The 143,746-nt window shown below is 50.2% G+C and overlaps 1 protein-coding gene across 1 annotated transcript; it reads right to left on the bottom strand.

The window, feature by feature from the left end:
* Positions 1–55,274: 55,274 nt before the first annotated feature.
* Positions 55,275–119,753, bottom strand: GFRA2 (GDNF family receptor alpha 2). Its single transcript, XM_090053684.1, has 9 exons — positions 119,419–119,753; positions 109,866–110,180; positions 101,015–101,098; positions 90,508–90,856; positions 63,052–63,161; positions 62,503–62,643; positions 59,689–59,864; positions 56,374–56,427; positions 55,275–55,603 (listed from the first exon to the last, which is right to left on the bottom strand). Exons 1-9 carry the CDS (start codon positions 119,456–119,458, stop codon positions 55,475–55,477), a joined length of 1,398 nt encoding a protein of 465 aa, XP_089909810.1. The 5' UTR covers positions 119,459–119,753; the 3' UTR covers positions 55,275–55,474.
* Between the last annotated feature and the right edge of the window lie 23,993 nt (positions 119,754–143,746).

The following is a 143,746-nucleotide window of genomic DNA, read 5'->3' as shown; positions in this document are numbered from 1 at the left end:
CAATGAAGCAGGGCCAAGGTTGGTGTGTTTTGTCAATTTAGTATCTACAAAACTCTCTGCCTCAGGGCAGCCATAATCCTGTGTGCATTTCTCTGGCTCCCGCAGTGAATTAGATACCAAAATGCGGTTGCATTTTTCCATGCAGGCAGCTGGCTCTTCAGAGCATCCCTTCCCGCACAGCTGCACCAGGAAAACACACACACAGGAGCCAGGAGCTTCTGTCCTGCCCCTTTCCAGCCCTGTGCCAAGACCCAACTGTCAGGCTTTCCTTCTGCCTCTAAGCCCCTTGATGCCTTGGAGCTTACTGTGCCCTATAGCCCACGCACACAACCTCAGGCCCCGTAGCACCCTGTGACAGGAGTCTGCACCCCTAAAGCAATGCAGCCCCACAGCTGACAACTAACTCAGCAGGTCAGGGTTTGAATGTCTGCCCATGGGAACATCTGCATCCCAAGCTCTGCTGAAACTGCAACCCCCCTGTGCCTCCAAAACCACCGGCTCCTGGAACCCAATCGCTGTTACCCAAGGCCCTCTCCTTTCTGCAGCACTAATAGAAGGAATAATTGAAGCCTTGTAAAAAATCCTGGTCCCGCAGAATGACTTAATTTACTAAATCATTTTGACTCATGTAATTATTTTCTTTAAAACTACAATTAGCTGATAAACCTCTGGGAGGGGTCCCCCCCCCCCTTTCCTTTTTTCTCTTCTTTCTTTTTAACTAGTGCCGCATAATGAAGCAATTGCATCATTAATACCGAGTCCCTGGCAGGAAAGAAAGATGCGCGCGCACGCACACACATACACACACACCCCGTAAGTGTCAGTGGTAAAGAAAGACCTCGGCGTGATGACTCAGGGTGCCAGGATCCGTCGTCTATTCTGAACCAGGAGCCGGCCACGCTGGGAAGGTGGGAGCAATACCATGGAGCTCAAAAGGGTTTTTCTTTGATTTTAGGTGAATGCCAGTATTGGATCAAACATGCCGGGATGAGAAGAGCTGGGGCAGCACTGACCCTGCCAAGGCTGCCTTAATCCTGTTCTGTAGAAATAGGTGCAGGCAAGGAAAGAGGGGTTTGGTCCAATTCTGTTGGCTTTGCTGCCTGCCACCACTTCACTACAGACACCAGTCATTTGAGAGAGACCACTAAATCAAGATGACTTTCAGGGCATGGCTTTGCTGAAGAAGCATCTGTGCCTCAAGGACATAACCTAATGCCTGTAGGAGGGGAAGGTGCTACAGGGGATCTATTCTGGACTCGGTGCCTGGCTACTGCAGGTTTGCCAAGCAGGTCACTTAATTTTAGCTTCATAACAAAAGGACAATGCTACTTCTTTCCCTTCCCTCACCCTGCATCTCTATTGTCTTCTGGGCCAGGACCATCTTAGGCCTGAAGGACATTTTCTACACCTGTTTAAACAGGACAGGTTTTATATCCACCCCCCAACAGAGAATGATGTACGCACCGATGAAAAAATTAAGTGTCTGCAGGGCAAGGGAATGGAAAGAAGCACGGTCCTTTTGTTGCAAAGCTAAAAGTGGTGGCCAGTGGGTTTAAAGTGACCTGCTCGGCAAACTTGCAGCAGTCAGGCACTTTGTCCAGATCTTAACTCCAGGGCCAGATTAATGCACAGGCAAAACTAGGCACATACCTAGGGGCCTAAGTGAAGAAAAGGCCCAGTTGTGCTTATTTTACATATTATAAATCAAGTGGAAAAAAAGTAGGGGCCCACAAGTTTGTTTGCCTAGGGCCCACTAAAGGCTTAATCCGGCCCCGCTTAACTCATACAGTTAAACCCATGTCAGCACAAAAATTATGCAGAAGAGCCCTATATGGAAAGAGTAAAGAAGGGCCACACTGAAGTTGGAGCCTTATGTGCCTCTATGCTATTGGTATTAACAGCGAGCATCCAGGGTTGAATCCCTCCCTCGATGCTAAAATTTAGCATGACATTACCTTACACATCCCCAGTCTAGAGAAAGCCCATGCTAACCTACCAGCCGTGCTAAATATTGAATCGCGTTGATTGGAGAACAATCCAAGTGGAAATGCCCAACAGAAAATGGTTGGAAATTTCCAAAAATCTTACAAAAGTGCATTCCTTCTCCCCCCCCCGCCCAAAAATAAAATATTTTCTGTCAGTTTGGGGGGGGGGGGGGGGGGGGGGGGGGGGGGGGGATTTTCATTGAAAACCAAACTATTCAAATAGATGTTTTACGCAAGAAATTCACTGTTTCATCAAGTAGCCCTCAACAAAAATCACTGAAAGAGTTCGACCAGCTCTAATGTCAAGAGCCAAAACTAGTTCTTTGGAGACTTTGCCACTTCAGCTGAGCTTTAATTAGGATTACCCTTTGCAGCAGGATGAGAGCAGCTTCTCTAATTACAGGGGAGCAGACAATGTGTGGAAGTATTGGTATTTTTAGACCGAGAGAGCGAGAGAGAGAAAGGAAAAAAAAAAATGGCTTTTTCCTTTTTCTTCTTCTTGCTCTTTGCAGCTGCCCTTGGCTAAGATCCCCAGGACCTTCCAGTGAGAAGGGGGTGGGAGAAAGGCTCACCAAGCTGTCAGAATTTCTCTCTAAAGACAGCAAAACAGTGAAGTATGTTTACAGTTCGGCACTGGAAAATTAACGAGAAATAGATACTCCGGCCGCATGATACTAAGTGCCTTTGACACCAATGACGGCCCTTTGGTTGGAACAAATTCACCCGATGCCTAAACAGATTATTTCAAGTGTCTGCTGCTTTAATAGCACCACTTTGCAAATATTCAAATGTTTCCGCTGCTTTATGTATCTTGAGTATATTGCAAGGTGTGAGCCGTGCTAAGGAAAATTAAAACATGAACCCTCCGGGCAAGGCTTCTTCCTCTGGATGCGTTTGCATGGCTCCTAGGATGAAGAGTCCCAATTCTTCTATACATAATACATCTTCTTTTCATGAATCTCCACAACCCCGATGCTCAGCTCCGAGCTGTGCGCTGTCATCCGAAAGCTGCGCCTCCAAATCTGGCGGGCAAATCTGCAATAAGGTTGTCAAGAGAATAGGTTTCCAAAGGCAATTCTTGGGATTTCACACTTCCACATGGGCTGAACCTACCAGAGGAAAAGCATCTCTCCTTCTACCATCAGTATCTCCTGCCATTTCAGTCCCAAGTGTCCCCTACAGCTCCACTGATGCCACTTAACCTTGACCTGCTATTACTTCTGCTATACCCATAATTGCAAGACTGCTGCTTCTGCACTGAGCGAAAATATCCATCAGAAACCAAGCCACGGTCCCTGCTTGTGACATAATTAAATTTTCAGCATACCACATGCCTGGTTTACATGCTGGTCTTGAGGCCCTCTGGACAGTACAACAGCCCTACAAACAAGCTGAATATCCTGCCTCACAGAGATGATGTGCTGAAGGCAGCAAGACACTGAACAGGATACAAGAGGCCCTTCTCCAACAAGCCACCCTCTGCTGCTCAGTTCTCAGACTTGACTTGCCCTTCCCTTCGTACAACTAAATGTTTCACACCCCGATCAATTCAGCAGGTGGTTCCCATCAAAGGGACAAAAATCTCTCTAGGGAAGCAGCAGCTTCTGTTGCGCTGAAAAGCAAGTGTCCAGCCCAAGATGGAGCAGAGCCTAGGGACTCCGCGCCAGAAATCGAGTCAATGAAGGCTTGTCCTTCCCCTACCTGCAACCATGCCTCTAAGGAAACGTGCCACCCAGTCTGCCTTGATATATTTAATCCTGCTGCCATGGGTGTGATTAGACCTCGCCAGCCTTGGAGTAATGCTTCTGAAAACCTCTGTTGGTGAAGATCTCCACAACTCGCTTTGTTCTGCATTAGTGAATTGCTGGAGCCCAGCTGGAGACACGAACAGCCCTAATTTAACATGTTTCTTATGCTGGCCTGGGTGAAAGGCAAGCAGGAAAGCTTTGCGCCGCTCTTTGATTTCGTAACTGGAGGTTGGAGAAGCAGCACCAAGACAGGAGAGATGATAAGAGACAGAGCTTACAGGAAGACAGCACAAAAACCCCTTACAGTGCAACTGGCACCAATTCATCTCTCTCCCACTTACTGACTTGGCTTTGTTTCCACTTCATTGTTTCCTTTAATATTGTTAAAGGCAATCATGGGGGCGTTCAAAGAAACCAGAGCCTGGGGGGACTGGACGGGTGAAGGCTGATGATGTCAGCCACTACATCACCAGGTAAAGAGCTGCAGGGCTCTTGCCAGCTGCTGGCTGTGAGCCAGGGCAGGACGACAGACTGAAGCCAGCTGGCCCCTCCACTAGACCAGCTCTGCCCCTGGCACGTCAGCAAGGCCAAGGGGCAGAGGAAGGAGACAGTGAGCTTAACACAGTCACCTGCCCTGTCAGCAAGGCCTCTGTTATTTGTACCGCAGGGGCCAAATCTTGCATTAAGCACTGTACGAGTACAAAGGAAGACAGCATTGGCCTCAAGAACGAGCAAGAGAGCAGCATTTTAGGGACTGGGCTAAGGGTTTCCAGAGGCACCTGGTTTCTATGGCTTGAGCAGACAGCCTCCATGGGCAAGAGCAGATTACACCCAGAACCCAGGGTGGCACATGCCCAGTGCATGCAGAAAATATTCAGTGACCACAAACAGCTGGCTGGTAGGCTGTAGGGCTGAACTGAGAACACCTGCATGTGTGCCGTTTCTCACTGCCCTGTGGCTATAGCATATTATATCTCATTGCTCCCCCCACTGCCTGAATACCCCCTACACTGCCTACCACTGCATCTTCATCCAATATACTTTATTAATGGGGTTGGACTTAACTACTTGAAAGAGATGGATACTAGGGTCAAACAGTTTCCCTTTGAAAACTACAGGGAGGTTTTGATGTGTGGATTATCCCCACCAAGAGAAGAGGGGTAGTGTTGCATTCAGCACCAACTCCTGGGCATTTTTCTATTGTGTCCCTGTCTCCGCTGTTATGAGCCCATAGACCCAGGACATTTTACATTCCCTTCTTTGTATGGCTAAGAGGTGCACTTTGCTCTTTTTAATCTCTTTTGTCCCATGTAGCTGCTCCACTTAAGGAGCAGGATTTTGCATAACGAGCATAACCGACTCCAGCTTTAAGAGCTCAGTGCATTTAGTCAACTGTTGGCAGCCAGAAGCCGCAATACTACATAATAACTGCTATCAACTCCATTTCAGTCGAGCAAAAATAAGCATGGAGAGGTTATGGACTAGATTACACACTGAAGCGCAGAGGTAGAAACAGCACCCCTTTGAATAGCCTTAGGAGGTATGCGATGGATAGACATTCCTCCGATGCCTATTGCTCCTCCTTTGGCTGTGCAGATGCACATAAGTGTCTTGCAAGTCCATGTCATCAAGAAATGACAACCTTCCCCTCCCTGCCCCTAATAGCCCTGCTGCACTGACTGATATAGGGGGTGGAGTCCTATCCTATCCCCTAAAAACCTGTTCAGAAAGGTAAACATATACCGCCCATGTGCTAGTACAGGCCCATGCTAGGTCCATTCCCCACCCCCCCCCACCATCACCACCCCTTGCTTCCCCAAGCAGATATACTTACAGCTGGATGGTGGTAGCCTAAAGTCTGGAGCAATCAAACCAGAGCCAGGGCTATAACCACTATCCAGACAGCGACCTCCCCACTACTCCAGACCCAGGGACAGAAGTGATGAGTGGCAACTCGCTGCCCCTTGTATGAAACTACACTCCCATGATGTACCACAGCCCACACTTCCTCTGCACTATTTATTTTGCAGAATCAGAACTTTGTTTTGCCAGAAACTGAGGCAAAATGGGCCCCAACCATCGCACGCAAGCAGCTGAAAGAAAGACCACTTCCCCCTCTCTCCTTTTAAAGGGTAGATACAATGCCGAAGGATGCAAATGTGAGCTTAGGCCCCAGATATGGAAATCCAGACCTGTCAGGAACAAATATGCACCTGCAGAGATGCAAATAACTGTATATGTGGCCCTACAAATAGAGACCTCAGAATTGGATCCAAGGCCTCACAGGGTACTCAGAAGCTGGGTACAGTGCAAAAGAGAAAGGCAAAAGTATGATCTGGGCTGGAAAAAAAAGAAAAGAAAAAGATGCCTGATGGGAAAGAGAGGTCAGTCTGTTGATCAAAAATCCCAAGAGAACATGATGCAATATGCATCCTCCTGAGGGATGCCCATCTCAGACTTTAAGGGAGTTTTGCAAGGTGTGCTTTGCCAGAGGTAGGTAATCCCAGTCTGCTCCAACAACAGCCCCCAGCATGATTGCAAGCACGAAAGGGGGCTGGAGAGAAAAGGGTTGTTTCAAGTCACGGAGCAAATGAGCAGTCAAGCCCGAGGCAGAACTAATGCACCCTACCTGCGATCGCAGCCCATCTTTCTGGAGCTGCCGTGAGAACTTTGTGGTCCACGAAACCTGAGCACAGAAGAGGCTGTGCTCCCTTATGCAAGGACAGGCAGGCATCAAAATGCAGTTATGTACTCAAGTGCATGCAGCAGCATCGTGAATAATGTTAATTTATATCTTCTGGGGGGGGGGCACACAACAATAAGATACCAACACAGTCACAGGCTCACTGATGTATAATGCATAAAGCTGGTATAAAACTTTAATGCATGCATCTCACTGAGCTCCCCAAACACGGCACAGCATTTGTATCACTGCTTTGCATGCAACAACAGTAACAGGACACGACCAAGCCTGACAATGACATTTCCCACCAAAACAACTTGTGGTTTGTAGAGCATGTTCTTTCCAGTGCTTGGGTTTGGTTTGCAATGTCATCAGGCTTTTCCAGAAGACGTCCAACTATGGCAGATGGGTCGCAGAGCTGTGCTGAGTCCTGAACTCCCCCTCCATATAAAAATTAACACTCCTAAACTGGTTTTCATTCAGAATTAGAATGAGATGTTTCCCTCCCCGTCAAACAATTCTGATGAAGTTACCACCAAGTTATAGTGGTCTCTGTGATTAATTAACTAATTCCTCCAGGCAAAAAGAAAGTTGAAGGTGTGCTGGTGCAGACTCATGTGCCACAGAATTCCCTTTGCAAGAAGCAGAAGAGCCCAGCAGGTCCTCACTTCCCATTAGATAGCAATCCTTTTCAAATCAGATAATCTATATGGGCTAGAAGAGTGAGAAAGAGGAAAAAGCAAGCAAAAAACTCTGTACTGCATGCAACAAGACCAAGCAGGCAATGATCTCCCACCGACTTCACCAAGATATTAGCCCACACAGAGCAGTTGGCAGACAACTAGGGTTTTCAAATTGACAACCCAGAGAGGTGGTTTCCCCCCCGCCCCAGGGCCTGGGCTGCCTACTGCTCAGTTGGAGGGATTGTTGACCCATCAACTCAAGAGCTCTGTACATCCCCCCCATCATTATTTCCAAGAATTTAGGAAGTCGAAGCAAAGCTGTAAATTGCTCATCTAAAAGGACAACACAAAATCACCCATGCAGCTATTACAAAGTCAAGCAATAGATTAAAAATGGAAATGTTTCAGGGTCTCCATCAGGTTGGGCAGAGATTGTTTGAGGCTCAGCAGTTCATTGGGGGTTATCCCCCCCAAGCCATCTATTTACTTACTCCTTTGCCATTTATTGTACTGTGTCTACATCAACTCTGCCGAGTTAAAATCCTACTGCCTGGGATGCTTGTACAGTCATCCCCAACCAACAAAGGATGTCTCAGGATACTGTAGGGGAACCAGACATAACTGGGACATACCTGGGGGTAAGTAGACTTATTTCAGGTCCTATTAAAAGAAAGGTCGTGTGTGATCTATGCTAGCTAGAGATTTCAACCCCTGCCCCCTCAATTAGGCTTCTGCATGGAAATGCGACTCCCCAAAAAGAACGATGGTTTTACATCCCCCACAGGAAAGGACATCTGGCAGCTGTTCGTGCCAAAGGAATAAGCCTCTGGGATGAACCTCCTCAAGGATAGTTCTCCCCCAAATACCCCAGTCAAGGCATCCCATAACCTTGGAGAAGTGCTCTTTGGTACTTAAATTGCAAGCCCCTGGACTGATGCTATTCTGCCTGGCCTCCACTCCACCTCGTCTTGCTGCCCACATCAGAGCAGGACTGCATGAGTGCCGTCATCGGGGTCCCTTTGTATTATTGCTAATCCTGGAGAACAAAAAGAATTTTAAGTTACCCTCCATCATGAGACTGTGTGCACGCACAAGATTTTTCTCTCTCTCTTTTTTTTTCTTCTTATTCACCTCACGAGGGACAGAAAAAAAAAACTAGGCTGTTCTTTTTGTGCATTTAAAAAGGAAAGCAAGTTATTCTGATATCACAGGAATTCAGATCTTCAGAGTTTCAGGGGGAAAATACTAATTTAAAAATCACACTCGCTGCAATATTACAGGAACTAGCCGAGCCATTGTTACAGGAGTTTAAATTCTCATTTCCATAGGAAATTCAGATGGGGGGGAGGGTGTTATTTTCATTGCTGACTGACAAGTTTGAACTCAACACATTATGGGCAACCTTTATGGCCAAGCAGCCACTAGAAGTTTCTGAAGGATGGCAGAGGACTGACAATACAAGACACAGGAGAAATCCAACCTACAACCCATGTATCAAGATGACCCCTCTTACTAGTTGAGGACATCCCACCCCAACCCACCATTAGACTCATCATCCACCCATTAAATGCTACACGAAACCTGGGATGTCAAAGGAGGAAGCATGCATGCAATTACCCCCAAGTGATTGCTATGCCAGTTTTAAATAGGTAGCATCCTCCAGGATTTTTATGGGAGCAAGGATATTCAGTCTTGATTAACAGGAGCAGCTACTGTGTTACCACAAGACTGGAAACAAACCCTAGAGCGGTCCTGGGGGAGTATTTACCTGATGTTCCCTGCTTGGCCGATATTGGAAGCCCTAAGTACCCCCTCACATCTCTTTTTAAATTTAATAGGGTAACAGATGACATATGATAGCATCTCTCCATACAGACAAGGATGGGAAGCCTGCAGCCAAGTGCACCCCTTTCAGAAAGCATCTGCAATTCTGGAATTTGCTGCTGAAGGAAATCCTGAGGATTATCCAGTCTCCTGGATTAGTTACATACATATCCTTGAAGATTTGAGGTCTCTCTAGAATTTCTTATGAGACTACCTAGCTTTCAAAAGGAGAAGGGAAGTTGATTAACACTGAACACAGGCACAATTTCCTCCATGTTAACTGGAGCCACTGCCTTTATTCTTACTGTGGGCCACGTTTTAAAGAGAGCCCTGCTTGGGGGAGAGGCATGAACATAAAGAGAAGGGCCAAGCAGGAAATTCAGGAGACTACATGAAAGTGGGGGGGGGGGGCGAAAAGAGATGGTCTTAAGGTTGTCGTATCTTAATGCTTCCCAAGGGTGGCAGAGAATGTATTAGCCGATACAATACTGAGAAGTACCAAAGCACACAACAGCAAGATACGTTAGATAACAATGCATCAAAATAGCAGAGCCAGGAAGAATGGATGCATTTGAAATAGAGTGGAGTAGAAAGATGTTGTAAAAAACAGCTTAAAAAGGCAATAATAAGTGGTGTTATCGGCTAGGAGGGGATAAAGGGATACTGGATGGACTGCAACAGGATGCTCTGCCAACAGAACGAGGACGTCCATCATGCAAGTCAATATATTGCCTCAGCAGATAAGTATGCTCCAAAGCAAAAGAAGTGGTGACAAATTCTTTCGGAGCAGCCCAAACCCGGATAGGAATAAGTCCTGCATACTCGCTACATCCCTCTGCCTCTTAGCTGCCCTTCGTGCCAAAGGCCCATTCGCTCCAATCGACTTCCCTTCCCCCCTGCATCGTTCTCAAGCATCGAAACAAAGAGTCATTCAACCCTGAACACCACGTTTGCACTAGCAGCATACCACTTCACACCAACCCACTGAAAGAACCATCTTCACCAGTTCAAACACAGGCAGCAGTAAGCTGATGCAGGACATCTGTCCGGCACTCGTGGTTATGGTTCATGGGCATCATCAATATAAAAGACTGAATTAGGACGTGGGCATCAATCATTTGTCTCCTGCTGCTTCTGGGCTCACAATGGAGGCTCTCTTACACATTCCTCTTTGAGGCCAATTACAATCATAGGCATGTGGGGACAAGCAGCCATGACTTTGCCCTTTGCCCCTCCAGTTCATTATGAGCCTGTCCTCCATGTACTGCTGCCACATGCCCCGAGCCTCAGCAATTAGGCTCTCAAGGGATCTTTGCCTCCCATTGCTCGAGTTTAAAAGAGGGGGGAAAAAAAAGTCTTCTCCAAGCAGGAGATTATGGAAACAATTGCCTGGCAGTTCAGTCTGAAATCCCAAGAAGCCACATACTGTTCTGTTTTCCAAGAAGAAAGGAAGGTCTTGTGGCTAAATCACAGCCCTGAGACCAAGATCCCAACTCAGTTTTTCCGCTCTGCTACATATGCTCCCTCGGGAACCAGATAGCCACGAGAGTTCAGCTACTGCTTCGGCACCAAAAGGAAACAGCTAGGGATGTCCTGCAAGCTCAGGATTTTAAGGCAACAGGCTGCCCTGAAAACAAACCTGTAGGTCAGGCTGGGCACAGCTGGTTACCAACACTTGCCCTTATTCAGGGCACAGATGCAAGTTAAGCACTGGGAGAATCTGGCCCCCAATTTTCTGTGCCTCACTTCCCCTTTTCACATTAGTACCCCTGACCTGTAAAACTAAGGATCTATTATTAAGCATTGATCCAGCTGCATCTATTTCAATTGAAGTCTCTGAGAAAGAGAGACCATCTCCTGTGAGGGGTGATACACGGATAACGGGGCACTCGCTATGGCTGGGATGCTCAAGTGACCCTGTAACGCAGATAAAAGGCAGTCAATAGTATAACATATTATTCCACTCTCTCGTGGTTTAGACTGTGCCAAAAAACTCTCTTTATTCCTAAACCCTACAATCCATGTAGGGACAGCAAGTCAGCCTAAGCTGTGCACCGAGCACACTTTTCTCTTTATATTACCCAGAGGAACGAGATGCTATTATGAAATCATTAAATTAATAACTTGGTAATATAGGCAGATATATAAAACAACCTGTTCATAGAACAAAAGAAATTACTATGTTCCAAACATTCATAATTTAATTTAACAGTGAATTAAAGCCGCATACATAATTTCAGCCTCGAAATGTCAATAGAATTATGTAAATACAGTATGGCATGCTAATGATATGCATGTACGAGCGCACCCAAAGCACATGCATGTGTGGGGTTTGAAGTTCCCCCATGTGCGGGCACCTACTCTCTGAGCACCAAACAACCAATCAACAGAAAGATTAGATGCCTGGCATTTAATTAAGAATTTATTAAGCATTCAAAGCCTTCTACAGGAGAAAAAAAATATGAGATGGGAATTATTCTGTGTGTAGCTGAGGTGCAGAGAATAAACAAGCAAGCAAGAGGGTGAGGGGCTCAGAGATTTAATGCTTGCAAGCAGGGGCATGGCTTGCATCCATATGCATATTCCATCTACAGTGAGGGAGCTGGGGTGAAGATCACCTCCGCTGGACTGCCAGTCCAAGGCTCACATCACTGATGCTCTCAAATTAGTACTGATAGGGTGCTTGCTGTTTCCTAAATGGGGGCAGTTTTCATTTGTGGGAGACAAATGCAAAGACAGCTGGCGCAATTGGCACATAAAGGGGCCAAGTCACATTAATACAACAGCAACACCCTGAAGGTATCAACCCAAAAATCAGTTCTATACCTCATAAGTGTTTCAGGACACAGTACTGGACTCAAAAGCAAATAAAAGAGGCAAAAGGACTTATCCAATAAATAAAAAGCAATTTCTTGAGTTTGTACTATACCTATTGGACTACACTGCCTTTAAAAAAGATGCACACCTATTTCTCACCCCTTCTATGCAGGAGTCTTAGCAGACCAGGTGGTGCACACTGCCCCAGCCTGCACCGCTAACCATTTTTCTTAAAAAGTTGTCTCCAAGGCTGTCAATCTGCCAGCTTTCACCCGTTCAAACATGCAAAGCAAACATTATACTGCAGCAGCTTCCAAGTCATGTAAAACTCGACCTGTATCATTCTTTCATCTCTGCTGTTATTCTTTCCCCATGCAAGCTCGGCTCCTCATGTGGAAATGAAAATCCTCAGTGCCTCCGAGCAATTTAAATGCCCTTCTCTGGACCTTTTCCATTTCCTATCTGTCTTTTCAGAGATGAGGGAAATCGTAGCTGAATACAGTCTTTAAATCAACTGAAAAAAAAAATCCTACCCTGGTTATATATTTATTTTTATTTCCATTTGTGCTACCTACTACTTTTCCTTTTGACTGGAATTAATTTGCCATAATTTATGGGAACATATTTTGATTGCTTTTGATTAAGTTTAACAAGCTGGAAAAAAAAAAAAAGTCTTCAGCATCAGACATCAAAGCAAACAAATCCGTTTTCTAGGCCCGCTTGTGCATAATTAATAAATGCTGTCATTTCTCGTACAGTAAATATATCTATTATGTTACAATAAAAAGTGCTGTAGTAATTAGTGCGTGTAGCCAAAACACATTCTGGATAAGTTCACAGGACTTCAGAGCACAAGCTGTTCATTTGCACAATTCCCAGACAGCAAAGTGATTGTCAAGGCTTTGAAACCTCCTCATTGATGGAAGGAAGGGCCATTTTTAAAAGGTGAAAGTGCAAAATGCTTTGTATTTAAGAGGCACCTGGAAGACAAAACACGATTCCACTTGAAAGACAGCAATGAGGACTGCAGCTATGCTCAAGTCCAGAGGGCTCTGGCTATGCAAGGTGGCAAAATTATCCCTGTGCTAGTAAGCCTGGCCTGATGGATCATACACAAGTGCTGAAGTCATTTTCCTGGCACATGCACCCAACTACATCATCCCAATTTCAATTTGTTCCTCCGCCTGCATCATATCATGTTTTGTAACCTAGCTTCCCAAGCCTTCCATCCCAGCACCTCCCACCCGATTCAAGACAGCTGGTCAGAAGACAGATTTATTCATGGTGTAGGTTTTAAAGTTTAAAAAAAAAAAAAACAACAAAGATTAATGCACATAGGAGTGAGAATATGTACAGCTTCATTGGATGATCAGAGCTAGGATTTTCAAGGGACCCAATTTTGATTTCACTGCACTGGTGATGCAATTCTGAAATCAAGTACATTCTGCAGGAAGGTCAGTCAGCCTTTCTCCAGACTAGGAAAGGGGAGCAATCATTCAAATCTTAAGTCAACCCTGAAGTTAAACCTGAAGACCACATCACTTTGCATAAGTTTCCCCTTGTCCAGGAGAATCCCTCTGTATTCCCACCAGTTGTGGCATGGGAAGATGGAAATGAAACAGAAGTTTTGGAGAACTAGTGTGTTAAAGTGACAAAACTCCTAACGGGTTATGGGAAGAAAGACCTACACAACTCAACTTTGGACAGCTGATACAGATTCTTCAGATATTTAAATATTTATAGCTCCTTGCATGTAGCTTAAAAAAAAAAAAGGAGAGGTGCAAACTGAACGGAGGTTATTGTTAAGGTAATTAGAGAGAAGCAGATGGAAGTTTGTGACCAGCAACAACAACCGCAGCAGCAAGAGGCACCTGCCTGGCCCAGCAGCAGCTGCAGCGTGACACGGATGAGGCCACAGGGCAGGAGGATGGTGCACATGGCTTCGTAAGCCATCATGTTGCCGAGACTCGGGCAGTGGGGAAGCAGCAAAGAGCTGGGCTGCAGTGCACATGCCGAGTGCCCGACATGTTCCCAGTCAGGCTCAGAATTTCAGCTCCTCATGTCTGCTGGGGGATAACCTGTTCAGCTCGACCGGCCATAGGAATCGCTTCTCCTGGCACCCCCACACCCTGACTGGTGCTCTTGAGGGGGCACCAGCACTCTTGCCTGCCCCCCTGGTGTCACCTAAGTGGGGAATGCTAGATGTCTAGGGGTAGACCAGCACTTAAGGGAGTGCGTGCGCACCCCCTACCCATCACCACTGACCAGAAGCAACAACTTTAACAAAGGACCTGACCCAGCACAAACCGATCTTCACTGCCAGCTTCCCCAGGCACTGGGAGCATATGGCACACTGGCAGAAGATGTCTTGGTCCCTACAGAGGGGCTGGAATCCGTGCAACACAAGTCCCCTACTGCTATGCAGTGGAGTTTGCTGTATGGGTATGTATGCGGCTCTTCAGATCCAGCAGACTTAGGGTTTAAATCTCCAAGTGAGTCCTAAGAAAGGAAGCCAATGGACAGTTAAAAGGACTAGAGTTGACTGGATCCGATGGATGCCCCAAACAGGTCACAGCCTCAGCAGGGCTCATGCAACACAAGACAGAAGTGCAAGCTTGAGGCATAACAGCTCTGTCTCTAGCTTGTCCCAGGAAGGGAAGACCCAAGCTCCACTATTTGCTCCTAGAAACAGTTCTTGAGCCTCTTCTCTAAGGAACTGAGGGGAGTCCCATGCAATTCAGCCCAAAACAGGGAAAAAAATAAGTCAGGTTTCCCACTTTGAAGACCCAGACCTATATTCAATTCTGAATCCTCCTCATCCTACCCAGAGATTGGAGAGGCCCACTGCTTTCCATGTTATGATGGTAGGCCTCAGCAAAAAGCCCACAGAACTTCTTAACAGCAAACCCTTGCCATCCCTGCACCAGACAGCTCCTCAGCAAGCCTTGAACTCAAGTTATTAGTGTCAGTTCTTCAGCAAAACTATTGCTGTGTAAATTAATCCTTTGGGGAGCTGAAGCACCCTAAGCTGGGGATGTCCAAGCATTAGATGCACAAACAGAAGCCCCAGGTCTTGCAAGCAGCCATTGACTTCCTCTCCCACTCTATGCAAGTCAGGGTCTACTAGGTGCACAACGTCTGCATAAAGCAGCATGAAGGGGGAGAGCAGGCAGGATACCTGAACAGCAGCCTAGGAGATCAGGTGGCAGGCTTCAATCAAGTCCAAGAGTTTGCAGTCCTCATTCTCCAAATCTCTCATACCCAAGTGACTGCACTTGGACCAGGGCAGCAGACCACTCCAAGACACTAACTCTTACTTTCCTCCATCCCCCGGGTCTCCAACCTGGTAGGTGCAACACCATACATCTGGGTCCATGAAGGCATTTTTCCTGAAGCATTCCCAGTGATAACACCACTGCCACCACACACAATCTGTTCTTCTGGTGTCTTTTAGTACCCACTGACATGTTGGGGTTTAAAGCCCACTTTATGGAAATAGGAGGCTCCTCTCTAGCTTGCTTGTGGCCATACAGCTGAGGACAGGCAAAGGTTGGGGGCATCCAAACCCCAAGCCTCCGGGCTTGGGCCTGCACGTAGGATGCCTGGCAAAAAGGGGCTTCAGATATTTCCGAAGTCCTGGTGGGGTGGAGGATGTTCGCCAGTTGTAGGGCCACTTACAGTTCTGAACCAACTCGTGGATTTGGACTTGATTTGGCTTGGGAAACAAAAAACGTGTTTAAAAGCAAGTCTACTTTGTACTGGCATGAAAGATCACGGGATAAGGTAGTGGGGAGCCTCTGAGGATGCAACAGGAGTGACTAGAGCACTACCAGCCTGGGCAACAGCTAGTCTGGATGAGCCAACAGCACTGGAGTCTGCCAACTCTGAATCGGTATGTCTTTGCTTTCTCCAGCTTCTCCCCTTGGCTCCTTTTTCAGCCAGTCCAGAACCAAGTGTAGCCCTTCCACTAATACTTCTGTCAGCTACATTAAGAGATGCTTTAATACTCATTGTTTGCATGTGCCAAGTGCCCCAAATCTGCCTGTGCTGCCTCTGCCTGTGACAGGGCACATGCTTGGTCCAATATTAGACTTTTCACTCTTTTGTTTCAAGGCATAAGAACACATTTGCAGCCCTTCTGTGCCCCTTTCACTCTGCAGCATTTCAGAAATGCAAACAAGCAACTTGGCCCCATCTAGAATTAACCAGATGATTTTACTAGCTTGATTATAAAAAGGAAGCCAAACTAGATAATCAGTTGGTGCTTTCTGGACTTATGCCCACTACTCTCTTTAGGAGTCACAACTCAGGCCTGCTCATGTGAGCCATGGCAACAGAAGCAAAATTTTCCCCAGCTTCTGCACTGGGTAGGCAAGAATACTTCCCATTTCACAGGCAAGGCCACCAAGGCATAGGACAAGGAATGGCTTATTGAAAGCCATATTGAGGGTACTCTTTCCTACCTTGGGGGGTGGGGGGTTCTTCAAAAAAAGGAGGCTGAACAGATATTTGGCTGGGGAGATATGACCCCAGCACCCATTCCTGCTCCAGGGGCTGGGGTCAGATCTGATGATCTCTGTTTGGGTCCCTTCTGACCCTAAACACTGATATGATGTTCCCACACCCACCTCTAAAGGCAGTGGCAGGGCAAGGACTCCATGACATGCATCACTGCTCCAATCACCCACCCATCCTGCTATGGGCAGTACTGGCAGCCTCAATACAAGGAAGCCTTCCCTTAGTACTGGGAGACTGCCATTGGCAAGTCCAGAAATGAGTGAAAAGGTGGCACAGAAGTTAGGGAAAGAGGGCCCGGGTCATGCAGCGAGATGCACATGGAGATGAGCATCCATCCATGGTAGGATGGGGTCTTTGAGGCAGAAACCTTGGCACCCAATTCCTAGCAGGGCCATGCTGCACTGAGAATACTTTGGAGGGACACCAAGGAGCTTGTTCATATTCAGCCAAGAGCCTTAAATACAGCAGTAATTTACCCAACTGCATCCATCAGCCCAACTAAGGATCGATAGCAGATCCAGCTCCCCCCCAGATCTGATGCCTGCCCCTTATGCTGGACTGCTGAACAAGCACAGCATGTTACAGGGATGCCAGAAGGCCTCCAGCAGCTTAGCTTTTCCTTTGTGCAGTCAAACAATGAATGAACAATGAAGTTAAACAAGACAATTGATTTTTATATTACTCCACAGCACTTCACTATATTGTTTTGGAGAGAGGAGCCAGCACTGCCTACCTGGTTAGAAAGATTTAAAATCGCACCATGCCTGCCAGGCTCCAAGCTCAGTGCAGGGAATTGTTGGAGGTCATAGAAAGAAAGGAAACCCAAGCAATATTGGCAGGAGTGATGCTCAGCAATGTTGCTCTACACAACACTGCAAGTGCAGTTTAACCTCAACTCTGCCTGCCAGTTGGGATCCCCAGCACACTTCTACCCATGCCTTAAATCCTGACCCCACACATGCCACTTTTAGGATCCCTACTTGCAGCTTGGTTGATGCACTGCAGTGCCCATGTACCATATGCACAGCTAGGCCAGTCTTATGATTTCTACCTCCTTAATTTGACAGGAAGTAGGAAGACACAAGCCAGCCAATTAACCTGACACTTAAGACAACTAAGGAGTTTGTTGCAGCATCCTCATTTCCTATAACACGCTACACATCTTGGACCTGTACCACCTTCACCTGCTTTTTTGATTTGCTAGCTCTCAGTAACTGGCCTCCTATCCTCTGTAAACCATGCAGCAGCAGTGCTCAGACCAACCCAACACCTCCATCTCCCTGTCCCCATGCCTGGGAGATGCTAGTCAAAGACTAGGCAGTTGCAAAGTGTTTGCATGCCTTATTACAGCTCTCTCTGGTGCATTACACGTACTTCTATTTTGAGCAATTCAGCAGAGGGCAAAGCTATTTATAACAAACCCAACTTCACTTCTGAAGCCCCAGTGCCATTATCTTCCCTTTCAGATGTTTGCTCTGGGACTGGGTGGTTGCAATAAATTTTGCCAAATGCTAAACTTCTTCATATGAACTGCTGGACTTGGTCAGAGCATTATTGCCAGTATCCTAGCTCCAGCATCTTGCCAGCCTTTCCTGGGCAAGTAAGAGCGCATCCCTTTCTCTTTTTAAAGAGCTGTGGCTTTGATAATCAAATTCACATGTTAGCCCTCAACTCCCAGCCTGCCATGCTCTTGCCATTCAAGTTCAGTTGTTAGTCTCAGTGATTACAGGAATGGGAATGGAAGGAGTAGAGAAAAGGGATATCATTTTTTTTTTTTAAATATTAAGTCAGTAGAATTAGCAAGATAGTAATTTTGAGAGACAGTAGCTTTGTCCTCAGCAACAGGGACTGCTGCATACAAATTGCCTGGGATTTGGCTTGTGCCTGCTGGTTCTCCTGCAAGAGGCAGCATGGAGAAGCTCCACTTGCCCCATTTTGGGGCTCTAGGCGGAGAAACAGGTACCACATGGCAGCTCACGCTCCTAGCTAGCACAGCCCTGGAGCCCATTTGCAGCCAGCAGTGGTTTTTGGTAATCAAGTGCACTCATGCAAGCTCAAGGGACTGGCAAGACCCTGGCCCAGACAGCTCAGCCACAACACCAAATGTCATGGGTGGCCTCCCTAAGGCCATCAGGCTTGGCACAAATTTAGTGGAGTCCTCTCTTGTTTCGTTACAAATATGAACCGTTTCCCCATGATCTGCAGCAGCTAGAAAGTACTGTTTTAATACACTGCACTACCTTGACTTTGTACCACTCCTGCTGAGCAATGATTCAGCTTCCACTTTGATGGCTTGTGACATTAATGCAAGATAGCCAGGACCACTATACTTTTAACTGGGACCAGCTCCCTTTCAGCTGAGTGACTTCACACCTTGAAGTGCTGCCTGAATTGGCAGCTCATTTCAGAAGCGACTGTGACTGCCCAGGGTCTGCACAGGAGTAGCATAGCTGTGAGCTACCAACCTGAACAAGGGAGGTGTTCTCTGGCTGGGAATCTAGGTATACAATAACCATTTGCTAAGCACTGCTAAGGGGAGGAGAGCGCGAGTGCCTGTAGTTGAAGGGATTTAAGAGTCAGGAGGAAGAAGTGGGGAAGGAGATTAACAAACAAAACCCAAAATCCGTCAGAGGCTACAAAACAAATTAAAGTCGTTATGGCAACTAGCTTCTGTGGGCAACAACACGTATCTCATGAATGTACAAAACTAACGCACACCTCACACTCAGCAGCTAATTAAATAATGCCTTCCAGCTCTGTCTCTCTTGGCTGCTACTCCTCTCCCCAGGAAGGGCCGCTGGGTTGCAAGAAGGGCTCCACTAAAAGTCGGCCAGCAGACCAGCCCTCAGTGCCCTGCAACAGGTCAGCTTAGATGCTTTTCTTCAACAAACAGCATGGTAAGACAACTGGATTTCCTTTTCATCCCATTTATTGCTTGGTGCCAAGGCAAAGCCATCTCCACTAAGGCTTCATTCTCAGGTGCCAGCAACACCGAGCATTGTTACCCTTTAAGAGTAATGTTGTTGGATCCTTGGGGCCAAGTGCGCTCTCAGACATCCAAGTACTCCAAACACCATGCACCTTGCAAAAGGCGAAACCAGAAGTAGCTGGGGGGGGGGGGCAGGGGAGGATGTCAGGATTCCTCTTTGTGTCTCACTTGTTCAGATGGCAAGGTCTTTGGGGCCTAGTCTGACCTCTTGCCGTGAACGTGCACCAATGCAATGCTGCCATAACAGCTGGGGCCTCTTGCTACCTCCATCCTAAAGCACCAGGGGATTGCCTCACATTACAAATACTTATTTATGAATTAAGCCAAGGCATATACTGTCATTTCTTAGACCGTTCAACCAAGTTAAAGCATGGCGCCAACACCAAGGTTGCAGGCTGAATCCCTGGTTGGACTAGATGATTTCTTTAGTTCCCTTTCTGCCTTATTTCTCTATGCATTTGAGCTGCATGTAGGGCTCCCTGCTTTGCGATGGTAGGTATAGCTCTGGCACTGAAGGACCTCCCTTCAATGCCCACCACAGAGATCTGTGCTTGAAAGACAGAGGCGAGTGGTCCAAATCTGGGCTTCCTGAAGACTCGTACATTTGCATACAGGACTGTCTGTGCAATACAGAAATCCCTACACAGTCCCAACATCCTTGTTGCCAGACCTCAGAGGCATCACCCAGCCTCCCAACCCCTCAGTCAGGAGTGGGTAAACAAAAAGTTTCAGTGGAAATTGGATGAGGCATCTTAGCCATGCTTCTCTGGGGAAATAAGCTGCACATAATACCACACAAAACATGCACACGGAACAGGATGCCGTCTACACTCGAGCCAAGCTCCCTCCAGGGAAATAAATTCCTATATATATTTAAAGGTTAAGCTGAAAAGAATGCAGTAAGCCTGGTTTCTTTGATTGTTCCCATCTTTTTAAATTAGAGAGAGATGGCAGAGGTGCATGCTACATGCTACATAGGGTGAAGGGAACATCAGAGAAGAACTATACATAAAGCATCAAGATGTGAGCTGCATAAAGTAGAGCTCGTTGCCTGGACTGCAGATACCTAGTGTGCACAAGCATTGCAGCTGTATCAGATGGAGGCCAGAGTAATATCAAGGAGGGTGGTCGTTTTGCAAGCAGTGGGGACTGGAGGTAGGAACAGCCATTCTGGGGTGTACAAAATAAGCCCATTTCAAAAGTTGTGCCTCCCTAGGATGGAGGAGATGCAGGAGAATGCCAAGCTATTTCTGCCGTCATCTAGAGCGGACTCAAAAAACTCACTTTACAGCACAAGCTGTGCACCCTGATCATCTGCTTCTGCAGTTCTCCACAGTGGGAGAAGACCTCCTATTCCATTCAGATGAGGTGCCTCAACACAGCAGATGCTTCTCCAGATATCTTGAGCCAGCAGAAGGCTTCCAAAATCCAGGAGGAGCAGGCTGCCTACTGATTTTAGTTCCCAGATGGTGCAAGGTAGATGAAGACTACAACCCAGGCACTCAAACCAGTTTAGGGCTCCATCCAAGTTTCTTGCAGCAATCAGTTTTTGATAGCCTGTAGGTACATCCCTAGGCAGATGACAGGAAAAGAGCCGGGTTTCCATTTCAGACAGGAAAGCACTCAGTGCAATGCCTGCAAACAGACCTGGAGCTTGAATTGTGCATGCCCACCTGAAGAACTCTGGGTGCAAACCCAGCAAGCAGCAGGAGACAGTTCACCAGTACCCGTGTCTGCATCTGTGCAGATAAAGACCACCACAGCCCCAGTGCACTTGCAGTGCTCAAAACCAGCAGCTGAGGACTCCCAGATATCATGCCACTTGCAGAGCTTTACCATGATAGCACACAGTGGGCAAGGAAGGGATCACAGCACCAGGACAGACTTCTGATGGGAAGCATCAGGCTCTTCACCCTTTCTTGAATACATTAGCTTCATGTTCTCAAGAGGGGGTTGTGCTAAGTCAGCAAACAGGAGCCAGAGGCCATGGGGCCTGCTGAGGACATACAGCTCCTTGTTTCTTCCCGACACCCAAGGGCCTGTCATTTGAGCCTTCTGCCCATCAGCGGAGAAGAATTGACATCATTGTGCCATGCAGCCAACTGGCAGTCAGCAGCATTGCAGAATGCCTTCTTTGTACGGGACAGGCTTGCGAACACAGCTTTCCTGAGTCAGAGGAACCACATCCCATTTATCAGGGCTAAGATATGCCAACCAGAAAAGGCTGAAAGAGCGAGACTAGCCCAAGATTTAAACCCTTTCATTGCTGCATTGGCAGCACCAAGTCCCACCAGCACTGTGCAACACTGTAGAACATAGGATCCCAGCTCAAGCTGGAGAATCCTCTTGGGAGCGTGTCCATCGGCCTCACAGCACTTGGGCAGAGAAAAGCCACTAGCCCTATGGCTTCTCCAAGCTCTTTACTAGGTCTGAGCAAGCAGCCACTCAAAAATAGGAGTCCAATTTTCACAGCAGCCTTTATACAAATTAATAGAAATAAACGCAGCAGCAATGAAATGAGAGCAGAACTCCAGTCACTTCTGTATTTTATGGCCCCTATCATCATCCATTTGCACTCCCTGAAAGTCCCAGCACTCCACAGGGGCATCCCTGGAATCTAATACACAAACTGTGCAAGCATACGACTTTGTGCAATCACTGCAGGCAAGAGACAAAAAAAAAAAAGTATACATTTCCCATGATGGGCCACCAACCCAATACATCACCCAGCTTTGCAGTGCTATTGCATACCTACCCAGTGCACTTTGTGCACAGCCCTGCCCAGTGCCAGAGAGATTTAGCACTGAGCAACAAGTGTCAACATCTCAACAGAGCCAAGCAGCAAGCAGGGGCTGGCACATGAGATAGCACAGCGTACACTCCATGACCCCTGCCCCCCTGCTTTTCTTCCTCCCAGAGACTCAGCTCTGTGCCAGCATCCTTGCGAATTATTCTTCACTGCCTGCACGAGTGCCACCTCTTTGCATACGTTAATTAGACTCAGTGGGTAAAATAAAACAGAGTGAAGACTCTAATTCCCTGTCTGTGCACTCATTATAGAAGCAGCAGCAACTGGGATGTCAAGGAGGTTTAAAAATGGAGAGCTAGGAAGTTGCATGTTGTTACAGTACAAAGACCGCAAGATCCCTCCTGCCTCTCTCAGAACACTGCCCATTTTATGAGCCACTTGCCAGACCTGGGAACTCTGGAATCCCCTCCATGCATTTCCTGCACAAATAATGCTACTCACCACTTTTTTTTTTTAATCCTTCTATAAATTTAGCCATATCCACACTAGGAGGAATAGTAATCTTCTAGTCTGACCACTTGCATAGCATTGGCCAGAGAATCCTACCAACTCCAACCACTAGAAGTCTTTCAGAGCATGAGAGCCAACACTATTGAGGTCAATAACTTCTAGCTGAACTGGTGCATCTTTTTGAAAAGCACCCAGTCTCAATTTACGCACTGTGAGCAACTGATGTATAGCACAGCATGTGCACCAGTCTTCAGCTACAGAAGCCCCTCAAGAATCATAAGCAGAAAAGCAGTTTCATCTCCTAGCCTCCAGAAACACTAACTAGATTCAGGGGTGGGCAAAAGACAGAATGGGCTGGATCTGGCTCCCAGGCTATCCAGCCCACAAGGCCCCTAAAAAAAAGTTGGAAAATTAATATTATTATTTGCTCCTGGCTGCCTGTCAAAAAAATGACAGAAACCAAGGGCAGTAGGACTCAGGGGAAGCTAGTGGCAGTACCCAGCAGCAAGACCCACCCAGCCCTGCACCTCTCCAACCAGAAGCCCCTGCCTGGCAGAGGCTTCTAGCCTGGGACAGTAGGGCTGGTCCTGCTTCCCTGCACGAGAGGGAAATGTGGCCCTCAACAGCTTGCCAGAACTCAGTAAGCCACCCTCCACCCAATGTAATTGCCCGCCCCTGGACTAGTTGTTAACAAAATGTACCAGAAACCAGAGCTCCAATACCATGGCTTGGGTATTGGTAGCTCACAGATTGGTTAGAGCCAGGGTAGCACTGTGCTCATCTTGCTTGGGAGGCAAATCAAGGACTCTACAGTGAGAATAAGTTATTTGGAGGAACAGGAGGAAGGAGACTCAGTGGCTTGCATTTGGTCAGCCTCTGGCCTGCTCAGACTACAAGAGCCATGCCTACATGGATGACTGCCTTAGGTACACTATTCTGTTGCCAATGCTACTCCAGACATGCGCAAGCTGCTGTAGCACAGTTTTACCTCAAGCCATACAGAACAAATCTAGCCAAGCCAAGAGACTATGCTGCTACTGCAGACAGCTGCCTCAGTTGCAGCCTAGCAGCAGGTGTTTCACAAAACCCAATACAGCATGGGCTGTACCTGCAGGAAAGCAAAAAGGAGCCTGAACCCAGAGAGGTGCCCCACCATCCTGGGTGTTGCTGATACACAGAAAGCACTGAGCCAAGAGGAAGGGATAAGCAGGCCTAGAGCTTAGGCAGCCATCTCTCCTGCAAAGCAAGAACAACCATGGAAGCAAGACTGCAGGACCTTCCCCTCCTCATCTCATGGCATTGATTCAAAGTAATGACTTAACCTTCAACAACTGAGTGCCAGGGAAGGTCAGCTTTTAGCCACATAAGAGCTCTGGGTTGAATCCATCACCAAGCTCAACAGGCCAGACAGCAGCTCAACCCTCAAGCCTCGGCAGCTGTGTTAGGGAAGCTACCAGTCAAGAGCCTGTGCCGGTCGAACAAGGATCTCTTCAAGAAGGTGGAAGCCCAGGTGGTTTGTGACCACAGCCAATTCACCATTTGAGACTCAGGGCACAGACCCCAAACAGGTTTCCTCCCTTTTGCACAGGGTTAAAAAGGACTAAAAGATTGCACAGATGTACCCACACCAGCTTGCTTTGAATAACTATCATCAATTGACAGACAGACAGTGCCAAGATCTCCCGTGCCATAACACTGCTTTAAAACCTGGACCAACCTGCTATAGATTTTTTTTTTTTAAAACATTCCTTACAAAATGATACGGCCCTTTAAAACACTTTCTAAACCCAATAAATTCCTTTATTAAGCTAGCCTGCTCATTGTTCCCACCTCATTTCTGGGTAATAGGCCTTATATCAGTTGGCTGCGGTCTTGGCTGCTGGCAATTTATTACAGATGCATTTCATAATTTGCTTTATACAACACACTGTTAAGTCCAAGAGCTTCCTCTCTTTAAATGGTTTCTTTGAGGCTGAAGGTTAAAGCAACAAGGCTGGTAGCTGTAATTTTTTTCTGGGTGGAAAGTATTTGTATAAAGTCACAACATGGACACTTTTATTGGAATTTAAATCTTTCCTTTTCCACTTTCAAAGGTTTCATCTGGTCTCAAAGTTATTGATCTGATGAGGGAGAGAAAGAAAACACTCTAAATAGACTCCAACATGACATGAGCCATCAGGGTATTTTTTTCCCCTCCCTGCCTTAGCCTGCAAAACACTGCAAGTCTTTGCTGCTTTCCTCAGACCTCTTGGCTCCCCACCTGTAGAGAGGTAGGGTAGGGTACAGCAGGCCATTTAGAAGGGTCCTTCTCATTGCTCTCCCCCTTGTCTTTATATGAATTCCACATTATCCCTTTCAAGCAAGTCTTTCCAAAGTGTCCTCCAGGATTATTTGCAGATATGGCACCAAGATGCAAAAGCCAAAAAAAAAACAAAACATTATATATGGTATTGCTCAGCACAGAACAAGGTGGACCTAACCTAGATGCTTCCCCATTAGTTTCCTGTGAACAGTTTTAGTGCCACACTTGTTGCTTTAAATCTAAAACAAGAAGGTCCCAAAACTTCTCTTCTTTGGGGAATGCTCACAAAGCCAGGAAGTTGGAAGCGGATTGGTGAGCTCTTTGCAAGAGCTGATGTCACAGTCTTGTTCTCCAACTGGCAACTACTGCACAAGAACGGATGGAGAGGCAAGAAAGCTTCGACCCCGATGGGTGTCCAGGCAGCAAGCCCAGGTGGCAATTAGCTGGTTTGTGGAACCACTCCTGTGAACAGACAAATGTCTCATGATTATTACAAAGTCCATTTGTGGAGCTTGCTTTCATGCTGTATTGAGAAGCTCCCCTGAAGGTCACTTGCAAGGGAAGGGTTATAACAGGAGAAACAGCAAGGGCACTGCACCATCAGAAGAGGAGGTAACATGTCACTGATACCAGGAGAAGGAAGCTGCCTTTTTGCCCATTCCCTCTTTTGGCTTTACCAAAGATCTCAACTCCAGCCTTTCCAGGTCCTCTGACTAACGTAGCTTTCCAGGGACCATCCTGGTGGTCTATAAAGGAGCAACAGCCAAATTTATTCCCCACATCTCCCACCCCGTAAACAATAGTGGCATTCAAACATTTAAGTAAGCTCCCTTGCTCCTCGGACTGACTCTGAATGATGTGCCCAAGGAGCAGCAGACTTCCCACTTCACCCACCTATTCCCAACTAACATTTAAAGTCTTTTACCTGTGAACCATTTAAAGGAACTCCAGGTATTAAGCCAAATTAATTGGAGGCCTTTCTGGAGGGGCAGGCTTTTTTCAGTGCAGATGCTCTGGCATCATGGCCTGACCTCCACACTTCTTCAGCTGGTGTCCAGTGGGACAGGCCAGGAACCAAGGACTCCACCGCACATGAAGTGGTATGCTTATGAACAGCCTCTGCAAGACGCAGCATTTGTAACAGAGACTGTTAGGTGGAGCAGTGACATAAGCCTAAGTTTCCCACACCCCAACCCAATCATTTTTCCTCGTCTCTTAAATAGGCAAATCTTTTGGTGAGATCTTATCCAGACATGCATGTAGAACCAAGCACCGCAGCTTTTACTTATTCGTCTGGTACAATTGCAAGCAGGAGCCGACTGACAGGAGTGCTTTCTCCCTGCCATCCCCACAGTACTCCACTCACTGTTTGGAAGAGGGCTGGGGTACAGGTCACAGGAGAAAGGGTGACTTCCCCTTCTCTAGCAGGACAAGGGGCAAGGCTGCAGCAGGTACTGTAGTCTTAACAGTGTGTGCACCATACTTTCATGGATTTCGTAGATTTTTAGGGTCAGAAGGGACCTCGATAGATTGAGTCCAACCCCTCCGAGCAGGAAAAAGCACTGGGGTCAGATGACGCCAGCTAGGTGCTTGTCCAAAGACCTCCAAGGTAAGGGAGCGCACCACCTCCTTTGGAAGCCCATTCCAGATTTTGGCAACCCTCACCATAAAGAAAATTTTTCCTAATGTCTAATCTAAATCTGCTCCCCATTAGTTTATGGCTGTTGTTCCTAGTAACCCTAAAGGGTGCCCTGGTACACAGAGTATCCCCTATTCCTTGCTTCCCCCCCCCGGCCAATGAACTTGTAGATGGCCACAAGACCCCCTCTCAGCCTTCTTTTGTGGAGGCGGAAGAGATTCAGGTCCCTCAATCTCCTTACAGGATCTTACCTGCAGGCCCTTAACCATATGATTGGCCTCCTCTGGACCCTCTCCATGTTGTCCACATCCCTCTTGAAGCGTGGCACCCAGAACTGGACGCAGTACTCCAGCTGCCGTCTTACTAGTGCTGCATAGGGGGGAGGATCACCTCCTTAGACCCGTTTGTGATGCACCTTCTAGTGCATGAAAGTGCAGTTGACTTTACTCATGGCTTCATTACATTGACGACTCGTGTTCATTTTGGAGTCTACTATGACTCCAAGATCCCTTTCTGTTGCCGTGCTGCTTAGGAAGTCACCTCCCAGTCTGTAGGTTTGTTGGCAATTCTCTCCCCCTAGATGCAGCACTTTTCACTTATCTTTGTTAAACTGCATCCTATTCTGTTCTTCCCACATTCCCCATCTGTCCAAATCTGCCTAAATCTGCTTCCTGTCCTCCAGTATGTTTACTCTGCCCCATAATTTGGTGTCATCTGCAAGTTTGGACAGAGCACTCTCCAAGTCACTGATGAAGATCTTGAACAGCACCGGTCCAAGGACCAAACTTTGGGGAACTCCACTGCCCACATTTTTCCAGGTCAAAAACAATCCATCCACTACCACTCTCTGGATGCATCCCACTAGCCAGTTCTCCACCCACCTAACCATGTAATAATCTACATCACAACTGCTTAATTTATAAGTATGGGATGTGACACTGTATCAAAGACCTTTTTGAATCCAGGTAGACGCAGGAGTGGAGATGGATGTCATCTAAGCATTTTGTGATGTGGTCACAAAAAGAAACAAGGTTAGGTAGGCAGGATCTACCTGCAGCCAGTGCAACCCAACCTCCACTATGGCTTCCCAGTACAGAAAGCCAGCCATAACCCACAGCCCAGGAAACTCACTTCCAAGCAGTAATTCAGCCTTCTTGTGTATCCAGTCATTCTCTTTGTCCCCTCACACCTCTTAGGAGACCTGCTAGGGGTACAACCACATGTTCTAGGATTTCACTATGGGGGTATAACAGGATCAGGCCCCAGGGGCAGGTGCCCAGCTCTGGCTCCAAGGTACCCTCCCTTTACCATTCCCCTGCTGCACCTCAATATAGTTGGTTGATTTTGAAAGGGAAGTTGCCAGAGGGACCTAGAGCAAGCCCCAGTCCTTCAGTCTGCCAGCAGATCCCTCCTCAATCCCACCCTCATAGGAAGCAGGACTTTCTGGCTTGGATGTGCCCCCAGGGCATCCATTGCCCTACAGGCCATTCACAGCCCCCAAGCCTCCCTTGCCATTATGCTCGTGGCTCACAGGTGTTACCAACTCCCACCGAAATAGAGGACTTTGCTCTCAAGCCAGTATGCAGCCACTCCAAGCCTTCACACAGGTGTTGGGGCCTCAGCCTTCCTGTCTTGCACCCCTTTTCTCTAGCTGGCCCCTTGCAGCCTAGGGGCACCACACCAGGCTCCTGGGTTTCAGCCCTGTCCATTCAGTCTCTTGGGGCTCTGCCCCCTGGCCTCAGAGTTTACCCCTTATGAGCTATGGGGCCCAGCTCTTGCTTTGGGTCTCCCAGGGATCTCTGCCCCTCTTGGGCTATGGGGTCCCTGACCCCAGTGCGCTCTCTAGCCTTATCTCTGCTCCTCATGGGCTTCAGGCCCCAGTTCACACCCCTCTAAAAGCAATACTGGGCTCCCTGGCCTGTCTCCACCCTGCTAAGGCTTGGGGCCCTGTGGTTTGATCTCTTATGCACTACTGGAACCTCCCAAAAAGCCTCTGTCCCACCCAGTTTAAAGAGATCAATAAAAACCATACACCCTCTGGCTACAATGCAAACTGCACCACCCTGGTTATATTCCCCTGCAAGCCATCCAGGCCTTACCTGCAGGACCCCTGCCAGCTCAGGAGACACCCAGCCAGTCCTTTGCAGGCTCTCAGCCCTATGCATCACCAGCCTTGCAAATTCTCCACTAGTCCCCCAGCAATTGATGCCATCTCTCTGAAGAGCTCTTTCCCCAGCAGCCTCCAGGACAGGCCCTGCCGCAGCCTCCCCAATTACCCACATGTGCTTTCTGATTAGGCTTGCTGCTAGCTGCTGCAGGTGTGTCTCCTCTTCCCTGCCCAACCATTGCCAAGTAACCTACCCACTCTGCAATATGTCCCCCATTCATTTTCCATATTGGCACATCCTGCTGCCCTTACTTCCTCAAACAGGAGCCTGCTTGCAAATTAAAGAAAGCTTGCATATTTTTTTGCAAAAATTTTAAGTTTCATAGTTTCTAGGGTCGGAAGGGACCTGAGCAGATCATCTAGTCCAACCCCCTGCCATAGCAGGAAAGAGCACTGGGGTCAAACAACCCCAGCAAGATGTTCCTCTAACCTCCTCTTAAACACCCCCAGGGTAGGAGCCAGCATCACTTCACTTGGAAGTTGGTTCCAGACCCTAGCTGCCCTGACTGTGAAGTCACGCCTCCTGATGTCTAACCTAAACCTACCCTCTGCCAGCTTGTGACGGTTATTCCTGGTCACTCCTGGCGGTGCTCGGGGGCACAGGGACTCCCCCAGTGCCTGCTGGTCCCCCCGGACTAGTTTGTAACAGGCCACTAGATCCCCCTCAGCCTTCTCTTGTGGAGGCTGAACAGGTTCAGGTCCCGTAGCCTCTCCTCGTAGGGCCTGCCTTGCTGCCCCCTGACCATATGAGTGGCCTCCTCTGCCCCCTCTCCATGCTGTCCACATCCCTCCTGAAGTGCGGTGCCCAGAACTGGACGCAGTACTCCAGCTGCAGCCTGACCAGTGTCGCATAGAGGGGGAGGATCACCTCCTTGGACCTGCTCGAGATGCATCTGTGGATGCAGGACAAGGTGCAGTTGGCCTTCCTGACCGCGTCCCCACACTGCCTGCCCATGTTCATCTTGGAGTAAATGATGATCCCCAGATCCCTTTCTGCCTCCGTGCTGATAAGAGGGAAGTTCCCCAGCCTGTAGGTATGGTGCTGATTGTTCCTCCCAAGGTGCAGCACCTGGTACTTGTCTGTGTTGAATCCCATCCTGTTCTCATCCGCCCACCCCGTAACCTGTCTAGGTCCGATTGTAGCCTGTTGCATCCTTCCAGTGTGCCCACGTCCCCCCACAGCTTAGTGTCATCAGCAAATTTGAACAGGGTGCTTTTTACCCCCTCATCCAAATCGCTGATGAAGATGTTGAACAGTGCGGGCCCGAGGACCGAGCCCTGCGGGACCCCGCTGCCCACGTCCCTCCAGGTTGAGAAGGACCCATCCACTACCACCTTCTGGGTGCGGCCCTGCAGCCAGTTGGCGACCCATCTGACTGTGTGGGTGTCTACACCACAGCCCCCCAGTTTCTTAACAAGAACAGGGTGAGAGACAGTGTCAAAAGCCTTCCAGAAGTCCAGGAAGACTATGTCCACTGCTACCCCTGCATCTAATGATCTGGTGATCTGATCATAAAAGGCCACCAGGTTGGTCTGACAGGACCTGCCACTGATGAACCCGTCCTGGTTGCCCCTAGGCATGCAGTCCCCTGCTGGCCCCTCCTGGATGTGTGCCAGCATAATTTTCTCCAACAGCTTGCCTAGGATCGAGGTGAGACTAACCGGCCTGTAGTTTCCCGGGTCCTCCTTCCTGCCTTTTTTGAAGATGGGAACCACGTTGGCCCTCTTCCAGTCCTCCGGTACCTCACCAGAGCACCACAAGTGCTTGTACAGCCGTGCCAGGGGACTTGCAATGACCTCGGCCAGTTCCTTTAGGACTCTAGGGTGGAGATCGTCTGGACCGGCTGACTTGAATACATCCAACCCCTCCAGAAGCTCCCTAACTAAATCCTCGCTAACCTGTGGCCCAGGTGTGCCTCCCCCAGGGCCCGAGTGGGGGCCCAGCAGGGAGGTGGCTGTTCTGGTCCCTACTTAGGAAGACAGAGGCAAAGAAATTGTTAAACATGTTAACTTTGCTGTCTGGTGTGATGACCAAGTTACCCATGTCATCCTGCAAGGCCCCACATTATCCGGGACCTTCTTTTTACCCCCTATGTATTTAAAAAAAGACTTCTTATTGTCCTTAATCTGGGAAGCTAGTCCCAGTTCCATCTCTGCCTTGGCCTTCCTAACTGCCCCCCTACATCCCCGAGCAACTACAGAATAGCCCTCCCTGATGATGACCCCTTCTTTCCACTGGGTATAAGCCTCCTTTTTAGCAAGGAGACATTCCCGGATTCTTTTGGTGAGCCACAGAGGCTTGTGTGCCCTCCTGCTCCCTTTGATCCTCATTGAGATTACCTTCCTTTGGGCCTGGAGGATTGTCTCCTTAAGGAGCAACCGCTTTCCTTGGACACCTGGCTCCCCTCCCCTCCGGGACCTCAGTGCTTCTCCAACTATCCTCCTTAGCTCGTTGAAGTCTGCCCTCCTAAAGTCTAGGGCCGCTGCCTTACTGCATGCCTTTGCCATGTTGCGCTGGATGGTGAATCCCAGCGGGCGATGATCGCTGTCGCCCAGGTGGTCAAGCACTCGCAGCCCCCTCACCAGGTCATCACCCGTGGCCAGCACTAGGTCCAACAAGGCATCTCCCCCGGTGGGGCTGTGCACCTCCTGGGTTAGATGGAGGTCCTGCACTCTGGCCAAGAACTGACGTGAGCCGTCAGACCTGGCTGACTGCTCTTCCCAGCAGATGTCCGGAAAGTTCAGGTCCCCCATGACTACCACATCCCTAGCCTTCACTACCTCTGTGAGCTGACCCAAGAATTCCTGGTCAAGCTCCTCTCTCTGGTTGGGAGGTCTGAGGTAGACTCCCACCATTAAGTCCCTTTCCCCTCGACTGCCTTGTACTCTAACCCAAAGCACTTCAGAGTGCCCCTCCCCTGACTCCTTGCTAATTAATGAGGATGTGTATTCCTCCTTAATATAGAGCACCACGCCCCCACCCCTCTTTCCTATCCTGTCCCTCCTGTACAGCCTATAGCCCTTGACATTCACCGCCCAATCATGCGTTTCATCCCACCACATTTCTATAATCCCCACTATGTCTGGGCTGGTGTCAGCCAGCAGGAGGGCGAGTTCCTCCTGCTTGTTGCCCATACTACGAGCGTTTGTATAGAGGCATTTGAGGCCTAATAAAAGATATCATCTCTATTACAAGTCCTGGGGAGCCTGCTGGCTCTGTTACAGGGGGTTAAGAGCGACTGGGCTGAATTTTAGTCATGAAACCCCCTGTTGCAGGGGTGTGGGACTCCCAACCCCCATAGGCCAGATCCAGATGAAGAGGACCCTTGAAGAGTGGACCCAGCCTATCAGGTGGGCAGTAGGGGAGATGGCAGCTGATGCCTTGCTCCCCTTGTTAATCTATCCCAATTAGCAATGAGTGCATGGGTGCATCTCTTTTTTTTTTTAAAAAGAAAGCCTAGGCCAATCCATGCCTATACAGAGCAAGTCTCTTTCATGCCACCTCCTAACCAGGTTGTAAAAACTTACTAATTATTTCCTGGTCATACCTGGAATGCATAGATACGGGCAGGGTGAAAGCTGTACATCCCTTCAACCCCTGCAAGACAAAAGCACCACTGAAGCCATCTTCACCCAGTCTTTTTGTGGGTAGATGACCATGCCTGGATAATTTTATTTTTTAATTTTTTTTTTTTTTTGACTGAAATAGCCAAGTGTCATGAAGATGGACTCGATTTCCACTCAGCAGTGCAGCTGGGCAACCCTGATCCTACTCCATTACAGGAGAAAGCATTTCTGGAAGCCTCTGGTCAATCCAGTCTCCAACAAACAACCAGTAATGGCCAGCTGAGAAGCTATCAAGAAAAAGCCCCACATAGGCACTATTGGAGAACCAGTTGGGAAGAAACATCTCCCCTAAGGGGAAAATCCATCTTGCTAAAACACTGGGGTTGCAGTTTTCTTCTCTTTCAGATGAGGAAGTGATGGTCACATTATCCATGCTCCCCCTCCCCCCATTTTAACACTCCTTGAAATTATTAGCAGCATCCTCTACCTAGTTTATACTAGTGAGGTGACCTACATCTTGACCACTGTTGGCAAGAGGCTTCTGCTGAGCACAACTGACAGCAAAATATGGCCCTCTTCAGAGACTGGGCAATTACCCTAAAATGGACACCAAATACCAGGAAAAGCAAATCTGACCTTGAAAATCCTTGCCCATTAAGAGCCACCTCTTACTCTACCCCAAAGCATCACCCATTGCTTTTCAGGTTTCCCAGGGCAGAGAAATTAGCCTCTCATTTGACGGCTGGGAGCAAAGAGCTCAGAAATTTATGCACAGCATTAAGTGAGTTGCATTGGTCTCCAACTAGGTTAAATTGCTTTCTATATTTAAATTGCTTGCTAGCCAGCTAGATGCGAGGCACAGCTGTGAAATGGATAGTTCCACCCAGTAAACAGAAGTGTAAATCCTAATGGATTAATCTGTTACAATTAGACAACTCTCCGTGTCAAAGGCACACAGCTACCTGGTAAAAGCAGTAGGACCACAGTCCAAGGGCTAGCACAAAGTAGAAGAGACAACATGCACAAGGGACCAGCTCTGGAAGTCTAACTGCTCCCAGCTGCCAAGATGGAAACTTGTAGACCCAAGCAAAGCTCTCCAGTTTAAAAAGATAAAGAGAAAAACTGCTGCCAAAATTAAAGTGTTGGGGGTGTGCATATCCCTGCTTTAGCTGAAGACATCTACTGGATCTCTTCCCAAATTAAAAAGCTTCCCCAGGTCCCGATTCACTGCCCTTCAATCCATTTTTACCAATCGAAAGGATATAGCTCTCAAAAAGCTTCAGCCCTCCTGGCACGATTCAGGCTCCAAAATAAGTAAATAAATCAAATCAAAAGTTGAGCCATTTGTCCTTTCAAGTGCCCTTGCCCCATTCCCTCCCAAGACAGGATGCAAGCAGCTGGTCAACACCACTTTATCTCCACAAACTTATCCAAGACCCTCCAAGGAAATATCTGGGGCATGCATGAATCCAGCCAGAGCCTCCAGCACCAGAGGCATTATCATTGGGCAGCTGATAGCAGGCATTTGCGGGACCTACATGAAGAGGAGCTGAGGATAGGGAGAGCTGGCAGAGCCTTGCTCACCCTAATCAAGAGAGATGCACATACCTCTTCCCCGTGACTCTGCTGGGGGGGGGGGCCTGAAGTCAGCCAAGGACAGGCATGGTAAGGACTAAAAAAAAAAAAAAACTTAGGTCCAGCTCTCAGCTCTGTCAGGTGGAAGAAGAGTAACATCCTCAGCATCCACTGCTGATCTCTTCCAACCTTGGATTCCTGCCCTACAATACCATATTCCACTTTTAACCATAAAAGTAAATTCAAATGTCCAAAGAGTACCCTCGTAAGTCATTTAAATAAGAGGACAGAGCACAAAACAGATTCAGGGACTCTGATGGCAAAGCAAGAGGCATCTCTACAACCAGGTTAAAGAAAAAAACCCCAACAAACCTAGCAGATGGAGCCTAGAATTAAAAATCAAAAGCTCTTTGCCCCAATACTTTCCCCAAATAAAGCACACTTCTTGTACATCGTAAAGATTTGCCCATAAGAATTGTTTCATGCAGCACCACCCCTCTACCCCCATGTTTTTTTCAGCACCTCCTAGTACCAACTAGTAATTGAGTCAAAAGGGAGAAAAAAAATTATCTGGGAAGTTAATTATTTAGTAGGCTATTTTACAGACTTGGTCATTTTTCACTGGCTCCACACAGTAGAAACTGCAATGAGAGATACATTTTTCTTCCCTGTAATTAATTTACTCAATAAAGTTAAAGAAAATTACTAGGGAATTTGTGTTGAATTTCTAAATTTCTGATAAGACAGTTGCTGCTATCAAGAGAATTAGCTCTAACGCTGCTGATATTCTCTGGGCTTCCAGCCAAATGAATGTTTCTATGTTACTGTAACAAGGCAGTACAAGCAAAGCAGCCTCAAAGATACAGGGGCTGGCTTGCAAGTCAGAAGAGCCAGATACTCTTCCCAGGTCTGGCAGGTAACACAAGGCAAACCATTTCCACCTCCCCTACTATCGGCACATAATAATCCTGAAGGGCAGGGTTTTCCACACCCGACGTATGGACAGCATTCATCATACAGGGACTCCTTGGGGAGCTGATGCCCATGCACTGAGAACAGCATTAGCCGTTGTCTATTGTGGCAGAATATCATGCCCTAATCTGGCTGAATAGTGCTCACACTGATAAGGTTGATATACAACTCAGCTAAGTAATGTGAATCATCACAGGAACAATCCCATCCATCCCTTTCCGATAGCTCCCTATTCTTAGCAACATGCATCCTCCCCCATTCAAGAAGAAAAAAAAAATATGCCTTAAGTAAAATTATGGACTAACATTTAAAAAAAAAAAAATACCCTACAGCTGCCTATACACAAAGATCTCTTAAATCCACCATGTCCTAGATTAAAATCTAGACCTTCCTTTTGGAGAATAGCAGTTGGACTTGAGGAAGACTCATTTAATATCCAAGATGCCTGGATGCACGAGTGGCTCCACTCACATCCTAATGCAAAGATTATCATTATAAATCCAACTATTAGACCAGCTGGCTTTGGCATCTCCCTAGTTACCTTTGGTCTAAACCAGATCAGGACAGGACATGGCAGATGTGGATTTCTGGTGCATCTATAGGCTGAACTAGCTCCAACTGCACCCACAGTGGTGCCCCTTTTCAAGCTCCAAAACATATCATCTCCAAACTCCCTCTTCATGCATTTAGTGCAACCATTGGATCTGCACAATACTATACCTGAGGCAATCAGCTGGATGCAAAATTTGGACATAAAAATTGTGAGCATTTCTCCTTGCTCCGTGATCACCGTTTAATCATATGCTAACTGAAAACTATACAGGGTTAGTCTTAGTAGGAGCTCATTTGATTTATATTTTGCCCTTCCCAAAGGCTTAGAGCCATCTACAGTGAAAGAGGGCTAAGAATGGCAGATAACAATAGATGCAACATTAAAAGCAAAGATCTCCAATTAATACCCCAACTGAACCTCATTTACTAAAAATATGTCTCCCTAAAGATCTGTGACATTAAAATCAATGTGTGCCCTGACTTGCATCTTGATATTACTTCAGTGCAAATATGATCCCATACTATTTCAGCAGCTGGGCCAACAGCCTACTACTGCTCCCAGCTAGTAAAATTGCACCTTGACCCAAGTGGCAGACAGTTGGACTGTGGTACCAAGCCCCATCATGCAAACTGCTACACACTGCATGCACCTAGACTCGTATGGAGTCTATACTATAACCCTGAGGTCTTCAAAACCTAGCTGTGCTTGCTGGGAGCTCAAGCTAAACCTATTACGCTGCTCTTTGTGGCTTTGTCCTTGCAGCCTGGAAGCCTCCTGACCCACTGGTCTAATCTTCAGAAGTTCATTTACTTTAAGACGCGGCTAAATTTTACAGTGGGCCACCACCCAGCTGGAGCTAGCAGAAAGCATCCTGCAGCCAAAGCAAACTCAAGATTAAAGGTCTCTCTCCAGCTTCATTAAGGACAAAGTTGAATTCTCAAGTTTCCCTGGACTAATAAAAAAAAAAAAAGAAGAGGTCTACAGAAGGGTATGTTTTTGATACAAACTCTCTTTTGAGCTTTGCTAGAAGTAAAATGGAGACAAGAACAGCATTTCAAACCACAAGCAGGGGGTTTTCTCTGGAGCCATACCATCGAGAAGGGAGCTGCTGGACCATTCACCCTGCCCAGCTCCATGCCTGGAGCAGGAGGCATGCCAGTTGTGTGACCAGCATGTACAGCACTGCTGTTTGAGGGTCCATGTAATCCTGGCAAGAATAGCACAAGTTCACCCTATTTCCATTCTCAAAGGCACTAGAGGAAATGGGCAACATGAAGGGAAAAAAAGCCATTGCGAGTGCCAGACCCACCTGGGCAGCAGGTGCTATCAGACTGCCTCCACTAGCAAGCACAGGGCCGCAATTAGAAACCCAGCCGAATAAACACATGCCAGAGCCTTGCTCTCCCCACAGCAGGAGCTTGTGCTTAGTCTCCCTTTCCCACACTCCCTGCAAAAGGACCCCCAGCCCAACACAAAGGAAGCCAGCAGCACTACAACACCTCTTGGCTCAGCACAAGAACCCCGTGCGGTCCGTGCATTCAGTGTGATTGACCCCGTCCTGCGCTTGCAACTACCTCACTGCAATGCAATTATATTTCCCCATCTAATCCAGTGACCAAGCTGTTCCCAGGAAACTGTGCACTACTTGAGGAAGATGCAAGTGCTGCTATTACAACAACGTTGGATGAACAGGCCACATTTGAAGTGCCTTGCTTTCTTCCCTTGGTTCACAACAAGCTTCTCTCCATCACCTAGCATGTACACACACAGATGTGTGAAAGATCCTCACAGATTTGGGATCTGGCAAGTCTCCTTATGCTGCAGTGTGTACCAAACATAAGCACAGGGGGAGGGAGAGTAAGTGGTCTGCATTGCAGTTGCTTTACAAGCTGCAGGAAACACAAAATGCTTTCCTCCTCCATTCACAGGCTCCCCATCTCTCCTGGGATGCAATGGAGGTGAGACAATCATGCAAAACACATGCACTAATAAGGCACTCAAGCCCACCAGGTGCAGACCAAGTGTGAAAGCTGCAATCCCACAAACAGTCACTGGGGCTTCACTAACCTGGCTCTGCAGGAGCCCAACTCCAGAGTCCAGGAAGCTGAGTTGAAAGATACCCTTGGACTGAAATCCTACCCAAAACCCACCCATCTCCTTCTAATATGACAACCAAGCACTGACACCCACCCCACCCAAAATTGCAGCTATACAAGTTACTGAAGCAGGCATACCATGGCAAAAAGAAACCCTGCCAGCATCTCAGATAGGAGGCTAATCCCCCTGTATATACCCCCCATGCCCTGCAAGCAGAAGTACCAGAAGACTGAAGGAAATAGCCTGTGGGACAGTAGTTCCAACCCATCTGAATCACACAAAAAACATTAAAACCAAAAAAAGAGCCTTTTCTCATGCAACTGGCACCCTGACCACTTTCTGAAAGGATTATGTGGAGCATCTGAACTTTTATAAGTACCAAGTCACTAGGTACAATCATTGCTACCCATCAAGTCCCACAGAATCCCAGCCTACAGCAGTCAGGCCTCATCAAGGCACGAGACACATCAGTTCTACTGAAGACAGTTAAGGGAAAAATAGATTTAGTGATATGGGCACAGCTCTTCTAGGTGTATATGTTTATTTTAATGCAGTCTTATGCCTGGAAGCTTAAAAAGACCAGCCAAATCAATCAAGTGGCCAGAGCAACTTCCAAGTACTTTCACAAAAGGTTGTACTAATTTAGCCAAGCCATTTCAGTTAAGTGCTAACAATGAATTAACCCACATTCAACCCCCAAATTGCATCCTGCATCCCACTTATGTTGGGACTCGAACACAAACACTTAATTCCCAGCTTATACCTCCTAGATCCAACCCTAGTGTTTTCCATAAGAACTTAAAGCCTCAACTTGATCCTCTTATGAGGCCTCAACAAGTTAATCAACAAAAAAAAATAAGACACCTTTAATGTTTGCAGACTTTTGAGGACCTGGAAAACCATAAGGGTACATATGAGGAGGGTTGTTAGGGAATTCAAAGGAGTAAGAGTATCCACCAAGCTCTCCTTAGTCCAGTGGTTTTACTTCTCTGAGAGCATTTCCCAGTACAAGCAAGCCAACCACACAGTCTCCAGCAGGATCTAAGGAATCCCTTTCTACACATGTTTAGGGGTTGAGGAATTGGGAAGGAAAGAACCATCTGTCCTAGGAACAAAGAACGGAAAAAAATACACACTCCGCAGAGATGGAAGAAAGCTGCGGAAAGCTTAAGGCAGGAATTGCCTCTGCGGAAACAACATTAGAAGAAATTTGGGGCCCAGAAGAGCTAGGCTTGCTATCTAGCCCATCCATACTCAGTGTACAACTCAAGACAAATCATTTCAGGTATTTGGCTCTCCAGCCATACCATCTGTGAAGAAAGCTTGTATAACCCCCCCCCCCCGCCCTTCCCTTTATCTAGCTATCTATACACTATATCCATTTAGATAGTCATTTCCATGGGACAAGCACCATATCTTACAGCATGTGGGCATAGCAGCCAGAAGAGTGGGGCTCTGTGCTCCAGCCATACCCAACCACCACAAAACAGAGGAAGAAGGAAAGGAGCAACTCATTAAAGTGTACCTCTCATTAACCAACTCTCAAGCCCCCCCTTTCTCCATTATTTCTCTTATCTTTCAAACAAGTCCAGATCCCCCAAAAGATAGGCTCCCTCCTGTATCCAGCTCTCCACTAGCTCATTGCCTGTTTTTGCCCAAAGTGCTTGCCTTGCCCAACACCCACTTTTAGCAACACTCCCTCTTCCACAACACCCAGGTGGATGGGCTCAAGCTGCCGTATATAGGTTTCTACCCCTCCCCGCATCCCTTTCTAGCAGCTCCTGAACACATTGGTCAATGGGGAGCACCTGTGCCCCTGCTATTTAAGGGCTCCCTCCCTTTCATTTTCTTCCCCTGAGAAAACAAGTAAATTGATCTGAGTAATCTGAATAATTCTCCTGGCATAAAGGCAATGGGGAAGTCACAGGGCTGCAATGCAAGGTAGCGCCTCATTAATCTGGTATTATGACCCTTTGCTGTGTGCAGTCGCTAGAGCCTTGCGCAAAAAGGCATCGTCCTTACAGATGGTAGTGAAGGGACCTCTCGCCCCTTTTCTAGCAAGTCATTTTTTTTTTTTCTACTGCAGCCTGTGTAGTCTCTTGTGGGAACCCCTTCCTGCTCACATGTGCCCCTGCTCATTGTACCTCTCCTTCTTGCGATAAAGCTGCTCCCAGAGCAGCTCTTGACGGAGTGGTCTCTGCTATAAATTCAGCTAGAAAACTTGGGCTCCTAAAGAGCTGGCAACCCGCAGAAGGATTTCCCCGATGTCTGGTGGATACTGCTGGTGTCCCCTTGACCATATCACATGATTTTCTTTTTTCTCTCTAGCCAGATCCATATGGGGAGGGAGCTTCCTCCACCCCCCTGTGATCCCTAGAGAGGGGCTGACTTGTTTCTTGGTTTAAGCTCCCAAGAAAGGCTTGCTCTCGCTCGCTTGCTCTCTCTGAGCTTTCATGAGCCGTTCCCCACATGCATGCTCTGCCCGGCTGACCGCCTTTTGCAAATCAGGAATTGACCTGGGTTTCTTGCTAATCCACCATGATACTCAATAAGCCTTTGCTTCTTGCAATAAAGAAACTGGTCAATTAACCTTGCTTCTAATGCAGGCTTGAGATCCGTTCAGTGCGCTAAATTCCCTGTGCGCTCACAATGGCCCAAATAGGATTTGACAACCAAAATTTCACCTCCAGGAGGATCAAGCTCCCCCATCCCCATCATTGTTTCCTAGCCTTCCTGTAAATTGTGATCATAGCCAAGGAAGAAGGATATTCTCTTAACACTCAGCCTTGCAATTCTTCCTTATACACTGAGCTCAGGGACCCTTCAAGTGAACTAAGTTCCTCCTCCTCTGCAAAAGGATGGTTTGTTTTGGCATGGTCTGTATCCTCAGATGTTTTTTTCAAGGCTGAAGCAGTTTAGAGCTCACATTTGAGGTTATTCCCATTCCTATAGCATATTTCTATGCCAGGAACTGAGGGATGCATCTAGTCCAGAAGAGGAGGAATGGTTGGGTTTACATGCAGTCATAGATGAGCTATGAGTTAGACCCAGCAGGATGGGCCAAGGGTTATGGGTGATCCGCTATACAGAGTGCAGAGGCGAGACGGGCCCTCAAATGGCCCAGCTGTTTGGAAGAGTCAGTGGAGGGTCACATCAAATTCCTGCACAGAGAGAAGTAGAGGTATGAAATGCAAACGGGGAGACCTGAATATATCCTCAGATCCCAAGGGAGCTCTGTGTGCGGTGACTGATTCCTTGCTCCCATGGGAGTTGTTTCCTGGGGAGGTTTATCTGATCCCCTAATTCAGCTTTGAGCAAGATACACAGAAGGCAAACTCCACATTACGTGCGTCTTCAACATCCCTTGCACTCAGCACGACTCCTGGTTCGTGCTAATTCACTGCCTCCCCAGTGTGGGAGTCCCTGGGATATATCTGCTGGGATTCTTGGCCTAACTCATGTATTTTTTTGGCTCCCTCCCTCTCTTCCAAGCCTCTCGGTCCAAACTGATTACTTGGCCTGCTCCCTTTGGCTTGTCCCTTGCCCGTGCTGAAAAGGCAGGGAGACAAACCCCAAAATGTCTGCAAGAAACACCTCTCACCAGACACTTGGAGTCATGACCTTTTGTGGTTACAAGCAATTTCATTATTATTATTTTTCCCTTTCCCTTGATTTAATTCCTTGTTAATTTACTGTGGTAATTATATTAGGAAACTGTAATGCAGGACACGGGAGTCCCTTGAACGCTGCTAATTGCTGCTGGAACAATGCCATCCAAGGAGTTAATTGAGAAAAATGCAACAGCTTCTACCAACCACAGAAGAAAATGGGGCCTATTGGGAAAATGCATCTGAGAAAAGTTTCTGCAATTACCTACACAACAACTTGCACTGTGCCAGCTACAGCCCAGAACTCATTAGCTGTTTCCTTAATTGGATGGAGAGATTTTGGGGTACAGTCAGGATTCCCTGGGCACTGGTGTTTGGAGGTAGCGAAAATTAGGCACACAGCTATAACAACGCAGCGTTCCCCACCCACATGACATGATGTTTCCTTTTTACTTTTAAAGCCCAAGCTTCAGGAGTCCCGTGGTTTACAGTAGAATTTCAGTTTAAAATAAGTTATTTTCTACTAGAGCCAAATAAAAGCAATTTCTCAGAACAATGTCCCATTACGAAGAAACCCATCTTGCTGAAATCAAAGCATTTTACAGGGAAACATCAATTTGGGTGAAATTTTCAATGGGAGAAATTGCTTTGACTTGCTAGTTTTGCTTTTGGACTGTCCGTTTCATTTCATTAAATTAGAAAAAGTTCTGTTTTGACTTCATCACTTCAATTAATTCCCCTTTCACTCTTTTATTTTATTAAATCGTCAATGGCAGTATAACATTTCATAGGATATTTGCATTTAATTTGTGCATATTATGGCAAATGTGTATTGTATTTTATACCTTTAATACAAAAGCCCAAAATACAATGAACAATCATAGCCAAACAGCCTCTTTCCACCCTAATGTGCAACCACATTTTTTAATGTCAAAATAAAACGATTTGACGGTGAAAAATGCATTTTTCCCGAATTTTCATTTTTGCTGATCTTTTAATTTTTTTTTTTGTCCCAAAAAGAATGAAAAAATATTGGGAAAGTCTAAATTTCCCATGGAATGGGCATGCGGTTTTCTATCCATCAGAGCTGTAGAGATCATTTGGAAAATGGGCCCCAACGCTCAAAAGACACAGTGTGTTTAAAAAATAATGGCTTGCTTTTTAGAAGTCATGTGATTTTCTTACATCGGTCTCGTGATGTAAAGGTCCAGATTCAAGATGCGTGGTCAAATGTGTCCATGAATTGACCTGCCTTTCATCTTCTTGCACCTGTTTCAAGCAAGATAATTAACAATACTAGCTGGACTCTGCTTTGAGCTCTAAACTGCTGCTTTTTCCAGTTCCTCTGGATAGGCTTTCATGACCCATGACCCCTCCATCCCAGCCTGGGCCCAAGGCATGCAAGCAAGCCTCAGCTAACAGGACCTGAGTAGTTGCAGCACAGCAGCCACTTCATGGGTAGGCAAGGTGGCCACTGCCTACCGCAGCTGGCCACCAAATGCCAGGGATCCTGGATGGGAAGAGCACAGGTTAATATATTAGTCGTAGCTGGAGCAAGTGGGTAAGAGCCCTGGGAAGAGGAAGAAAAGCCTGGCTGAGTGCCCAGAGGTGAAATAAAGCTAGTACCAGCCCAAGAGAAAGACCTGCCAAGTCCAACCAGGAGTAAAGCATACTGGGAAGCACTGCAGGCCTCCAAAGCTCAGCCCTCATGGAGGAGAGGATGGTCTTGCTAACAGAGGTCCTGTGTGCCAGCCAGGTCACCTGCATCCAGTTCCCAGCTCCATCACAGACTACCCTTGGGACCTATGGCAAGTGGCATGGGATGCATCCACACTGCGCTCCCAGTGTCCTGGGCATGCTCTGGCCGCTGCTCTCCGAAGCACAGGGCATGCAACAGAGGTCTCAAGAGCGGCCCGTTCCGGAGCAGCTTTAGGCTTGGCGTGTACAAGCAGGAGCGAGCTCGGGGGCATGGTGGTGACGTGCTCTTAATCTCTCTGTGGCTGAACTCCCCATGTGCACAATGGGGGTAACTATCTTCCCACTGGTTGGAGGGCATTCACAGTCCCGTTTTGCACTAGTGCGGTGCCTCGCACGATGGGGTGTGGCAGGGGGTAGAGGCTGCAATAGAAATCAATGGAAATCATAGAAGGGCATCACGCTGTGACCCACATCAGCTCCACGTGTCCTACTCAGGATCTCATGCCGCAGCCATCGCCCCAGTACCGGGGCTAGCTGACATTGGGCCAGTAACAGCAAGTCTTTCTGTTTCTTTAAATCTCCAAAAGATTTCCTTCCTCTTCTCCCCTTCTGCTCGCAGATGGCTGTGGCCGCAAGACAATTATCATAAGGGAGGCTGTTCAGTGCAATAGGCTATTTGATGAGGCTCTGTTTGTTCGCTGGGCACGTTGAAATCTTTGAATTTCATCGGCCTCTCGAGATCATATCCATTCCCTTCCCCATTTGGAGAAGCAGCTGTTGTGCACGTGTATAATGGGCATGGTGATTTCTAACAAGCTCAGCCTGCTCACAAAGCCTTGCTGCAACCCCCTACCTGAGCAAGCAAGAGCTGATTTTTCCACCCCCCCAGGAAACAAAATGATCCACTTTTGTTAACCCTTCCCTGGCTCCTTGCGAGGGCAAAGCAGGTGGTACAAACTTTTTTTTATTATTATTAAATATATTTCGGGTCAGATCAGCCAAATCAGTTCCCAGTCCAATGGACTCAGCAAATTCAGTCTTTCCAAAAACCAAATTGATTGAGCGGGCAGAAACTCAGTCGTTGCAAACACCACGTATGGTGCTACAACCGGCACACATGCTCCCTCCCAGACCCATTATCCTGGGACTTCAGATGCTCCCAAATCCATTGGCAGGCCTCCTGCTTGCGGGCCTGAGCCCAGAGGCCTTGAGATTTGCATGCCGTCAGATACTACAGGCAATCATCCTCCATCCCAGACTCTTTAGTTTCTGCAACAAGGATAATTTTATGCTGACCCCACCTCTCCCTTGTATGCTGTTAGCTGAATATACTGGGGTGTCTTAACTGTGCCAGCCCAGGGGGCCACTAGACCCAGCAGCAGGTGAGGGTTTGATCCTGAAGGGCATTGCCATCAGGTCCATCATGTACAGCATGGTGTCTATACAGCCTGGCCAAGCCTGCAAGCTAAGACTGAGCAAGTCTTCCATTTTCCCATGCTCCCTCTCCCCGCATCTGTACACGGCCTTCGGTAAAGCAGTTTGGGCTGGAAAAGCACGGCGCACGTCTGAAAGGTGATGGAGATGTCTTTAAAATGAGACACAGCACAATGGAAAATATTTCCTGTGAATTAAGGCAGCTCAGAAAAATTGATGAGTCAAAAGCATCTGCTCTCAAGAAACCTGGAGGTGTCAAGAGAGCTCCAAGGTGATAACTTATTTAATAGAGAACTAAAAACACAGTGGGAAAGAGGGCAACTGCCTGAGCAGGCCAGCTCTGGGGTGTTTATTATGGCCTACATGACAGCATCAAGTTAATCAGGAAGAGCAAAGGTGCCGTCCCACCTGTTTTAAACACCTCTACACATTGGAGCACAGTTGTCCCCAGTGTTACTCTTACCGGGCCAAGGTTACATGCTCTTGGGTATGGGGATAAGGTTTATATCATCTCTGATCCAATCAAAATAACGAAACTGCCTACGTCTTCAGGGAGGGGAATTGCTTTGCTTTACTTTTCTTTTCGCTTCTTTCCTAAAAAAGCCATTTTCAGAGAATCATAAAATCATAGAAAATGAGGGTTGAAAGGGACCACAAGAGGTCACCTCTGGTCCAACCCCCTCCTCCAAACAGGACCAGCCCCAACTAGATCATCCCAGCCAGGGCTTTGTGTGAGTTTTAAAAACCTCCACGGATGGAGATCCTACCACCTCTTCCAGAGCTTCACCACCCTCCTAGTGAGGAAGTTTTTCCTCATATCCAACCTAAACTTCCTTTGCACTGAATCAGTCAGTGAAGCTGCCCTCAGGCTCTGCCCGCCACCACTGCTCTTGAGCACATGGGAGACAGAGGGTACGGACACATGGCTGATTTACTCTGGAGTATTTGTAATTCGTTCTGGAGGAGGAAGGATAGACAAGCCATGCAACCCCCCACAGCCGCCCCCAAGCGAATGCTGTTCTCCAGTTTATAGTGACTTTGGGAACAGTCCAATTCAAACATGCACTGGGAAAAGCTACCCTGGTGTAGGAAGTGTGTACCCACTAGCATGCTCAGTTAACTGAGCCACCAACCTGATGGCCTTCTACGACCAGGTCACCAAATCCTTAGATGCAGGGGTAGCAGTGGGCATTGTCTTCCTGGACTTTCGGGAGGCCTTCGACACTGTCTCTCACCCCGTTCTCATTAAGGAACTGGGGGCTGTGGTGTGACACCCACACAGTCAGATGTGTCGCCAACTGGCTGGGGGCCGCACCCAGGAACAGTGGTAGACGGGTCATGTTCGACCTGGAGGGATGTGGGCAGTGGGGTCCCGCAGGGCTCGGTCCTCGGGCCCGCACTGTTCGACATCTTCATCAATGACTTGGATGAGGGGGTAAAAAGCACCTGTTCAAATTTGCTGATGACACTAAGATGTGGGGGACGTGGGCATGCTAGAAGCGGGGAATAGGCTGCAATCGTACCTAGACAGGTTATAGGGGTGGGCGGATGAGAATAGGATGGGATTCAACACAGACAAGTGCAAGGTGCTGCACCTGGGGAGGAACAACCGGCACCATACCTACAGGCTGGGGAACTCCCCTCTTGTCAGTGCAGAGGCAGAAAAGGATCTTGGGGTCATCACTTGACTCCAAGATGAACATGGGCCGGCAGTGTGGGGACGTGGTCAGGAAGGCCAACTGCACCTTGTCCTGCATCCACAGATGCATCTCGAGCAGGGCCAGGAGGTGATCCTCCCCCTCTATGCGGCACTGGTCAGGCCGCAGCTGGAGTACTGTGTCCAGTTCTGGGCACTGCACTTCAGGAGGGATGTGGGCAGCATGGAGAGGGGAGAGAGGAGGTCACTCGTATGGTCAGGGGGCAGCAGGGCAGGCCCTATCAGGAGAGGTGATGGGACCTGAGCCTGTTCAGCCTCCACAAGAGAAGGCTGAGGGGGATCTAGTGGCCTGTTACAAACTAGTCCGGGGGGATCAGCAGGCACTGGGGGATTCCCTGATCCCCCAAGCACGACCAGGAGTGACCAGGAATAACGGTCACAAGCCGGCAGAGGGGAGATTCAGACTAGGCATCAGGAGGCGCGAGTTCACGGTCAGGGTGGCTAGGGTCTGGGACCAACTTCCAAGAGAAGTGGTGCTGGCTCCTACCCTGGGGGTGTCTAAGAGGAGGCTGGATGTATACCTTGCTGGGGTCGTTTGATCCCAGTGCTCTTTCCTGCCATGGCGGGGGGTCGGACTCAATGATCTGCACAGGTCCCTTCCGACCCAACCAACTATGAAACTATGAAACTCCTTGAGAGTAACGTGTCTGAGGAGTAAAAAGTATACTCCTTTACTTCCCAGACAGCAGCCCTGGAGCAGGTGGGCAGGGATGTTTTTCCTGGCAGTCTTCCCAAGAGCACCAAGGGGGTAGCTAGCTACATGGTGTATTTGTGCAAGTGCCGCTAGAAATAAAAGGCCTCAAGCAACTTGTGTTGGTATGGGTAAGAGCTCTGCCACGACTACAATTTGAAGATCAAGTGAAACTATGAATTGCCATCAGCAGAAGGTTAAACTTACATTGGCGTGTGCATGTTTAACTAATACATTCAAACATCTCGCAACATACCCTTCCCTTTGCGGTCTCAGTTCTCCCATCTCTGCAGTGGAGATAATAATCCTTCCTTTCTTCCACCCTTTGTCTTCCTATTCAGACTGCAACCTGCATGGACTATCTATGTGTAAACCTTGCACAACTGGAGCCTGATCTTTAGGTGCTATGGGAAGAGCAGCATATATGCTGTCAAGAAGCACTGCGGTGGGAATGCGTCCTGTACTCAGAAACCAGAACGGGCAGAGAAGGCTCCTAAATTCTGGTCTCTCTTTCATTCCCTCTTTATGAGCCATGCCCAGCAATGAACAGTGAAAGATGGCTTCTCTTCCAGCTATGCCGGAGCTGAAACCAGCTGAGAAACGCCAAGCAATTATCTGTTCCCTCGGAGAATTTCTCTCCAAACCACAGGGCTCGTCTCTAGCTGTGGCAATTTGACTGAATGTGAGTTTGAAAAATCCCAATCTTGGCTGTCAGCATCTCTGTTAAAGCTTCTCCCCCTGGTGACAAAGGGTTTTGTTTTATGCAGAGATGGGTCCAAGAGGGGGGAGCCCCTCCCCACTTCCAAATGAGATGAGACTTGGCATGAGCCGAGAGGGGAGCGAGAGCTGGAGAGTATATAACTCCATGAATGTCTGCTTCTCCTCAAACAAAACTCCTCCAGAGACACGATTATGCAGGTGCATCCCTTTGTCCATCAGACAGCATAGCTGGGTTCCTCTGACTGACAACCTTGCCTTGCATCAGCAGCGCTCTTCAGAATAAACTCCCATCATCTTCCTTTCCTGTGATGTGTGTCATTGTATATTAGCTCCCCTTCCTTTCCCATGGCATCCCCTTCCAGCCAGGATCACTTCCCTGCCCTTAAGAGGCAAGCTGACCTCATTGTCTTCCCTGCGATATCATCTTTCTGCGCCTTGTGAGCAGATGTCATTTCCTTCCCTTGATATAGGAGCCGACATCACCTCCTTTCCTTCAAGATCAGTCACTTTAGTATGACGTAGCAGCTGGCATCGCTTCCCCTGATGCCCTAAGCCCTGTATTTCCTTGCTCCATCCCTTTGCTCCATTTCATACCATTCAGCAATGACATCCAGGCTTCTGCTAAAACAGCAGGAATTTCATCTGAAGCCTCATGCTCTGCAATGCCTTGTGACCCACAAACTGAGGAAGGGAAGCAGGAAGTGGGGTGAGAATTTGCCGTGGACAAAACACACATCTGATGTTTAGCGCAAGAATTCAGCTGGATACGTTGCATCTTTGCTGAAGCGGCTTCGCGGCATTCTCCGAATGGCTGAGCTGCACTCATCCCTGCCCCCAGTGTGCTATTTTAAAGAGATTGATAAATGTGCCTCTCTCACCCAGACTCCACTTTACTGTCTGCCTATGACCTGACAGCTCTTTGTCATCGTGACGGAGCCGTGCAGAAATCGTCAGAGTAGCATTTGTGTCAGCAGCTGACTTTTCAAAGCTGCACTGCGAAATCAAGGCCCTGTCCTTGGACCCCTATTGCTCAACACCTTCATTAATGATGTGGCCATTGGAGTCAGGAGTGGACTGACCAAGTTCGCCAATGACACCAAACTCTGGGGCAAAGCATCCATGCCAGGAGACAGGCGGGTGATCCAGGCTGACCTGGATAGGCTCAGCAAATGGGCGGACGAGAACCTGATGGTGTTTAACACCAGAAAATGCAAGGTTCTCCACCTTGGGAGGAAAAACCTGCAGCATCCTTATAGGCTCGGCAGCGCTACTCTGGCTAGCACTATGGAAGAAAGAGACTTGGGGGTCATCATTGACCACAAGATGAACATGAGCCTGCAATGCGATGCTGCAGCTAGTAAAGTGACCAAAACGCTGGCTTGCATCCATAGATGCTTCTCAAGCAAATCCCGGGACATCATTCTCCCCTTGTACTCGGCCTTGGTGAGGCCGCAGCTGGAGTACTGCGTCCAGTTTTGGGCTCCACTATTCAAAAAGGATGTGGAGAAGCTTGAGAGAGTCCAGAGGAGAGCCACGCGCATGATCAGAGGTCAGGAAAACAGATCTTACGATGACAGGCTGAGAGCCATGGGACTCTTTAGCCTGGAAAAGCGCAGGCTCAGGGGTGATCTGATGGCCACCTGTAAGTTTATCAGGGGTGACCACCAGGATCTGAGGTAACGTTTGTTCACCAGAGCACCCCAAGGGATGACTAGGTCGAACGGTCATAAACTACTATGAGACCGTTTCAGGCTGGACATAAGGAAGAATTTCTTTACTGTCCGAGCCCCCAAGGTCTGGAACAGTCTGCCAGCGGCGGTGGTTCAAGCACCTACATTGAACACCTTCAAGAGTAAATTGGATACTTATCTTGCTGGGATCCTATGACCCCAGCTGACTTCCTGCCCTTTGGGCAGGGGGCTGGACTCGATGATCTTCTAGGTCCCTTCCAGCCCTAATGTCTATGACATCTATGAAATCACTGCTTTGGCCCCTGCTGCTTCAGGGAGAGCGAAGAACAGGGGACAATGATCCCTTCTCCCTCCTTTCAGACAGAGGAGAGCTATCAGGTCTCACAGAGGTCTCAAAAAGGTGGGCCATTTGGTGTGCGCCCCATAAAGCAAAAGCCTGTTTCTTTATGCAACACCAGCTGAAATGAGGCGGCCCACCCAAGGCTTATAGAGTTAAACACTGTATCATGTAAGTAAATAGCAAAACTCCCTGAAACAAGACATCACTGAAGCCGAGAAGAGAGTGAGACCCCAAGAAAACTGGACGTTTGTAGGGATAACGAGAATTTCCAGCATTACGATGGACGAGAGCAAAACAAGACTGGAAGAGGTATGTTGCCTGGTGCTTCAGGACATGAGCCAATGTCTAACTCTTAGACTAAAGTTACATGTTTGTCTGGGATAGTATAGTTGGGGCTGGTCCTGCTTTGAGCAGGGATTGGACTACAAAAGCTTCTGAGGTCCCTTCCAACCCTCACTATGAGTCTATGTTATGCTTGGCCCATACTAGAGCTGTGAAGTGTTAAGTGGTCTTGAAGTTAGACTATGCTGTGAGCAGACACACGTTAAATGTTAACGCCACATCTTGCCTGCACAGTTCTGATCTGCCACTACAGAGCTGACAAGCAGGGTCGTGGCTAGGAGCCCCCTGGGCACTATCCCTGCTCTGGGTTGGGATAGGGGGCTGGGAGCGGTGCTTCCTGAGATGCTGAAGGACTGCAATTTTTTTATTTTATCTCCATAGAGCAGACTGAAGTTACCCTAACTTAAGCAAGGCAGCATTGGCCAGAGTTAACCCCCTCCTGAAGTAACCTAGAGATGCTCAGAGGGCACGTATGTTTTAACAAACTTTAGTGTGCCGACACTCGCATTTCAAGTGTCCCTTGTATGGTTTAAGTGTAATGTGCAATTTGACCCTTAGAGGGAAAGTTGAGACATGGAGATAAGTAGGGGGATGGGTTATTTGCCTGTTGCAGGATTCTTGCACTTTCTTTAGGAGCATCTAGCTGCTACTGGGGCGGACGGACCACGGAGCCGAGCAAATCCATGCCCCATGCTTCCCAAAGGAACAGGTGCCTTCAAACCCTGCATTGTGTCCTATAGCAGCATGCACAAGGTTATCAGCCCTTTGTTCCCTGAACCTACTCCCTGCTCAGATGAAAAACAATGCCTTTAAAAAAAACCACCTAAGGCTCAGCAAGGCTGTCTTGGATACTGCAGGCAACTCATCAGCATTTTCATCCCAACCCCACAATAAATATGTGCCGTCTACGAGTGCCAGGGCATACAGCAGCCTGGGAGGTGTGAACTACCTGGATAGAAGTGACACATTCATCAGCGCAGGCGATATGTTCGTACCTCGGATATAAATATTTAGCAGCACCCATGCAATCTGTGCGGATGTAAGAGTGAGTCAGAGAAGGGATAATTGCATCTAGACAGAGCAGGAGTATTCAATAGCACAGCAGATACTTTCCACCTGGCTGAATCGGGAACACTTGGCAGCTCCACACAAAGCGTGTGCACTCTTGGAGGATGCTGGAGCAGTCGGCGGCTCAGCAGGTGCGTCCTACTGAAGGGCACCTGGAACCGCACGGAGGGGACACGCCGCAGAGGAAGGGCTGGCGCGCGCCGTGCCACAGCCGCAGGGCTCCGACTTAGACATTTCAACAGCACAAGGAGTGCAGGGCTACCTGCACATAATGAATGTCCAGCAGTCAGTCCATTAGGGATAAAGGGCCATGCATCAGGTAGAAGACAGATCCGATGGAGGAGATCAAGGCTGGGCCCAGCAGCTAAGTTTCACTCTTGGGTTACAAAACATCAGTGAGTTTGCAGATCACAGATCTTCAGGGATAAGCCCTACGGTGATACCCAAACCACCAGAGATCTGGGTCTCAGCAAGCCAAAGGGACAAAGCACAGAGGGGCTGATGCCTGCAGCGCCCCTCAACCTCAGCATGCTCATCGCCCACCAGGTTTCCAGTAGCGCTGCCCCAAAACACCTGATCTTTGCAGCAGGGACCTCTCCCTGCTTCTGTATAGGTGTACAGCGCCCAGCACAGTGAAAGCCCCGAGTTAAAACAGAGCCTCCTAGGCATGACCACCATACAGGTCATAGTAACAAATATGCCTGTACTGACTTCTGGACCATTTCATCCAATATCAAAACCCAGAACCATCCAGACACCAGCTAGGTGCACCCCCCCGCCAGGGTCTCCTTGGCCAAACGCCTGGCACATGGGAGAATTGAGCTCATGTCTTCTTTTCACTGTGTGATGTTGCACAGAGAAGGCCATACAAAAGTGGGGATTTTTTCCACTCTTGTGTGATTTGCCCATCAGAGAACAAGACTTTCCTACTATGGAGCGCTCTCTGACTGCCCCCAAAGGGGAAAGCCACAACCCTAGAGAAGCCAAGCAAATGAAACCTGAATAAAATCAAGAGGGAGATCCTTTCAACCCTATTTCTTTTCTGTTGATACCTTTTTTAAATCCAGGGCTTGCATAACTCTGGGGAGCCAAGTGTCCTTAAATGGAAATCAAGGGAGCTCTCAGTTAGCAAGCCTCCAGCTAAGACCTTCCTACATAAGATAGGGGCATAAGGATTGTCAGAGCAGATTAGGCTGGGGAGGTGCAAGAAGCCAGGCTGTAGGTAGATGTGGAGCAGGCTGTCGGTAAAAGCAGCTCCTTCCTGATCCCCGTCTCTTGTGGTGAGCTCGTACCCCGAAGCCACAGAATTTGTATTCCTTTCCAAGCTCTGGATGCTTCAAAGATTACAACATAAGCAAGGAAAAAAAAAATCAAACCACTAAAAAGAGGCCATAATTCATATACCATATATTTTTTTTCTTTTGAGTCCTTCTTCAGGCACAAGGGCTGATGATTTCAGCTGCTAGCCAGCACAGGAGTTGGCCCTAACAGCCCCACATACTATGCATCTGATTGCTGCTCTCCTTCTCCTTTGGGGTTCTACAAAACTGTTGATAGCTTTCAGCACCAAACCACGTAGCACATCTGGTTTTCTATTTACACTGCCCGTCATGCTCTTAGCTGCTATGGAAGCACTTATATTGAAGAGCGGTCTGGGTTAGCAAAGTGACTCCTGCGAGAGAGGTGACATCCTTATTTTCCCCTCGCCGACTTCTGTAGCAAATGTGTTTAGTTTTGCAAGTTTCCAAGGGGATATCTCATCTCCACCTCCCGTCCCCCAACTTTCCGGCTCTAGTGCGCTACTGAAGGACTAAGCGGCGTTCTTCTTGGCATCCTCCGGGGGCTCGGAGAGAGCGGTGATGGGGAATTCAAACTTAGTTGGTACCAGGACTCAGGGGATTGCGTCCTGCTTGCTCTGCTGGGCAAGTGGCTTCTTGGAGCTGCCAGTAAACTGCACAGATGGGGCCAGTTAAGTCACCAGCGGGGATGGGCAGTGAGGTCCACTGGCCAGAGTCCCGGCAGGGAGCCAGTCCAAAGAATTGGCAGGGGTGAATTCTTTAGGGTTGATCCAAAAGGGGGAAAAAAATTGTAGTGAACCCAAGTCTCAGCATGTGTTTTCAGTCAAAAGAACTATTTCCTTGAACCCGAACAGCAAGGTGCCATTTTGGGGTCTAGCAGTGGATTTTTCCCCCCGCTTTCTTTTCCTTTGTGGCCATCGGAGAAATAGTTCACGGCAAAAGTCATTTTGAATGAAAAAATAGAAAAGGTAGAGAAACACGTTACACTCCTCATTGGGGTGTCTTTCCAAATGGACCCACTGAGTGATTTTGCCATGGAGCAGTTTGAGCGGATACAGATCTGCGCTTCTGGGGAAGGGAGGCGTTCATCCAAACCTTTCAGCACAGCTCTTGAGTACAGCTCCTCTGCCTCTCCTAAGGCACGAAAATCCACCCTGCACAGTGAGCACAAGCCCTGGGCATCAGCCAATTTCCGCCGCGGTCCTGAGGGACATCGCAGTCGCGGTCCCACACGCAGCGCTGTGGCTTGCTATAGAAGGGGCGAGCGCAGCGCAAACGACCAACCGTTAGCTTCTCGTGGGGATGATGATCCTTTTTTTCTTGCAAGGAACTGTGCTTCCTAGGAAGCTTAACCCACAAAGCATCCCTTGACTAGCAAGGAGTTAAAACACCCCGTGGAAGGCAGGCAGCCCAGCAGCGTCTTGCCCGGTGTCCCTTTGGGGATGCACAACCTGGTAATAAAAAAGGGATTATGGAATTGTAATTGCACAGGATACTGTTGCTGCAAGAAGCAGGGGACTTGTAGCTAAACAATAGGGCATCTGGCTTCCATTGTTGGTACCGAGGAGGATTATCTCTCTGCTCTCCACAAAACCTCTCACCTGTCAAATTTCAAGTAGCCTCGGGAACAATGCGCCTCTCCGTCTGAAGTGACGGGGCCTTTGTTGAATGCATGGGAGGGAGGGCGGGAGCAGGGGACCCGAGTGCGTGTGGCTGGATCTGGGGGAGACGGCTGGGATTTTCTGCCTCTCGGATCTGTATTCAGTAAGGAAGGGGCCTAGGGGAGAGGATTGCTTCCAGTTTGCGGGGCCCAGCGCGGCTGAGCGGGGAGTGCAGGCAGTGTGAGTAACGCTATGCTCCCAGCCAGCGGGCATCGGGTTTTATGGTAGTGCACAGCACTACAGGGACCACAGCGGAAGAAGAAAGCTGAGCTTGCATGGAGGGGGGCGAGACGCTAGATTAGAGTGTACAGCCCCATGCCCCACTTCAGAGGACAGGGCTGCAGGCTACAGCCAGCTCACAGAGCATGGGAAGACAGCACGGACCAGGCGCTCGGAAGGGAAAACCACACTGTTTGCTTCTTATTATGTTTATTGGAGCCATTGGTTAAGTGTATTGGTCTCTCTCCCATTCCCAAAGCCCCCTGCAAGGCCGGGAGAGAGAAGGTTTTGTCCTTTGTTCTCTGTTTATTTTTTTCCATTATAGACATTATTAAAAAAAATAAACTTTACAATAATACATTTTTGTTGTTGTTGCCATTTGATCGTTTTAAAAAAAGGAAAGAAAGGAAATTAAAAAAGGAAAAAAAAAAAAAAGCCACACAGTATATGCATATGGTTATGTATATACATACATATATGTAGATATAGTTGGTCTCTATATACATACACTATATATGTATATATAAAAGGAAAGAAAAACAGAGAGTAACATCCACGGGCTTCCCTCCAGGGATGGTTTATTTCATCCAACCCAAGCCCAGTGGGATAAAGAAAACGATCTCCGTTGATGTAACGAATTGGAGACGTCGGGACAACATTACAATGCCAGATTATTTCTTCCCTTTTGCTTTTAAAATGCTTGCCAACCGTGGAAAAGAAGAACAAATGACAAGATCGAAAGAGCATCCCCTCAGAACTGGCAAAAACAAATCCTCTTCATCTCCAGCTGCCTGCTTTGTGATCCAGCGCTCGCCCATCGCGGCCTCTGAGCAGGGAGCAGGGGCCCCCACTGGAAACGGTGGCTCTTAGTCTTTCGGCGTGGGCACCCCCGCTGCAGCCCTAAGTTCGGGCTGAACCGCGGTTCAGTTCGGGGGGAAATGTGTTACAACGCCAGCCTGTGGATCTCCCAGGCTAAGGAGTGCCAGACTTCATCTAGGGCAGGCGGGAAACGTACAGAATTGTCAAGCAGCAAACTGGAACTGAAGGCAGTGGGGAAATGGGGAAATAAGGTCTCTCTCCATCTTCCTGTAAACTGCAGCTGCGATTTCCGAGTCCTCCTAGGAACTGTCCAGCTTTCCCTTCTCGACCAACCTCGCTGAAGCTCTGGTAGATCACCAAAGGCTTTCCCTAGTTCCTTTCACAGCTTCAGATCCTGTGTGTGTGTGTGTGTCTGTGTACATGTGTGTGCATGGATGGGGGTGTGCATTCCTGTTGGTCGTGCACCTTCGGGCTCTTGCTTTGGAAAGGAAAAACAAAACAAAACGACCCAAACACCTTTAAAAAAGGGAAAGAAAAGAATATGGCCAAAGTTTTCCCCACTGGGACATGCGTCCATCTGGTATTCAGTGCTCCTGGGGCAGGTGCGATCTCTAGTCTTGCGCATTAAGAGTCTGGCGCAAGGGATGTTGTGTATTTAATTCCTCAAAAGCAGAAACCCTGGGAGAAAACAAGTTGAGAAAGAGTATTCTTGCAAGAGTTCGTGTGTGCGGGGGTGTGGGCAAGTGTCCGTGTCCTGTTGGCAATTCCATTTTGACCCCGTTCTTCTCCTTTATAAAGCCAGTTTCACGAGAAAGAAGGAGATAGTGGAGAGGATCACTCCGGCTGAGCGTCGGCTGCTGGATGCTTTCGGGTCCAGAAAAGTATTCGGGTCTGGCATGCTGTCTGTGGGCAGCTGTGTCTGTGGAAAGGGAAAAAACGGTGTTAATTCAGCGCACAGCTCTGTGTGGCTGCATCAGGAGCGGGTCTTGCACTGGAAGGCTTTAGCTGCCATACCCAAGATTGTTCCAGCCTCCTCATAGGTATTAAAGATAGAAGGGGCCATTACATTAGCTAGCTTGACTCCCTGCGTAACACAAGCCAGAGCAGTTCGCTCCGCCACTCTTCCATCATGCCTAGTGACTCGGTCTGACTAAAAGCAAGGATGCGGTCTTCGCCTGCCAACTGCAAGAGATGGAGAATCCACCACTAGCCTGGGCAATGTTTCACTGGTGAATTGTCATCACCGCTGAGAATTTGGGCTACTCAGTTGCAAGTCAGAGTTGACCTGAAAAATGGGGGTGGGAAACAATGGGACATTTCTTATCTTGCTGGGAAACTTCCCAGATGGTGACTTGTGACTCCAAGTTAAAAACAATCGCAAAGTCTTTTTTTTTTTTTTTTTTAATTTTTCAAAACTCATTTTTTTCCTCTAAATTCTATGGAGCTATTATTTTTCCCTCCAAAATTCCTAAAAAGTTAGCCACCCTCCTTGGTTGGTTGAAAGAAACTCTGGGAAAACATCATGGGCATTTCCTCGGCTTGTTCACTGTTGTCTAGCTGTACGTCTCCCGCATTTCAGAATTCAAGAAGCATCAGTCCCCTGGTATAAGACACCCCTCCTGCTCACACATCCATGCACCCGAGTCTGCTCCTTCCCTTTCCCCAAGATGCTCCTTGCTACTTACTCACCTCTGAGATGCAGATATTCTGCTCTTTGGACTTGTTTAGCTTCTGCCCATGTTCCTGCAAAGGACAGAGCACAGGATATGCTTAAGCAAAGAGGTCACATGTAGCCTGAAACTGGGCCTGACAGCAAAATAACATGAACCCCATTTTAGAGATCTGGAAACTGAGGCAGAGTCCACTGACAACTTACCCAGGCTCACACGGTGAATTTGTGCCATTCAGAGAAACAGGACTACCAGTGACAGACCACCCATGCTCCAGCCTTGCGAGCTTGCAACAGGTCAGAGACTAATGCCCATCCCAGACAACTGATTGCTCCTAACCAGAGTCAAACAGAGCATTGAGGGGAGAAGCCAGACAAATCCAGACCCAACTGCCCTCCCAACACATCCCTCGTCTTTCTGCTCCAATGCTGGATTCTCAACAATGCGAATCGCTCCCGCAAAGGAAAGCACCAGGCCGTTCAGTCCTCGTGGCAGCCCGACTCATCCCCCAGGCACGGCGGCCCACCCAAGGCCTGCAAAGCATGGGTCTGCAGGAGCTGAACTCCTGTAGCTTTCCGCTGTCCTTGCAGAGCTGGCTGGCAAGGGCGTTCGGAAACGTTCACATTCTGGTCACAGACCCTGCAATTATCAGGCTCCCACATTTGCATGGGGCCTTGGAAAGCAGTTCAGAGCGTGTCTCGCGTCGAAACATTAAGTCTCTCTCTGTGCTCCTTGCACACTGGGGCTGTCAGAAAGGCTTTGCTGAGGTGAGAAGAAAGAAAACGGTCTCATCCTGGGCTGCTCAGCCTCTGCCGCACTCCTGCCCCGTGCAGGCGGCACAGGGTAGATGAGACCAACTCTTCAAATACGCCTTCAGATTCTGCCGATTCCCACTGACAAAGTTCACACCACTCTTGTGCCGCCGGCCTGCAAGCTTCCAGCAGATGCACCCGACTACGACCTATGCTGCAGGAACAGCCACAGGCCCCTATGTCCCAGGATAACAAATCCTTTCAAACTCCTGGTAACAGGCCCTATAGAGCTGGCGGCACAAGCAGCGCATTTAAAATGCAAACGTTTAAAATTCAAATCCCAGCCCCAGCAAGACATCCAAATGGCACGAGGTGAATTCCACCCCACAAGACATCCATCTCAGGACAGGAGTAGTTGTTGCCAGGACAGGAAGGGACCTGAGGAGGCCATTTAGTCCAGCCATGCTATAACCCAACCGCTGCCTCTACTCCCATTTACACACAAGAATCTCTAAGCTCAAGTGAAGTGGTTCTTCGCCGTCAAGCTAACCGGCTCATTACTGGGTATGGGTTGAAGCTCAGACTCTGCTGGTGCTAGAGCTAGGGATGCAGAGCGGACTCAGCTACGCTGTGCTGCTAAATGCAAACTGGGGGTGCAGTTTGGGTCTGTTTTGCAGTATAAGAGCTGTCACTCCAGTGAGGGTAATGCAAGAGGAGTTCGCTCAAGTGAAGGTAACTCAAGCTAGCACTGCAGTGAAGACCAGCCTTTGCGGGAAGGTTGGCTTGTGTCAGATGATGACTTTGATGAGCCATCTTAGCTGACACGCTGTCCAGTGGGACTTTGTTGTATTTACCACTGTCGGCAGGTGCTGGAGCCACAGTTATCATGAGGTTAAACACGTTGCTCCCTGTGTGCTCTGAATGCAAACTCATGCTTCGCCATGAAGGTTGACATGACTCCTGATGACTGTGCTCTCACATCACCTCGCTCTCCAGCAAAGCTAAGCCCCAAGTCAGCATCTACCAAGGAAGAGGCACAACACTGTATCTAGATAAAGGGGCCTGGACTCAGTGACCCAGCATGGTCTCACTGGGCTTTCCTGCCCACTTCAGGGCCTCGGTGCCTGAAGAGGGACCACGTACCTTCGCTCCACACTGCCTCGGACACAGGGACACACATGGACGTGCACCTGGACGCTTGCATGGCACTCCCAAGATCGGCAATAACAGAGCTTCAACAAGCAAAGTAACCTTTTCTTTCCATTCCCCACCCCAAATCACACCTAAAGGAACAGAGCAAAATGGGAACCCAGGAGGCCAGATTTCCACTACCCCCACTTCTAATCCACAACCTGCATCCTGGCTCTGCATAAAGATGTCCCAGCTGAGTGCACGGTCGTGCTCTCACTCACCCTGGCACACAGTCAAGTAACTCTACTCCAGGCAATCTGATCCCAGTATCATTCCAGCGGGCTCAAATCTGCTTCCACTTACAAGTAAAGCTGGAGTGGTGCTGTGGAAATCAGAGAAGCCGTGCCAGTATGAACACAAGAACCAGATCTGATGAGCTTAATGGTGCTATTCCTGATTTGCACTGGTGTCACCGAGAGAGGACTCAGGCCCCGCAGGTCAAAACCTGAAGTCTTTAACCCAGAGTCATATCCCAATCGCATCGATCTGGGTGTAATTCAGGAGCAATACCAACGACAGTCATGGATTTGCAAGGACCAACCGAGTCCAATTCTGGAGCAGATCTTGAGTGGGGCCACTGGAGCGGGCGCAGCAGCACGGGCCAAACTGGCTGCTGATGCAGAGTGATGCTGCGTGACTGAAGGCAACAGCGGCAGCGTGGACTCGTGAAAAACGCGACTCTTGGGTCAGGCCCACATCAAGCAGACTCCACCTGCCCTATCACTACTTGGTCTATCCTCATTCATTGCTCCCACTAATTTTTCCCTGAGCAGCCACCAGAAAGGACCTCCGCAGAGGTTGTGCGGCTGCCTAAAATCAGCACTGGCCTCCTGGAAACCGGTTCTCAGGCAAGGACCCCGACATGCACCCACGCCGCCCACTCCTGTCTGTAACCAAGCAGCAAACGAAGGAGCAGCATGGACGGCCACGTTACTCCCCCCCCCCGCCTTTCTTGCCACTTCGGAGGAGGATGGACCCGCTGAGCACGTCTCTCCATAAAAGGGAGCCGAGGTGCCCACAAAGGCAGCGTTGGGGCCCTGATGCGCTGCAACTCTAGCATGAAATTGAGCCGCTGATTGTCTCATGGAGTGGTAACTAGAAAACATAAGGTGTAATTACTCAAGCACGCCAGATCTAATTAGAGGCTGCCCAAGGGTGACATTGCTGCCTTCACGTGGGCTCGCCGGCCTGAAGAAAGAGGAGAGAGACCGACTTTGTTTCTGCCGAGTCAGAGAAATGTCCTCCAACTGGACTGTGGGTAGGAGAAGCCCAGCTCTCAAGGCCCCAAGGGCAGAGACCTCAGTTGAACTACTGGCCAGGTATGCCTGTGCCTGCGATTCTGCAGCTCGGATCCAGATCCCAGGTGGGGACGGAGTCAGACCAAGTCCTACCTGGATGGACGTGCAGGTAGTAATAACGCTCGTGTCATAGAGGGTGTTGCTGTCGTTGACATCATCTGGCAAAATGGGGTTGTTTTCGGTCTTCGGGGGCGCGGTGACAGGGGGCGAAGGGTTCTTGGGGGAGAGGTTCACATCTGTGCCATTGCCAAAGGCCTGAATGGCGTTCCCTGGAAACAAGAGGAGACACGGGATTTCAGCAGGGGGGCGGAAATGGGTTCGCTGTTAGCTACTACCCAGGGAGCTCGCTCAGCAAACCATCAACATAACCAGGTGGGCCTACCCAGCGGGACTGCCAACTCAAACACCTCCTCCCTGAGCCAGCACTCGGTGCAAGAGGTGCCTGTGGGACCGTGGGCAGGACTCACTTAGTTCTAGCTCGCTGCAGGAGGGCAAGTCCTCAGGTTTCGTTTGCACACATACCACTTGGAGATGCCTGCCCCAACAGAGAGAAATGGGAGGCACTGGCCAGCTGGGAAAGTGGGTGGTGGGGGTGGGCATCAAGAACATGTGGGCCAGATCTTGCTTTTCTTTCACATGCACTCCCTTTTTCCTGCTGCACTCTCTCACCCACACACTCTTTCCATCCTCCTTTTCTCCTCTTTTCTTACTATCCTCGGCTCTCCCTGCCCCCTTGCAATTTTGTGCTACACGCACACAGTCTGCCCGCTTCGCGCAGGGTACACTTCGACACCGCTAATCAATCCCAGCTGTGTTGGGGACCCCAGCCCCAATGCAGGGGTCGAGGTGACTTCCTATCAAGAGCTCTTCTGTCTCCCTGAAAAGCTCCTGGGCGCGCAGTGAGTTTCAGCCACTCTGCCATGCAGAAGATCGGGGATGGCAGGACTTCTGCTCCCCCTGCTCAATCACACACGTGTGCCTAGCCTGTTTTGAGGTGGCACTTCGGGGTGGTTCTTCCTGACCACACAGGCAGGATGGGGGGAAGCCAAGAGGGCACTGATCCCCCCCTGCTTTAGCAGCACAGGACCCACTCCAAGCTGGGGCACGCTGTCTCCAGCTCTGCTCCCTGCTGTAGTGCCGTCATGGAGAACATGGCATTTGTTGGTGGAAGTTGCATTCAATTATGTCATCTGCATCAAGCCCTATTTCCTCTCCAGCTCAGTCTGCGGCAGGAGCATCTGGGGGACATGGCAGCAACATTTAGGGAAAGGAAAGAAAGAGGGAGGAGAGCTATGGGGTGGAGTGACTGGGGAAAAAAAGCCCCCAAAAGCAGTCTCTGCTGCAGCCAGATGGAAAAGAGAGCCTTCCACTTCACCCTCCTCCATCCTTAAACCTTTCCCCTTCTTTCTTTCCTCCATCCTCTCCTTACCATCCTTCCCTACCTCCTTCAAACTTCCCTCTCTCATCTTTTATTGCTTACAACCTAGAAGAAGCTGCACCTATTTGAGAGGGGCCCCTCGGTCTGGAACAGCTCAGGGCAAAACAGCTCCAGCCCCAACAAGCGTCACAAATTTCGCGTTGGCCTTCATACACTTGGCAGCTCCATTGTGCTTGGTCCCAGAGCTGCCAGGAAAGCTTTTACACGAGGCTTGTCCTTCATGGGGTCTCCCGTGGGAGGATGCAGGTATGGAATAGCAGTGCTCCCTCATTGATATAAATACATGACTGCTTACATAGGACGGCTCTTTTCTGAACCAGAGCTGCAAGCCCGGGCGCTTCCTGTCCCCGCCGTTTATTTTTCCAGGCACTGCGACTAACCAAATCCCCTCTCCTTCATGGGAAGCAGTTACCACTCACCCATTTTACAGTCCAGCTTGCAAAGAAGCTGCAGGGATTCAGGAACAAAACCTCTCCCTCCAAACGACCCCAATGCTATGTGGTCTTGAAGGGAGGGGGGCTGGCAATGCTGGATACGGGGGGAACAAAACCAGGCTAACACAGTGGGCAGCAGGTCGGGCTGATTACTGGCGATAACTATATTGGCTGTATACAGTTTTCCAAGGCTCAAGGTAGCCCACATCTCTGTGTTGCAGAAGGGTCCAAAGCAACAGTGCCTTCTGCTACAGTCTGCTGGGGTTGTCCTGGAGGGCAGGACCGAGTGGCAATGGCAAAATACGCTCCTTGCTGAGCTCTCTCATTTCCATTATCCCTGAACCAGGCAGAATTGGCTTGACCGCTCGATGCGGAAGGGAAGCCGCTGCCCTCGAGGGAGCTTCACAGGCAAACTTCCCGATGATTAAACTGAATAATAACTAATTAAATGGATAAAATGATAATAAACAATGGAGAGAATGAAGCTCCTGGAGCCCAGTGCGCTAGGGCCTCTTTCATCAAGGGGACCTTGTCAATACCAATCCACAAGGTTGTACGATTTCCCCTCGCGCCACACAGCATACTAATGACTGCACACCCGTGTGGAAGTAGAAAAGGAGGACAGATGGACGCCCCCACGTGTGCTTCATGTTTAGAGGCAGGTGAAGTGCTGACAGGGGCCCAGGACTGGTCCAGAGCAGCAAGGAGGTTGTTCACACCGCCTGTACCCATCGCGCCAGTGCCTAGCCAGCATCCCTGGGGCTCTCAGCCCACAGCTCCTCTTGCTGGGTGAGGCTGGGACCAGCAGAGGTGACAAGGCTTGTCCTTCACAGGGTCTCCCGAGGGAGGATGCAGGTATGAAATAGCAGTGCTCCCTCATTGACAGTGCTCCAGCTCCACTCCTTAAACTGCTGGGCGATGTGACTACAGCATGCTGCCAGACGCCCCCCTCCCCAGAGCCAGCAGAGTTTCAGCCTGCCTTGAGCCCCTTGCAGCCCTGCCTTCCTATGATGCTATGCATGCAGGGAGGCTTACGGAGGCAGGGGTTTTCCGTGAAGTCTCTCAGGAACTTCTCGCACTCCTCCTCCAAGTTGCCGCTCCCTTTGCAGGAACACCAGGGCGACACCGTGATGCTGCTGGTGCTCGAGTCGATGTAATTGGGCGTCATGTCGAATCCTGGCAGGAGGGAGGAAGGTGAAAGGGAGGCAAGGACAGGAGGGCAACATCCAAGCAGCAGAAACCTCCCTCCAGCCACTACTTGCTGGGCTCCAGTGCGCACAGAGCGAGAGCGATGGGCAGGCCTTACTGCTTAGCAGTGGTCCCAGGTTCTGCAGGGAGGTGGCAGAGATATACCCCGTGCCTCAGCTAAATTCACACGGGTACACGGCCTTTACTCTCAACTGTTCTTCTCCGCTTGCTCACGCCTGCCAACTCCTCCTGCCACCATCCAGTATATCTCCAGCAGAAAGGGGCTGTACGGGTAACAGTGATGCAGATCCCTACCCTTTCCCCAGCCACCATCATGCTCCATGCAACGGCCCCCCTCCTACGCCCAAACCCAAAGGACAAAGCGAACAGACTTACCAATCATCCCCGCATAGGAGCCCAGACAGGCCTGGTAATTATCCCCAGGGCAGCTGGTAAGGGACTGGAAAGAGACTTGACAATTTGTGTGAAAATCCGCCAGTCTTGACCTGGTGACAGAACACAAAGGGGAAAACTGCGCTGTCACTGGGTCTGATTTTTTTTTCTCCCCCCACCCCCGCTTAAGAAATGGTAAATTCAGTGAGAAAAGGGAGGCTGGACAGGGGAAGGAAAGAAGAGTCAAAAGGTCGTGATGGTGATGACAGGGCAGCTGCAGTCTAGATTTCATGACCTCTTTCTGTCATTGCTTGAATGCGATTTGGACCATCGCTCACACCCAGGGCAGGAGATGTTCTTAAGAGCAGCCTCCCACTTTTGGACCTGCTAACTTCAGTGGAAAGCACCGGCACGTAGTGGAGGCAGGTTTCTATAGGATCAGGGTCAGAAGCAATACCTGACCCTGACATTCGCTCTGCACTGCAGACATCCCCTTGGGATGCAGGATGCAGAGGAAGCCCCGAAGACTGGCGAAAACAAGGGAGTTCCCAGCTCTCTTTGCACCCTCCTGCTGCATTGAGGAGGGCAACCTGGACATGTTCTCTCTACAGCATGGCAGATTTCCAGAGGAGCAGAGAGATTAGCTGAAGCATGCCCATACCCCAGCACAGGCTACCATCTCGCAGGGTGATGTCCCAATGCTTTGTCACCTTCACAGCCTCCTCACTGGAGCACCGCTCTCCTAACAAGACTTTTTTCCCCTAATATCCACCCTAAACTTCCCTTGCTGCAACTGGAGACCAGCTCCATCATCTGCCACCATGGAGGACTGTCCACCTTCTGCAGGTATGGCTAGAGGGAGCCCTGGGACATCCCTCCCTCTTCAAACACTGCCTGACTTAGAGTCAATCTCACATCTCCATTTGGCTGCACTACTATTGGCATCACTGCCTGGTTTTATCTGAACCCTGAAATGTTAAAGCACAGTACAATTAACAGGCCCAAGGTGGGCCAGCTTTGCAACGTACCAGGAAAAGAGGGAAACCTGGTGCTGGAGGGGTCCAAGGGTAGAGCACAGAGCTGAGCCCATTTGCCCCTAGACCACATCCTGCCTTTTCACCCATGGCCCTGCACAACGGCTTGGCACTGCAGAGTGGTGGGGAGAGAGAAAGGGCGCAGAGCCAGCCAGGAGAAAAGGGAAGGGCAGCAATGGCGTTGGAAATATGAAATCCAGTACATAAACTCAAGCCTCCACCAGCAGAGTTAAAACAGCATTTGGTTTTGCAAGACAGAGAGCACTGAACTGTGACTTAACCAGACTGGGAAACTATCAGTGCAGTGTAGCCAGTTCCCTAACCCCCCTCTTTCTTTCCCACTGCAGACAAGACCTTAGCTTTCAGAGGAGCATCTCTCCTGAACTCTTTAGAAGAAAAATCTGTTGGCTTCCTTGCTAATTAAATGTCATCATCCTACAACGGGGTATTGAATGATTCGATAGCACCTGCCTAGAGCCATCCGAATTGATCAAAATAAAGGGTGGAAGTTGTGTTATGTTTTAAACAGGAATGATTAGATTCCAGAGGGGTTTGATCAAATTAAATGGCGAGACAAACAAAGTGGTGGCTGAGCAAAGTGGAAGGACCTGCAGTGTTTATACAGTGCCTTTCACCACGACGGCCCTTGGAGTGCAGCAGGGGGACGAGTGACAGGCCCAAGTGAAGTGCAGCTGCCTCTGGGGCAGATGCACGATGTTCGTATGCAGCCAGCAGGGCACCATTATTCGGGGCAAAGGGCAGGCAATAAGAAAGGGAGGTAAGTGGGAGAGGGTGTAGCTTGCCCCATCCTGCGCTCGGCAGGTGGTCACCATGGGGTGGTTGCCAAGGATGGAGAAGTGTGGCACTCCACTGAAAAAGCAGCTCGCAGCGAGTTTGAGGAGCCCATCTCCTCTGTATGACGTACTGTAGGCGTGTTCTGCTGCTTCCCAAGCCCTTGGTTGTCTATGTTATGCTCACATTTGCACATCTACCAAATAGCATCGGGGCGAATTACTCTCCTTTCCCCCTCCGGCTGGCTTTCTGACCCCTTACAGCCTACTGCCAGACACGTTTCCAGGGCAAGGTCAACCTCTTCATCTGGCTTATTAATACATTCCTCACAAGAAGACTTGACTCAGGGGCACTAGCATGCTCTAAATGATTCGCAATACTAAAAAATAACACTGCAACGAAATACACCATTTAATTCACTGATAAATTTGTGTCAGAGATATCCAGGAGAGCTGCTTCTGCTCTACACCAAGAAGAGCAGTCTTGTGATTAAGGCAACAGACTTTTGTATTAACTCTGAACAGCGACCCACACAGGCAGTTAGCATGAGGAAGAGAAGGGCTCTTCTCTCTCCATACCTCACTTACTGATCCCCAGCATGAGGATAACCACCCTTCCTTTTTCCTGATCTCAGTACATTTGCACTGCAAGATCCTCAGGGCAAAGACTTGCTCTCCCCAAATGAGACAGCCCAATTAGTCCTGAACTCAGCTGAGTGTTCCCCATGTTGCTCTTTGTATATGGCCTGGATCCAATTTGCCACTTCCCATCAGCACTTTTCCCTGCAGGAACTAAACCAGGCAGCTTCTTGCGCCTCAGACTCTCTTGGTTTCCAAGGTCTGAGACAAGCCAGGGAACTGGCTGCAGTTTTGGGTCTGTGAGAAGGAAAGCCCTGCCTTCAGCCGGAGGGTTAACGCTACCACTGCTACTGCCAGATCATGAACTATGGAGCTGCTAATGCTAAAAGGTCCCAGAGGGAACCTGGATTTGCCAAGCCGGCCTTGTAAAGGGAAACGAAGACGTCTTTCTCCTCCCCTGGATAAAATGTTCTCTCTCTGAAGTGAGACAGGGCAAATATAACGGGCTCCCTTGATTCATTACCAGCCTGGAAACGAACAGTGAGGTATGATGCAGCTCTCCAAAATTAATGAGTTTGGATATCGCCTTCTCCAGGATGCCTTGCCCCTGCTATTCTTAAAGCTCCCAGGCAAATGAGGTTCTACTACAGGGTACCAGTGCTCAGGCAGGAGCTTCAGAACACATCAGGCCTGATTCTTGCTTAGGCAAAGGCTCTTTCTGCATCAGCCTGGAAGGACGTCAATGAATAAACGGGCTTCTCAGAGCAGCCTTTTTGCAGGATGCCCTGCCTGGCTGCTCCTGTCCCCAGCCCCAGGGTCTCAGGGATTCACTCTCCTACAGCCATTTTCTCCTGCGCCAGCTGGAAAGGCAGCAGGATTCAAGCACTGAGATGTACCCCACCTAATGCAGGACTGTTTCAGCCCTCTCCTGCCTTCAGCTTACAGTAGATTGAGGAATATTCATCACCTTTGGCTCCATCAAACTGGAGCGTCTCCCGCCAGTGCAAGGAGAACACAAAGGGAAAGCATCCCAAGACCAGCTCATTCAGGGCAAAGAGGAAAAGGGCAGGGCGGCAGGCAGCAGAGGACAGACGATAGGGGCAAGAGAAAGGGGAGACTGCTCTGGCCACCAACTCCCCAGCTTTTCTTTCCCGACTTAGTCTCCAGATAGGCAGCCCAGCTGTGCGAAGGGAGCAGGCGCCACTGTACTGGCGGCCACCCTTTGTTAGGAGATGCTGACATTGATGCACGGTGCCAGGGGCTGAAGTTCAGTCCTTTCCCTGCCACGGAAATGCCAAATGCAAAAACAAATCCAAATGTTCTGGCTCCCAAATGGACACCCCCAGCCCTCCCGCGAGCAAGCTGCCCATGTCATCAGCCCTCTCAGAGGAGGAAGTCGACCTACAGCCAGCTCTAGCACCAGCCGTTCGAGTTTAGTACCACTTCCTATGTCCACACCAACCTACCCTGAGAGTGCTCCCTGCCCCTTTAGCAGCAGACACTAGGGTACCCCAGTGGGAAAAGGCACCTGTCCACGGCGTGCTGCACAAAGCCGGGATGGATTCCAGGGGCTCGGTCCTGCTAAGTGCTCGTCTTTATCCAGGAAAGCACTTTGGCAAATGCTGGACTTGAAGCACATGCACGGTCCTGCTGAGGTCAGTGTCTGCTTTTAAAACCAGGTCTATCTTGAAGTGCTTTCCGACCCTGGGTTTGCACTGCTCAGCACTTGAGTCCTTTAACATTACACATTCACTGAGGAGTCAAGCAAGGCTCTTAGCTGGGTTTTAGCTCCGGCCACCATACCATCTCCCATTTACCTGGGCCTGTAGGCAATTTCAGCCTGGCTTACAGCTCATGCATAGGATTGCAAACGCCCAGCAGTGGGTGCAGAAATCATAACAACACAGGGACATGGGTGTAGCTTTGCTGACCCCAGCCTCAACTGACCTGCATGCTCAGACCCAGATGTCAATCAGGTAAGCTAGTTCCTCTCCGTGAACATAGCCTAATGCAGCAAGGAAGCCCCTAGCTCAGTCCCTAGAAGAACATGCGGCAACCCTTTTTATGTGCTTGTTAGCCACACAAATCCTGCTCAGCTTTTGCTTGTGCTACACTGCTGTAGGGTAATGGGTAGATGCATCACCTGCGCAGCTGAATGGCGAATTTCCCCATTTCTGCACCCATTCCACTTCCAGAAAGTACTTTACACAGAGACAGTTCCTCCATCTCCCCAAGAAGATGCAAGAAAGCTCAGGACACAACCTGTCTTCAGGGAATGTTTCTCCCTGATCCACATTCATGAGAGTCCGGTACATGCCCCGAAGCATGGGATTTCCTATTCCTAACTGCACCTGTGCTCCAGACAGGGTCCGTGGCATAGAAATACAAGCGAGTCGCTCCTGTTGGAAGTAACGTGGGATGCTCAGACTAACACGTGCAGGCTGCTCATAGAAACACTGACGAGCTCTTTCTGCTGAGAAGAGCAGAGGCTGAAAGGGCAGCAGCTATGCCGTGTACCATCGGCACAGACAACCGTGCCTACAGGGCCCCGGGGGAGGACAGGACGCCAGCTCCTATCACTCTGCTGTGGCCAGGCCCCCTCATCACACATCCACTCGTCACAGCACTGCTGAAGACACTCCTTGGAGCCAGCTGTGTCAGCTCTGGGTGTGAAAGCCGCAGATCCCTCCCGTAGAGAAGGGGTACGGGAAGGAGACAGAGCAGTTCTGCAAACTGCTGCCGGGCCCTGGGGGTTGCTCAGCCATTACTTCCGACTCAAGCTGCACACCTGGAGCATCAGTGCTGCTCACAGCTGCTACTGAACAGGACAAACCGGGGGGTCTGGGAGTGGGACCGGGACTCAGAAAACATGCACTGTACCCACAGCTCTGTCACTAACCTACTAAGTGACGCTAGGCAAGGCATGTCACCTTTCTGTGCTTTAAACTGTTACTGCCCTAGATGCAGTGGGGATTGCAAGCCAAATTTGCTAATACAGGACTCCAAAGATTTGGGGCTGGGTACCAGTCAGACAGCAGGGCTGAGGTCAAAACAGAGAGGATGAAAGAGAAATGGAGAACTAAACCGGTGCCGCTATTGGAGCTGCGCAATGCCTGAACCTAGAGCCTGCAAGAAGGTGCCCACGTGCAATCCTACACCTCTCTCCCCAAATCCCTGGAATCCCTTTAACGTACCAGCACCTTAGTCTCCAGACTATATCACCAAAAGCAGGAAGAAAGGTACCCCATTTGCAGTAATGGTTTTCCCAGGACTAGAATAGCATCGGATGTCAGTGCCTAATCGGAAGACTAGGATCTGACCTTTGGAGTCTGGGATCCTGGTTTAAGGGCCTGATCCTACTCTCATTGAAGTTAGCCGTGGGGTTAGCACTGACATTTAAATGTCCCCGTGGCCTCGAGCCAACTTGCAGGCCATGTGGGTGGGGGCATAGTTGCTTTCCATGCACAGATGCTTTCCGAACATCCTTGTCAAGGTAGGCACTCCAGTTCCCAAGGGCCTCCCATTCCCACTTCCAGGAGCCGAATCAAGTTTCTGATGGCACTTCCCTCTCCCAGGATTCGCGAGAAAGTCATGTCAATTCTCTTAAAGAACTGTGGCAAGTTCATCACCGAGCGTGCTGGAAATTTGTCACATTGCTCCCTGGGGCTTTGCTCCTGGCTTGTAGCAGCCTCTAAGGCAAATGTTATTCTTTTCATAATACATGACAAGCCAGCTGGTAATCTTTCCGTGATATCCAAGCCAGATGTCACTCTTTCTGTTATATACAATGAGTTTGCAGCCATTGGATGAGATGCTAACTGCCAGGAATAAACCTTACTGGAACCGGCCCACAGCTTCTCAGATTTCTGCCTTTAAGTGCCTTGGTAAAGAGAGATGGGGCCAAGTCTATCTTAGCAAAAAGGCAAAAGTCTGTGCCAAACTGCTGCTCACAGCCCCAGGCAGCAGGTGTGCCTGTCCAGTTCTTGCCTAGAAATTGGAGACCTGCTTTGGATTCAGCTTCCCTGGCAGCTGAGCTCAAATCAAATAAGAGAGAAGGAAAGACGGGGGAGATGAGAGAGAAAAAGAGAAAGAATGCAACAGCACAACTTGGCCATTGAGTTATTTTCCTGAAACTGCTCCAAGGAGAAAAGAATGAAAAGGGCTTAAAATATAGCCCAACCCAAGAGCTGGCTTTCAATGTTAAAAATCTCTGATTTGTTTCCTTTTGATGAATTCATCTAGGAAATGTGCTTGCCTTCAGGATGAAAGGGCCGGGATGCAATGCAATTTGGCCTGGCCTTCCTGGAGATGGTTCCCTTGCAGCCTTTAAATGAGACCAGGCAGAAGACGGGTGGGTTTGACTGTGTCCGGCTATTACGAGAGCTCAAGTCACTGGCACCCATTAGGGGAGGTGAGTAGAGCCAAAGTTTTAAAGAAGGAACCAGTGATTCCCAATTTCAATGCCCAACTTGGGACACCTGAAAGGGGCCTGATTTTCCGAAGTGAAGAGGAGCGCACACGCTGTAGAAGTCAGGTTCTTAAGACATCTCTAGTCAGGCACTCCTTTTAGCACGTCAGTGGGGCAGTCGCAGCTTGCTAACAAAAGCCAAAAGGAATCAAAACTCGCGGAAAAGGTGATATCTTCTATTAAACCAACTAGATATATTTGCAAGCAAATTATTTTAGTTATTCGCTAAAAAAGCCAGACACCCACACTCCAGGCCTAAGAGAAGAGAATCCTAACTGCTCTTTCAACAGTGATGACTCCCACTGAATGGAGGCGAGTGCCTAATTGGGTGCTAATTATTGCTAATGTGTCTGAAAAGGCCCCAGCCTGGCAGGGGCAATAACTCAAAGACCTCGCTGCTCAGACGAAGCAAGCAATATCGCAGGCTTGAATATTTCATACAGAAAATATCCCAAATGCAGAGATCACTCAAGGCACATTTTCACAGGCAATTTCCAGGGGTTGAGAAAAAAACGGCCTTAAGAGACAGCAGTATCCGAGCACTGGCTCCAAAACACCTCCCTCCGCAGCACGGTGCTTGTTCATGCAGCTGGAACATCATGCAGCAGCCCGAAGATGTCAGGCAGCCACCAGTCACTTGCAGAAAGAGGGCACAGCCCTAGTCCCTACCCTACAGCTTCCACACATACCATGCACAGTTATGAAGACACTCGCTAGAAAGGTTGGCCAAAGTCTGTAGGTGCCTCATGCAGAAAAATCCCTCTGGCCATAAAGAGCCTTTTTATTTTGCAATTAAAAGAGAAGCCACTGGCAGGGGATACAGTTTTGCCAGGAAGCCATGGTAAAAAGGGGACAGAAAAAGGGGAAAGACTATGTGCAGTTTTTAAAGTTCAAGATGTTATCTGAATTTCATGCAGGAAAGCCTGTGAGAAAGAAGAGTTGGTTTCATAGTTTCTAGGGTTATCTGTGAGAACTGCATTTGAGTATCTGGAGTGAGTGGAAAAACAGAGAGAAATTCCGCATTTGTAGGTGTTCCTGCCGGCAAAGTGAGCAAATATTTCAATGGGAAAAGTGATATGGAAAATTCACGTATTCCAGGAAGTGATTGGGCCAAAGTTTAAAGACCGAATTTAATGCTAAGGTGTGAAATATAAGGATATTCATCCTACTTTAAATGCAAACTTCAACTGAATGCTAGCTATGGCTCCATGACACAGCTTTTACAGGCCATTTCACCAAATCTTTCCCATCATCACGGAAGCTGACAAAGATGAGAAGGAATGGAGACAGAAAGAAAAAAAGATAGGAGGATCCCCCCTTAAATTACAGGGCACACAGCTAAGCTTAGGAGCAGCAAATAGCCGTGTCGCTTATAATAAACTTATTTTTGGACGAATGATCTGAATGCATCAGAAAGTCGACAGACGGGTAACGCATATGGGGAAGGATGGAAAAGGCCTAGTACATCTCGTCTTTAAATCTGGAAAGGTATCCAGGTATTTCTAAGGGCATTCCATTTTGATTCATCATGGATAAGTGCACTTGAAAGATTTTTTTTTTTTTAATCCTCCCGCCTATGTTCCAAACCTATTATTACTTGGTAAGAGAAGGAAAGAATTAAACGCACGCATCATTTGACTTTAATTGAGGGAATGTTCTATTTCATTGAACTGCTAACTAAGCTGAACAAGAGATTGTGTTTACATAAGCAAACCCTGAGTCGGTATAGACTTGCTGTCACATTAAGTCAATACTTATGAAGGCTCTCTATTTAATTATTCAGTGCGAATTGACTTATTATTGTGTTAAGAGTGTGGTTAGCCTTAAGGAAGGTAGCCACTGAGTTGAAAGATTTCTTTCAACTTGCTTTGAATGCTGATACGGTTTCAGCCGAAGAATCCGGGTCTCCCCTCATCTTCCTTATCCCTGCAGACTAGTGCAGCCACTTCCCTCCTGGAAAGAAGTCGGATCAGGGTGGGAGGAAAATGCAAGGCACCTGACATTTTGCCTTTGTGCTCATCTCTACTCCCTCTCTCCATTAGAAGACAACAGGCCCACCGTGCTTAGTGCAGAAGGCAGGGACAGGGGCATTTTTAAGGCATGTTTAGGTAAATCACCCACTCTTAGCTAGAAATATATTCCCTGGTCAAGCCTAATAACTTACAGTAAAGTTCCTACCTCCTTTCTCAGAAGTGGCTAGAGCTGGCCCCCTCTCAGATGCAGTATTGGGTCATATGGAGCTCAGCTCCGGTCAGCCTGAGATTCCTCTGACCAGTTATTGAACCTCTGCCTCACCAATTCAGATGCAGCCTCAAGTAAAACACTACTATCTGAGAGCTGGGATGATGGCTCTTGGCCATTTTGTACCTCTTGTGCAGAGGGTTTTCCTTTCCAGTGCCAACTTTTGCCATATGCACAAATAAAAATGGAATTAGGGCACCATCTGAACTGAATTCCTAATAAATGGCAGTCATGGGAAGTCACTAGTGAATTCACTAGTTCAAAAGTTAAAGAAATGGCTAACTTATAACTTTAACTAGTTACATTTTTCAGCTGTCAACTTAGCTTGAACTAGTTAAAAAAAAAAAAGGTTAACTTGAACTTTTTTTTTTAAAGTACAAGTTAAAAGTTTTTTAAAAATTCAGATCTGGCTTTCCCAGAGTTTTTCCTGACACAGCCACTCTCTAGGACTTATGTGGAATGATATTGCTTTACTGAAACTCTAGCACTTCTTGTCTGAGAGACAAAGAGCAGCGTGCCTTCCTGTGAGATGTGGTCTCTTAAGAACTACGAGTCCCAGAGCTCCTTAGTTCATGCTGGCATTTTCTGAGCATTTGCAAATAAGTCACCAGGGCAGCCAGCTGGCTGCAGGAGAGGGAACAAGCACAAGCAGAGACGTTGATCCCAGTAAGAGTGGGAGCATGAAGTGAGGGTGAAGCAGATGATGACTTTTTAAATTTTAATGAAGATCAGAACCAGCAGCCCAGGGCCCAAGAAGCTGAGCATTATTTCTCATCTGTGAGAAACTTATCCGAGATGTCACCTACTGTGAAAAACCATTCATCCGTTACAACACAAGCATTCCCTCATCTGCCCATGTAGAATGACTGTTCAGTAGTGAAGGCTTAGCTTTGCAAGACAGAAGAGGAAAATGGTCAGATGTCGATTTGGAAAGGCAGCGTTTGCTGAAGTTCAAGACGTATGTTTAAACAGTTTCTGTTAGGCAACTGAGCATCCTTCTCATTTAAACTGATTTTCTCATTTCAGTCTAATTTTGATTTTCAGACGCTTTCATTATTTCTAATTCAGATGCATTTCAGACCCTTTGGTTTCCTTTTGAGCAATAAAAATTGTAACAACAGAAGCAGTTGTGTGACCTGAAAGCATAACTCAAGAGAAGTCAGGAACTCCCTTCTGCTGAGCAATGGGATGCCCAGAGGCCTATCTGAAAACCATGGATTATGAACAGTGACCCAGTAAAACCCATCCTCTGCTTGTCCAAACTGTGCCTTAGCATGAAATGTGCCCGAAAGGTGTCCCTCGGGAGGATTGGTTCCCAAATAAAGGTATTCTAGTGTCCATTAAGGTCAAAGGGAATTCCATGGATATATATGTCTATTCTCCTTTCCGGGCAAGTATCTGCCAACTAAATGACAGATAAGCCTCTTTCATTACATGGTTCAGTGAGTAAACAGAGATGCCCCTGTGCTGGTAATCATAGAAATGAGGGTGGAAGAGACCTCAGGAAGACACATCTAGTCCAAGCCCCTGCTCAAGGCAGGATGGACCAGCCCCAACTAGATCATCCCACCCAAGGCTTTGTCAAGCCAAGTCTTAAAAACCTCCAATGATGGAGACTCCAAACACCTCCTACCATACATAGGGGGTAAAAAGAAGGTACTGGGTAACATGGGGCCTCTGCAGGACACGCTTGGAAATCTGGTGGTCTCACCAGATGACAAAGCTGACCTATTTAACAATTTCTTTGCCTCCATTTTTCTAAGTAGGGACCAAGTCACACCCCCCCCCAGGATCCCCAATGGTCCCAGGGGAGGTGCACCCAGGCCCAGGGTCAGCGAGGACCAGGTCAGGGAACTTCTGGTGGGACTGGACCTATCCAAATCAGCAGGTCCTGACAATCTCCACCCACACGTGCTGAGGGACTTAGCAGAGGTCATAGCGGGACCCCTGGCAGGGGTTTACGAACACTCGTGGTGTTCTGGAGTGGTGCCAGAGGACTGGAAGAGGGCCAATGTGGTTCCCATTTTCAAAAAAGGGAAGAAGGAGGACCCGGGAAATTATAGGCCTTACCTCGGTCCTGGGGAAGCTCTTTGAGAAAATTATCCAGGTGCACATCTGCAAGGGACCGGCAGGGGGGATCATGCTTAGGGGCAATCAACACAGGTTCATTCGAGGCAGGGTCCTGTGAGACCAACCTGGTGGCCTTCTACAACCAGGTCACAAAAGCCTCAGATGCAGGTGTTGCGGTGGACATAGTCTTCCTGGACTTTTGGAGGGCCTTCGATACTGTCTCTCACCCCGTTCTCATTAAGAAATGAGGAGATTGTGGTGTCAACACCTGTACAGTCAAATGGGTTGCCAACTGGCTAGAGGACCGCACTCAGAGAGCGGTGGTGGACAGGTCATTTTCAACCTGGAGGGACGTGGGCAGTGGGGTCCCCCAGGGCTCAGTCCTTGGGCCCGCACTGTTCAACATCTTCATCAGTGACTTGGACAAGGGGGTGAAAATCCCCCTGTACAAATTCACAGACGACACTAAGATGTGGGGAGAAGTGGGCACGCCAGAAGGGAGGGACAGGCAGCAACTGGATCTGGACAGGTTACAGGGTTGGGCAGATGAGAATAAGATGGGTTTCAACACTGAGAAGTGCAAGGTGATGCACCTGGGAGGAAGAACCAGCACCATACCTACAGGCTGGGGAACTCCCTTCTCAGCAGGGCAGAGGCAGAAAAGGATTTTGGAGTCATCATTGATGCCAAGATGAACATGGGCCAGCAATGTGGGGACGTGGTCAGGAAGGCCAACCGCACCTTGTCGTGCATCCATCCACAGATGCATCTCAAGCAGGTCCAGGAGGTGATCCTCCCCCTCTATGCGGCACTGGTCAGGCCGCAGCTGGAGTACTGTGTCCAGTTCTGGGCGCCACACTTCAGGGGGGATGTGGGCAGCATGGAGAGGGTCCAGAGGAGGCCACTGGCATGATCAGGGGGCAGCAGGGCAGGCAACCTGTTCAGCCTCCACAAGAGAAGGCTGAGGGGGATCTAGTGGCCTGTTACAAACTACTCAGGGGGGATCAGCAGGCACTGGGGGGGTCCCTGTTCCCCCAAGCACCGTCAGGAGTGACCAGCAATAACAGTCACAAGCTGGCAGAGGGTAGGTTTAGGTTAGACATCAGAAGGCACGACTTCACGGTCAGGGCGGCTAGGATTTGGGACCAACTTCCAAGAGAAGTGGTGCTGGCTCCTACCCTGGGGGGTTTTAAGAGGAGGCTGGAGGAACACCTCGCTGGGTTGCTTGACCCCAGTACTCTTTCCTGCCATGGCAGGGGGTCGGACTTGATGATCTGCTCAGGTCCCTTCTGACTCTACCTACTGTGAAACTATGAAACTTTCTGGGTAACTTGTTCTAACACTTCACCACCCTCCTAGTGAGAGAGTTTTTCCTCATATCCAACCTAAACCTCCCTTGCTGCAACTGGAGCCCATTGCTCCTTGTTCTGTCATCTGCCACCACTGAGAACAGCCCAGCTCCAGTCTCTTTGGAAACACCCTGCAGGGAGCTGAAGGCTGCTATTAAATCTCCTCTCAGTCTTCTCTTCTCCACACTAAATAAGCCCAGTCCCCTCAGCCTTTCCTCTTAAGTCATGCACCCCAGCCCCTGAACCATTTTCACTGCCCTCCACTGAACTCTTTCCAATTTGTCCACAACCTTTCTGTACTGGGGGTCCCAAAACTGGACAGAGGACTCCAGATGTCACCTCCCCAGTGCTGAAGAGAGGGGAATTAATCACTTCCCCCTCAATCTGCTGACAACACTCCTACTAACACAGCCCAATATGCCTTTGGCTTGCTTCACAACAAGGGCACACTGCTGGCTCATATCCAGCTTACTGTCCACTGACACCCCCAGGTCCTTTTCTGCAGTGAGGTTAATCAAGGAAGCATCCATTATAAACTTCATTTTGTCCCTAATAGCAGAGGATGTAAAGCTGGGAACATAGGTTAAAAAAAACAGGTGTTTTTCCTGTCAGTGCCAGGCTCCTGTTCAGGACCAGTCGAACCCCCACAAACTCACAACCATCCCCTACTTTTGAATTCTGGGACCAAAACATCTCATATCCCCCTGAGTCAATTGAGGAGTTCTTCTAGGAGGAAAACATCATGCCCGTGCCAAGCCAACAGCTCAGACGGTTAGCAAGTTAACCAAGTTCATGGACTTTGGTTTTTCTCCTAACACCAGGGTACCCGGAAAGGAAGTTCCCACCCTGACTCAGCTTCCCGTAAATAAAATCCATAGAGGCAGAAGTTCCTGGGGTCCAATCACTAGCAAGTGCAGAACCAGGGTCATTAGTAGTAAATCAAAAACACTCCAACCTCACAGTAAGATCACCCCATCTGCTGCTCACAAACACTTCCTAAAAATAAATCATGGCTAAGGGGTTGGGTAAGGATAAAGGAAACCTATGAACAACTCAACGCTGCCCTGCCATTAGATGTTGTGGAAATGCAGCCTGCGGAGGATGGGAAATTCTTCAACACCAGCATCAGTGAAGCATACAGGACCAGATTATTTGTGGCCCTGACTTGCTGATGCAAGATGAAAAATACAGCCAACTGCAGCTGCTGAAATCAGCTCTTTTTTCCTCCCTTTCCCCGTAGCTGAGGTTAGTGTTTTGCAAAAGGTTTTTATATTCTGGGAGCTAAAACCTGTCTGTTGCAATCAGACAAAAAGCACAAGGAGTCTGTCAGACTCCTCAGCTGTGCTAGGGAAGGCTTCCCAGCACAAAGAGCCTCACAAATTGCAATGATCTAGGTCTGATTGCTCCCTTCTTTTCATGCTTAGGTGCTCAAACACAGGGAAAGAGCCACGGTTTCCAAATGGGAGGGTGTCTTGGGAGCCATTCATAGGCACCATAGTACATCCGAGGAAGGGGTGGGAAGATTTCAAGGTAAGGCCCCTAAAAGATCTAGTGTCCCAGCTTCTATGCCTCATGTCCCGCTCCCAAAACCAACCACTGGGCTATAAGCAAGTGAGTTTAAATATGGCTAAGCAGTGAAGAGGCAAAACCCTACTGCACTAAACAGCATCTGCTTAGGGACCAGGCTGAGAGCATCCAACTTAGCTCACCTGTGCTGAGACCTGCACTCGAAGCCAAGTGGCAAGAGGCTAGAGTCTGATGTCTCCAGGCGTGCCCAGGCCTTCCAGCTTTGCATTAAGGGAAGCTCTACTGCAGAGTAAATAAGGACTTGAAGAGCAAGGGCTGGCATGCCCTAGCAAAGTCAGGAAAGAAGTAACGCAGAGTGATATGGGCTGAGCTATAGCGGCAGGGAAGGAAGATTTGGAAAAAAATCAGCAGAGGTATGCAATACCTTGAATCTGCTGCACCAGTACTGGAATGGCCATGGGAGCGAGAGATCAAACTTATAGGGAAAGGGGAAAGCTGGACTGGGCAGGAGGGGAGGGGGCTACTCCAGAGTGGCTGCGGGCAGGGAAGAACCCAGGTGCGTTTGCAGAGCTGTGGTGGATCCAGCACTGGAGTAGCAGGGAGCGAGGCAGGTACATGCACACACACAGGGTGGTGGGGCAAATCCATGGGCTCTGAAAGGGACACGGGAGGTTGGGAATCAGAGACATCAGCAGAGCAGCAGGTGCAGCCAGCTAGAGCTGGAAAATCAAGGTCAGCTGCACATCAAGGTTAAGGAGCTCTGACAGAGGGGAGCTGATTTCTTGAACCCTCTATCAGGCATGACAGCTCCCCTTCCAGATGTGAAGATCCCAATCATAATGATCCCCGATAATCACCTTCGTAGGTGTTGGCAGCAGGTGCTGGCAACAGGTCTTGCAAGATATCCAAGGAAGGACTCAAAGATACGGTGGCACTAATAGGCCGATTGCTGTCATGTTCGTGTTTCTGTCCATTAGGTTTCTCACCTGCACCATACCCGAGAGGTCTACCTGGACTGTAAGCTCTTCAAGGCTAATCTGTGCAGTGCCTATCACCATGGGGTCCCTCTCCCAGCGGGTCCTTAGGCGCAGCCGCAATCAGTGTGATCAGTAACAATTATGAGTCAGGCACTTTGCATTTCAATAGGCATCTGCAGCTTGGAAAGGCGAATAACAAAGAGGCACATGAACCTGCCTGGAACACGTGAACCTGCCTGGCACAGTCTAGTCAGAGACATGGGAGGCATGTGCAAGGCCACTGAACAAACACCAGCCCTGATGCCAACTTCTCTGATTGAGGACACCTGACCCATCTTTATTGCCAGTGTTATAATGCAAGTAAATAAGAAGGCTTCAGCCCAGGCTTAGTAACAGGAGCCCTGGGACTCGTCTCACACACATGTGTTGCAGCAAATATTTGGTGCAATATGTGGATTCAGTGCTACAGACCTACACACTACAGCTTGACAGGGTGGTTCTGGCTTGGATGAAGGCAGTGGGAGGCTTCCTATTAGTTCCCTGGGCTTTGGGCTGAGCAGAAGTTAAATAAGAAGTCATCCTTTTATCTGGTATTTATCTTGGGCTGCACTTACTTCTTTCTCAGACTCAGGAAGGGCCTCTTTGTGCTTAAAGCTTGTCTGACATTGCTCCTGACTTGACAGCTGGTCCAATAAGAGACACTATCAAACAAGCCTCGCTTCAGAGTTGTGTAAAAGCACAACTAACACCCTCTCCCTCCAACCCAGCCTGAAAGGAGACAGGAAAAAAACCCTATACTGAGACTGGAGGAGAGGATTCCTTGCTGCTATAAGAATAAAGCAACTATGAAATGGAGCTCCTCCTCTTCTATCCAAATCCCAATCCAAGTAGGCACAGAAGTCCCGGCCATGTTTCTATCCCCCATATTCTAGGTGCATAAATCCTCTACCTGGGGGAAGTGCATCCCCAGCTGAATAACTGCAAAAAGTTTTTTCTGTACCAGTCACAAGCCAGGGTGGACTTCCCTACCTCCCCAGTGAATGAATAATGTTTATACCTTGGGGAGGGCAGAAGCCCACATCCAGGGATCTGTGCCTCTGCGGTATTGGTTTGGCTGTAGCATGGCAACAAGGACAACATATGGAAGCACATGGCCAGTGCACGCCTGCTTCCCACCCGCTGGCAAGCAGCAAAAGTAGAGGAGCCCGCTGGAGCTCTAGTGGGGAGTACAGCTGTGGAGTGCAATGAGGTCTGACAGGGAGCAGAGCCAAGCACCTGGGCAAGGCCTGTGTCAGCTGGCATGGGACTGGGCAGCCAGCTGCAGCTGGGCAGTTCCCCGAGCCATTGTGAACTCCCTCCATGAGCTTCTCATTTGGCCAAGCAGGAATGAAGCCCCTTCTACAGTCCTGTCCTCTTGGGCAATTCTGCTGGCTCCTCTACAATTTGGATTTCTCCCTGCATGACAGATGGCATCACTTGGCTGCTCTTTTGGCCTTGAGCAGCATGCAAAACCCGGTGCTTCCATGAGAGAGAGCAGAAAAGGTCAATGTAGTGACCAACCATGGATGGGATTCTCCTCTTGCTGACATACCACAGTGAGAAATCAGGAATGTGCCCACAAACTATGAACTCACACCCACACATACATTCGGGATGCCCGCTGCTGCTGAAGCAGTGCTGGGTACGCTTAGTGAGACACCCGGGTTGGTACCCTGTTTTGTGCTAGAGCTGATCCTGGGAAGTGCCAACTCCTGTAATCTCCCACTAAAGTCTGAAAAGCCAAAGCTGCTTCACACTCCCTGGGATCAGACCTGCCTTGTCTTTGCCTACAAAGCGATGCCCATCGTGCAGCCCTGCGCTGTGCCCGATCCAGAGAAGACACTAAAGCTACAGCTCTCAGTAAGAGGGTGCAGAGTTTAGCTCAGGCTGTTGGAGTCCATGCTATTAGCTACAGAAGGGCTGAGTGGTGACCAAGATGATAGCTGGTTACAACTTTATGGGGGACAGCAAGGTAAGAAGGGGGCAATGTTGGGTCAAGGGTGCAACTTGCCAATCCAATCCTCCCTCGCCTCTCCTGGACAGTCTGGAGCATCCCTAGAAAAATCATGGGGGCTTCTGGGTAGCAGAAATCCAGCCCCAAAAAGGACTGGCATTCACAGAGCCTGGAGACCAGCCATACAGTGCAAGCGGCGCTTTCATTTCCCTGGTTCCCCTCCTCTAGCTGTGAGTTGGAGCCCTCCACACTGGGATGCTGGCTGCTAGCTAAACTACCTCTATCTGAAGCATTCAGAAAATAGCTATCTACAGAACTGCTTTCAGCTGTAATGGAAAACTGATGGCTTTTATCTCCCCAACTTTATGACTATTGATGGGACGGAGGCTGGTGTTTGATGACCATTTAATAGCCGGCCCTATGCCGTCAGAGAGAGGCAGCAGAAAGCAATGAAACCTCCGGAATGATTGTCTGGCTGAAAATTTGCCACCGAAGTCCAGTAAACAAAGCAAAAATCTTTCCAGCAGGAGGAGGCAATAGGGAAATCACAAACAGAAAAGATCTTCCAGCAATCATCCTCTGCAAGCAATACCATGCCAAGGTCACTCTCTGTCCCACAGGACCAGCCCTCCTGCCTGCCCAAACTGCTGCCTAAAAGGGAAGAAATATTTTAAAGAACAAAGGAATTGGTCTATTGAATCCGAGCCGTGGTCTGTCTACTTCAGTATTGAGCATGACCAACGCCATAGGGTGAGATGTGACAGTTCTCCTAAAGCCCCAGCTCCTGGATTCACGTGATAAGTGAAAATCTCAGCCATTAATTCAAAAATAAATTACGAGCCTTTCTGGGTGGAGAGAAAAGCAGGAAAACAGAAATAGCAGTAAACCTGAGAGGTACGTAGGCCAGAAGTCAAATGCAACAAGCCCCAAATGAGAGCAATGTAGAGGGCAGAAGTACCATGTCAGAGGAGTTCAAGATTTAAGTTTGACTTCACTCCAAATTGGCGTGAAAACCATTTTTTTAAAAAAAAGCATAGTTGCAGGAAGATCAATGCATCTTTCTTTAATTGTGCCACTTTTTATTCTGTATTAGAATACCAACATTTTTTAAAAAATCAAAATGAACATTTACAAACTTTTTCAGCTGCAAAACCATCAAAAATAGGACATAGCGACTGTCAAAATTTCCCCCCTTTTCTTCTGCATGAAAACTGCTCCCCAGACGGACAGGCTGGGATTTCGTGTAACCTTCAGAGACCAAAGCAAGATGGCTTATGATAGTTTCTCTGACAAACTTCCCTCAGCACAAATCATATTCAAAAATTCTTGGGAGTTAACCCTACATCACGATTTGTTCAGGGACTGACTCAGAGAGTGAACGCTTGTATCCAAGGAGTAGTAAGAGCCAGTTAATTAAAAAAGGAAGATGCAAACAGTGTGCAAGTATGGGATAGTCTGTCCAAGCAGAACCTTCTTCCTTAACCCATTTATTAGCAGCTCAGACTCCAAAGGAAGAGGGCTTAAACTTCATCCAGCTTTTCTCCTGCCATACACATCAGTCCTTGCCCTGAATCTGCTGCTGGCTGTTTTGTGAGGCTGCCCATCAGGCTGCTTGATCCCCCATGACCTCCACTTGCAGGCTTTAGGGAGGTAGGGGGGATAAAAGGAGGAACCTCTAGGATGACGCCCACCCCCCAGCACATGCTAAGGGAGAAAAGTTTCTACTGGGAACCGACTGGTCTTTATGCTTAACACAGCCAGAGACCTCGACCAGAGTCACAACATCTGACTGGCCTGGTGGTCTCCCCTACCTGCAGTCCTGTCCATCCACACCATGCATCAGCACATGGGAATCACCACCCAACCCAGGACTCCTCACAGGTAGCTCTGCATGTCTGTCCTGAATGTGTGCGTTGTTGTGCTCAGCTCTGCCCAGACACCTCAGGCCTAACCCTCAGGAGCTCCTGGGTCCCACATACAACTCTGGCTATGCCCAGCAGCTCCAGTCCTGAACCTCTGCCAAGCAGGGAATGGCTGGTATTCCTGGTGTAGAAACCTCCAGCCCACCCACACGGCAGGCAAACATTTGCTTTCCTTGTGCCAAGAGCTTTGAGTAGCTTCCACCGCGATCGCATGCAGCTGCTTTCTTGCTGACGGCTGTGCACCAAACCCTTGGAGAATACTGAGAAACTTTTTTGGTAGCAACAGTGGTGTCTGTAGCCAGCTTGCCGTCACAGCTTGTGTCTGTAAGCTAATCCTGTTTACTCCTTCCAATAGCACAGACTGTGTACATGCTCCATTGACTAATGCACAACTCTGCTCTCTTCAGCACCACAGCAAGCAGTCTCCTATGCCTTTCACGATCACTGCAGCACCTCACAGGCATCAATCAAGATGATCCAAGTGTCCAAGTCACAAAAGCAACCACCTGAATGGATATCTTGCCCAACAGCACGGCCAAGGACTGGGAACTCCCTTCCTTCCTGAAGGAAAGTCCTGCAAGCCTGGATTGAATTTGGCCTCGTCTCTGCCCGTGCGGTATCGTCTCCCGAAAACACGGCAGCACGGTCTGATGCAAAGCCCACTGAAGCCGAAGGGAGTCTTTCCACTGACTTCAACAGGCCTTCTGTTTTTGGAGCCCAAGCCCACTGGTTTTGGGAGCCCAAGCACACACCGTGCAAAGAGCTGTGGTTTTCTGAACCTGGGTGCTCAGCTCAGCCTGAAAATGTGGTCGTTTTAGAAACATCTTCCCCAGCCCTCACTTCACCAGAACCAACCCTGCCGATTGTGCTCTCCAGCACCATGCTCATGGGACATCCGTTGTTTCCCTTGTGAATGGCCTGTGTCCAGCTGCGCTGGGACAAGCACTGCATCCGGCCCTTCTCCATCTCCTGTGCTTATATGAACAGCATCATCACTCTGCTGTTAGTACAAGCAGCTTGGGGTTTTTTTCCCCCTTTGGTTTGTCAGGGTTATTTTCCTACACCAACCACTGTGAGATAACAGCAGAAATCTCTACTTAAAGGGTCTCCAATTACAGTCTGTGTTGCTTTCCATTAGCAGTGAAGTTGGAGGCTTAATTACCTCCCATTCCAACACACAAGCTTTATCTCTTCGCCCGTCACTCCAAGGTACCGTTGCAGCTTGCCGATTCATTTTGCAGTTCAATCAACACTCCCGGTCCCATGTAAAGATAAGGGAGAGGAGCATCATTCAGCGATCGGGGGCTGATAAGGTACCTGCACATAACATGTTCTTAAAGGTCCTGTCAATTGACTCAAGCCTACAAAATTGACCCCCGCGTTCAACAGTTACTCATGAGTTACAGCAGGCAGTGACTAGTTGGGTCATCATTACTAGGTCTCAGCATCCAGCTGGGAGAAGGTCCGTGGAGATGCTCACCGCCCAGTGGGTGCTGAGCTCAGTTGAAAATCTCACTGCAAATGGCACAGCGAGCACAGAGCCCTTCAAAGACCATGACTAATTCTCCATCTCCCTTCTCTTTTTCCCCCTTGTCTTAACTTCTCCTGCCTGTCCCCATCGCACTACCCCTACAAAACAGGCTTTAAGGTAGCAAGACCATGAAGATGGGGCTCAAAACTAACTCTGCACTGCTTTATAATGGCCCAGCGACTGCGCCCCCATAACTCTGCCCTTCACTGCACACAACCAGCACTGCTCAGTGGCGTGATACTGCTAACAGCAGGCAGTGAATCTTTTCCAGCTCCCATCTGCAGGAACAGTACCTTCTGAAGCAGGAGGATCCACACAAAGCCAGAGGTAGCTCATGGTTTGTTCGACCATGAGTATGCTGGCTGCAGAGAAACTCCCACCAGCTGGACCTGAGGACAAAGAAGTGGGCACCCTGGGATGCAGCGGAGCCCATGACTAAGCAGGAGCATGACAGAGGTCCCGTAGCCATCACTCCTCTGCCCCTCATGACACTCAGAAGTACTGCAAAGTCTATAAGGGCTGCACAAGTTGCTCTCCAATCACAGCAGATGCAGAGCAAGCAGAAGCAGAGCATGCGTGCTCTACTTATACATGTTTCCCAGCACCCTAAAGTGGCATTACAGCCTCATTGGTGGCTTAGGGCCAATGCCTCCTTATTTATCAGTGCTCAGTGCCTGGAAGACAAATAAGGGATGGGAAACATCTTTCCAGTGACAGCCAGCCCTGGGGCTCTTCCTGCTGCCCCTTGAGTGGGCACTCAGCTGCTCTGCCAGCATGCCCTGCCTAAGGCCCAGGATGATGCATTCAATATTATGGGAAGGTTTTCACACACAGCATCCCAGCTGCCACACCAAGCCCCTGATGCAGCAGTACTCCTGCCCGGATCACTAGGGGAGGGCTGCTAGCAATGGCTGGGAGGCAGAGGTCTTCTGCTCTGAAATGGAGCTGGCCACCAAGCCAGGCACACTAGCCTGGGGACCAAACCTGAGCAGCTTGCTCTGCAAGACCTCCAGACTTTCCTGCTGTGATGCTGATGAGAAATGCAGCAAGGACAGCTTCCAGGTTCTCACATCACTTCCATCTCAAGCTGAAAGGAGAGAGGTGAAGCAGACTTCAACAGCGGGGATGGTGCCTCATTCCAGGGTGAAGGCAGTTTAAGGGATGTGGACTCCATCCACCCCGTTCCTAATAACAGCCAGGTTTGCAATGGGGTGCCATCTCATTACCAGCTGGGCAATCAAGAGCTGAGGTTTCGACCGCTTGCTCACATTCATCAGACAGCGCCTCCCGCCTGCAGGGCTTACGAGGTGGTTTCGAAATTGGAGCTAGTGCTATTTAACGGGTTGGTCTGTCTGGTTCGGTGATGTGTAATCATGGTGGGTGCTGGCCCAGGCAGTGAGAAGTCTTGCGCATCCCAGACTCTATCACACTTGGAGCTGCCTGCATGCCACCTACCATCTGGCACTTTCTAAACTCCAGAGACAGGAACCCCTTAATGCTGGGCAAGCCCCAGTAACCTAGATATTTGACAGCTGGAGCGTGCAGTGTTGGAAAAAACCTATAAGCAAGCACCAATGGCCTGGCATGGGTTGCCAATCTGCGGGACTAGCATCTAGGTGAGCAGATATTGAGTTTGTGTGGGTTCAGCATGGCATGTACTGTCAAGGGAGACAGAACGGGCATCGAACTCTGTGCTGCCCAGTGTTAGCATACCCTACACCACCCTAGGAAGGGCAAGTGATATCACTCAACGAGCAGGGACCTAATCAGGGCAGTTTCCGTCAATTCTTGGATATATGCAATCAGTTCAGCAACCAACAGGCTAGAGCCTGCCACAGCCAAAGAGCCAACCCCTCTGGAAATGGAGACACGAGCCAGCATAAGCTTCAGCCTTTCCAGCTGCTGCGCGAGAGAGGGCAGGGGGATGGACTCCTGCAGGCTCCCAGCCCATCTGAAGGGACAGCACTGCAAATAGATGACAAACGGACGGGCAGCCACATAGACAGATGGACAAAGTCAGGGAGACAGGGTCATGAGAGGCTCAGATGTACCGAGACAAATCTGGCGCTAATGATGTTTTTCCTTGGCTTTTTACCAGCAGTTGAGATTTTCATCTCTCTGATTTCAGGTGACACTTCCTCCAGACCCCAGCATGACTGAAGCGCAGGCCCTCAGATGGCCGGCCCCTGCCCCTTCGCACACAGATCCAAGCTCCATCAACTAGACCAGCGGGTCTCAACCTTTCCAGACTCAAGGCACCCCTTGGAAAATGCTAACTCTTGGTTTTAACTTTTCTTTTGACCACAGAAACGTAACAGAGCAGTTTTTTTCTGTTGCGAAGAATTCAGCAAGACCCCAAAAGTATGGACTGCTAATTTGAAACCTCTGAGTCTATCTTGTGAACCATGGTTGCAAACCTAACAGTGCAAACCAGGTGGCAATCCATGGCACCTCTGAAAGGATCTCAAGGCACCCCAAGGTTGAGAGCCATTCAACTAGACTGACCCCCAATGTTTGCCATCCCTGAACAGCATCTTCTGCAAAATGTCGCTGTAACTGTTAGCCACAGCTACCGGTCACTCTGGCACGTGTGTACTCCAAGGGGCCCTTAGGTCATTCATCCCTCTCCAGCACACTTCAGCTACACCCACAAATGCATCCGACTGCCCCACTCCCTGGAAACCTTAGGAAAACCTTCTTCACAGTGACCAGACTGTGGAATAAGCTCCCTCCGAGGTGGTGCAATTGCCTACCCTGGAGATCTTCAAGAGGAGGCTGGACGGTCACCCTGCCAGGGTCACCTGACCCCAGCTGTCTTTTCTGCCTAGTGCAGGGGGGCTGGACCGGATGATCTTCTGAGGTCCCTCCCAGCCTCACAGTCTGTGAATCCCAACACACCGCTCACCCTAACTGATATATAATGTACACATGCATGCCTGACAAATGCACAGCTGACACGCACACAAATCTTTCTTGAGGAGAGATCAAAGAGGCAGGATTTGCTTTCTTCCAGATCTCCTTGTCCAAGTCGCACCTGGCTGTATATTCATGCCACCTGCTACCCAGAAACCTCTGTGCCTCCCTCAGCAATTCGACGGAGAAGCTGGCAAGGGAACTGCAGAGCTGCACTCCCCGCGCAGGGAGACAGACACATCACTATGCTGCTGCTCGGCTCTGTGGGACCGTGCCTTCATCTTGGCTCCGGCTTTCCACCACAACACCAGCACTCACAGCACTGAGGACCCTTCAACTCCCAAAGTCCTCAGCAAATGTTAAGAACAACCAACCCTGAAAGAATCACCCCGGCCCAACCTCACCCTCAACAGAAGTGAGGCGATAGACTTTTAAAACAAAACCCTCACCCCCAAGCACGGTGGAGTCTTTTTGCTTTGGAAAGGCAAAAATGCCAGAGACCCCATGAAATCCACCAGGGATTAGCAATTACTCTGAGTTTTGTATGGAAGATACCCCAATACCACGGTGATGGGCAGTGGTATATAAAACCATAAGGTAACTAAGCTTTTACCTTTAGGGTTCAAGCTTGAAGCTGGTTGAGGACAAAGATACTAAGAGCACTACATCACCTCTGAAGGCAAGGGAATACGTGCTGCCAAAACCACAGCAGGAGCCTTCACTCAGATCTACGATGGAGAAGCCATCGGGACAGGACCGGTGAAAGCTAGCAGAGCTGTCAGGGCTCAGGAGTGAAAGAGCAGGAGTTTCACTGCGGATCAGAGATGCTGGACAAAAAATACAAGTACACACAAAGCCCGTGCATGCAAACACACAGTGCAGTCTCCACACATGCTCAGCCAAAGCATCTGCTAGAGCCATTTCCATTCCCGATGCTGGGAATCAAATCTCCTGTTTAGCTCTCAGGGCAGCAGCTAAAGAGAAAATTCCTCTCTTGCTGCTTCTGCCAGCTTCCCCAGAGGGAAAGCTCAGTGGAGGGGCTGGGCAGCACCTGGCTCCAGACAAGTCTCTGCTCTTAAAGAGATTTACAGCTGCAAATACAAGGAGGTCAAGTTTGCTGCCCAAGTGTGTCTATCCTGAAATGCAAAAAAATGCCAGGGCAGGGCCACACTGGCTGCCACAGGCACCTTGGATTCACTACCCCTTCCCAAGCCAGGACCTCTGGCCCAAAACAAGCACCATCCTGAAACCATGGCAGATTTATACTCAGGGTAGAAGTCTGGCATAATGTGCCCATAGAATTAGGGCAGAGGACTGGAAATTGTGTGTGCGCGCGCGCTGGGGAGTGGGGTCTAATAGAGGAGTATGGGTAGTCAGGACTCCTGGGTGCTATAAAGGTCGACATTGCCACCCTCGAACTTTCATACAACTCTCAAAGTGCTCCACAGGCCATCGTCACAGCTCAGGGCACCCTATAACGCAGGTGCTTAGCATCATCTTTTCTTTTCTTTTTTCCCATGTCTATAAGAGTGATTCAAGTCAAACTTTCCAAAATGCAGCTTCTACAGGCAAATACCCGAGTCCTGGCCTCCCACTCTAACCACTACGCTTCACTTCTTTTCCAGCACTAGGAAGAGAAACCTGAAGCCGTGACTCGGTGCCATCATCGATGCCCCTTTTTTTGCCAGGAACATATTTCAAAGTTAAACAGCATAGGAAAATGTCACACACTTTCCCACATCGGTGCGGCTCTCTCCTCTTCCCGCCTCAACTTCATTTCATGCTGGAACGGGCCTATAATTAATGCTCTGAAGCTCTATATTCTCTCAGGCATTCTCTCAACACTTTCCTAATGCAGGTTATTTCCCTCCCGGAGTCGGATGCATCCAGAGCGTTTAATGTCTGAGCAAGCGTCAGACTCGCATACCTGCTGACGGAAAGCTGCCATTAATTTGGCCGCCTTGCAGAGCCAACCTGAAATCTTTTATTCATAGACATTGGCTTATTGTATTACTTTTTGATAAAAAGCCACATTGAGAAGTTTCAAACGCATTCATTTGCCATGAGACGAGGAGTGGAGATGGTTTTATTTATTCTTTCTGGCACTCGCCTCTGGAAGCCGACACCACCTCAATGGGGAACGGACACACCTCCTATATTAAACGAGTTCTTTATGGGCCTGATTTGCCTCTGCGGAGGACGGTGGGAGATTTTGCTGTATGAATAATAAGGTTCACAACAGAGCAAAATCCTGATCCCCCTTGACTTAGTTCGTAGGGAAAGCAATCGACTTCACTGACAGAGACGACTCAGGCTTGGAGGTTTAAAGTGACCCAAGGGACAGATCCATCTGTGGTACTTCAACGGCCCCATCAGCAAAGTGTCTGAGCAACTCTCACTCTTTAATGTATTCATCCTCCCCGTACTCCTCCGAAGGCAGACATTGCTGAGGTTCACAGTTCCCTGATGGGCAAGTGGGACACAGAGGGCTAAAGGGACTTCTTTCAGGGCACATTGCAGGGGGCTACTCTCTGACCCACCTATGCCCTAAGCACCGAGCTGTCTTTCTTTTCTCAGCACCCATCTCCCAATGGAGGTCAGAGCTCCACGAGGCCCCAGTCTGCCCATGACAATGCAGGAGGTAAGAGCCTTGGTATTGGTATAACAGCAAGCCAACGAGACCTAGGCCCCCTGTGCTGGGGATTAAACACACGTGTAAGGAATAGCTTCGCTGCAGTTAGAAGTGGGCCAGCAGCTCCTGCAGACCTACCCCAGTGGGCTTTAAATCTGAGATTGGGAGCAGCATGACTACCACAAGACGAGGCAGTCTACAGCAAAAGCAGCCTTTGAAAGCTTGTCGAAGTTCAGCCCAACCGGGCAGTTGGTTCAATACAAGATATCATCCGCAAGAACTCTTGCTTCTCCTCCATTTCCCAGACCGCCGTGGCTGTAAAATCACCCCAAAGCTTTCATAGGGTTTTCTTCCCCTTCTTGGTCAAAATCAAATCCAACTTTATCCATGTACCAGAGTGTTTCCACTAGTTCCCCCAGCTTGGTCAGAAACAAAAAGGTATTCATCATGCAGCGGAAGGAAGGAGTCAATATGGTAGATGGAGCAATCTGAGCAGCTGAAGCTCCGCACCCAAGACATGACTTTCACAGACAAAACACCCCTTTCTCTCTCTCCAAGTCTACATGCAAGTAGGAGAGCTCTTCTCCAGGCTCCAAAGCAGGAGGAGCATGAACGCAGTCCAAAGAACAAGGTATATCGGGACGTGCAGTGCCCAGAGTCTACAGGCAGGAAGCCAGCTTATCGTGGTGCTCATATCCAGGTAGTGGCCATGCTCACCTCAGCCACTCTCACCTCCTTTGCAGGCTTCTCCCAGGGAACAGGAGAGCTACTTAATCCACCTGCAAGGTGCTGGCCATGAAACATGGCAGCACGAGACCATCACTAGCACAACAGTGACAACTGTCTCACTTGCTATAGGTGCAAATCAACACAGTGCTACACAAGTCCTGAAGCCGGACCCCCCATCCCACTGCATGCCAGTTCTCCAGACTCCCCGAAGTCTGTGGAGGTGCAAAGCAGGTCACACCGGTGCAGAATCTGATGCAACTATTTCCATCCCTGAAGAAGAGCTGACTAGCCAAACACTTCCCAGAGCCAGAGGGTCCAAATGGCCAGTGGCAGGACAAGGCTCGCAGCCAGCCAGCCCCAGGTCATAATACAAGAGAAGCCATTGACACGCACACAGGAGAGCAGCAGTAGGAGACTCTGGCAACCAAAGAGGGCTGCAAACTAACTGTAGCATCACAGCATTTGGGCAGCTCAACCCCATCCTGCCTCCAAATGACATCAGGACACAATACTGGGATTTTACCAGGGCTCCCTCCCCAACTCCAGCACAGCATCCTCTCTGCCCACTCATCACCTGGGCTGGGAGGAACTGGGAACAGGGGAAGAGACTCCCCTTTACTTTGCCAGAAGGACCGGGTTTGGTGAAAAGCTATGCAAGGAGCTGGCATCGATGGTGTGACAGCTGGGGCAGGGTAGTCCTTACCGGCAGAGATGGTCCGTCCGGCACATGTTCCGCAGGTCCAGGCAGTTAGGCTTCTCCTTGTCCTCGTAGGAGCAGGAGGGGACTATGGTTTGCCGGCGGCGCTCAGCACAGGCCTGGTCCTTGCAGGAGCAGAAGAGCAGGCGGTAGGTGTACTCGCTGGGCACGCGGTCAAAGAACTGGCGCAGGGCCTTGTGGCACTTGCGGCGGTTGCAGCGCTCGGTGGCCGAGATCTCCTTGCTGCAGGTGGAGATGTAGCCAGAGCGCAGCCGCTTGCAGTTGTCGTTCAGGTTGCAGGCTTTGGCTGCATCGAGGCAGTGATTACTTTTGGAGTTGGTGGTGGGATCCATTCCTGCCCAAGAGAGGGAGACAGGGTTACAATCACAGAAGATGAGGGCTAGAAGGGACGTCAGGAGGTCACATCTAGTCTAACCCCCTGCTCCAAGCAGAACCAACCCCAACAAGATCATCCCAACCAGGGTTTTGTCAAGCCGAGTCTTAAAAACCTCCAAGGATGGAGACTCCACAACCTCTCTGGGTAACCTGTGCTTTGCCACCCTCCTAGGGAGAAAAATTTTCCTAATATCAAACCTCAATTTCCTTGTTGCAACTGGAGCCCCTTGCTCCTTGTCCTGCCGTCTGTCCCCACTGAGAACAGCCCAGCTCCATCCTCTTTGCAGCCCCCCCCAGCAGGGACTTAAAGGCTGCTATCAAATCCTCCCATAGTCTTCTCTTCTCCAAACTAAATAACCCCAGCTCCCTCACCGTTTCCTCATAAGTCATGTTCCCCAGTCCCCTCACCATTTTTGTTGCCCTCTCTCATATTTCATAGATTTCATATTTCATAGACATCAGGGCTGGAAGGGACCTCGGAAGATCATCGATCCAGCCCTCCGCCCAAGGGGCAGGAAGTCAGCTGGGGTCTCCAATGTGTCCACATCCTTTCTGTAGTGAGGGGCCCAAAACTGGACACAAGACTCCAGATGTGGCCTTAGCAGTGCCAAATAGAGGGGAATAATTACTTCCCTCAATCTGCTGACACCACTCCTGCTAATGCAGCCCAGTGTGCTGTCAGCCTTGGTAACCAGCGCACACTGTTGGTTCTTTGTTGGACCTGTAACCCCCAGGTCCTTTTTTTGCAGACCTGCTGCTTAGCCAGTCAATCCCCAGCCTGTACCAGTACATGGGATTATTCTGTCTTAAGCGCAGGACTTTGCAATTGTCCTTATTGAACCTCATGAGATTTCTTTTGGTCCAACGATGAGTAGAGGACAAATGTGGAAGAATCGGAATAGCACCACAGTCCTATTCATGCTTAGGCCTCAGGCCTCTCTGCTTTGCCAAGGCTTAATGACTTTGTGAGGTCCCTCCCAGCCCTTCTTTCCTATGATCTTAGGAATAGGGCATGGCCCAAACAAGAATCAAGCCCCAAGAACAGCAACCTGGGCCTGGGGTGTCTTGCATAGAGCACAAATTTCCAGGGGCACTCAGAAGCCAGTGGTGCCCAGAGAAGGAAGTGAAAGCCAAGCAGCAGGACTAGCTCCCGGGCCCACCAGCCCTTGTAGACCTCACTATCCATTCACCAGCACGAGGCCTGACTGCGTGCACAGAGCTTGGGCAAAGTGGAGCACCAGCCATCTGAGAGAAGGGTTGGCCAGGCATGGTAGCAAGCCACCGAGAGCTGGGGCTGCCTACCCCACACCTGGAGCCCATATGTTCAGGCAGAGGACACAGGGGAGTAGCTGCAGAGTTTGCAAACCAGAGGGCTGAGGGAAGGTTGAGGGCATGAGGAATTAGGGAAATGCAGTATCCACTGAAGCACAGGATGCTGCACCTCTCCATCCACCTGCTGAAAACTTTGCCCTGAGAATGCAGAGCTGGATCAGCTTCTGCCTCGCAGGATTTTTCTATGAGGTGCAAGCACTCAAGATCCTTTCGTGCCATACCCAAAGTCTGGCTCCTTTGCATCAGAGTCAGAAAGCATGAGCACTATCCTCCCCTCCTCACACACACAAACACATGGGAGTCTGGAGCCGATTCGCCTCCCCAGCTCCTGCTTAGCAGGCCCCAAATCCACCACTCTGCCTATGGTTGATGGGTGTATCTATCATCAGGACTGGGTCTGCCTGGACCCAAAAATGCATGGTTCCCCAAGGGTCTGCCTAGATTAGGGGTCCTCATCTGGCGTGCAAGCAGTTAACCCGAACCAGACAAGAAATGGCAAAGGGATCAAGTAATATTCAGTGTCTGACTGAGGTCATGAATTTGCAATATATTTGTAGTCAATTATTCAATGAATATACATTAATTATTCACCAGGCTCTGGAGAAGAGCAGCCCACAACAGTGTACAAGGGCCAAGCCAGGGAACGCTTTTCCTTTGATTCTCCAAGGAGCCTGGTAACCTCTACCCCTGTGTCTTCTCGTCCTTTGGTCCCAAGGCAGCCCCCCCAGCACAGAGGCTTCTGCAGTGGGCCAAGCCAACACTGGCATTATCAGCACAGCAGCCCCTGTAAATATGTATGCAACGTGCTTCCAAGAAGCACTTCCCATCTCCCTGCATGTCAAACTGTGCCAAGAACAGGGCCACGTGTGGCCTGGCGGTGACAGGGAGAAGGGGGTTAAGTGGAGACTGCTGATGGTGAAGAGGAAACTGTGGCGTGCCAAGTGCACAGCTGGATGCCCTGCATCTGCGCCTGGAATCCCAGCAATCAGCAAAACCGGGAGGGGGCGGGGGGAACACGCATCACGCAGAAGGAGCGAAAGCCGAAATTTTTGTCAAAGTGATGAATTGCCCTCGGAGAGCCAGGTGCTATTTTAAAGTCACCTGACTGCACCAGTAATTTCTTCCCTAATTGCCCCTCCCCAGTTAGCCAGCCAGGATCCTGGATTCTTCCATTGTTCTCCGGTTTCCCCTGGCAGAGACAAATGGCAGCATCAAGGAGGGTTTCCTAACAGAAATATTTGCAGAGCCCCAGCAATTAGCAAATGGCAAGCAGCTGCCTAGGTCAGTGGTCTCCAAAGTGGGGTGCGCAAGACGATCCCAGGAGGTGCGCGAAGAAAATATTAGAACTTGTATTTTTATTTATTTTTTACCTAAAAAAAAAATAAGAAAGAAATTAAGCTTTACCAATATTTAATATACAGATTGACACTGGCGCCCTAACTCAGTCTGTATGTCGGATGGTCACGTGTCATGTATGGTACACGAGGTATCCCGAGGGAAGAAGCGTTCGTTCGCTTTCAGGGTATTGCAGTTTACATGTGCCCGGTTAAGTGGATTTACAGATTACATTATCTAGTTTTAATTAAACTAACCCTCACAAAATGGACAAGTGGCTTAAAAAGATTCCTGCAAAGAAACCGCGGATTGAAGATAATACTAATAATGAGAGCAACGAGAAAATGGCAGAGCTGACACTTCTCCTACTCCTAGTACGAGCTCTTTGTCAGCCACATTACGAGGTAAAAACAACGACAATTTAATTTCTATTTTTGTGCTTTTTTTATAATGTGCATAATACATTAGTACAGTAGTACATGTATATAATTTATGAATAAATCAATATACATATATTGGGAGTGTGTGCTCAGAAAATTTTTACTGATAGGGGTGCGCGATCAAAAAAGTTTGGAGACCACTGGCCTAGGTAAAAGCCTCCCTTTCTGGTTTCCACCCCATCTTATTTTGTTCCACGGCTGCTGGCTATCCCCACTACCAGCTCCCTATAGTCAGCCCTCTGTACCACAGCCCCTGCTCAGAGAAGCAGGGAATGGGACCATCCACAGAGCCATCTCTCTGAGGATAAGCATTTCAGGCATCATAGACAGAAGCCCAGCCTGTTACCCAGCTTTCCAGTGTCTTTCCCTGTAGCAACCTCCGCCGGAAGAGGAGGTTGAAACCAGAGTGGCTGAGAGCTTCCCTAATCCCCAGGCTGAACTCCTGGGATTGCCTTGGGTTGAGCGATGCTACATTTGGTACAACCGTTGTCCTCACTCGCAGCCAGCACCGCTCCAAATGACGCACCGCATTTGAAAATGCAGTGTGTGAAAAATAGCTGTCAACCTCCACCCAAACACATGTGCAACCCATTACTGATCCCACGCCATTCCCCTGGCATGGCTTGTGGAAAGGCCTCTGAAGATATTGAGGCAATATTAAGGCAGCATACATCCCTGGAAAACTACAGCTCAGGGTACAAGAGCAAACTCAAAGACCCACTCCCCCATCCCAAACAACATGCTTGTAATTTGGCAACTTCTTCATATGCCACAGTGAGGATATAGTGGGGTTCGGGTGTTGTACTTGTGATGGTCCAGGAAATATGCAAGAGGCAAGGGTTTCTGGAGGATAACTTTCATGGGACCAAATGTATTAGGAAAGATACTAGACAAGTACCCTTTTTCAGGTGTTGCATAGTGCTGGAAGACGGGCAGCCAGCCAGAAATGGAGGTCTCACTCCATCTCCTAGACCCTCCTTTTTAACATGTCCAACAGACTAAGCCTTGCATCCACGATCTGTTTTGTACTTGGGGCACTGGCCCAGCTGGGTACCAGCCTCAGGATGCCATTTGGAAGAGCTGAGGTGCATCAGTCTCTCTCCTCAAAGCCCCATAAATGGTTAACGAGAGTGAAACGCGATGGCTTTCCAATGCGCCGGCATCAGTGTGAGAGCTATGCAAAGTGCCAGCTTATTGTATAATCCCTGCGAGCACCCACTCCTGCCCTACCCGAGACCTGCAGGGACCTGGATGCATTTTAATAGAGCTGATGCTTGAAAGAGCGCGGTTTCTGGGGAGCTCATTAATAAGGTACAAGCATTAACATTTCATGAGGTGGAAAGGAGCTGGGATCTGAGGAGGTGGGGCTTTTGGAGGGAGCCCTGCGGGAAAACGGTGCAAACAGTTCATACCCTTCACCCTTCCTCACAGCATGGACAGGAGTCATGTAGTACCAGAGAGCACTGAGCTCGGGTGGGGACCCCCCCAGCACCAGAGTAACAATCCTAGCAACAAGGACAGGGAGAGCACAGGAGGCAGCTAATGGGAAGGAGCTGCACAAATGGAGGAGGAAAGGACGGAGACTGTACGACAAGGACATCAAAGCTTCCTGACCACAGAAGGGGCTGGTACAACTAGCCTGCTATGCAGCTCTCTCCCACACACAGCTCTGCGGATGCCTCCCATTCTTCCCTCGCAGCACCCAGGGCTAGTCCGGTCCTAGCTCCCCACTTTGCTGCTGCCTGCAACAAGGCCCCTGCTTTCATTCCAGCCTTGGCCTCTCTGGAGCAGAGATGGCTAGCTACTTATGACAGTTCAAGCATCGGGTGTTACCAATTCAGATGACAAGGGGCCAGAGGAAGCCAGGGCGTGCAGTTGAGATGCCAAGAAGCCTCAGACCCTGGAAGTCCCAGCCTCTCCGCATCGCCTCCTAAGGTATTGCAGGCACTCCCAATCAGGTCAGCCAGGCCATGGCTAGCAAGCGTTTTGTGTACATCACCTCCCTCTTTGCTTACACAGCCCCTTTATGAAAGGGAACGTAATCCCACTGCTATCCCCACAGGCAATTAACACTGCTCTGGCTCAGCTTTGTTATCGACAAACAACAGTAACAGCTCATTTGCTTCAATCGCTTGGGCTTCGGGTCAGGGCGGGAGGGGGGGAATCCCAGAGGGGCAGCTCGTTCTCCTCGCTTCCTAACATCACAGCCTCATTACAGTTATGCGTGCAAGGGCAGAGCAAGGAAGCTCAGCCAGGTGGAGGGGAGGAGCTGAGAGGAGCCGCTGCATGAAACTCTGGCCTCTGCCGCACATAAAGGGCATTGGAGGCAAAAGGATTGGGGTGTGGAATAGAGGGGACCCGCTGCCCAAGACGTGAAAGATGGGGCTGCCAGCAAGACGGCAAAGAGGAGTAGCGGGAAAGGCAAGGCAGGGTTTGGAGACTGCCAGGGCCAATGAGGGAGGGAGGAAAGGGCATCAAGCGGAAAGGCGGGTGGAAACGCTAGGGCAGGGGCATTGGCATCGTCGACCAAGCCCGCACCAGGGTGGTGGATTGGGGAGCAATCGTAACCTCTATGGTGTTGATGCTCTGACAGCCAGGTGGTGAGGAACCTGATCCTGTGAAATTTAAATAACATGTTTTTCTGCATCTGGCTTTGGATGCAACCTAAAGATAATCACTTTATGCCCCATGCTGCTGTGAAAGCGATATGCCCCTCTGTGCAGCCTTCTGCCGCAGCCCGCCCGCCAGACCCCCACGGCAGAGGGTAAGGCCAACCCCACGCTCTAGTAAGTGCCGCTGCATCCAAACAAAGCCATTCCAGAGCTATTTCTTTTTAGTTTTATTTGGGGGGGGGAGGGTGAATAACTCAAACCATGAACCCATAATCCCCATCCCCGCTGCTTTTGCCTCTCTTACGAGCCACCAGCTAAATCTTTCCTTGATGATAATTTAATCCAATAATGGGGAGCTGGGCAGGGAGGGTGGGGTGGGAAGGATAGATGCTATTGTTGTCTGGAACCCAGAGCCGTCCCATTTGGGAAGGAGCTTTGCGAATTCACTTCAGAAGCAAAAGCCAGGCTTTTAAATTCAGCCCAGAGATGAGTTAATTTAGCCACCCTGCAGAGTGTATGACCAGTGTCTGCCCAAGCCCCTAGCACAATCTGGGCTCTGGGTACAGCTGGGCATTACTGCAATACGGCTGATAATTAGTCGAGCAGCTGCCTTCAGTTTTCTTTTACGGTGCTGAACAGAGCAGGAAAGAGACAAGAAATCCGCTTTCCGCTCTGCCTGAGACTAGAGGCTTGGAAGCGAACAAAAGTGAGAACAACTATGCTCGCATTAGGCAGGCCACTGATGTGACACTGGAGAATGACAGCTCAGAGGCTGCAAGCAAGGCCCTGCAGCGCACTGTCAAGGTCGAGGACTAGCCAGATGCTTGGTTAGCCTCTGCCCGCCAATCCATAGTCAGTCTAAACGGTAACAGGGCTGTGCTAGCCCCTCCTTCACTCCTGCCCTGAGCGAGCCCTTCCCAGCCAGGCCAGCCAGCGCAGTAAGAAGCACGTGAGCTCCTCTGCTGCTCCTGCTATGAGTATTAACCTCTCAGCAGAGCACAGCAATATGTCACTTCACTGCTGACAGAAGCAGCCGTTTGTGCCCTTAACTGCTTTTATTTGGAAGAAACGGAAGGGACATTTTTCTATTAGTCTGCCCCGTTGCTGGGAATGCTCTCTTAAAGAAGCCCTAACCTTGCAGACAGTGCAATGAGGCATGTAATACATCTCTGCAGAGTAATCAGATTCTGCCCCTTCCACTCCATTCTTGCCTTCTATATTATCACGGCTGAACTCAGTAGCTATAGCAACATGGCCCATCTGGAGGACTCCTGGGCTCCTCCAAGCAAGAGGTACAGGCGAGGCTGGTACCCAAGGGTGCCTTAGGAATGGGGGAGCAAGGGCAAAGAAGACCTGCCTGGTCCCAGGGTTACGTGGCTGGAGGGCAGCTGACTGCAGGAGAGGGCTGGCACTACCGCCCTGGCAAGGGAGCGTTGATGGCTGTCCCGGCGAGGAGAGCCGAGGGTGTCTCAGCGACCCCGCCATTAGAGGAAGGACACCCAGACGGCGCGAGAAGACCAACAGACCTCAGCCATCTCTTCGGACAGCCTGCACGGCCCTTTCCGCCCTCCGTCACAAGGTGATGACATGAACGTCTCCAGGAGTCGCTTGGGATCAGAGAGCCCACAATTCCCAGGACCTCAAAAGGATTTAAAGGGATAAACGGAGAGCGCTCAGCTCTGTCCTAAGAGTTGGGTCCCCTCAAGAGGTCTCAAGACAGACATCTCAGCCTGCAATAATGCCCTTGAACAGGTCATCTCTAGAGGTGGTACCTGGGATCTTGGCACCTGAAGAGATGGGCTTTTCCTGCCTGAGCTGTACGATCAAGTCCCTACATGTGAACGGACAAAACCCTGGTTGTGCCCCTGCAAACTGAAGACCTGCACTTTGCTGGCATGGGTTCCAGCTAGCCATTTTGGAAAGCATAGGCCCAAGTGTCCCAAGAGACTCCCTTCTCTTTCCCAATTCCACTCCAGATGAGCACAAACCCCAGAGCGGGTTCTTCTCCCACGAAGCCCAGCAACACTTGTGTGGCCGGTCCAATTAGTCTAGCCTAATCTTCAGTTCCAGGGCGAGGAGCTTTTTACTAGGTAGCAAACAGACTTCGATGCACAAATATTTATTCCCAAGAGCCAGGAAAAATCTTGGTTTTAAACCCACTGGATTAAAAATTTAGCAAGCTTTGAAATTTCCATCTCACAGAACACATGTCAACATTAGTTTGCGTCCTGATTCAGGACAGGATTTTTTTTGCAGGACATAATGTTCTAAAAGTTGTGTTTTGGAGAGGCTGAGGCTCTCACATCTACATTTTTTGACTGAAACATTTTGCCTTTCCTAAAATTAGCCAGCTGGGTCCATGTTGCCTTACAGGTATTATTGCTTCCGTGGCTATGAGCTGGGCTCCCTAGAGGACAGCCCTTCCCCCAGGGCATTGCATTTAAAAGGCAGGTTCATTTTGTTCTTAACTGACTCAGAAAGGAATCGTTTCCAGTCCATTCAATAAAGAAAAGTGTTCCAAGTCAGGTCAAACAGATCTAGGCAAAAAAAAAATAAATAAAAAAAATCATTCCAGTTTTCCCAGTGGAAAACAATGCTGTTAATGTTGCTTTGCACAAATGGAATCTTTCTCCACGGAATTAAAAAAAAAGGGCAATTGCATGGAAAGGCCATTTTCAAGGGAGGAAAAGTCACTTGCTGGAAGTTTCCAAGCAGCAATTGTGGGCCTCCCGACTAAACAAACTGTGCCTTGCTCTTGCTCTCTGGGCTGCTCAAACGTCATGCTGTTCATACATGTGAAGGTTCACAAGGGGCCCCGGGGGCTCCAGTGAACAAGTGATGGTCAATAAACCAGCTCTGTCTGAAGAATACCTTCCCCCAGCACATCACTTAAACTTTTCTCCTGTTTCAAACTGGGACCACCAAACCACTCCAGACCCTTCTTGTCACCTGGAAAAATTTCAGGAGGCAGGAAACCAGGAAATCCACCCACACACATCTCCACTCATTGAAAGACTCTTTTCCAAACAGATCTGCTCCATCTCCGGGCTCTTATAAGTGCTCAAAGCTGGCCCAAAAGCAAGGGATAAGTGGCCACATCCCCTGTCCACAAAGGTTCAAGTCAGGCCAGATAACCTCCAGGCATGTCTTCACGAGTATGGATTTCCCCTTCCTCCTCCTTCCTATGCCTGCTTGCTACAGCAGCGGTCATCCTACATCCTACCCAGGGAACAGGGATGGTGCCAGTCTCAGATCCCTCGTGGCACTGGGAGCTTTGTCTTCCTCTGGGGAAATCTCAGCTTAATGGCCTAGGCAGGCTGCTGGGGGAGAGAACACATTGTGTGCGTCTATGAGACAAATGAGCGAATTACAACATCTCCAGCCTACTATATCAGTTCCTTATTACGTGAGGCTTGGAAGCAGCTGGGTCCAAAGGAGGGGTGGGAAATAAAAAAATAAAAAACCCTAAACTACAGCATCTTTGTACAAATGCCACTCCCAGGAGGAGGCTGCTGTTCTGAGCACCATCATGAGTGGAAGGTAAGAACTGAGAGCACCTTCCAGCCTCAGCTCCGTTTCTTCACTTCCTCTTCACCTGCTCCCCCTTGCAAGGGACTAGCATTTGGAGACGAAAAAGTCCAACTTACAAGCATTCAAAACAGGAAGCAGGACTGCAGCTGGGGCATGCATGCCAGTTTGTATGGCACAGCTGTGAAGCCTGCACCCGCCTGTAGCTGTTTAAGCGAGCTAAGTCACTCAGCTGCTCTGTGCATTGTCTTTTAGCCTCATCCTGCATTACTGATAAGCCCACATCAGTCCAACGCTCTGGAAATGTAGCACCAGGCTCTGTACTCAGTTACTCTGGTTTAAATGCCAAGTCAAGCCACCAAAGGGGATGCAAATATACGCCAGCTCGACCGAGACAAGGCTCTGGGGCTATCGATTTGAGACACACACAGAGGCAAAAAAAGCACGGTTCTGTTGCCAGCGGGTTGTGTGATCACTCGCCCAGTGCATGGCAGGTCTAGCCAAAGCCAAAAAGGGCCTTGTTGCTACTGATCCGAATCTTTAAACTAATTTGATTTAAAGCATTCTTATCCCAGACTTAAGCACACTCACACAGGGAGGTAATTGAGAATAAATCTCTGCACAGACAGGCCTCTCATGACGTCATCCACAGCTATAGGCAGAAACAGGTTAGCCAGATAATTAAGATGTCAAGGCATAAGGATGCAAGGGGTGCAGCTAAGATTTAAGGAGGTGGTAGACAGGCTGGAAGGGAAGGGAATGAGGAATGGGAGAAGGAGCCGCTAATTTTCATTTCCATGGAGCCCGGTAGCAGGTTTATTCACAGGAAAGGAAAAATAAAGCAGTGAAAGCATGTTTTGTTTTTATTACCTGAGAAAATTGAAGCGAGTCTGAATATATCAGAGAGACGAGAAGTGACTGGCTCGTAAGGCGAAGCTTCATAAAATTCTTCTCCTGGAGTGGAGGAAAGGAAAAAAAAAAAAAGATGGAAAACCTACAATGAATAAACACAATAGCCACCACTGCCATTGCTACGCTGCCAGCCCTTGCCCCCCAACCCCACAGCCACTCTAGGAAAGCTAATTATAAGACACTGGTATTTGCAAAGGCGTCTTATAGAGAATTAAGCATCCAAATCCCATTGACCTGTCAACCGTTTTGGGGGTCAGGAAACTTCCCCGTTTCAGTTTTTAAAAAAAATAAAAAGATTGATAAAGAAAAGCCAGCATGACTTTTGGCTTTGTCCTTTTATAGTTTAAATTTAATGAAGACTTCAAAATGCAACCTTCTGATTCACTCAAGACGAAAGGTCTCTGGGTTTGTTTGATTTACAGTCCCTGAAAACATGAGAGATTTCTCAATCCAATTCAAGAGGGGAAAAGGTTTGATAAGGCCAAATTTTTTCTGTAATGGAAAACTGTCTTCCGCCCAGCTGTAATTATAGTTCATTTTGGAAAAACAGGAATCTTTGCTGTTTCAATAGGAGAGCCAAGACCCTACCCAGGACTTACACAGCCATCCTATCATATCAGAGGTACTCCCAAATGTGACAGAATTTCCCACTGCAGCCCTGTTGTGCTGAGCCCTTGCTGCCCCCATTACAAAGATGAGAAATGAGGACACCGAGAATATTTTCTGAGCAAAGCTGAGCCAAGTCTGCTTGTGGTAGAGTAAGATGCCGAACCCAGATTCCTCTACCCTCAATGCAGCACCTTAATCAAAAATATGCGCGAGGAAGGACTTGAATGGGGTGGGAATACTGACATTTTACCTGTTCCCCTCTGCAGCCTGCTAACTCCATTTATAGTAGTTTCATAGTTTCTAGGGTCAGAAGGGACCTGAGCAGATCATCTAGTCCGAACCCCTGCCATGGCAGGAAAGAGCACTGGGGTCAGACGACCCCGGCAGGGTGTTCATCTAGCCTCCTCTTAAACACCCCCAGGGTAGGAGCCTGCACCACTTCTCTTGGAAGTTGGTTCCAGATCCTAGCCGCCCTGACTGTGAAGTCGCACCTCCTGATATCTAACCTAAACCCACCCTCTGCCAGCTTGTGACCGTTATTCCTGGTCACTCCTAGCAGTGCTCAGGGGAACAGGGACTCCCCCAATGCCTGCTGGTCCCCCCTGACTAGTTTATAACAGGCCACAAGATCCCCCTCAGCCTTCTCTTTTGGAGGCTGAACAGGTTCAGGTCCCGTCGCCTCTCCTCATAGGGTCTGCCCTGCTGTTCCCGATCATGCGAGTGGCCTCCTCTGGACCCTCTCCATGCTGTCCACATCCCTCCTGAAGTGCAGCACCCAGAACTGGACGCAGTACTCCAGCTGTGGCCTGACCAGTGCCGCATAGAGGGGGAGGATCACCTCCCTGGACCTGCTTGAGATGCATCTGTGGATGCACGACAAGGTGCGGTTGGCCTTCCTGACCGCGTCCCCACACTGCCGGCCCATGTTCATCCTAGAGCCAATGGTGACTCCAAGATCCTTTTCCGCCTCCGTGCTGACAAGAGGGGAGTTCCCCAACCTGTAGATATGGTGCTGGTTCTTCCTCCCGAGGTGCATCACCTTGCACTTGTCTGTGTTGAATCCCATCCTATTCACATCTGCCCACCCCTGTAACCTGTCTAGGACTGATTGTAGCCTGTTGTTTCCTTCCAGTGTGCGCACATCCCCCCCCAGTGAATTGGTGATCTGATCGTAAAAGGCCACCAGGTTGGTCTGACAGGACCTGCCACTGATGAACCCGTGCTGGTTGCCCCTCAGCATGCAGTCCCCTGCTGGCCCCTCCTGCATGTGTGCCAGCATAATTTTCTCGAACAGCTTGCCTAGGATTGAGGTAAGACTAACTGGCCTACAGTTTCCCGGGTCCTCCTTCCTGCCTTTTTTGAACATAGAAACCTTTATTAATTGTTCTCTACCCAAGCTTGGTGTAGTGCAGACGTTTGCAAGCCCAACTTCCAGCCCGCAGACCTGTCACTGACCACAACCTGAAAGCTGGCCCGACAAAGTCTCAAGAGCTTGAAGCCTGATGAAGGGGACTGCAAAAGCAAATGCAAGAAAGCTCCCAGTATGAGAGGCATCCCTTTAAGTCTTGAAGGAAAATGCTCATGGACTTCACATAGGTCAAAATTTGGCTAGAAAGGACTGGTGAGCTCACAAGTCTCCTTTAAAAAAAAAAAAAAAAAAGTCATGTCCCAACCAAATCAATGCATCGGTCCAGAACCATACATGGCCCTACTACCAGCACACATCCTCCACTCTCACCAGGAGCTTCAGACATGTCCAAATCCTTTGGCAGGCATCCTACATGCCGGCCCAAGCCCAGAGACTTGGGATTCGGGTGCCCCCGAGTTTTGTTTGCCCTCAGCCATAAGGCCCCAGCAGCAAACGAGGGAGGAGTCTCCCATTTCCAAGTAGGCATGAAGCCAAGATCTTCCCACCGGAAGTGAAAGTTAACTATACATTACCTCCATGGGTACTACTCCATGCCAGAACAGCGGTTTTCCCTGGGTGCGACTAGGAAAACTGCCTGGGTGGTCATGGCGTTTCCCCTGCCAGGTAAGCTCACAAGACTGGAGACCAAAAATCCCTAGACCTAGAGCAACTCTAAGAAATAACAAGGTTTGTTCCTTGAAACTGTCTCCATACTCCTCACACACTGACCTGCATGGTCTCTGTCTAAGGAGAGATCAGCGAAAGCATCATTAACGGCAGCACTTTCCGCTGGAAATAGGGGCTCGATAGAGGAAGTGGTCTCCTCAGCAAGGAGGAAAAAAAAATAAAAATCAATGTAAGGCCGCTTAAAGCCCCCAGTGAAGACTGACCAATAGCCTCATGCATCGATTTCCATTTCTTTCAACGCATGTCCGCCTCACCTCCACAGCGGGCAGGAGGAGCAGGGCACCTCCGCAGATAGCTCTTGCATAAAAGGCAACGCTGGCAGAAGCGGAAGTGTCTTATGGTGGTGATGGATGAGCTGGGGCTGCACGGGAGGTGTTAGGAGCAGCTGAACTGCCACACCACACATGGCCCCGTAAGCCAAAGAGGATGGTTGGTTTAACCACAAAGACCACACCGAGTCCCTGGAGGCAGAGGCTGACCCAGGTATGGCACGGCTCCAAGCTGGCCCTTTGCCCAGAGGGGGTTCTCCAGGACAGGAATATGCTATTAAACACATTAGCCATACCCCCCACCCCCACAACACAACAGCTGTGGCCAGGTCCTGCTCCATGCTACCCCCTACACCAGCATAGATCTGCTGGTGCACCAGGCTTTGGTGGCACAGCTACTAGTATAACTGGGAATAACCCGGTCCTGCTGGGCCCAATCTGGGAAATGCCTGGGGAATGCACTAGGACTCAGGGGGTGTGATGCCCATCCCTCACTTGGCCAGAGAGTCCCAGAGTAACACATGCTCACCTGACCCTCCACATCCAGCTCCCTGTCTCTAAGATTTCGGTAATTTCTCCTCTGTCTAACTCCTGAAGTAGGGACTTTCACAATGTGTGCGCACAGCACCTGGCACAGCTGGGCCCTGATCCCAGTGACAGCCTCAGCTTGCTGCTGTAATACAGATCAAAACCAAACTTTGCTGTGGTCAGTGGCTTACACCCAGAGCCTCCCCCACAGGGAATAATACCACCTGGTCCTTTGAAGTCAGTGTTGAATGCAGCCATCACTCAGGCCAGCATGAAGCAGGCTTCCTACGCAGCCACAGGCAATGCCCCTGCTTAGCGGATAAACAGGCCTCACGCTGGGGGGGCTCTGAACAAGCAGCAAGTTCACTAGAGGGGGAAGATGCTCAGGCAGAAAGAGGGTTAAGAGGCGTTAGAGAAGTTTCTAGCTTACTAATTCTAGCCTGTGCTCGCTCAGGATATTATTAGCTTGACAAAGGTAGTGTTTATTCCATAATTAAGAAATCACATGATACTTTGCCCTGGAAAACAGACTTATTAACAGGCAGGAAGTAATCAGGAATAGCCGAGGCCCAATCCACCCGCTCCTCTGTAGACATCTCTGAATGCATTTCATTACTGGAAATTGTTCCAGGGCATTGCAAGGCACGACAAGCTGCCAGGGACCAGGAACCAAGAGCACCCTCCCACCCTGCCGAAGCCAGAGCATGCAAGGGGCACATCGTGAGCAAAGCCTCATCTGGTTCCAACATCATTGTTAGTGTTGGCTGCCTGTTTGGGGGTCTCTGAAAAAACACGTTGGTGGGGTCTCAATCCACTTCCCCACAGCCACGAGCCTTCATTTGACTGGATAGAGAAGCCACCAGTGTTGGTCTTAATCTGGCTTGTGGCTAAACAGCAGCCCCCTGCATTGTGCTGTACACTAGGGTTAAGGTTAACAGATTTGAGGTCAATGATAGTACAAACAAACGCGAGGCCACGCAGTTCCCTTAGCACTGGTCCACGGTGACTCGGGCACCAGTCACAGCTTCTCGGATCTCCTATCTAACGTCCACTGTCCAGGAAGCAGCCTGTCCAAAGCTATCCAGGCGTAAAAAAGGGATTGAGCACAAAAATACTGGCCCCAGGTGCTGGCTGCTTCCACAGCAACTCCTCAGCTAACCCACCTCCTGACAAGGCATTGCTCCCATAATCAGGTACCCAGTAGCCAACACATAGCCCCAAATGCCTTTTGAGATGGGGCAGCGGCACCGTATTACGTGCCTATTTTTCCCTCCCTAGGCAGACCAAAGATCCTAGACAGCTTCTATCTGAAAAACTTGCTTGAGGCTTGCATATACAACTATAGTACAAAAAGCTCTTCATAATGATAATCCAGCCACTCCCCCCCCCTTATGAAACAGGGTAGTTATATAAACCTGGAAGGGAGTCAAAAAAAAAAAAAAAAAAGATGAAAAGAAATATGCATGGTCAGACTCTAAGCCTCTCACTTGAAGACAACACACTTGCTTTGCTTGGTTTACTAATGCCCCGATGACAAATAGCACCTTTATTAAAGTGTGTTTAGGAAACACTGTAACCTCCCAGCATATTGCTTTTCCAATTCAATAAATAATTAAATACCGGCTGAACCTTGCTGCTTGCTAGGTAAATTATCAAGTATTAAAGGGCATCAAACTTCTCCTAAGCAGGTTATGATACAATTAACCTCCAGGAAAGGCACCTGGGTTGAAGCAGCCTGGCTTAATGAAAGGACAGAGCCCCCCAGCTGCCAGGAGCACTCCGGCCTGGCTCACAAAGGTGGGAGGAGGACAGATAGCCAAAAGCCAACCTATTAACCAGAGGCATTGTGGGCAAATCCAGCAGTGGCCAGAGATGGGGACATGCAGACCTGTCACCTAGCCTGTGTGCTGGGTAAATACCGTACCACTGGATGTCTCTCAATGTCACAGACGGTGAGGGGACACTGGACGGTTGTGGGACAGGAAGCCTGTCTGTATAACGCGGTCTCCGACGCATGGTGGAGTTGTGTAGAGTGGCTTTGGGTGGTCCTACAGCAGGCCCTGCCGTCTCAGTCCAGGACTCAATCTTGCCGTCAGCCCACCAGCAAGATCTGAACCTCTGGGTGGGGTCACAGGAGTGGGAGTCAAGAGTCCTGGGTCCTATCCCTGTAATTTAGCTCTCTTTTTTGTGAGAAAGAGATGCACTGTCACTTCATGGGCCTGTGAGAACACCCCAGCAAAGGCAATGCCACTTCTGCTAGCACGGGAAGGTCAAAGCAAACCACCAGCTCTCCACAACGCTTACCTTGACCTGCTAACACACATTGAAGCTACAAACTGCCTCCTCATCTCTGGCCTTCTACCTCCCATTATGCAGCATAGATAAAAGGGCACGCAAAGAGAACAGGAAACCTAGGGAGGTGAACCTAGCAAAATTCAGGCCATCCCTTCCTCCTGAACACGTAAGTCTTCTTTCATTCATGTCCACCAAGTCTTTTGAAGCCCCTGAATGAAGGCTGCTAATGAGGGGCAAAGCCCAGTTAAGCACAGATCCCTGCCTCCAGGCTGGCTTTCCAGTCATCCATCTGACCCACATTTCCATGATGCATCGAGGGCTCATCTCTAGCAGCTAATGTGCCTTAATAGCCTGCCTCACCTTCACCAGCATTTTAATGTGGTTTAAAAAATACACCTTCCCCACAGCAGAGCACAAACAGATAGTCCAAGGAGTCACAGAGGCCAGCATTAGCAGACGCACTCAATACGCACAACGCGAGCTGCCCACAACACATCCAGGTCCACACCCACTCCGCTTTGGGCTCCACAGGCACGTCCCCATGCTCACAAAACCATAAGCATCAGGAAGCCTCAGGTTAGGGTGTGCAGCAAAGAAAAGCTAGAGCCTTGGGCTTGCACACCTATAGGGAGAGGAGCTGGAGGAGCAAGGTGGGGAGATCCACCTCACCCTTTGAAGAGAAGACAGTAGATAATCCTGTCATCAATAACTGAACAGCCCGGTGCTGGCAAAATCCAATTTCAATTACTAGCACTGCTCCTGCCTCTGATTTATGCCTTTGCCTGTCTGCAATTACAGCCACCCTGGTGCAGCTTGAAGAAGTATGCTAATGGGAGCAGCCAGCTCCAGGATCCCTCCAGGGCCATCCTACTGCGCTCACACCCCCAGCATGCTGCCCAGAGACAGGCCTGTGTTAAGGAGATGCCAGCCTGGTATCCAAGGTTGGGGCAGCTGACAAATGAGGACTCTTTATCCTACAAACAAAGCAATGACAGCCTGCAGCTCCATGCCCTGCCTGTCCCCTGGGATCCACATCCCCTCGCCCCCAGAGTCATCCAGCAGTCAACAAACCACTTCTGCCCCTCCACCATCAGGTTCTCAGCCCACTCCTCACTTGACTCCTCTTATTCCTATGGCAGTTGATCCACATAAAGGGATAAATAAGTCTGCCAACCTACTGAGGTCTCTGCACAGCTGAGCTGGTTTATTACCGGCCAGCAGTGCAGGTGCACGCTAATAGCCGAGGCAGCCCTTTGCACCTTTGCCCAAAAGATCTCAAAGCACCTTGCAGAGAAGGGTCATCATCATGGCCCATACCATGGAAGAACAGAGAGAAGTGGCCTGTTGCAAAGCAAACCGGAGGCAGGATCGGAAGCCACATCTGCTCTTCTAGGATGTCAGCACAGAGTCGTCCAGCTCAATTCAGGGCAGCTGTTACAGTCCAGGTGGGGAACAGAGCAGAAGTCATCTTGGGCTTGCTAACCACTAGCCCATGCTGCTTTCCAGAGCACAGGGACCAGGTGCATCTTTCCATGCCATTCCCCTACCCCTGGAGACCAAGCTGAGCTCTACTGCACACCGACAGACAGAAGTTAACACTGTATTGGAGAGAGATGATCCACAAGCCCAGCCTGAGTGACACCAACACCAGGACTAGATCGACAGCTTGTTTCACACAGGTGTGGGAGACGTGCAGTCGGAGTACAGAGAGCCTGGAGGCCAGCCCATCCGACCCCCTAACACAAATGGGAAAATACCTTGCTGCCTGCGAGATGTGCTCCCATCTCCACAACCTGCCTCGATGCCCTGATGTGCCTCCTCATTACAACCCAATCTCCTCCAGCACACGTTCTCCACAGGGTCACGGCTGCCCCATGTCTGCCTGGGACCCAGCCCCGCTTTGCAGGTCTAAGCAAGAGCCTCATCAGAGAATAGCCCAGCATCATGCTCACTTCACCCCCATTGACCCCTATTCCAACCCAGCCTGGTTTTCACAAGGATGCACCTTCCAGAATAACAATCAGCTGATTAACGTGGAGAGGCAGGCAGAGGCTGAGCTAACAGAGCTGCTTCCATGCGCAGGAGTGGGCTGCAGGGCTCCAGCCTCTGGGCCAAGCTGGGCGTATTGCATTTGTCCTCTGCTCTGGGATGGATAAGGGTCTTAATTGCACAACCAATGTGAGACATGCATGAGTTTGGAGAAAGGTAAGAGTCTGGGAACAGGGAAGATAGTCTAGAGAGAGACAAGAAGAGGGAGCATTTAGCAGAGAGGAGGAGATTTCAGTTCTTCCTGGAAATGAGAGTCACTGAAGCCTCACGCACATTGCTTAAGGACATCCTACTGACCCTGCTCTGTGCTTATAATGGGCCATCTGGCACAGACAAAGGCAGGAAAAGAGTTTAAAGAATGCCACCAACTCCCCCCAGGTCTGTCCTGCCCTGCTGGTCCAGCCCCAGGCTCCCCACCCTGCATTGCTGTGCATTCAAGATTGGCCTGCAGACTCCCTGGCCTGTCCAGCAATATACCACTTCCCAGCTCCGTAGCAAAGCACCCAGGTCTTTGCCGCCACGCTCCTCAGAGCAGAGGTAAGCAGCCCCCATATGGAGGCTCTTTTGCAGGGCCAGGCTGTGCAGCTCCCAACACACCCCATAACCCATGCCTGCTTCATCTGCTCACGGAAGCAGTGCACATTGCATAGGGCTCATGGCTGGGCCAAAACACACTGAATCCATCCCTCAGATAGCAAGGCAGAGCTGCCCCTTCAACTAGGGAGCCCAGAAGATTTGAATCATCTCACCTTCCCCTGGGCTAGTAAGTCAGAACAAGGGCTGTAGTGTGTAAGGACCGTGCCCTCCAAAGCACCAAACAGGCCTGGATCTATCCTACCCCACACCCTATCAATGAGGCATACCTTCACCTGCACATGCCACTCCATGGCTTATCCATCAGCTGGTCCAACCCCCCCCGCACCACAGACCCAAAAGATCAGAGCCGTAGCCCAAGGACACTCACCCTCCGTCAGCCCGAGGTGTATACTCCAGTAGATCTGAAGGCACTGCAGCTCCTTCTTCATGCCCCGCTTGCAGCGGCAGTCATAGAGCGGGCTCTCCTGCAACACCTCGAGTGCTGCCTGGCACTCCTTGTTGGCCAGCATGGTGTTCCTGTCCCGGCCAGCCAGGCACTGGCGCAGGGTGCGGTAACGGGAGCTGCAGCTCGACTCAGCAGCACACAACTCATTGGCCCGGACACAGTCCACTGGGGTATGCCAGCCATGAGGGTCGTGGCCAGCCAGGGAGGAAGGGCCAGCCAGGGAATGGAGGATCTCGTCTGGACAAGGGGGAGAAAAGAAAGGCCAAAGAGAGATGAGATGGTAGCCACGCTCCAGGAACAAGAGCCCCATTAAAGAGCTGCCTTACCATAGCACCAGGCATAGTGGCACAGAAATCCTCCCCCAGAACCGCAGCCCCAGCTGCTAGCCCAGCCCTGAACTTTCCACACACGCAGCTGTGCCAACACCACCCAGCTGTGTCATTAACCCAACCAACCCGCACCCATTTCCAACCAGCAGCCCTTGCACACAACCTGCCCTTTTGCACCCTCTGCTACTCCTATCTTGCAATCCAGCTAAGCCCCGGGCATGCGCTTCAGTCTTGCTCTGTGGCTCGGCTGCTGTTTCACATACAGGATTCTCCTGAACATACCTAGGTGAACGTAGTGGGCAGTACAGCCTCCTTCCCCCACCCGTGGCTGTCTTACCTCTCAAAGCATTTTACAACCCTCCCAAATCAATCCTAACAACCCCAAGCTTTCTGTGTTCCAGGTAGGGAAATTGAGGCAGCAAGCCATGAAGTAACTCAAGAAAACGTGTTGGAAATAGAGCAGAAAGGCCTCACTCCTGGGCATCTGCTCTAGCCATCAGGTCTCAGCTCTTCACACTCAAGCAACTGCCCAGAGACAGCAGTTACATTAAATAAGAAGCAGACAGCATAAGCAAGCTGGCCCAGGCAATACATCTGGGTTCAGGTCTTCAAGCAACTGGCACAAAAGGGTTAATTCTCCAGTTGGCCTCGACTTGGCTCTGCCAGGATGACAAGTCTTGCACTGGGCTTCAGACCAACCTCTGCCAGCCGAGCTGAAGGAACAACTCCATTAGCTGGCAACAAGAGAGAGGTGTTACCCTTTACAGAATCACACCCTGGATAAGGACATGACAGGCAAAGTCTTGGCACGAGACACTGGGGAACATGAGCATGTCCTCAGGATCTCTGATCAGCCAAGGAGAGCTTGTTTTCTGGTCTGCAATGTTTGTCACCAATTAGCTTTGGCAAAGCTCATAAAAGGTAGAGCGGCACAGGTAACTCCAGCCAGAGAAGGCCCCAGCTCACCAGCCTGTGGTTGCAGCCCTCTCTCAGCAAACAGCAGAGCAACTACCCCAACCCACAACAAGAGTCCCAACCCCAGCAGACTCTTCCAACCCACCTCCTACTTATAACAGTTTTACTCAGCCCCTCAGGGGGCAGAAACAAAAGCAGCTGCTTATGGGATCAAGCACAACATGGCTCAAAACTAGGGGCAGTAATCATGACAAATCACAATCTGGAGGGTAAAACAAGCCCTAATGACCTGGCAGCACCCAACATCAGGCATACTGAGTCCGGCATATGCCATGACAAGGGGATTCTCCTTTTGTTGCTGCCACCTGCAGAAGAAGGAAACCTTGCTAAATCTGGTTGTACTCCACATGCAGACTGCCCTGGCATCACAAGGAAGGCAGCTAACACAGCCTTCTCAGCAAGCAGCATATATGCCCAGAGATATACAGCAAAGCCCATAGGCGACTGATACCACCTTGGTCGGGGGGGCACATCCCCCCCCTGCGACCAGTCCCGCCAAGCTGGGGGTGGGGGGTGTCCCCTAGAGGCCGATCCCGCAACGGCCGATCACTGCAACCACTTCAAGGTGTGGCCGCTTGCAGGGGGGGCACCAGCACTCCCGCCTGCCCCCTCTGCTCATCACCTAAGTAGCGAGTGCAGTTAGTTGGGGGTACACTGGCGCTTTCAGGGGCTACATGTGCTTCCCCATGCACTCCCTACGCATCGCCACTGGCAAAGCCAAGGACAGCAAGCCTCATGTATCAGAGCCATCCCTGCGGACAAGTCCTGTTGGGTACCGCTGCCTGACATGAGCAGGGGTTCATCTTCACTAAGTAAAGGATGCAAAGCTTTGGTTTCCCAGCCTTGCTATGGGTCCTGGCAGACTTTAGTGGAGACTTCACTGCAGCCTGCTACACTCAGGGTGGCTGAGGACTTTCTTTATTTTACTCTGGATCCCAAAAGCCACCAGAGCTCCTGACCACCACCTGGAGAACCAGCCCCAGCAAAGAGGCTGCCTGATCTCCAGCTCCAAGGCAAAACTGTGAATTTCAGAGCAAGTCCACTGAACTTACTGTAGATTGGCAGCTCTGTAACCAGGGCTGGCATGAGACCTGACTTGCTGCATCATCTCAGCAGAGCAGAGATGGGGAGAGTAACACCAGCCAAAGGAAAAAAAAAAAAAAAACCTTGGAAAACAGCAGTTTCCAAAAGAAACAAGCAAAGAGGGAGGCAGCCTCAGCTGGGGACTCTGTGCTCACGGAAGATCCAGGCTTGGCTGCTTTCATCCGAAGAGATGAATAACCCGGTCCTGCTTGGGATTGGGCATCAGCATATCTTCCCCTCCCTGTAAGCTCCCCATTCAGCCCCTAGAAAGGAGTCGACGTCTGGGACTCGCCATCACCGGTGTTACCAGCGGATTCCACCTTCCCCGGGATCCCAGAGCAAGACAGGCAGGACACGTGGGGCCCGAGCCTCAGGTGTAAATCAAGAGTCATCGGAGATGGCAATAAAACAGCAGTCAACCGCCGAAGGAAACTCAGCATACAGAGCAGAACCAAGAACTTCACCATGTGATTCTTGCCCATGCTCGTCGGTTTAATTCATGAGTAGATCTGGGGTCAAAGGAGAACTCCCCTCTCCTGGATGGACACAGGGCCTTTTCTCACCCTAGGAAACACACATCAAGCATCCTCTATCAGGAGCAGGTCAGCACATCCCACCCTGCCAGGCATCCCTCCAGCTTCCCTACACTGCTCAGTCATGCCCTGTGCTTTCTCAGCCTCCTACCGTTCCAGCATGAGATTATTTCATGTCTCTTGCTCCGAGGTGGTTTGGAAACTTGTTCCAAAACCTAATCCTGGAGCTGAGAGCCGTCTCTGCCTAAATGAGAGCCAGATGAACGAAAAAGCGTGTGTACTTGTGTGCTGTTCTTTCCATCTCAATGAAAAACCTGCTGTACGTGATGTCGCCCTCTAGCAGCTGGTCCACAAAGAAGGTAAGAGGCTACTACTGCTGTCAGCTCTTGGAGCTGTACTCAAATGTTAGAGCAAGCATTGCACACAAAGCCTACCACAGCCAGGTTTGTGTTCAGAACAAAACACAGCCAGGAAACTCTGGGGAAGGTGGACGCTCGACCCATGCTCCCCTAGCTCTGCAGCTGCCGAACAACCATGCAGCAGCTTTATTACAAAAAAAAAAAAAAATAAGAATTACAGGGAATCCCACTGCTGTTCCACAACAAAAGCAAATGCAACTCGCCTGTTTCAATGAGCAAACTGAAGCTCCCAGCTGTTTTTATGGAGTGATTAAATTTGTGGGAACTTGGAAGGTAAGTAGATATGTAATTATCCAATAAGACAAGATTTCTGATGCAGCTTATTTGCGGCTCCAATAAAAACCAGTTAAGTCTTCATGCGAAACTCAAGCAGACAGCGCGGATAGAAATCAAAGAGTCAGCTACACGACTGAGAACCAGTAGGGCCATTCCTTCCAAACACATTCCCCTGCACCTTGTGCACACTGGATTCAAGATGAGCTATTCCCCTGCCACCAGCAGTCAGCAGTGGGCTGAAACATTGGGTGCTAGGAGGTCCCATCCCTTGCATGGATGACAGCACCCTCCCACGGTGGATTTCCCTCTGCCACATGCACATCATCCCTGATTGAGCCCCATCTAGAATTGTTCCTCCAGTCGGTTTGAAAGTGGGTCTCGCACTGAATGCCAGACTGCTAACCACATAGCCAAAGCACGGGGGGCCTGCAGAATGGCTTGGCAGGTCCTTAGGAAAGGCATCTCCACACAAGGTCCCTAGCACGCCGCTGGAAATATCCGCTGCACACATCAGGATAGCAGAGGAGGCTACAAGCAAGAAGTGAAGGGCATCAGCAATGCCCAGAGCGGGAACAAGGAAGGGCCAGGGGGGCAAAGCTCAGTGCTGAGCCATAAGCAGCGGTACTAAAATACAGCAAGCTGCTTGGTGGGGTGGGCTCAACTGTGCTGAGGACCCAGGGCTGAGCAGCAGGATAGCCTAGGCCCTGGACTGAGCTTTGGTGATATGCGGTCTGATTTGCATTGACTTCCTGATGCTGTTCTGGCAACATCAAAAGAGCAGGAAACAAGATGCAGATCAGATGCCCTGGTATGTGTAGCTGTAGCACTGCTTGCAAGCTCCATGCCAACGTGATCTACTGGAGGCATTGCAGACAATGGAAAAGAAAGGAGGCTGTGCTGCTGCAGCTATCCTTTGCTTTCCAGGCCTTGCCAGGAAAACCTAGAGCAGTCTTGAGGCTGCTCCTTTACCAGAAGCTGTACAGGACCCTGCCTCGCTTGGAAAACTGAAAGTACAACTGAAAGCAAATGCTTTGCTTTCCCCAAGCATAAAGACAGGAGGATTTGAGAAACAGGGAATGGGAGCATGGTGTCTAGAAGCTGAAAATCTGAGAAGGCACAGATCACTCTACAGCTACACAGATCCCTGAAGTCAATGGGACAGCAGGAAGGCAAATGCCTAAATTCAGCACTGCAAATCAGTATCTCATGGCCAAACAGCATCACACTCCCTCTGAGCCGAATGGAAGCTGCTTCCCAGGGGCCTTGTCCAGGAAGATGGCACTAAAGTCCAGCTAAAGAGGGCAAAGAAATCCAAAGGGAATGAAATACAAACCCTAGCCAAGGGCTACCAGCTCCTATGATCTTATCACACTGGCTCATCAGAAAGCCCCTACCAGAGTCTCAGTTTTATCAGGGGGAGGAGGAAGACTGAGCATAATTCTAACCTCAATGACTTTGGAGAAAAGCTTCAAAATTTGACCTGTAAAGGCTTGCAAAGAAGAAGGACTGCAGAACTAACGGGACATTGCATCTTCCCCTACTGCTGAGCGTGGCCATACCCACCTTCCCTTCCCTCTCCAAAGGCTCTCTTCCCTTGTCCGCACGTCAGACCAGAACCACAGACAATCTGTTTGCCTCACTTCTAACTAGGGACCTCATTTCATTTATACTGTTATATTCTTATAAATGGCTTTGAAACAGCTTCCCGCTGTATATCGAAGCCCACCCCATCCCATCACCTGGCACTAGATATTGTATAGGAGGAAGCTGAAGTCAGCTGTAACAAAAGAGAGAATAAACATGTCCAGACAGCACGTTGAGCTGCCTTCCAGCCCAGGCACTTACTAGGGACAGAGAGAGAGAGACCGCTGTTATGTGATGGATTGTGCGGCAGGTTCCTATGTCCCCTCTCCCATTGCTCCCAGAGCCCAAAGGCCGACTAGCTCCCAGCCTTCAAAGGCAAACGGCTGCTCTTGCATGCCACGGAAATGCTCGCCGCCTCCCTCGCACAGATATGAAAAACCCTGGGTACAAACAGACATGTCAGGCCGGCCGCAGCCTCCACGCGCAAATCCCGATGCATCCCCAACCGCGGGGCAACGCAGCCCGCGTACAGAAGTGAGACAGTGACACCTAGAGGCCTGCCCGGGCTGCATCCGGAGGCCCGACTGTCCTCCAGATGCAACAAGCAGCAAGCCTCAAGGAGCAAGGGGTCACTTTGGCATTTATTTTTAGCCTTTTAGGCAGCGTTCTCCGCCACAACCTATTCCCTCCCGAACCCCTGTGGCAAGCCAGGCGTTTAGACGGCTCTGTTCTCCTGACGACCTGCACATCCTAGTGGAGAGACTCTTTAATTCGACAGCTAGTCATTCCTGCCACCACCTCCTCCGTGCTGTGCTGGGAAGGATGGTGTCCTGGGTCAGGCATCAATGCCTTTCAGATGTGGACCCGGGGAAAGCAAGTTAATGAGCTATCACGCCATCTCTTTCAGCCTTGCAAAACATGAACAGGCACCATGATCCGTGGGGGTTCAAGGCAAGAACAGGGCAACGCCCCCAGGGTCAGAGAGGACTGGTAAAATCCAGGAGCAATGCAGCAGGGAGCTGCAGGTCAGCTGAAGTGTGTTTGCAGAAAAACGGTCCCTCGCTTGCCCTCCCATTGAAGAGGCATAGGCAGTCCTTCCTTCTCCACACTTCAGCCACTGCGTCACCTCCTAGGCCACAGATGAAATCTGGGCAGACACAACGGTGCACTCTTAATCCTCGTTGTCTGTCCAGGACACCCAGCCACAAATCACAACATGGTTGAGTTCTGGGAGGAAAATTTCCCCTTGACAAACTGGAAAGTCTTCTCAGATTCCCGGTGCCCTGGGTCCCACGGCCTGGAGGAGGGAAGCCGGAGCACTTCTCGGATGTCCCACGATCACCCCTCCACGTGGGCGTCTCTTCATCCCACAACCAAAGCCACTTACAAGCCAGGCGCTCACATATAGACAGCTAAATCGTTTGCCCTCAGAGCTACAGACTGCAGGCAGAGCTGGCAGGGAGGAATGGGAGCCAGTGTCTGCACGCTCCCGTCCTTCCAAGGACTAAACACAGGCTCCTCACCCCAGGAAGGAGGAAGGTTTGGTGTGCAGAGCAGAGACAAACTGTTTTTACATCTTCATGAAAAGGCTACAAGGGACAAGGGTGTCACACCTCAGGCACCAGACCCCAATGCAAACAATGCAGGCACTTCCCTCCAAGGGCTTTGATGCAACTGAACATCATGGACCCTTCCATTGCTTCCCCACACCATGCACTCTTTGTCCCTCTCCCACTTCTCTGCACATGCTCCTACCCATCCCAAGTGCAAATCCCTTGGGTTTACACCAGGGGTGATACTGGCATTAGACTCTGTGTGCAGTTAGACCTCACTGATATCCAGGCCTTGCCCCCGTCACCCCTGAGTGGGAAGGGGGAACCCACAACCCAGGCCTTCCCAACATGGCTCCACAGCACGGTCCGTCACGTTTCCTCAGGCCTTCCAGCCTCACTCGGTTCCCTCCAGCTCCTCCGCTCCGATCAGGACACCAAGAGCTTGCACCGATGGAGGGAATCCCTGGCAGACCCAGCACAGAAAGGCTTTGTACGTGGGTGCGCTGCTGCGACGATCCCAGCACGGACACTGGCACCTACTCATGGCAGCAAGAGGGAGCATGGCAGCAATCTGCTAACAGTGACGAGAGGAGCAGTCCCCGACATGCCCGGCGGTCCTAGCTCTGGAAGCAGGGTGACACACGCTAGCATTTGGCCTAGAACCGGTGCAGCTGGAGGCACCACCTAACGTAGCTCCTTGGCGGTCTGTTGGACCCCGTGAGTCACCATCCAAGAGCCCAGTCCTGCAAATTATCAAATGCCCCAAGCTGCTGCTGAGTGAGGTGCTCAGCACCTGGCAGGATCAGGACCTGCACGGGCAAGACCCCAGCTCCCGCTTCTCAGCTCTCCTGCAGGTGGGGGCCTAAGCCCAGAGCACCCAGCAGTTTGAGAAGCTAGAGACAGGAGGAAGCAGCCCGGAGGGAAGGGTAGTAGCAAGCAGGTGCCGCTCTGCATGCCAGGAAAAGAAGGGGACCTCCCCAGGCTTTTAGCAGAGGGCTGGAAGCGGTTTCCCTGTGCATCCCCTTGCCCCCCCCCCCGCCATAGTCTCTCTCATTAGAATATGCCCTTGGCCATCCCAGGGGTGCATCCTCATGCCCCTCCAGATCACTCAGATCCAAGACAGCGTCACACCTCCTTCCCTGCACTCTTCCCCCAGCCCCAGCACAGGCACTGCCAGCTCAACCCATCGCACCAGCGAAGGAGAAGGATCCTTCCCCTGTATCTACACATGCCGAGCGCTGACCCACCAAGCCCCTTTTCCAACCCCAGCCCATCCCTAGTGCTGTGCGATGGTGCCTTTCTCCCCGCAGATAAAGGCAACTGCAAGGCTGTTCGGAGCTCCCAGGAGGTAGGGATGGGGGGGAGCCTGGATCAGGGGCTGGTGTTAATCTCCCCCCTACCCCAGAAGCAGCAGCCTCACACATGCACCCAAAACCCCTAGCAATAAAACATCTGCAGAGAAAGTCAGTCACATCCTCAGCAGCCTCTGGATGTCAGAGCACAGCGAGGATTTGCAACAGAGGCACCAGGCTCGGACAAGCAGCTGCACACAATCCAGCAGGCTAAAGGCTTCGTCCGAATCTCCCCGCAGCCTCCTTGATTGTTATTAAGTCACGGTGCCTTTTTTAATCAGGCCCGTGCATCTAATCTTATTGGTTGCACCAGAGACCTTTGGATGGGGGCTGTTTAATAGCTAGTCATTTGTTACCACCACTTCACTCAATTCAATGCTCGTGCAGCTTCAGAGCCTCTCAAGTGCAGCGGTAATAGCTGTGCCCCCAAAAACAATGGCTCAGTTTCTCCTTAGGGTCAGCTTCTCAAGGCCTGGCCTGGCCAGGCTTTCTGGGACTCAGCCCACCACAAGGCAGTGAACCCACAGGTCTGATTCACACCTGCCACACTTGCAATGTGCCCAGTGAGCCCTAAAATCCCGGGCAGCACGCGTGAGGCTCGCCTATGCTGAATCTGCTACGACTCGGATGAAATCCTGGCCGGTTCCCCTCCCCCACAGAAACCAGCAGTCATTAAAATAACGATCCAAGGGAACCAGCTTCCCCATCGTGGGTGACAGACAGCCGCTGGGGTCACTGGTATCGCAGGCTGCTGTACCCCCCCCATGCAAAGATGCAAGACACAAGAGGGAACAGGAGTGCTGCCCTGTCCCCTAACTCTCCGTGCAAAGCTTTCCAACAAGCACGACGTGCATGAAGACCGGGGGGCAAGCTACAAAGCGCCTCAGTCGTTCGGCAGCTGGGCTATTCCCCCTCCGGGTCCCCTCACCCATCCCCACCGAGTGCTTCAATGCCGCCCAACCCGCCGGCTACTCTCTGCCATCATCCCTCTGCCCCCGCGTCTGTACAGCCGGGACCCCCAGGTGCAGTCCAGCAAGGAGGTTTCAGGGTCAGGTGTGCCCGAGAGGCACTTTGCTGGATAAGCACTGATTGTAAAGCCCTTCTCACACACACACACACACACACACACACACACACACACACACACACCCCCCTGAAGTCCCCCTAAGCCAAAGGAGGAAATATGCCCCAGCCGCCACGTCGCTCCCGCTGCCCAGCCACAAACCCGCCCTCCAGAGCCCCGCTCGGGGGCACACGGAGCCGGGCAGGGCCCGAGGAGCCCAGCCCGTGTGCACGCCGCCGTCCCCGCGCACCCTGAGGTCTTCGCGGGCCGCCGCTCGCCCAACTTCCCGGCGGGGCGCCGGCACTCACCGAGGCAGAGGAGGACGCGGAGCGCGTTGGCCAGGATCATGGCAGGACATCCAGCGGGGCCCCCAGGCGCGCGGAAAGCAGCGGGAGCCCCCCGGATCCCGGCGGGGGGAGCCCCGCAGCGCCCGGCCCCGCGCTTCAGCTCGTGCCGCCGGGCACGGCCATGCCCGCATCCCCCGGCGGGCGCTCGCTCGCCGCAGCTCTCGCCTCGCAGCCCGCACTGCCCCGCGCCCCGCCCGCCGCCGCCGCCGCCGCCGCGTCTCGCCCACCCTCGCGGCCTCCGCAGCCAGCCGGGGCGGGGCGCGCACACTCGCACCCTCACACACACACACAAGCACACCCTCTGACGCACGCGAGCACACCCTCCGACCCGCCCGAGCACACCCTCCGACGCTCGTGCATGTTCACCCTCGCACGCACTCACATACCCTCACACGTGTGCGCACGCAGACGCCCCGTGCAGCTCCCAAGCCCCCGGTGCTGCCCGCGTGGCCCCGCAGGAGAGCAGCCGGCCGTGCCCCTCCGGGCCCCCGGGTCTCCGGCAGCTGGGGGCGGGGGTGCCCTCCACAAGCAGACACCTGCCTGGAAGAAGAGCCTGGCTCACCGTGGCGCAGCCAGCACAGGCCAGGGAGGCAAAGGCAGGACCTGCTACCAGTGATGTCTCCGAGGAGCCGGGACGAAGGGAGCAGCGCTGCTGGGCAGGGGCTAGGCTGGAAGTCCGGGCACTGTTGTGCTCAGAGCGACCAGGACGCCAGGCAGGCACTGGGCTGCGCAGAGCCCGCGCCCCTTTTACACCCTGTGCCCTGCTGTGCTGCGCCATGGTGTACACGGGCCCAGAGCACGCAGAGAGGCACCCTGACCTTGTCACCGTGCAACCTCAACAGTCCCACAAGGGCCAGGGCTCGGAGCACATCTGCTTCCGCAGCAAACAAGCATCCTTAGATGCTTTAACCGCTCATTCGCGGTACAGAAAATAGCGGGGGGGGGGGGGGGGGAATCATAAGCGAAAATGTCAAAAGTTAAGCGAACCTTTCAGTTCAGCATCCCCTTTTGTTTCCCGTCACTTTAGATAAAAAGTGGAAACCAAAAAAGCCCCCTTTCATAGGAAGCGGAAACAAAAAATCCGGTTGGACAATCTTTGAGATGGCATCAAAAGCCGTATTCACAGCGCTGGGAAGAGAGAGGCAGCGGAGAGGGGCTGGAGCTGTTGTCATTGCTCATGTTGTGGGAGTCTGATCCTGCTGCCTCGAAGACAAAGCGAGGCAAACCTACACATGCCAAAGGGGAGAGGAGAGAGCAGTTGAGAGAGAAATTACAGCTTCTGCTCCTGGCCACTAGAGAAAGGCAGGCACAGCACACAATCTTATCAGCTGCTCCAAGGCCTGCCCAAATTGTCCCGGCACCGGGCTCCTGAAGACGCTGCTTTTAGCTGCCCTTTTGAACACAAATTCAGAGTGTGTGGTGCAAGAAAAGGCAATCTTGGCCAAGCCAGACCCCTCTTTTTAAGGAGGAGGCAAGAGAGAGAGAGAGAGAGAGATAAAGAGGAGAAATAAAGCAGGGAAGGAAAACAACATGGGGGCGGTGAGAGCCCAAGGGCAATTCTCCTACCCCAGGGGATGGTCAGGATTTAGCTGAAGACAGCAGAGACGGGGGTGGCCACTGGGCCCCTCTCTCCAGCTTGGTTTGGCCAGGACGGCAACGCTCACACCTTTTCATGCAGCAATACTTGCTGTCGTATTAAGGCCCCCCACAAAGTCCTGATGGCAGAATAGCCCACATTACATCTCATTATATCATCCACAAACTAGGCTTCGTTTGTAACCCATTGCCTTCGCGGCCATACACTTCCCTTCCTCATTTCAGCCCAGTCCTTGGGTGGTCCTGCTAGGCCTCCCTGCCTGAGGCATGCTGGCTTTTCCATCCTTAGCTTCTGCTGATTTCTATAAACAGTTTTCTATAACAAGTGGAGTTTGATGGAGTGCCCCTGGCCCGCTCAGAGAGCCAGGCGCCTGCTTTTATGCCCAGAGCAACTTCCTAGACAGGCCGCTCTGCCGCCTGCCTGCAATGGGTCCTGGAGAAGGGCATTTGCTTGCATGAGCAGAGCAGGAGCATATTGCTGGCTTCCTTGCTTTAAGAAACTTGCCCTTCCTGCATTTGGTTTCCTTAACTTTGCAGAACAACCAACACAGTCCTTTTCCTCCCCCCCCTCCCAAAACAGGGCCACCAGCTTCCCATCTCAAACACAGCAGAGATGCCTTTCAGGGACAATTGGGTACCTGATCACTGAGGAGTGCTCCAAGGACAGGAGACTCCCAGACTGCTCTAGCAGTAGTAAACACTTAGCTCTCCCTTCTACCCTGTCCTATTTCCTGCCCGGTAATTCCCCCTTCTCTGCCTTGGAGGGTAGCAAAGGTTAAGAGCCTGATAAAACACTGTGTTCTGGTACCTCCAGTGAAACCCTCCCAAAGAGCATTTCAAAGAACCCATTAAAGGTCTGGGAGTAGCAGGCCTGGATGGAGCCAGAGCAAACCTGGAAAATATAAATGGACCTTTAACCAGCAAGAATGAAGTCCTCGGCTGATCATTTTCTCACATTTGTTCATAGCTGACAGGCGATGCCTGCTTCAAATTAGATCCATTACAGGTGGAGTGAGCCCTCCTGAACGGCCCCTGTCCTGCCAGCTCCTGAGTGCCCCAATCTCTGCTGGTCCTTGGGAGGGGACTGGAGCCTTGCAGACTGGAGCATGCGATGCAGCAAAACAGCAGCCGTGTGGTCCAGCCTGCTGGGCACTGTGCTGCAACTCCAGCCACGTGTATCCTATTCCCAGGCCTGCCACTGACCTTGAAGGAGGCTTTTGTGTCTGTTGTGGGAGCAGATTAAAAAATGATTACCTTGTTGCAATAAATGTTCCAGCCAGAGCTGGTGGTTAATTAATTAAGTCAGGGGGCAGAGCTGTGCTGGAGCTGCTGCTGGGCAGGGGAGGGGGGTTCTTTCTCAGGCCAGCAACCAAAGAAGAGATGCAGAGCCTGGTTTCACTCTCACAGGCTTTTTCCAAGCCAGGAAAATGAGGTGCCTTCCAGAGATACATTAATGCATCTGGCCTCAGACACCACTGGACAATGACAGTCGGGTTTAAAATCTACGTTCAGCTCGAGGCCATCCGGATTTTGCCTCCATTTGGACTCAGGGTAGCTACCTCAGTGCAAAGCCCTGTGTGACAGACCCCTCCAACATCCATTTTAAAAGGGTTTGCATCTCTTGTACTTAATCTAGTGAGGATCATGCTCAGTGCATCTGTTTCTAATCTGACGTTCCTTGCAGTTGAACAAAATCCATTCATCGAAAACGAGAGTTGGAAGGGACCTCAGGAGGTCACATCTGGTCCAACCCCCTGTTCAAAGCAGGACCAGCCCCAACTAGATCATCCCAGCCAAGGCTTTGTCTAGCCAGGTCTTAAAAACCTGCAAGGATGGAAAGTCCACCACCTCTCTGGATAAGCAGTGTTTTACTACCCTCCTTGGGAGCAAGTTCTTCTTCATACCTAACCCAAACCTCCCTTACTTGCAACGTGAGACCATTTATCCTTGTTCTGTTAGTAAACTCATTCATCTGTGGATGTTTGTGCAGTAAGAAGTCCTGAGTCTAGGGGTCTTACAAGAGAGCTAAAACCTTGACTGTGAAACCACAAGAGGTTAATGTGAGCTCTGTTGGCATTAGAGATCCCTGCTTCTGTTGTACCCCAGCCCTCTGCTTTAATGAGGAGGATCCATCAGCCAGGACTTTCATCTATAATTTATTTTAAAATCATTTATAGCCAAGGCTGTGAGGAGCTCCCTAAATCAAAGCACTGAGTCTCACAAAGAGAAGAACAAAAATGACAAAGCATATCTGTGTTACATGGAGGCTTGCACTGCACTGCCTCACCTCTCAAAGCCCCACCCTGCCGTACAGAAGGGGCAGAGTAAAGGCCGATTTGTCCTCTTCCCAAGCCCCGGAGAAGAATCGGGAGCCAGATGTTCCCAGGGCATAACAACAGAGGCATGAATAGCAAAGATACCAGCTGGATGAAGACTAGGCCCCGTGGGTTAAGCATCTTTCATGCCCGAATGAATTGGGAAACCTTGGCCCTAATTTCATCATTAATGCCCAAATACATGCCGAGTTTATAGGCAAGATTTGCATGAATAGCAGCATGCAGGGGTATAGACTGACTGTACTACTATATCAAGGTATTTGCACCATAGAGTGCAAGTAATGAAGTTAATTCCAAAAATAGCTCCATTTGCACATCAACAGATCATCTTTTCTAATCTCAGTGCTGCTTTGACTAAAGCACGCTGATGATCAGACAAGCAATGCTTTACACAACACAGACCTGTATCCATGGGGCTGGCTGACTTCAGCTGTTTTTTATCCTGCAGCGATATGGGCCTGAACAAATATTGGCTCTGACTACCCATTAACTGTAGATAAGTCTGGATCGAAATGCAAAAAAGGCCCTTGCCTCGCTGTGGGCTGAATCTAAGCAATTCTGACTTACGAAACAGCAGAGCTCAGAGAGGAAGAACTAGAATAGGAGGTCTGCACTGGACCAGACTCGAGATGCATTGGTAGCTTGGTGTGAGGTGTCTGCTCCGGACTAACAGAGAACAAAGTAGTTCAGGACTGAGGTACAGAAACGGCTGTATGAGGCTCCAGGCTGTGAAAGCTGTGGGGTGCAGAAAAGGGCCAGCAGACAGCTTGGTGGGATCCCAGAGCTAAAATAGCCGATGCAGTGGGTCAAGGACTGTGTGGGGCACCCCAGGGCTGACATTGCAAGGACACTTTGGCCTCAGAGGGAAAGCTACTGTTGGAACAAGCGTGACAGGGGCTCCTGCAGCGCTAGATGGCATGATCATCTCCACCAATATTTATGCTGTGAAACTTCATTCTCTCGCTGCGCTGGGCAATTAGAAAGCCTTTGTGACATGACAAGGCTAATCAGCAAAGCCAATTACAGATGGAATGGAAGCAGGGATGCACGTGGCGGAGGGCCTTGCTTTTGGGGCAGCCTAGCTAGTCTCCTCCTGTCATTAATGCACTCCTCTGCCATTCATGCACCTCCAAATTTGAGGCAAGGAGTCCCTGGTGGTTTACCCATTGTAAAGATACATGTCCAGGACCTTTTGGTGCCCCTTCATTTCTGGCACAGGCTTGCTATGGGTGGAGCTGGGCTCTACGGGGCAGCCCTACTTAGGTGTCCTTGATTATCTTGGGAAGGAAGAAAAAGCCAAAGCTACCATCAGCTGGGAAGGGGCAGCTCCTCTTCCTTCTCTGGGCATTCTTTGGATAAATGTGACCAAGGAATTTCTCCCCTCCCTTGCATTTAAGTCCCTGTAATGCAAGCTGGATTTGCTTGTGCTCTCGCCTTTAGGCTTTAATTCTATGAGGTATTATCACATTAGCGGGAGTCAGGGTTGTAATGGTGACAGATTCTCATTAGCGGTGTAATCCGCGGGGAGGTGGGACCCATCTGGGCACCCTGAAGCATCAGCCTGATTCCCGCAGTCTCACACCCTGTCTCTCACTGACGTTGATGGCTCAGCCAAAGACAGTCTCCTACCACACCAGATTCAGTACCTCCTACTGCTAAGTCCCAGATCTTGCCTGGTGCTACTAGAAGACTAAAAGCTACAATGCCTCTGGCAGCAGCCTGAGGCTGGGTCAGCTATAGCTAGCCCAAGAAGGGAAGAAAGTCACGATGCAGCTGGAAGCACCTCAGAAGCTGTGCCCCGACTCCCTGTCCAGGCACTAACCCCTCTTGCTGTCAGAGGTGTCCAGCTCTCTGGGTCCACCAGGCTCTCCCACAGGACAGGATCTGCAGGAATTGCCCTAGGCGAGCATGATAGGGAAGAAGCCCAAAGGAGGAAGGGTGATTCAGTGGTCTGACCAGTGGCCTCAAACTTGGACCCCCTACCAAAGGACTCCTCCTGTGGCCACAGCCATGTCACTAGGCCTTGATATCAAGGGTTAACAAACCTGTGCTGCAGCAGGCTGGCATGAGACTGAGTACAGGTGCTCTGGCAGCCAGGTATCCTGCAGTGTGGATGCAAAGTGGATGTATCCCTTCACTCCTTTGAGCTCAGGAGCTCCCAGCGCTCTCCCCTTCAAGAGGCAGGCTCTGCTTGGCAAACAGCAGCCATATTTCTCAGCCTGAATATTATTGGCTACAGCTGAGAACTGCATTTGGATGCCACATGCTCCCAAGTGGTTATTAATGACTTCCTCTCTCCCTAGTCAGAACACTGGACATGCCTTGCCAGGTTGATAATTTGTTCATTAGCCAGCTAATGAATGACTTGTTAATTACAGATTTGATGAACAGCCAGCAAGCCCTATCTGCCTGGAAGGAAAGAGGAGCTGGAAGTACAGTATCTAAAGAGGCCCTCTGGGAACTGTGTAGGGCTCTTTGCACGAGCTTGCTTTTTCATCGTTTCATAGTTTCTAGGGTCAGAAGGGACCTGAGCAGATCATCGAGTCCGACCCCCTGCCATGGCAGGAAAGAGTACTGGGGTCAAACGACCCCAGCAAGATGTTCATCTAGCCTCCTCTTAAACACCCCCAGGGTAGGAGCCAGCACCACTTCTCTTGGAAGTTGGTTCCAGATCCTAGCCGCCCTGACCGTAAAGTCGCGCCTCCTGATATCTAACCTAAATCTCCCCTCTGCCAGCTTGTGACCGTTATTCCTGGTCACTCCTGGCAGTGCTTGGGGGAACAGGGACTCCCCCAATGCCTGCTGATCCCCCCTGACTAGTTTGTAACAGGCCACAAGATCCCCCCTCAGCCTTCTCTTGTGGAGGCTGAACAGGTTCAGGTCCCGTCGCCTCTCCTCATAGGGCCTGCCCTGCTGTCCCCTGATCATGCGAGTGGCCTCCTCTGGCCCCTCTCCATGCTGTCCACATCCCTCTTGAAGTGCGGCGCCCAGAACTGGATGCAGTACTCCAGCTGCGGCCTGACCAGTGCCGCATCGAGGGGGAGGATCATCTCCCTGGACCTGCTCGAGATGCATCTGTGGATGCATGACAAGGAGCGGTCGGCCTTCCTGACCGCATCCCCACACTGCCGGCCCATGTTCATCTTGGCATCAGTGATGACCCCAGATCCTTTTCAGCCTCTGCCCTGACGAGAAGGGAGTTCCCCAGCCTGTAGGTATGGTGCCAGTTCTTCCTCCCGAGGTGCATCACCTTGCACTTGTCTGTGTTGAAACCCATCCTATTCTCGTCTGCCCACCCTTGTAACCTGTCTAGGTCTGATTGTAGCCCGTTACATCCTTCCAGTGTGCCCACGTCCCCCCACATCTTAGTGTCATCAGCAAATTTGAACAGGGTGCTTTTTACCCCCTCGTCCAAATCACTGATGAAGATGTTGAACAGTGCGGGCCCGAGGACCAAGCCCTGGGGGACCCCGCTGCCCACGTCCCTCCAGGTTGAGAAGGACCCATCCACTACCAGCCTCTGGGTGCGGCCCTCCAGCCAGTTGGCGACCCATCTGACTGTGTGGGTGTCGACACAACAGCCCCTCAGTTTCTTGATGAGAATGGGGTGAGAGACAGTGTCAAAAGCCTTCCGGAAGTCCAGGAAGACAATGTCCATTGCTACCTCTGCATCTAATGATCTGGTGATCTGATCGTAAAAGGCCACCAGGTTGATCTGACAGGACCTGCCACTGATGAACCCGTGTTGGTTGCCCCTAAGCATGCAGTCCCCTCCTGGCCCCTCCTGGATGTGTGCCAGCATAATTTTCTCGAACAGCTTGCCTAGGATCGAGGTAAGACTAACCAGCCTATAGTTTCCCGGGTCCGCCTTCCTCCCTTTTTTGAAGACGGAGACCACGTTGGCCCTCTTCCAGTCCTCCGGTACCTCACCAGAGCACCACGAGTGCTCGTAAAGTTGTGCCAGGGGACTTGCAATGACCTCGGCCAGCTCCTTTAGAACTCTAGGGTGGAGATCATCCGGGCTGGCTGACCTGAATACGTCCAACCCCTCCAGAAGCTCCCTAGCTAAATCCTCGCTAACCAATGGCCCAGGTGTGCCTCCCCCGGGGCCTTCGCTAGGTCCCCTTCAGCGCAGCTGGTTGCAAGTTTGGGGTATCATGTGGTTAGAACAGTGCAGCTGGGGGTCAGCAAGCCTACTCCTGTTTCTGACTGGGAGCGTGGTCCACTGGTTAGAGCCAGGAGACGATCAGGACTCCTAGGCTCGCCCTCCTGACTCCGCAAGAGGAACTTGGCCTTGCGGCACGTGGGGGGTAGGACTCTCGTGGTCCACTTCTACTCCCGCAGCAGACAGCCTGTGTGGCCTGGGGCAAGTCACTTCTCGTCTCCAAGCCTCAGTTTCCCCCTGCGGAAAAGAGCTGGAATCTCGCCTACCGCCTGCATGTGCTGCCGGGGTTAATGGTGCTTATTAAGTGGTCTGAGATGCTCAGATGGAAAGCTCAGGAGGAGGACAAAAGGCTGTATTATTAATCATAGAGTAAGCAATACATCTCCCTGCTGCTAATAGAAATGCACTCTGCCCGTACATTCAGCACCTGATGCCTGAGAGCTTGCCATATTCATGCACCTGCTCTCCCCAACAGCAAGGCAAAGTCCCCAAGAGCCCATCTCTGCACTAAGCCCTGTCTGCTGCAAACACCTGCATTAGTTCATTCCCATCTTTGGCTTTAAGGTGTTTCTGCCCAGGCTGGGCTGCTGCTTTCATCCTCTGGATGGGTTTTCCTTACCGAGTGACTGAGCTGGGCTGGGCATTGTGCTTTGGATGCTTCTTGTTGGGGACTTGCTTTTGCAGACTCAGGGTATAGGTCTCCACTTGGATTACATTCCCAGGCTACCAGCCCTTGCACCAGACTGTCTTAAGACTCTTCAGCTGCCGATGGACTCATCCTCCTTTGCCATCCAGCCAAGTTGAGAGCTCCCTGCCAGGATTTTGTCCCCACCAGCCCCAACACAAGTTTCTTTTCATCTCGTTAAAAAAATCCTCCAAGAAAAGGGAAAACAAATTAACCAAACTCTCAAGGCCTCAGAGCTAAGAGGCACAAAACAAATGGAATAGCCCTGTGGCTCATGTCAAGTTATGGGCAGGCGTTACCTGTGCAGCTGCCCCGCCATAACTAACTTGCTTCTCCAGGCACGGCTGAGTTATGGGGCACTTATGTGCCGGACTTGGCTGCTATTACTCATGGCGCTTGTGGGACGTTCTCCAACAATCGATACGTGAGGCTCTGAAATGGTGTGGGACAGCTGGGCAGTCCAAGACAGAGGCTGGGGAGACGCAGTAAACTCTCAGCAGCCTTGCTTTCACTCTTATGGGGGGCTGCAGTACTGTGCTGAAAGCACCAGGTTTGCAGAAGCAAGGGCCCTTGCGTCCCTGGGGGTGCAGCAAGTCCAGCAGCTCAGGTGGAGGGGCCAAAGCTAAACAGCTCTGGCTGAGCCTGATGGTGGGAAAAAACCTTCTGATTACACCTTCATAGTCCCAGGCATGATCCAGAATTGCTGACATTGCCACTTATTTCACTGGGAGCAGGGAAATCACAGCACAGACCTGTAGCCCACTGAGTAAACAGGGCCGAGCATTGATATCCATGCTTCCTAGAGTGCCGGCCAAATGCCTTGGGGAGGTGCACTGAGTAGCACCCTGCAGAGGGCAGCTGGAAAGGAGGAGCTACACACACATGACTTCCACTCTATTTTTACTATTGTTTTTATTTCTACTTCCCTCTGCTGCGTGAAACTTCAGGGTTTCTCCACTCCATCAACACCGACAGCTCACAAAAGATTGAAGCCCTGTTCTCTGTGATGGTGGTAGCTAACAGGCTACTTTAGCCTGGATGGCAAAAGCCTGCCCCTGGGGGTCTGAGGCCAAGTCTGTTGCAGTCAATGGGGGTCTTTCCATTGCTCTCAGTGGTTGCTAGAAGGCCAGGACTTGATCCCTCTGAGAACCAACCAGTCATTGAGGAGAGAGTTTGCAGGACAGCTGATTGCTGCAAGCCCATAGCCACAGGCTGCAAGAGTCCCTACAACTCTGACACACCCCTGCACATGATGCACCCTGACAGCCGCACAGGCTCGTGCTATTTTTTCCCCTGCTGATGCTTTCCAAGTCAGCTCTCGCCCTTTAACCTATGCTGGGAAACATGCTACCTTCCTCATACTGCCCCTCTCCTCCACGGCTGATGTTCTTCTATGGCTGTAATTGCTGCTGTGGGGGGAAATGCTTGGTAATAGCAGAAGCTTAACCGAAGAAAAAAAAAGAGAGAAAAGAATCAGGGCTAATATAGAGTCTCCTGCTTGCTCTGACCCCTCTGAGCAAACACACTGCTATTTGTCAAGCTTTAAACCTTGATAGCATGGGAACTGCCAGTTTGACAATGCCCTTGACTTCAGAGTTTGTTCAGATGCTTGGCAGGCCAGGCTGAGTTCTGCTAAGCAGTCCTGCAGCTCCATATCATCTCCAAATGATACTAGTTAAAGCAAAGTAATTTAGTTTTGATGTTGCTCGTGAACCTGTCAGTTCCTCGCTGTCTATAAGGCAAGTCTCTCTCGATCGTGCTCCTGTCCTCCTCCTCCTCTTTGCCCTTTGCTCCTCTTTCTCCTTTCCAGACCTTTCACTTGTCCCCTTCACCAAAAACTTCAAGCTCTTGTGTCCAGTCCTTCTCTGGCTCAAGCCCAAGCAAACTGAAATTCTAGTGGCACCTTCTGTTGACTTCAACTGAACACAAGACTGACCCAGCTGAAAATCAGGACTCGGGTGTCACAAGGACATATCGGTGATACTTCTCACCACTTGTAGAGCTAGGCTTGGCAGACAGCTCATGGCTATAGGAACCCCTGAGTTTCAGAAAGGTTTCATATCCAAATTCTCAACCAAAACTCAATCTAGAAGATGGGACTGGCATAGTCTAGTGGTCAGAACATGAGTCAGGGCATCAGGACTCCCTACCACGGCTACCTACTCCCTGTGTAATGCCAGGCAACCCAACCCCAATTCTGTACTTCAGGAGATTCCTGCATCAGCTACAAGGGCCTTGGGTTGAGATGGGCTGAAATAAGTGGACCATAAAGTCTCTCCCCAGATCAGGTGGGTGGTGAGCTAGTGGGGAGGAGTACAGTGCAGCACAGCTTTGCCTCTTTTCCCTCTACTCCAAGCTGGGGAAGAGCAAACAGGTGGCAGCCCCCAGCACAAGCCACTGCAGGCTCACTCACCAGCATGTCGTCAGCACCCGGGATGAAAGGAAGACAGCAGGGCCAGCTCCTTTACACCTGTTCCTTCCTCGTCCTGTGAAGAGCTAACAAGAGCTGCTTGGCGGCAGTGCAGTCAGCGCTATCGATTGGGTTCCCAGATCTGTCCTGCCAGAGAGAAAGCGATAGTTCAGAAAGGACATGATTCTCCCAGCTAATTGAATGCTTTAAGACTGAGCTTCATCCAAGACACTTAAGAAGATGATCAATGTGTGTGCTGTATATACTGTGGATCTGCATGTGCTTCCTCTGTGTGGACCATGCAGGGCCTTCGGGGAAAAGGCAGGAGTGGGGTCCCCAGGGAGACAAAGACCTCAGAGCGACTTCCAGCTTCCTGCAAAGGAAGCCTCTGCTCATCTCTGCTTCTGCCCACTGTTGAGGACTCCTCCTCCAGCACATCCAGGGCATGGGGCACCAAGGAGCACACAAGGGGCACTTTGGGATAACCGTGAACTCCAGCCGTCTCTACTGTCTCTTGTACCACGTGCATGTAGCAGCAGTTAAAGAGGCCTCTGGGCTGCTCTAATCCACACCAAGGTCCAGGCAGGAGACCGGGGACCTTGCCAGAATTAGGGATAGGGTACCCAAGTAGCCACTGTGAGCCAGGCCTGGCCATTCCTGGGTTCCAGACTCAAATACAAGTTTCCAAAACCTTCCAGCGTTTGCCAGCACAGGCTCCAGCCTTTGTTTTATTTATTACTTTCTTAGCATCAGGGACTGAGTGATGTCTCCTCTGGGCCTCCACCAAGAAGTGGTCAACAAGCCCCATGCAACCCAGTATTAGGTGAGTACCAGCAAGACCCACAGAGCTGAGCTGTCAGGTTTCGTGTTCATACACACATCAGGCAGTGCCATCTCAAATTATATTTGACATTCAAATAAAACCCCAAAGCACCTGAGCAAGAAGGACTGGCTGAAAGAGCAGCAGCTGGGGATTTTCTTCCTAAGGAATGGATTTGTTTTACTCCGGTCTTGGCTTATCTTTTTAATTGACCCTCCTACTTCAATCCAGCAGCTTTCAGAAGTTTGCACAGTGTCGGGAAGGAACATTTAACAGGAAGAAGGCAGAAAGAGTGAGTGAGAAAATGAGGTTGCTTGGGAAAGGAAGAGAGGGGTTCAGTGTGGCCTCTTGGGCCTGCAGAACCAGCTGGTTTGGTACAGCGGGACCAGAGGACAGGGTAAGGACACAGTTGAGAGGGCTCTTGGCACAAGGGGCAAAGAGCAGGCTCCACCAGCAGCAGCTGGGAACAAGCAGAAGATCATATCATGCAAAGAACTGGATTTGCAGGAGTGGAAGGGAGCCTGGCCCCAAAAGAACCTGCCCTCCGGCAATTCTGCACCCCTAAACAGCTCCAGATCCCTCCAATCTGTGTTTTCCCTTACGCTGCTGCAACTAGTGTGGAGGGAAAGTCACTGTTCCTACAGCCATGAGCTGTCTGCCAAGCCTAGCTCTACAAGCGGTGAGAAAGTCACTGTCCCAGACAGCCTGGCTAGTGCTGGTACCACAGAGCTGCCGGTTAAGGGTGGTCGTGTGCAGTTGTGTGCCTGGGCTCGCTGGGTACAGCTTCTTGTCTATAGGTGGCAGCAGCATTCTGGAGCTCCTGCAGAGGGAAATGGTAGTATGGAGAGTGACAGAGAGCTCTGCCTGCTTAGCTGGGTACTAAGGAGCAGTTATCCTGCAGGACAGTGTTCAGGATTCAGTGGTCTGGAGAGGATGCTTCGATCAGGCATTGATTCCTATTGCTGGCTGCAGACAGCGATACACCAGCTCCTAGGGGACACCTCCCCACCTCCTAGAAGGAATGACTAGGAGGCTGGCACAGCTGGATCTCCCACCAAAATGGGCCAGGTACTAGGGTCAGCAGCTGGGGTGGTTTGGCAGTGTTGCTGGCCCTTGTGTCCTAGTGGCAGGGCATTGTTGGGTAAAGGGAACACGAGGACACACAGGTGGATGAAGGGGGTTGCTCAGGGGACAGCACAAAGTCTTAACTCATGTCAGGCTGCCTAGCAAAGCCTCTCTCAGGGGAAATGCAAGGCCACAGGCAAGAGGACTGAGTTGACAGGTACTTTCAGAACAAAAAACCACGACAGTTCCTCCAAGACTCGCATTCCCGAGGCACCCCGCCAAGCACCTTTGGGTTGCAGCTGTGGTGTGCCAGGTCTGTGAGGCTGAGAGCTGCTGGTCTGAAGCAAGTCAGCACTATCCATATGCCAGCAAGAAAAGCAAGACCACCTGGCAGCCTACAAAACCCCACACTCTACCTCCCCCCAACACACACACACATACACACACCTCTAACTCGAGGAACATGCCCAGCCTACCTGCCGCCTTGCAAAAATGCCCCTGGGCCTGCAGATTGTTGATTTCCACAGGGCACTCTAGTCCTGAAACTGGGGTGGACATAAGCAGCACAGAGACAATCAACCCCCTCTTTGGGAGTGCCCCCATCCAGGGCCTGCTCACAGACCTCAGCTCTGCACCTAGGACTGACACAGTTTAAGAACATAAAACTGAAAGCAAGATCTTTTCTGGCTTGCCACAGCTTCCCTTTGAAAAGCATCAGCTTTCCAAAATTAACAGTACAGCATTGCTTCAAAGAAAAAAGAAAAAGAGCTTGCATGGCTTTCTGCAGAGGCACCATTGGGTAAGCCTTGCTGTAATCATCGTAGACTCCTAGAATTATCAGGGCTATATCGCACTAGGCACTATACACACTGTACCAAATGCAGGTCCCACAGGTGCTTGCAATAGGCCCCAGTGGCTGCTCAACCCTTGCCAACTTGAAACCCTCCCCCTGTTACTCTCCTGCCACACCTTGATGTTATTAATTTCTGATGAAAGGGAGGCTGCCCCAGGACTTCCCAAACCTGGTCTTACTCTTAGGACCACAGGTGCTCATAGGCATTGTCTTAAGGACCAGCTGGTGGGCTCCGCGCTCCCCAATGCCCACTCCCAAGCCTTGCAGGTGACCTGCAAACGTTCACCCTTCCTGCACTATGCGCTTCATGCCCCAGTCCTCATTCCTCCTGGGTTGCAGACCTTTGGGCTCTCCAGCCTTGCTGACATATTGCTCTTTCTATGGGTTTGGGGTCTTTGGCCCCACACTCTGCTCTCTGGCAGGCCCCATGCACTGGAGCTTTCCTCGATGCACCCTAGTCCTCCCTGGGCACTAGACAGTCCCTCCTGCCTGGTCCCCCCACTCGCAGGCACTGGACCTTCTCCCAAGTGCCTAGTCCTCCCTGGACTCAGCCTCCCGCTCCATGGTCCTCAGGCCTATCATTTCTTCTTGACCCTCTTCCTATCTCTCTGGGCCAATTGGGACCTCCATACCTCCCTTTCAGTCCCTTCCACAACAACCAAACATCACCATCCGTCTCAGGCCATTGTCTCTGTCCCCAGGCCTATCTGTAGCAAGACCTACCTAGCTCCTCTCAAACTCTGGGACCCCAGCCCCTGTTCCTAGGCCTGTTCCCCTATCCACTGTTCCCAGAAACATGCCAAGCACCCTATCACACATGCACATAGCAAGCCTGTACCCCAAAAAGTTTGCAGTATAACTAGGCAAGGCAAACAGAGGAAGCTTTTCATGGGGTACAGGAATCCCAAAAATCAGGTGATTCACCCAAAGGATCCATAGTAAAACTGGGAATCAAATCCCAGTCTCCCAGGTGTTTTAACCCCAAGACCATCACTCCTCTCCAGCTTAGTTGGACCCACTCTTGTCAGGGGATCATTATAAGCTAGAGATTTTGGAGTGAAACCAGGAAAGCCCCATGCAGGGAAGGTGCCTCCTTCCAGCCCCAAGGGAACAGTCAAAGCAAGCAGGGAACAGAGTCAGCTCCAAGAGGCAACTGATGCTTTTAACATGACTTGGGGGAAAGGAGCACATTAATGAGGAAGGCAAAGGCCCAGTTCCAGTATCAGCCACTCAAGCGTAATCAGGCAATGAAACAAATCAGGTTTTACTAAAAGCTCAGGAGCCCGGGCTGGGCTCCCCCAGCTCTTGTGGCGGGTCCTGGGAATGAGATTTCCATCCATTAGATGGATGTTAGAAGAGAGTAATTGAGATGGCTTGCATCGGGGCAGGGAGCACTTGAGTGGATATGACATAATTGAATGAAAATTCTCAGGCCCTCTCGTTACAGTGAATTAGCCAAGCTGGGCCTCTTGGCAGGAAACAAGGTTAAATTCCTATATATCAACATGCTTGCCCTTTGCGGAAAGCTTCCACCACGCAGCAGGAGGTGCAATGGAGAATCGAAGACAGAGGACACGGGGAAGACGAGGAGTCCGGGGCACCGGCATCGTTCTGGGAAGCTGAAGACAAGGCACTAGGTTCTCCAGAGACCAGGCTAGAGATGCAACAGAGCTCACCAGTAAAATGAGTTGTCTGGTCTCAGGGAAGAGCTGCCAGTCACCTTTCTATGGGTTTGGGCTCTTTGGCCACACACTCTGCTCTCTGGCAGGCCCCATGCACTGGAGCTTTCCTCGACACACCTTGTCCCCCCCGGGCACTGGGACTAGGGTGCAAGCACTGTGAGATCAGAGACACAACAGGGCTCAGTGCAGCAGATCACTGTGCCCGTCCTGCAAGGAGGTGGTCAGAGAAGAGACGTGGATTTTGTCTCAGGAGCTCCACCCAGCAGCTCCATCATACTCATTTTGCTCCCTCCCTTCCCCCTTAGGCTTTAATCAGGGGCCCAGCTAAGAACTTGCCTGTGCACCCCAGCCCTGCTCTACTCATGTGCATGTTCCCTTCACAAGCCCTGCAGCTCAGCCATGCCAAGCCTGGCACCCCAAGGCTCCATGATGGAGGGAAGCAATGGCCTGCCAGAGCCAGCACTTCACTCTTTTCCTGAGGACCTTGCAGAGAGGGGAGAGCAGGTTGCCTCTTGCTGGCTGCCAGTCCAGGGTCAGCCGCGCTGGAGAGCAGGACTTGCCCTCCATGGCTTGCCATCTGACTGCCGCGGCCAGCCAGGCACCCACAGGTTCTGCACCGCGATAGCGCCTACCCTGGCTAACAGATTGGAGGTGACATGCCACAGACACTGCGCCCCGCTCCCCCCACCCTGGCCGCCACGCTGGCAGGTTGCTCAGCAGCAGCTGACTCTCTTGGCTGCTCTTCCAGACAGACAGATGGCCCCATGTCATCTGAAGTACGAAGGACAAGCTAAGCACACAGGCGTGCACCCGGTCACGCGCGATGGCAACCCGCAGCCCGCCTGCTTCCCTGCTGCACCCCCGGCTCCTGCAGGGGAAAACGTCCATGCAAAGGGACCCTCTCCCCACAACTCTCCAGGAGGAAACTTCTGCCTCATCCCGCTGCCCTTCTCCAAGCAGCATCCTCCTCGGCTGCCTTTCATTGCAGCTCTTACTAGGCCAAAGCTTCAAGGGACTCAGGAATTTCTGATTCACCTTCATGGCCAGTAAATTTCCTGCCTGCAAAAATGGGTTTTGCGATCTTGTACTCCTGCCAGGAGCTGTAACATCACAATAAAAGGGTCGGTTTTCCAGGCACGCACGCCCGCATGCGAGTCACTGGGGAGGGTGTGATTCTAGAAGGGCGACTGTGCACGCAGGAAGGGGAAAAGGAGAGGCAGAAGGCACAAAGAGAGGAAGGAGGTGAGAAAGAGAGAGGGAAGAGGCAGTGTGAGAGAAAGAAGAGGGAGAGGCGGGGGAAGGGGGAAAAGGAGGAGAGTGGGAAGGAAAGACCAATGCATGGAGAAAGACAGAGGTAGCAAGAGGGACTGGGTAATTCCTGTGCAAAAAGATGTCTGTAAAGTGAGCACAACTCCTTCCAAGCAGGGCCACCACAACAGCCACACGGGACACAAACACAGTCAGTGCTGATGGGGTGCTCTTCCCACCGGCTCTGTATTCTTAGTAGCTCGTAGCCCTGCAGATGAGGAGGCCAAGTGGGGAAGGCAGACCCAACCTCACTGTGCATTCACCAGTCCTCCATGATCCATGGGCCCACGCAGCATCAGGAGGTAGATGGGAGACATCCTAGACAGCACGATGGGGACAGGGACTGGCTCTTCCATCTGAGTAGGATGTTTGGGGGCCTGTTAAATTACCAGCACTGTTTAAAAATCGCTGGAGCTGGGTGGACTCACATGAGCTGAGGATCTGGCTCATCGCTGAATGTAATGCAGGCCTGAATTGGTCCTTAAAGACTCTGAGGGCTGGGCTTTTTTCTCCCCACTGCGAGAATCAGGCTGTTAAATCCAAAGTCCAGGCCAGATCCCTAGTCATATGGTTCCCTTCCGTTTCCTCAGATACAATGTATATTTTCAATTTCCCAAAGGCTTCTCCTTCACAGCCTGCTCTAAACCACCAAACAGTGTCATTGCAGATTTGTTAAACCGCTGCTGCTATCCATCCCAGAGGTGGCTGCATTTCAATGGTGGGTGTAAAGACCCCCACGTACTCTGCATAAAGCCTTTAGGGGACTGGTTTAGGGAAGGAACGAAGCCTGAGAAATGCAAGAGAGAAAAAAAAAAAACCCAAGCTAGGAAGCTATTGACTAAGCCCGTGTCTGTCAGCGTATTGCCAGAGTTTGGAGAGGCAGGCTATAATATTATATGCCCTACTTTCATTCCAGCGCAGTGAATCTCAGCACTCGGCCGAGTGAATAACACCAAACAAAAGGAGGTGCTTATGAAACATAGCGCTGGGTTGTGATAATAGAAGAGGGAAGAGCTTTGTCAGGGTAACTCTGACTGCCTGAGAAGGCGAGTGCCACGTGTCAGTTCAAGTGAGGGGAACATCTAGCCAAGCCATTATTAGGCTGCGGCTGCTTTTTTTTCTAAGCTTTCCCCTTCCCCCTGGAGTTTCTCAAAGAGCTGGGTGGGTGGCTGGGAACTTGCCCTTGTTCCAGCAAGTGCCAGGAGCAGTGTTGAATGGGGCAGTCCCATGCAGAAAGGATCAGCCCCTGGATGAGGAGAGTCTCTAAAGCAGCTGCTGCCGACACGTGTGGAGGGTTTTCAGGAGCATGCAGTGCTGGTGGAGCTTTGCTTTCCCTGAAGGCAAGGGGCTGTCTGCTCCTGCTCGAGTCAACAGGCCTACATTTGTAGTGAAAGCCAAGCTGGGATTTTCCCAAATGGATCCTCTTGTCCTTGTTTACACTGATTTTTCCCTCCGAGTCACAGGCTAGGGTGGTAGAAGCATTATGCTATCAACCAAAACCTCCAGAGAAAGTAAGCAGCAGGGATCCTGTCCCCAGGGTAGGCCCGGCAGAACGCAAAGCCAAGTATCTGTGCCTTGGAGAGAAGCACCGTGCGACTGGTTAAAGACCACCGGGGCTCTGGCCCCTCGCTCATACGCCTGCCCAAAAGTTTTCTAGAGATGAAACTATTTGGTGAAGAATGAGCTCATCTCATCGTATGGTGCAAAGTATCACGGGTGTCCCACTTGACACAATCCCAGGATTTAGCATCATTTAAAGGCATAGTCATTAATTTTTTTTTTTTTAATGAAAATACAGCGTGCACAAACAAGGAGCAAGCCACCACTTGAGGAATTCCCCCTAACAAGGCATTGCCATTGTGCATCCAGTAAAAGTGCATCAGGTCCAGGGGGAGGAGGAGCCCGATTAGGGCTTTTCATTTTACAGTAGCCAAACTCCCCGCTGTGAGAAGCAGCCATGAGCACATGGTTAGGCAGCTGGTGTGCTGGGGCTCCTGTGCCTCTTGCAGGCCAATATCATGTCACAGTTTCCATGGGCTTCCTCCTCTGTCTACATACACCTGTTGCCCTGCCTCTTACTACTAGATAGTCTCCATCCCAAAGAGTTTGTGGGGCTTGAGACCTGGAGCTTCTTGGGGTTACTGCAAGAGGACACTAAAGGAAGAGAAACAGCAATATTTGAAAATGCAAATGCACAGGAAATTAATTTCCTGCTGCCTGCTGTTTATCTCCACTGAGTTCAGAGAAACAGAACTGTGTGCACATTTTTTTTTTTGGGTAAGCAAGCAAGATGCTATCCCGACACCTGGGTTGTTTCACTGCTTATTCATCCAAACACGAGCAACCCTGCAAACACCTTCATTTCGGTTCACCACTCAAGGTAACTAGGAGTTCATTGAAGATCTTGCCTTTCTACGAGTCTTGCTACAACATTTGCTTTATTTTTACTTGGTAGCATGGAAGCGCAGGAACTCTTCCCAGCACCCGTCATGGCAGGCAGAGAAGGAGAAATTTGGTGGACTACGCTTTCCCAGCCTGGGGAAAGCTGGATTGGAAAGAGTCCGAAATATCACTAAGATACTCCCCTCCTTTAAAATCAGTGTTGAAAAAGAAGAATTCAGAGATAGGCTGGGGATGGCCCAAAGGGGTTAGTACTGCTGTAAGTAAAAGCAAGGAAGTTGAGAGCAGCCAAAGGCTAAGAGAAAAACCTAGTATTCCTCCGGGCATGTGTAATGAGTCTGCTGCCCAGAAAGAGAGGATTTCACAGTGGTCTCTTTGGGATGCAAGAGTTGCCTGGACTTGGGAAATGATAGAGAGTATAGCAGTAGGGTGTGGAGATCATGATCAGTCCACATCAAGCAAAGCAAAAGGAGAGAGACATGCTAATATGATTGATGAGAGGAGTAAATCTGCAGAGAAGGAGAATATAAACACTCCTGCTGGCACAGCAAACCTTGTTGTGGATGTAATTTTAGGGCAATCAAAGTAATCTAGAGATTCAGAGACCACCAGGGCAGCTGGGGAATGGAAACAGCTTCCCCACGTACCATAAGGCAGAGATCTACGCGATACGATTACAAGATCTCATTAACTACCTGGATGCGGATCAGGGAACAGGAACTCAAAGGCAAGGCATCTTCCTAGAGGCAGCTCACAGGGACTGCTTTGCGTTGCAGGTTATTCCACTAAAGACTATTCTGCTCACACGCACAAGAAGGAAGAAGAGCTGGCAACACCGGTGCATTGAAACAGCCTATCCCCAGTGAATGTCCAAGCACCAAGGCAGTGCAGAGCAGAGTAGGCCACTTGCTTAGCCAGGGCTCCTGCTTGCTGTCCTCTCTTCCGCCATCCACATGATGGAGGAGCCATTGCATCCCACAAGAGGCTGTTCCCTGTGGCTACATTTCCCACCCCACCCCAAGTGCATGCACCTTATTTTTTAATTAGTCCAGCATCAGTTTCCAGTTGCCTCTGTCTGCTACCAGGAGAAACCTCTTACGCAGGAAGATACATTTAGACCGTTCAAACATTCTCTAAATGGGTGGAGCTGCCCATGTCTTTGACTGTACAATACACTCTTCAAGCCATGAATCATTCTTGCAGCTCCTCTGTGAACCCTTCCCACATCCTTTTTAGAAATGTAAGCTGGAAAGGGGCTCTCAGGACATCACATCCAGTCCTCTGAGTTTGCACACAGTCCAAGGAGTCCTAGAAGTCACCACTCCAACCCCTCAGACCCCACAACCAAAGTGCTTTACAAAACGCCACCCCACTACAGCATGCTGCCAATACAAAGCAGGGAGATGACCTGCTGCCCTGACACTGCAGTGGGAAAAAAATCCCTCCTGACCCCAATTTGACACTAAGCAAGACCTTCTAGCCTAGAGGTACCTTTCTGAATTATGGACACCGGATCTGGGCACATGAGCTAATGCCCCGCGAAGAGGTACTACCACCCCCTTATTTCTCCTGTCGCTTGTCATCCGAGAATCTCATTAGTCCTCAGCTCGAAGCTAGCGCTAACACCGGCCAACATTTGTGCAGCTCACAGCATAAGGTGGAACAAGGCCCTCAGTCACAGCCTTGCGCAGGGAGCTCATGTTCAGCTGGCTATCCGCCATGGCCCATAATGATCACTCCCTTTTGCAAAGGTCCCTGGAGGTCCCACAATTGAAAGCACTAAGCAATGCCTGGGTGTTGTTATTAATAGTCATTATTATCATTTAAAACTTGGGAAACCAGCCTTGGAAAGGAATAGGAGATGGCCAGAGGGACTGCAACCGGAGATGCGCCAGCGTCTGGTAAACCAAGGCAGGAAAGACAGAGAGATGGTGCTTCAAATACATCCCAGTCCCCCGACCAGGGAGACAGTCTGCCTGGCTGAGTAAGGAAGGGAGAGGTGAAGATGGAGGGCTTTGAAAAGCATAAACAATCTGATCAAGAAGAGCAGGATCAGATGACCTAGGAGAAAATCAAAGGAGCAAGTGAAAAGGGCAATTAGCCGAGCTAAAAATCACTGTGTGCCTGAAGCCACACAGAATATTTTAAACTCTCAGCACAACGGCGCTCTTCAGCTCTATCCACAGCAGACAGGGAGAGATTGGCCCATTATAAAAAAATGTGACTGTGGTAAATTGGAGACAGGGGAAATAAGGAAGTGGCAGATTTGTTAAAGAGGCATTTTGCTTCTGTCTGCGCTGAATGGGCTTGGAGACAAAGTAGTCTGGAACAAGAACAAGGGCATCACCTGGAATTAGAGGGGAGGAGCAAGATGAGGCCGAGGGAACACCAGAGCTAGAAATGGGAGCAAGCCAGCCCCCTGGATTAACAGACCCCTCCAGAGATCCCTGTCCAACCTGAAGCATGGAGCGGGAGCCCCCTTGTCTTCATTTGCATAGCAACAGAGATTAAATCATTAGCTGCCCAGACTGGATATCTGCTCGGTGTCAACTGGTGTGTGACAAGGGGGCTGTCCCGGGGCTGGTCACAATGTTGGCCTGCCCAGCTGTCTCGGGCAGGCTGCCCTGACTATCCTGCCATGCCTTGTTGTATTAAATAAACAGATGGAAAAATGCGGGAGGCTCCCCATTTTATGCCCTGATGTCAAGGGCAAATACATGGCTCAGGACTTCCCTTACCATGTCCCATGCCTCACAGACGGCATCCAAGAGTCTCTTCCACTTTTACCCCCCTCCCAGCCCCATTGCTGGGCCGCACTCAGCCTCTGGCCCAAGCTTGGCCTCAGTCATCCTCAGATTTACCTTGACCACATGCCCCCTCACTGGGGCCTCTACTCCCACATGCACCCCTTGGGCCTCAGGCGTCTTTCAATGTACCTGGACCGCACTCTTGGCCTAAGGACGACTCTGGCCTCAGGTATCTGTTGATGTATCTGGACCTCACTCTCCTTCAGACCTCCCACTAGGCATCACTCATACAGGCATTGATGTTATCAATTATTCATAACAGGGAGGCTGCCCCAGGGCCTCTTAAGACTACAGGTACTCATGGTCATTGCCTGAAAGGGCTCATGTCACGGGCTGTATCCTCCCCAATACCCATTCCCATGCCTCCCCAATCCCACACCCTTCATGGGCTACAGGCTCCCAGCCCAATGCTTTGCCCTCTGGCAGGCCCCAAGCACTGAAGTGGTCTCCCCTGGGCACTGGACCCTCCTACCCATCCCCCCTCCCACCAGGCACCAGACTCTCTTGCTATGCCTGGGGCACTAGACCCTCCTGGTCCCCTCCAAGCACCAGACCTTCTTCCAAGTGCCTAGTCGTTGTTGGACTCGAGCTCTCTCCCTGTGGGCCTCAGACCTATCCCTTCCGAGGTCTGCCCAGGCCCCACACTCCACTTCTCAATGGGCTCTGGCTCTCTGCCTCCGGACCCCAGGCCCTCTATCCTTCCAGCCCCTCACTCTCTCCCTCATGGGGCCAGTTGGGACCTCCATACCTCCCCTTCAGTCTCTTTCCCCACCACCAGATCATTCCTCAGCAGCCCTCTCAGGCACTGGGCTCCTGGCCCCGTTACTCCCAGGCTTACCTCTTCCAAGGTCTGGCTAGCTCCTTTCAAATACTGGGGCCCTCTCGGGCTTTGCTTTACTTGCCAGCTGGACTTCAGGCACCCTGGCCTTCCACTCTCTGCTGACCCTCTCCAGGCTCACCTGCTCCTGTGCCCAAACCTATCTTTGCAAGGCCTGGTCTGTCCTGGGTCCATTGCTGCTTACTCCAGCTCAGCTGTTATTGGATCCCTGCTGCCAGGAGCTCCTTTCCCAGCAGCACTCAGGGGTACACTGCCTGACCAACCCAGGCCCTGGGCTTATATAGCACAAGCCCTGCCCCTTCTTGGTCAGCTGACTTCCTAATCACCCCCCTCCACCCACCCTGCAGACCGCTTCTCAGATAGCCTTACCTTTTGAAGTGACAGGCATGCCCCATGTGCCCTGTTGCAGTCTTCTACCCACAGGATCATTTCTATGTAACCAAGCAGCAGGCAACACTTGTAGGATGGGATGAGGTAGGCCAGCTCCACCTCTGACTCCTCCAAACCAATTAGGCCTTCATCAGAGGAACCTAGAAAGATAGGTGGGGAGGCATGAAGATAGAGCAAAAGACATGACTGAAACTAACCTAGAAGTGGAGTGAATATGCAACAAACCAACTTTTTCTTGTCTTGTCTCCAATTAGCCCATCTGGAGGTTTCTGCTGGAAAATGTTTACCCGCCAGAGCCAGCTCACAATATGAGACTCCGGAAGAGGGAGCAGAGAAACTCTTTAATTCCCATCAATGCTTACGGGTGCTGCTGTTTGTTTCTGAGTTTTAATAAACAATTTACAAATGTTGTCTCTTGTTTTCCCATGGTTCCCCAGTAATTGAAGGCTCATTAATAAGGAATGACTTGCTCAAACGCAGCTCATCACTCTCCCTGACAAGGGGGGCGGAAGGCCCATGAATATGCATGGCTGTCATATTTACCTTCTTTAGGATTTCATAAAAATGCCTAAATAAATAGCACTCTCTTCCCAGCGCACACTCCGAAAACACAACCTGGCTCCCGACATCCCCAGCACACTGCTCCTGCCTGCTTTCTTCCTGTCAGCCCTCTCCCACCACCCCCTCCCAGAGCTGGGTGAAATACAGCTATGATTATTAAACACCCTCTTTGTCACAGCTGGTCAAATACAACAGGGTCCCTGTGTCAGTGTGGGATGAGGAAGGCAAACACAAACAAGGTGCTCCTTATAACGGAGTGAGGGGTAGCTTTGCAAAAAAGCGGGGGGGGGCTGTTTTAATTAGCTTAGAAAGCAGGCTCTCCGGCTTTGAACAGCTGCAGTCACTCGCTGTTTAAGCTGTGGGATTTCGGAGA

The sequence above is a fragment of the Crocodylus siamensis genome, chromosome 6, assembly GCF_052110815.1.
Source record: "Crocodylus siamensis isolate JL-2025a chromosome 6, ASM5211081v1, whole genome shotgun sequence".
NCBI classification, from domain to species: Eukaryota; Metazoa; Chordata; order Crocodylia; family Crocodylidae; genus Crocodylus; species Crocodylus siamensis.
Note: the sequence above shows the minus strand (reverse complement) of the source record. Positions and strands in the feature narration are given on the sequence as shown.

Coding starts and splice junctions, on each gene's coding strand:
- GFRA2 (XM_090053684.1), bottom strand. CDS start 119,458: ATGATCCTGGCCAACGCGCTCCGCGTCCTCCTCTGCCTCG. Junction 101,099..109,865: donor ACACCTCGGGCTGACGGAGG/GTGAGTGTCCTT, acceptor CCTCCACTCCAG/GAGAAGAATTTTATGAAGCT. Junction 55,604..56,373: donor AGAATATCTGCATCTCAGAG/GTGAGTAAGTAG, acceptor CCCTTTCCACAG/ACACAGCTGCCCACAGACAG.